Consider the following 114,783-nt stretch of genomic DNA (forward strand, 5'->3'; position numbering starts at 1 on the left):
ATCTTCATTATCTTTTTCCCAGATTCTATATAGCAAAAAAGGAATATGCCAATGTTTTCAAATTATGTAAAAGTCGTCAGTAAAAAGTAGAAATGCCTGAAAAATCTTCCAAGTACCACTGGAACGAACTATTTGTACTTTGCTACTTCCCACCATAGATACTTTTAACCTTATGACTTTCAGTAACTTGGTCCCAAGCCATGTTTATGTCTTTATGTAACACGGTGTGTATGTTATGTTTAAAAATAACCAGGATCAGCGTTGAGGCAGAACAAACAGTCCAAGAGGAAATGAAACCCACATTTCAGTCAGTGTGACATGTTGCTTAGCGGCTACGGCTAACAGCACGTGGAAGTTTTGTGTCTGAGAAGTGCACAATCAGAACCGTCAGGAGCACGACTTGAGCCCGGAATTGTTGTTTTGATCCGCTGGGTGTGGCCTGTTTCCAGGAAGCTGTGCCTTGGGCAAGAATATATTTTTGACTCACTTCACTGCTGAACATTGTGTACCATTTCACTCGCATGCAAGATTAAAAAAAAAAAAAAAAAAAAGGGGCACACAAGTGGACCATATAATTCTGTTTTGTTTATTTAAAAAAACTTTGGCAAGTTTGTGATTTGACATTTGTAGAAAAATACATTCATTTCATTTTTAATTCATGACAACGGTATGACACAGCTGACTCAGAAAATTTCTTATCATAATCATTTTTTTCAAATTGATGAAAACTCCTAATCCCAGAGTCAACTTTTGGAATGTTCTTTGTCCGTACAACGCAGAGGCTTAAAACTCGTCTTTAAGTGTTTTCTGGCTGAGCTTTCCAACGCAGCTCAGACCAACGAGGCATCTGGCTCCCATCAAAATCTTGCAAGTTCAGAGGTCTGCAGCTCCTCCTTTTTATTAGCAGCTCGGGGAGCTTATCAGTCAGCCTCTTGCACTTTTATAAACAAACAGCCCATTTTGTTTCTGCTTTGTGCTAACAAAACTCAGCACCCACTATCTCCCACTTCCAAGTTGCGCAACACAACCGCTTTTGTTCAACAACTTCCTCTTTGACAACACGTTTAAGGCATATGTACTTTTCCCTTTTACACATTTTTTTAACTGCATGCATAAAACACATTTCTGTCTTGCGCTAACCATCAATACACTTTACAGCTTGGTTAACAGTAGAAACGGTCACAGGCACTACTAGCTTTGTGTAACATGGCAAAAGGGACGTAGAGACTGAACAATAATTGCACTTCTCTTGACACCGTTCAAAGATGACAATGTGATGGCAACCGTCAGTTTACAACAAGGCACTTTTTGACACCTGAAACACCCGACACAAGTGACCTCACCACTTCAACAAATTCCGCCAATCTCAATTCAGGTGAGGGAATCGTTGATTGGGAAGTGCTTGTAGCTCACATCATCAGGATTTTACATAAAAGAAAAAGAAGAGAAAAAAAAATCACTGATGTAGAGCTGCTGCCTCCATCTTAGCAGATCCGCAAAGAGTCCACGTAAAGACTGGAAACAAAGCAGGGGGGTGGGTTGCTCCTCCGTCTAAACCCCCCAGAGGTGGCGTTGGCGCCACCTTTCACCGTGGCGCTCGCCACAGTCTCTCTGTGACACCGGTACGACCGGGTGCCACTTTTCAAAGAGGAGGAATCGGATAAATCTCCCGATTCATAGGATTAATCGAAAGTCGCTCGGCACTCGGGCAGGGTCTTGCAGTTCAGCACGTCATGCAGCGAGGCCTCATGTGGAAAGGTTGAGGGTTGGGGTCAACCTGGATGGACAAATAAAGACAATGCCATTAAGGACCACACATGAACCTCAATAACATTTTTGAAAAATCTCTACCCAAAATATATTCACAGGCTGTCCAACACATACTAGAAACTAGGAATTTGTTTTGTTCAAATTAATTTTTGTCAAAATATTAACTTTTTATCGCTGGAATTGGCTCAAATGTCTGCATTTGTTTCAATAAAGCGACAGATTTCAATTCTAGTCGAACTAGTCACAGTAAGTCAACAGTGAGCGGGGTTTGCATGCTGTTTGCTATGGCTCACCTCACTGTACACAGGCGGAGGTCGGAAGCGGAACTCCTGCACGAAAGCCATGAGGGGCCGCTCCAGGATCCCACTCAGATCTTCGGCCGGCTGCGGGGCCGCCGCGTTGCTGTTGCTGCACTGCTCCGCCTCCCCCTCCGCCACCACGGAGCTGTACTCTGGAGGAGCTGCGGGCAAACGGGCACAATTAATCTGCTGGTCTGACTCAGAACAGAACAGGTCCAAACGTGAAGCTGCTGACTCATCGCTGCATTTCCAATGATTAAACCCGCATGACAAACAAATAAATCTTATCAGTGAAAAGGTTTTTATGTGTTGGCATCGGACTTTGTGGCAACCATCAAACCGAATGCCCACGCGCTCAATCAACTTGACAACATTATTTGATTATTTAATCAGAGGTCTTTTTCAATCATTTTAAGTGATCGTGTTGCTCATGTCATTGCGCGAATTTGGGCTAGCAATGTCTGGACATTGTTCCCTCCCCTCTATCGTGAGTGTGAAACTTACGCTCGGGCTGCTCTGGGATGGTCATACGCAGCCAGTCCAGATTAACGCTGTACTGGCTGCTGACGCTCGAAGTCCTGCTGCCAAACGGATGGAGCGGAATGGTGCCGATGACCAATGGCAGCTCGAGAAACAGCTTGGAGGTTCCCGGGACGTCAACGCACACCTGTTGTTACAAAATCAAAGTTAACCCTTACATTCTGGTTGTGTTAATTTGACTTATCAGCCATTTTGAAATTTCATCTCAGTTTTAGTCCAGTTTCATTTTGTTTTTATTTAGTCAATTTTTAGTCGACTATAAATCTAGCCTTTTGTCTTTATTTTAGTCCAATAAAAGATAATTATATTCGTCTAGTTTTAGTCAACAAAAACTGCCATTTTAGTCTAGTTATAGTCATGACAATCATTTTTACCCCCTGTATATTTTTGTCAGCAGATTATGTTGAACATTTCAGATCTAAAACTATTTCACATAAAAAAATTATCTTATCATTTTGTTGAAAAACAACTTGACACACAATTACAGTATATCAACAAGTAGCTACCATAGCTCCATGCTATGAGCTAGTAAATTAGCTAGCAATAGTTAGCGCAGGGGTGGCCAAGTTCGGTCCTCGAGAGCCCGTATAGGTCGCTTGCACATGTCGTCACTTCCGCCTCGGATTTCTCGTAGTCGCCATGCTGGGTGGCCTCCATTTACGTAGCGATTCGGTCTAACACGTATCTATCACGTTTGTTTTCTGCGTTTAAAATGGTACATTGTTGCTGCATCGTTGGCTGTTCGAACAAAGCCAAGGGGGAAAATGGTCGGTCTTTTTTCCGAATTCCGAAAATAATTAGGAACCAGGGCCTGGAGACAGAGGAGTGCGGACTCCGGGGGGAAGTCGTTACTTTGGGCTCGTGTGTGCAGCGATCACTTTGTGAGCGGTAAGCTTGTTTACCTTTATTTAATGCATGAGGATTAATAACGTTTCGACCGCCCATATATGGGCAAGTTGCTTATGTTTTGGATTCATGAGCAAGCAAGTTCGGTAGTACAAGCTGGCTAGCGGACGTTAGCCGAAAGCTAACATCGAACATTTTCACCCAAGTAGTGCCAGTGCAAAGTGTTTACTGCTGAAATTGGATTGATTAGTCTTGGGCTTTTAATGCCGATAACATGTTTTTTGGTGGCAAAATGTAAACTTGGAAAAAAAAGAGACAGAAGGGGCTGATGCAAGAAAACAGACCCCCGGGGGTGATGCAAGAAAACAGACCCCCGGTAGCCTACACATCATGCTAAAGAACTTATTCACGGCCACCCTACTGCGGTAAAATAACCAGTCTTTCCATATTTTATTTGTTTATATATTTGTTTATTTTAACAGGTCGCCCTGCGCCCGTTTTTCTGTCCAATCATCCCGACTGGGCTCCAACATTAAAGTTGGGTCCCAAGTTACAACATCTATGTCTCAGCCCAGTCGGTGCCAAGATATGAACGTGCACAGGAGAGACAAGCAAAGAAAAGACGACTCGAAGTGGCAGAGATTGTTGCAGTTATGCAGCCAGATGGCTCCAGTAACCTGTACCCTCAAGTACTGCTGACATCATTGACTCTGGTATGCCACTCAGAATTCATTACATGATATATTGTATGCATGAGTGAATGTATGTGTTTGTTTGTGTGTGTACACGCACCTTATATTTTAGAGACATTTGGAAGTGTTTATAGAAATAAGTATTTGCCTGTAGCAATGTTCATACATTAAAAAATGCAACAAAATGTGTACATTTCTTTTACACTGACAAAAAAACTATACTACTTTACTATATTAAACCTATTACTGGTACCGTATTTTTTTGTGATTTTTTCTTTATTTTTTTCTTTAGGGATCTCATGCCACACCGACTTGATTGCCAATGACATGATGGAAACGAAGGCGAGCATCAAAGCATTGGAGGAGGACAACATGCGACTGTTTGTTTGGAGCTAATAAAGGCAGCGTTTATACAAATTCTATTGTTGGGTTTGTTTACAAAGCTATACATAATACAAATGACAGGATTTGACTCAATGTGCAATATGGTCCCTCTTAAAGTAATGGCATAAATCTCTATTATTTCTAAAAGCACAAAAAATGAAGTGAATAATGATTAGATGTAGTAATTTCAGGGTTAAAAATTGAACTGTTAATTAATGTAGTTTATTTTAGCACAGGTGCCTACCATCCTGAGATGACGGTATGATGTAATGTTGATGGGGTACGCAATGACTTTCATTATGCTATGTACAGAGGAAAAAGTTGCTCTCTTTTAAATTTGTTTAATGTAAGACAAGTACCAGTACTGTGTTTCAGTTTTCCCAATAATCCTTGTTTCACACTTGTCACAAAACCACTGTCCTTTTGGCAGTCTAGATTGGCACACTTCAAGTGATATCATTTGATTTTACAATCTGCTGCAGCACAAAAAACTACTTTATTCCGCATCTTTGAAGTACATGAGCAAGTGGTAGGTGACAGCGGCTGAGCAGGAACACTGGAAGTCCACTGCTGATCTAGTAAATGCTCTCCCGAGCAGTTCAGGTAAGGAGGGGATTTGGGGAAAAAAAAACTCTGGCTTTTCCAACTGGCCAAAACGAGCGATCTGGGTGGACTCGCTCAATCACACTTTGTCCACACCACAAAGTCGCAGAAGTCCGTCCAGTTAAACTCATCTGTGCCTGAATCTGAAAATATTACAAACATTGTAATGAAAATATGAAACATAGAATTAAATAAGAAACTACAAAAAGTAAAGCCATACATACCTGGTAATACTATTGGTGTTGTCGTGACAAGTGATGGGAATTGTTGCCATCTGGCACCAGACAGAAATTGGGTGTTGTGACAGCCTCCTTAACCGTGAGATCATAAGAAAAGCTGTCAGTATGCTCAGTAGTTACCATGAACACGTTTTATTGTACTGGAAACTGAAACTAAAAATACGTCCTCTGAGAGTGGTTAACCTTAACCATTTAGAATAAGTTGATTAAGTAACATGTAACTAGTGAAAGGGTAGCATTAAATTTAATTAAGCCACGGGGAGGCTGTGCAGTTACTTTTTATTCTTATACGCTCTGCCATATTTGCCTGTTATAAAATTATTAGAAAAACCACATCAGGTAAACCCAGCTGTGCATGTAAACACAATGATAACAGGAAGCCTGAGAACAAATCAACATTTTTGTGTGCAGAATTACCAACACCATGTGGTTTACTTACGTGCAACAGCAACAGTTTCTTCTGATGCGATGTTAAAGTTTACACTCTGTATCCACCCGCTTACAAAATAATTGTAAGCCTCCAGGGATTTGTTGGCGTGTTATGGAGCATGTTGTCAACACGAGGTAGGGAAAGATGTCCAGAGATGTCACATTTGGCCAGCAAGCTTTCTCCGTCAAAAAAAAAATCACCCTTGGTCAGGACGTAATTAGGATCAATCCCGCCACACAGAGACACCTTCTGCCTGTATCGTTTTTGATCTTCCGGTAAATCGTGAAAATACTGCGAAAATTACATCAGGTTGATAAGCTCTACCGTGTAACTCGCGAGTGTACCTTGTGAACCGGCGGACACCCAATATGGCGCCCGAAGGAAAAACTCCCATGATGCATTACGATGTGCAAGCGACCTATACAGCCTGTTTTCCATGTCTCCCTCCGATCAGCGCAGCTGAATCTATTTTTCAGCTAATCAAGCAAGCTTTGCAGACGCTTGATAACGATCCTGATCATGAACCAGGTGTTAGTAGAGAGAAGAGGGACTCTCTAAGAACCAAATTTGGCCACCCCTGAGTTAGTGGTTGGGTTAACATTATTGCTGGAACGTTATAGCCGTTGGATTAATGTTACATTATAACTATAAATTCCTTTTTTTGTTTGTTTTTGTTTTAACCATTCACCGTGAATTCACCTCCTCTCTGTCCCCATGTTTGTGTACGTTGCGCTCGCTAGCTGCAGATTCACAGTGACAGATTAGCACAGACACAATTTTACAAAATCATATTTTCATCTTGTTTTTGTTCATAAACTAAAATGTCCATAGATTTTAGTCCATGTTTTATTAAGTGTAATATATTTTCGGCTAGTCTTCATTAGTCCACGAAAATGCATAATGATTTAGTCACAGTTATTGTTTATTAGTGAAGGTTTTAGTCTTGTTTTAGTCCGGTGACAAACGTGTGTTGATGAAATATTTTATTTTTTTTAAGTTTCCGTTGAAAAACACAACACTGCATTCTAGTGAGGTCAGAGTCCTCTCAGCAAACGATCCGGTGACTGCTTACCTTAAGCATGTATTCCACTTTGATGATGCGGCACTGCAGGATGGACGGACCCACGGGCGGGATCTTGATAGCGCGGCCGTGCCACGTCTCCCTGCACCTGGGGCCCACCACGTCGCCGCTCAACGTGGCCACCACGGCGTGCTTCTGCTTCATGGTGCCACGGGCGATGAAGGTCTGAGTCTGAGTGATGTACGCTTTGGGCACGATTGACCGCGAAGTAGAATTGTCAAACTCCGCAAAAACAGGTATGACCTCGCCTGCGGAGAGGAGGAGAATTTGTAGTGAATCTGTATCATAGTTAATCTCTCACAGGATTTTTTTTCTTTTAAGGGAAAGTCAACACATGCAAAAAATTATTAACAATAATATGTTATATACTTATCTATATATGGTATTGCGTTGGTGGAATATGAGTTATGAAGCAAAATCTAGCCATTTTCATCCATCTCAGAAGGCAGCCATTTTGCCACTTGCTGTCGAGTGAAGATGACATCACAGTTGTGCAGGTCTCAGGTAACAACCAATCACAGCTCAGCTTCAGAAAACAGGTGAACTTTGATTGGTCGTTGCCTGAGCCCTGAGTAACTGATGTCATCTTCAGTCGACAGCAAGTGGCAAAATGGCCGCCCCCTGAGATGGATAAAATTGGCTGGATTTAACTCATATTCCACAAATGTAATATTAATAAGAATGTCATGTTTGGACTAGTAACAGGTGGACTTCCCCATTAAAAAGCTTTTTTTTTTTGTAATGGGTTTTGAGACTTCAATATATATATATACACATTATATATGGTCTCACTACACCATGGATGGATCTGGAACGGGGGTACATTGTTTACTTATTAGTCTTTGCCAATTAGCTTGGACCAGACCATGTAAAGTAGGGCTGAAATTCAATTACTATTTCAATTATTCAGCATAATCGCCAAAAAATAAAATAAAATGTTTAAAAAATGTATATGATTTTTCAGTTGTTTAAATTTATACATTTGCACCTTTATTTTAAAACTAATCGTTTCCTCCAAAAGGAACTAACATCCCATATTTTTTCAATGTTAACATTTTCTTGTTTTGTATATAAAAAATAATCATTTGAATAATTGTAATTTCAATTATTGCCAAAAATAATAGTGATTACTATTTTTTCCTAAATCAAGCCCTAATGTAAAGTGTTTATTTTGAGTTATCAAATATGGGTTCCCTGAGAGATAATAGTTTTAGTTGTACAATCTTACCTGGTGTGTAACCTTTGCGGTCGATCTTTGCAGTAACAGACACTTGTCCAAAGTTTCGGTACCACGTCCGTGCCATCTTATCTTTCGTCCCGGCCTGTGGTGCCTGAGAATAAAAGGGAGGGGAAAAAATATATATAAAACAATAATACCAGAATGAAATAATACAACATAAGGATGAGGCAGCTCACCAGTAGTGCTGGTGTGTTTATGTCAATAGGCTCAATGACAGTAAACTCCTTCTTGATCTTCCTGACGGTGGCCCAGGGTCTGTGCAGCTTCACTTTGACCCAGTAACGAATGCTGCCATGTTTGCCCTCAAAGGAGGTGACTAGCGTCTCCTCTGGCAGCTGGAAGCTGAATGGGAATTCATGTCTGCCGGCAGGAAGGATGTTCACTTCGCCATTATCTGAGGGAAACAAATGAGACAAAACCCATAAACTTTTTAGTCTTACGTCTCCCTTCCATTAATCATATTTTGTTGACATAAACTGCTGAGACAGAAACTGGTAGTCAATTGACTCTAAGTGTTAAAGGGCATCATAACAGTTGATCCTTCTTAAACTTGTTAATCAGGTTTAGCATTTACTAATTTGTAAACTATTAAAAAGTTTGAGGCCAAGCTATAACAAATCAAACATCAGCAAAAAGCCTCCACAGAAACCTAACTCTCCTTCCCCACAATCGCATTGGCCTGCTTGATCTTAGGGGAGGTTCCTGCTCCCTTCTGCTGACGGGGAACATGTTTTCCTCGAGCCCTTCTCAACTGATCTGTTTCCCCCCCACACTTGCTGCTGTCGGCGAAGACCCACGGACACGTGTTTTTGTTTAACGCATTCTATGTGTTTGTGTGTCCCTTTTGTTGCTCGAAGCGCCCATTTGATTTCCATTACAATACCGTCACTGTCAAATTCTATTGACGGCTCGAGTGGGTGAATGTGTTTCGGTGCACCTGCAGAAATTAGTACCATGCTACTCGCATAATAAGCACAATATATGATGGTTCTTCTATATTGTTGGTTGGAAGCTGGTTTAAAAAACAAAAACAAGTTTAACAATGCAGCTGAATGTCTAACAAGAAAAAAAAGAAGCATTCGCTGTGAATTTCCACTTTACATTTTCAAAAAAATGTGTCCAATGAATGAAAGAGCAGGAGAAAACAACCCAAGACTGAGTAGCTTGAAAGTGAGAGATTTGTTTTCCTACTGAGGGTGGCTGCTGCACAACGTTTGCTCACTTCAGCAAGTTTGCTTCACTAATAAGGAGGAAGCACCCCATAACAAAGGAAACATCTCCACAATAGATTCCTACTGAAATCTGAACTTTGAATTGAACAAATGTGCTTCAACTCTGCATTAACACTACTGTAAACATCTTTGAAGAATCAGCAACACATAAACATGACGAAAACACCCAATCATTTTAAGGAACAAGATGCCACATTGAGATTTAGCAACCACACACCGTACAATGTTTCAATGAAACGCCTAAAAGTCTCTTCTATAATAATCAACTAGGCATTTGCTTGGAATGAGGGGACTCTGGCACCCTATTGTGATGCACGTGATTGACTGTCTACACATCCCAGAGAGGATGCAACCTTCCCATTTCACGGAGAGAAGACGGGACTGACTGACCTGCCTGCAGCAGCACCTCTCTCCGGTTCAAGTACTCCACCTCGTCGCTATAGTTCTGCGTGTAGGCGGTGCTGGATCCAGCCGAGCGGGACTCAGTCCAGTGCACTTTCGCGAAACCTTCAGCGTGGAGCTTCAGAGAGTCCACGCGACTCTGCCGGGTGAGCTCCAGCACCACCCGGCCTGACACCACATCCCCGCTGCTGTACACGGGAGGACAGTCCAAGTCCGGAGCGTCGAAGACGATGTCCAACTTTTTCAACTTGTCGAAAATCATTGTTGCCAAGCGTCTGACGTTATTCCTTTCGGCGTTCGGGGTAGCGAGTGAGATTAAGTTGATGCAAGTTGCGCTTGCTGGTTTCCAGCTGAGACTGTTTTGCAGTTTCATTTCGAGGCCTTTTTGCAGGAGGAGAAAGTGGGCGGGGCATCCGTGTAGATTCATTTCGTAAGCCTCAGGAGAGGTCTGTAGGCAGGGCGATGATACCTTCACGGACTCTTCATTCGCAGCGACTTTTCAGTACTTCTGTTTTTCGTTAATAAAAAATTGATTTTTTTTGCATCAGTTACTGAAAAATATCAAGTCTGAGATGAATGTTTACTTAATGGGATCATTTCATTAAAACTAATAAACTCTTGTTTGCTTTGGCCATAACCAAAAGAGCAAACGACCAACATATCCAGGCAAATACCGACTACCGAAAAGTCCGTTATGTCAGCATGTGGACTAAAAACGAAACAAAAACACAAAGGAAGACCTTTGAACGAATGTCTCATTCTGATTCACAACTTTAGTCTTCTCTGCTAGTGCTACCTAATCATTGTTGAAGTGATTGTTGCCAGAAAACCCATATTTCCGGGTATACTGTGAAGGCACCATTTAAAAAACATGCAGACTGGGTGTGGAGGAGGTTGCAGCGAGGAAAACAGGGTCTCATCGTTGTTAGGGTACGTGGTTCCAGGTTCTAAGAAAACAGGCGTATACTGAGCATGCCTCAATGTTATATAGGACCTCCCAGAAGAGAAAAATACTTTCACGCTGGCTAGACCAAAGCTGTTTACGCCGCTTCTTCCATGTCACTTTGGCCACACTGTCAAGAAACTTGCGAAACAAAAGTATGCACTAGCTGCTACTCCCAAACAGTACTGAAACACAATACATTTTGTCTTTGTTCGGGTACATTTCCAGAAACAAAGTCTTATTGACTCTATTGCTCTATATCTGTTAACAAAATATTCACCCAGAGCAGGCAGGGAAAGAGAACCCCCTGCCAAGCGGCACGTGCGTGGTAGCTTAGCCAAACTGATTTGTTTAGATAGATAGACAAGAAAGGAGGTCAGCAGCAAAATGAGCAGAGTGCTGCTGAGATTGAGCAAAAAGCAGATGCACTATTTGCCGTCCCTAAAGGATTTGACTGTGCATGCTGCAGGACACATTTTTAAAGGGCATTGTAAGAACTGGGTCACTGAGCAGAATCCATTACAAGATAACCCTGTGCACTCCTAGAATTAATCAATCACACTTCAATTCAGTCCTGATCAATTTAAAAGCAAAAGTCTGAATCTTGGTAAACAAAGTTGTTTACTCTGTTCACTGGGGCGGGGAGTTAGCTCTTTAGTGCCCCCAGGTGTCGAGTTGTGTAGTGTTCACTTGCTGCTGCAGAGCATAACTTGGCTTGGCATGTTTGAATGTAAGGAAGCATTTGACTGTTCGATGCCAAACAACTGCCCTTTCCTCTTCAGTATGTCTATTTTTGGAAAGAGTCAAACGAGCAATAGACAGCATAGAAGTCAATGTTTGAGACTGAGTTTTAACCAACTTGGCTTTCAAAAACCTTTACAACTTCCTGCTGAGGTCAGCACGGTGGATTAGCATACCTGTCTCACATTTGTGAGGTTTGGGGTTCAAATCTCCTGTGTGGAGCATGCATGTTCTCCCTGTGTTGGTGTTGTTTTGTTTTGTTTTAAGTTGTGAATGTGAGTGTTTAACAGCGCTCTTGTGAAACAGGAAGTTGGCTTGTTCAGACCAGAACAACTTTTATCCAAAAAGAAAAAAGAAAAAAAAGAACAATCGAATGAAGAAGACAAACAGTACAGAAAGACATGAACTAAAGCTCGTGATGCCACCTGCTGGTAGGTTAATGACAGATGCCTGCATCGCTGCCGATAAGATGAACAGCCTGTTATAACCTGATCGCCAAACTGCCTTTGAAAATAACTTTGACCTACATTGCGCAGCACCCTCCGTAGATTTATAGCTATTAAGCTTAGCTTGTAGAGTGAAACTAAACTGTAAAAGATCCACAACATGAGTGCTGTAAAATCCACATGAACTACAACAAACCTTCTGTCCTAATCCAAGCAAATGAACCATGTCTTGCCTTTAGCAGTCCTGGACGAGGGCAAGCAAAGGGTACCATGTGTTGTTGTAACTGTCGTCATGGTAACGCTGCCTGCATTTTTCAAACTGCCCCCACCCACACCCATTCCGTCTTCCTTCCTCATTGCACTCTATCCTCATGCCCTAGTTAGAGCAGGTTGTAAACATTAAACCATAAACATGGAACTTTCATCAGTTAAAAAACCCCACAAACAAACAAAAAAAGAAAACACACATTTGTCCTCAATAAGACAACTTGAAATTTCCAAAAATAAAGAAAAAAAGAGCAAGACTACAAATTGGGTCGAACACACAACGGCTATAATCAATTTGTTGACACTAGTTTGGCTAGCAACTTGTCAGTGTTGAAAACATTCATTTTGGCCCAAGTAACTGGGTCATTCATGTATTTGTTGTACTGGCTTGCAGCTAAACAGGGCAGTTTGTGTGGTTTAGAAATTAGTTGAAAGTTGTACATTTCCCACACAATCTTCAAGCACATTTATTGTTTGACTAGCATGAGCACTCCATACACTTCCCAGACTCCAACATAGTGAGAAGACATATGCTAGGTTGGGCATGGTGCCATGTTCATCCTCAAGCACGTGCATAGGCATGTAGTTTAAAAGATTCCATTGTCCCTTGTGCCACTTGTCAATACCACCTTGCATAAAGCTTCTCATTAAAGCCAGAAGCAACACAAAAATAATTTAATGAAATCTGGCAAAACATGAAGAAAGCACATTTGCCTCATAGTCAGAAGCTCTGTATTTGAATCTCAGTATGGTGTACTTTCCACTTATACAATTATGAGACTACAGCTAATTCATTAATATTTGGCAGGTTTTTAGAGAGAGAGAGAGAGAGAGAGAGAGAGAGAGAGAGAGAGAGAGAGAGAGAGAGAGAGAGAGAGAGAGAGAGAGAGAGAGAGAGAGAGAGAGAGAGAGAGAGAGAGAGAGAGAGAGAGATTGCTGAGACTGTTGCACTTACAAGGGAATTTAAAACCATGCTGGTGCGTCAAACGAAATTGCACTGTGTTCAAAATACTTAATAAAACATTAACTGCTACCTAATGTTTACTTACAAGGTGTGATATAAACCTTACGTTAAATTTCACTTTCATATCTTTAGAACTATTGGACTTGGCACTATGATTTGTGAATTGATGGATTTGAGTCCATTGTATGCTGGTTTACGGTTGTATGTGGAAATAGTTTCTCTTGCCCTTACGGTGTTTCATAACATTTATTGAAACAAGGCATCATTTCTGATTTGAGAAAAATCTGACGGCATACCACCCAACAAAAATGTCAGGTTCATTGTGCATCTTCTCTGTCTAGTGTTAGAGCGATGTCTTTACCTCCCTAAAACCATACTCATCTTCATCTTTGCAAGTTCACGTGACATTTTAAGTTTAATTAGTAAAACTGTTGCTATATCAATAACTGACCTCGGATCAGATGCTGCCTCTTCCTGAAGTAAGTGAACCTGGAGGTGTAGTCGTTGTAGACAGAGTTCATGCCACGGTTCTCCAGCCAATGTGCTGTAGCTACACCTCGTCCTTGCACTTTCATGGAGTGCACTTTGGTGTCCCTGCGGAGCTCCAACACAACTTGGCCCGACACCACCTCTCCTCCAGTGAAGGCAGCATCGCCCTCACCATCCAGCTCCAGTTTGAAGGACTTAATTGGGTTCAACTTCAATGACATTTCTGTTTCAAAGGGAAATAACAGAGGCAAGATTCAATTAGCACAATCAATTCAATTAACTCACTGAATAGTGTCCAGTTGTTTTTCAGAGAGTAATGTTTATTTTATCCATCCATCCATCCATCCATTTTCTTGACCGCTTATTCCTCACAAGGGTCGCGGGGGGTGCTGGCGCCTATCTCAGCTGGCTCTGGGCAGTAGGCGGGGGACACCCTGGACTGGTTGCCAGCCAATCGCAGGTAATGTTTATTTTTTTTAAATACCCATCCCATGACATGGGAAAATTAATTAATTTATTTACATTATACAGTTCAACGCAACAGAAGGAACCAGTGACCTGCACCACTGCAAATACATATAATCTTACTATTCTTGTCTCGGTTATTAATACATTCTACACGTGGTTGGCAGTAAAAAAAAAACACAACAAAAACAAAAAACGTGAACTTGCACACTTCCACAACCTTGAAAACACACGGATTAAATGGCAATGCCAAATCTCAACCAATCAGGCTTGAGAAATAGCTTTACACGTTACAAATGCAGACAGCTGTTCACGACTCGATGTGACGTCACGCTGTCAATGAAAACTACTCACCAGTGCGACATGGGGAATCCTCTCGAAGGACCAAAGAGAACTTGAGAAATCTGTAGGGAGAGCGCACAGTCGTGTGCTTAGGCAGTAATCTTTAAATAACATATCTGTGTCAGGCTTGAGCGCCCAGTAACAGTTTCACTTCTCCACCAATCACAATGGCCGCACGTCAGTCACGTCCGCCCACAGCACACGGGAAGTCGATTAGTTTGACATTTCAGATTAAGTTTTACTTCTGTGTTGTTTTCCCCTAAGATTTGATAGAAAATATGAACTTATTTTACATGGAGAGCGAGCTAAACAACACATGATTTTGGGTTGGAAAAAAAATTATTTATTGGTGTATGTGATTGCGCTAAACTTTTACTTTGAAGGCATCGATATGTTGTCGATAGCTAGGCTGGCTGGATAGGTTCAGTTTATTTTTATTTCTTCTATATCTTTCTGCAACTTCTTACACTCACTGGCTATAAACAAACAAACAAACAAACAAACAAACAAACAAAACCTCACATTATTTTAAACATATAGCAGTGTATCTGACAATCTATGACAGTTTGGGGAACACTACACGTATGACAGTTCATCTGAAGTCAAGTAGCAAACGACTACGAATGTTTTTGTCATATATTGAGTATCCCCTCACACGTGTTGTTGGGAGGCGGAACTCAAACGAAACAAAAATAAATACGTGTTGGAATCCCAACCGGTGATTACTAATGTACTTATATTATTGGACTCAGTACAATAATGTACATCATCATGTAATCATCTTTATCTCTGACTATCATTGATAACACAGTGTACAATACTGTCAATTTTTAACACAGAAAACCTGTGTGCCTAGGATGACCATGTCAATTGTTTTGTTTACCCAAGGCTATGATTAAAACCAGCAGTAATGATTAAACATCAAATTAAATTAAATAGAAGACAATTAAATGTTTATCACACTATACCAAAAATAATGAATTTTCTACATATTCATATGCAATGAATAAACCATTGCCCACCTTCAGTCTTACTACAGTCCATGTAAAGATAATAAATACACCTAAATTTGGCACACCACAGAGAAGAATGTTGTTGACAGCACTGCCAACTTTGAAAAGTTAATGCAAAATGAGGCTTCAACATCATGAAAAATCAAGCCGTTCCCTATGACATAAAGCCTTCACTCACTCGCAACATTGCAGGACAATACACAATATCCCGCAATTTATAAATAAAATATTAATAAAAACATACAACAGGGTATAATTCAGTAATTATATTAATAATTGAGCCTGGCTGAAACCACTTAATGTTCCATCTTGTAGCCCAACTGCTCATTTTGCAATAGGTCAATGAACTCCAAACTCACTTTATTTACATTTTCTTGTCAGCCAATATTTTTTCGTTTGTTTTTTACAAGCCTGCATATCAAGGTCGAGGCTATGTTGCCACCACAACAGATTGTTTTTAGGGCTCATGTATTGTCAGTTATGCTGAAGAATCCTTCTGCAAAACACACACTAAGCTTCATCTTGAAGTTGGTAGTGTAAACATCGTTAAAGTAGGACAGTCAGGGCAGAGTCTCTCTGAATATTTCAGAAAAGGTTTATGTTTAAACCACATAACTGCAAATGTTGGACTTTAATATTGCTCTCCACACATCTTGCATATGTATTTGGAAATGTTTAATTAAAAGCCTAGCAAAATAAAAAATAAAAAAACACAAACACACAAAAAAAACCTGCATAAAACTGAAAGAGCAGTCAAGTGAATTTCTGGAAATTTAGGAAAAATTAACATATATCAACTTTTTTAAAATCCCACAAGGCTAGGTCCTTCTTGGAAAACCACACATGTATTCTTAGAAGCACCTGAGTTTTACAAACACGCCACATGAATAAATGAATGTTATGTTTTACATGTTTATATTATGTTTACATAGAATATATTTTATATATATTTTTTTTTTTATTGAATGAAATCACACTGCATGGCTGAGTTTGTTTGGTCTGCAATCCCCATTCAGACCAAACGAACTGTTGTGTGTTGAATATATTTTTTTTAATTAATGATCGTTTCAAATGCCTTGTAATAAATGTCACATTATAGTTATGAAAATCTACAATCCACAAGTAGACATTGTAACACATTTTGGACTATGTCTACCTCAAAACCAGGACGGTACACAGTATGTACCTTTCATTTGTATAATGTAATAAAAAAAAAAAGTAAAAAAAAAAAGAAGTTGTAAATTCAACATTCAAAACAACTATGAGGAACAGCACGTTCTTCGTGTTATTGTGTACAGCATTAGTGAGGCCATGCTGAAGTTTCCACCAGGGTTATGTTGTCTTCCTGGGGTGTTGGCCTAAATATCATTAAGCCTATAATTTATACATGTATTTAAGGCAAGTTGTAAAATGTCTGAAGTCCTCTTGTTTATGTTTAGCAAATGCAAAACATCACAAATCATGTTGCTTCTACTCAGTACTCTCTCAAATGCTTTCCAATTTCGGTACTGTAAATGTATAGGATCGTATGCCGAGCAACGTTTCTTGGGAGGAGCAATATGGCGGCCTCGCGATGTCTTGGTCTATCGGCGATCCAGTCATATATTCAGATCAGTGGTGTGTTGAAAAAAAGTCGTTAGGAAAAGAAATACTTGGGTGAATACTGAACTCAGGATAAGCTTAAATATCCTGAAAATAATTCAAGTACTTGTACACTAAAATGATTATTATTTTTTTTTAACTTGATAGTTTTAATTTGTAGGAGTTGTGAGAGAGGAAGTGACGAGTTACTGTGACAGCTTTTTCCGGTCTCTTTTCGTTGAGGCTCAGCTAGCGGCCGGGTGGGTACACATTTTCTCCAATTCTTATTTCTTCCCTTAAGTTACCGAAATGCACAGTATTCGGGCAAAAACCACGTCGTGTGCATTTTTATCACGGCGTCACCGAAGTCTGAGTCGTGACAAAATAAAGTCTTCATCTCTAAAGGCCTGTAGTTGGAATAGTTCTCACGCTAACAGTCAGCATGTGGCGAGGCCTCTGCTCGCATTTAGCACAATTAGCTTTAGCCGACTATGCTACAAACTTAGTCATTCCACGCCTGCTTTCTCAGAAAGCTTTTGATTGTGTCATAGAAAGCGTAGACAAAGGTAACGTGTGTGGGTCGCCAATGTCGTATGTTAGTTTAACCCTCCTAATAATGACTCCATTCACCCACACGGTCAAATGTGTTCGAACTCTTGAGGACAACAGGAGGGTTAAGCAGACGCAGCCGAGAGGTTTGAGAATTAAACTGCTTCGCTCCAAGCTCGGCGCTAACTTTCCTCTTTACTTGTGATACTCCTCAGCCTGCCAACATGCAGATCTTCGTGAAGACATTGACAGGCAAGACCATCACCCTTGAGGTTGAGGCCAGCGACACCATCGAAAATGTCAAGGCTAAGATTCAAGACAAGGAAGGTGAGCACCCATCCCTGAGAACTATTTAGAAGAACTTTTTACGTCCTAAATCGTACTGAGGTTTAATAGACTAAGAAGACCTCAGTGGATACTTGCAATTCTTTTTCATTTACCAGGGACATGATTTGTGTGTTAATATCTAATGTTTTTATGTATGTCAACTTCTAACAAACTGAATGTGTGTAGGAATCCCCCCTGATCAGCAGCGTCTGATCTTTGCTGGCAAGCAGTTGGAGGATGGACGCACTCTGTCTGACTACAACATCCAGAAAGGTAACAGTTCGTACATCCAGTATTACCTCACGTGAAAAGGGAAATGTTCCTTGCTGAACTGTATTAGAAGTCCTAAAATGTGCAAGTGACCCATGTTTTTTTTTCTAACCATCCTTCAATAGAATCCACTCTTCACCTGGTGTTGCGTTTACGTGGTGGCATCATCGAGCCTTCTCTCAGACAGCTGGCTCAGAAGTACAACTGCGACAAGATGATCTGCCGCAAGTAAGTTCTGATAAGCCTTTTTCGCCCCGTAATGAATTCCCGACTGTGATTGCTTAGTTTAAATTGGGGCTTAATTTAACAAGCTCAACTCTGCACCAACATGTTTGATTGGCAAATTTATTTGAGTACGTTTGACTCGTCCTTCTCAGGTGCTATGCCCGTCTGCACCCACGTGCTGTCAACTGCCGTAAGAAGAAGTGTGGACACACCAACAACCTTCGCCCCAAGAAGAAGCTGAAGTAAACATGTTTACTGTATCAGCTGTGCCCATCACATTGTGTTAAATAAAATTAGGAAAACTACTCACCTGGTTGCTGTAATACATTTAGTGGATCCCTTCAATTTTGTGGGTTCTTAGAAGGCAATAACCTTGCTGAAAATCCTAAAGAAATATTAATACAGGGTGACAAAAAGTGAAGTTTTTAATAATTCAATAAAACCAAGACTGATGCAAGAAAAATATTTTACTCACAGTAATTGAAACCTTAACACATGCCATTTAATAAACTGATGGAATCCCAGCTCAGATGTAGCAGCGGTCAATGAATCTAAGAGATTTCAGGAATGTATTTGTAGCAGAGGACGCCATCTACTGGATGAAAAAAAAATCCATAAGGTTTCAATTACTATGAATAAAATGCTTTTCTTCCATCACTCTTGGTTTTATTGGATTGTTTAAAAGTTACTTTTTTGTGTCACCCTGTAGTTTTGTAAGATGTCAGGTCTATTTTCCATTTACTAACAATTAAGGGTGTCACGATTTCGATTTTTTATCGAAATCGATCGAAATTACGTCACGATTTCGAGCATCGAAATAGAAGAGAGGACACACGATTCGATGCCCCCCCCCCCCCCGCGCCCGCCGCCACCGCCGCCACCGCCACCTCCCAGGAAAGCAAATGAGACGCAGCCATTCAGCTACTAGCTAACGGCACTTGTTAGCTGACTTCTCCTGCAGTCATGATGGCAAGCGCGGACAGACACAGCAATGGTGCTTCAAGCCGCTCCCGCTTCTCTCGTCACCAGTTTGGAAACATTTTGCGTTCCCGGTGAGTTATGTCGACAACGTTCACGTTGTCGATAAAAAGACCACAGTTGCAAGATATGCTATGTGCGCGTACTGTACTCGGCCACGGTGTTACGCCCGGCTCGTCAAGGGGAAGGGAAGTAACACAATAACAGAAAATATAGAGTAGATAAACACGGGTCGACTTTAACATCTGAGTAGTTTTAATTGAAATTTCAGGCAGGGGTTTGACAAGGGAGTGAAAGTGGAAGGTGAACAAATAATAACCGCATTTGACAGAACTGACAGAACGGAGGAGAAACAACAATAACCAATAGGGGTATAATACACGGATACACAATAGCGTCGCGCTGGCACAGTCGTCCAATCGAAGTGTCGCGCTGGCACAGTCGTCCAATCGGAGTGTCGCGCTGGCACAGTCCTCCAATCAGAGTGTCGCGCTGGCGCATTCAAACTGAAGTACCATTATACGGGCACCAGCCGACACAAACACACACATACATACTAGGGGAGCGGAGCCGGCGGCGGGCCCGAGCCGCCAGCCGTAACAACGGGAAACACGACAAACATGACGGGACATTTACGCAGGCATCACAAAGATTTAGATTTATCAAATTCAACTAGAAGTGGGAAAACAACGGTCCAACCAACTATTTCATCCTCATTTACAGTGAAACTTCCACACACTTCAGCTCGCGCGAAACGCCAGATCCATAGGTCTATTTATAGCAGCAGACCTGCAGCCTTGGAAAACGCTGGATTCAAACATTTAATTAGTGTACTTGAACCACGCTACAGTATGCCCAGCAACTGTAAATGTTGGGATATAGTTTGTTCAGGCTGTATTTGTTCCATGACTTTGGATACAATATATTTTTTGTTGTTGTTGCACATTGCACATTATTTTAAGAGGAACGCACAGCACACTGTTGTAACCAAAAACAGTCAATAGATGGCAGACACCCACTGTGACTTTTTGTTTTTGTTTTTTTATTTTTTATTTTACACTTCAGTAAGAACAAGACGGTTAACTTTATATTGTAAATAAATTCTTTGAATTTGATCATTCCTGCCTAATGTCAATTATCATATATTACATAAATTTACACAAAAATAATATGGAAATTGCATCACCTATATGTAGCCGATCTTTTGAAATAAGATTTACTGTACAATGAATAGAACCAATGATCATACACTAGCCTTAGCCTACAGAAGCATATGCCTCTGTGTTATAAAGTGGGGGAGCGGGAAAAAAAAAAAAAAAAAAAATCGAAAAAAAAATCGAATCGTGACCCCAAAATCGAAATTTAAATCGAATCGTGGAGTTGGCGAATCGTGACACCCCTACTAACAATGGTTGGAATTGTCTGTCTGAAATCAGCTGTCTCTGTGAGACACTTGCTGGCTACTCTAGCATTTCCAATAATTTTCAAGCCACCATGTGACTCGGGCCATCCAAATTTCACTAATGCTGGCCTGACTGGCCACAACTACAAATTTCATCCATAAATATGAAATCAACCACTTAATATTCAATATTTGATTTAGACACTGAAATTGATCATGTTTTTACCCCCTTTGAACATTCTTTCAGTGTCAGACCCTGATTTTGTAATTTGGATGAAAATATAAGTGGTTTGGTAAATGGGTGGCTGTTGGCTTACATGCAACCATAGCAAGACACTGACACAAATAATTAGAATAAAATAGTCTTTTTGCATTTAGTATAAATTACACATTGTAATGAACAGTGACAGCTGAATCTTGCAGTACAGTATCTACGAATCAATGATAGAAAAACACGTGTTAAAGCATTGATTTTAATTCGACTTCTACAAATAAGCATTTCAATCTCACAATGATCTTCAAATTCAGTCATGAGAAATCAGCATTGTGACCTTAATAGACCACATTTGCCCTTTTTTTTTAACCTAACAATAGTTAGGAACATAACAATTTAGTCATACATACAAAGACGAAATAAATTGTACATAATGCAGTTATGACAAGCGAAAACTATACTGTCCTTGGTGGAAGGTGGTATGTTAATTCCAGTTTAGGTGGTGACAATTTGGGTCCGTGTTGTACTGTTTGACAACAGAAATTTCAGAGAGGTCTTACCTGCAGTCTGTAAAATGCAAACAAATGACTCATTTCCGGTCGTGTTGCCAGTTTATCGCAACAATGTGACCATGACATAATCCGCAGGTAAGTAAAATATGAGGTGGAGTCAGTCAAGCGAGCAAATAAACCCATGATGTGACAATGTGATGATGGTACTTGTTGCATGTCAACAATGAGAAACAACACTAATTGTGAATCAACACTACTTTTTCTGTTGTAATGCTAAGGAATGTCAAGTGTAATTGGTCTAAAATAATTTTTCACTTTTTAGGTAATTTGGAGATAAACTTACGTGTAGGATAAACTCAGCCTATTTGAGATTGTACACCCGAGTAGGCGCTTGTGCTGTTGAGTGCTTGACAAAACTGGTGCTCAGGATGATTATTATTATTTTTTTTGGTCATGAATGCTGTAGTAGACATTTTGTAATCATTCTAAAAATAACTTCGATACACAAATGGTAAACGTTATTGCTAAAATTCAAGAAGGCTTGCAAGTGTCTGCTGAGGTCATATGAAGCTGACTAGGCTGAAAATAAAATCATAGTGGAACTTGTTAATGAGGCAGACAAGATGTTCTCATCTGACCACTTGACATAATCCAAGTCGAGCAATCAACTAATCCATGAAAAAGGTTCATGGATGATATAATTAGGTGAAATTCTAAGTACCAATTTAGTCAACGGCAGTTGTGCTTATTACATCGATCAGTCAAGTTGTGTGCGCACGCACATAATTCATAAAGTTTCACATTACTTGGTACTGCAGAGATGATGCAGCATTCTCGGCTGAACGTCTTTTCTGCAAGTCTTGTGAGGAGCGTGGTAAATAGTGCTGCTGATGCACCAGTGATGCTGAAATGGATCACTGCAATACTGACAAAAACAAAATCAAACTTGGCACAAGCATTAAAGAAGTGCAACTGTGTTTGGACCTCAACATTGGGGTGAGACGACATCGCAAGTGATGAGACGTTGGCGAGGGAGTAAAGCTTCCAGCCTCATGCTTCAATTTAGCAGCATCTCTCCCGACTGCGAGCCATCGATCAACATGAATAATAGAGGAAGAGGAGAGGAGAGCAGTCGAAACAAAGGGAGGGAATAATGCAAGTTGGTGCTCCATAGATAGATGGGGATGCTCAAATAGGAGTCCAGACCGCACTGCTGATGGTGAACTGTGGCTGACACACCTTTTATCTCCATTCGTCCCTTCCCTGCCAACCGGGTGCATGTTCCACAGTCGAGGAGTTGGATGATGATTGTCCATAAAAACAAATATTGTTGCTGCTACAAATGTCTGGTTTGCAAAATAAGTACATCAACATAAAACAAAACGTAATGGTTTTACTCGACTGCTTAGTAGCTTGGTTGTCGCCACGCTAAATTTGCCTGCCATGTTCATACTGTAATAAAAAGCACAGAATCCTTATTGTGCGCATTGCACCTATGAGAGCTTTCTCAGGCATGCAATGATCTTATAAAGATCTACTGTAAACTGCTGTGTCAGCAAAATACAAATGAGATCAGAGGAAATGTGCCTTGACTGTGAAGATGCACCCCGATTGTCTGCCTGCAGTCAGAACTACTTATCAACAAGGTTTGCCAGACTTTGTCTCAAGTCGTTCAGGTCACAAATTTTCACATCCAGGGCCTCGAGGAAATGGCGGACGTCCACCTCTGCCTTCTTCTGTTCTTCCCTGCTGGAGGCCAGCGTCTTTTCGGTGCTCGCAATTTGACTCTCTAGCTCGGTGTTTCGTCTCTCAAGTTCCTGTAAACAAATTAGGACAATCATTAAGTGAAAAGAGGGTCTCATGGATTCCGTCCCAGCTGACTTTGGGCAAAACTGGACTGGTTGCCAATTGCATAGCACATACAGTACACTTCATACTCACACCATTGGGCAATTTAGAATCCCAGACCTGCTAACCACTAGTGCACCATGCTGCCCAGAAATTCACCCATTTTGTTAAAATAAAAACAAAACAAAACAAAACAAATAATTTTCAAATAAATAGAACTTAATTAACTGACAGTGACACAGCGAACTTGTTAACATTGCCCATGAGCAACTGTCCATTCGTAATTGCAGATACATAACATCTGTTCTCCTAAATCAGGGGTCTGCAACCTGCTGTTCTGGAGCCACATGTGGCTCTTTAGTCCCTCTACTGTGGAGAAAAAAAAAAAAGATTTTTTTTTTTTTTTTACATATATATATTTTTTTATATAAAATATTCTTTACATGCATTAATGATTTCAATAAAATGAATAACTAAATTTCAAGAAAATGTCATCCAAATTTTTTAAGTTGTCAGAAAGACGAAAAAAGTTTTTAAAGGTACAATACCTAAAAATGTCAACAAAACAAAACAAAAAAAAAGTGGACAAGCAGAAAATTGTCATAAAATGTCCATGAAATTCCCAAATATGTTGGAGAAATGAACCGTACCGTAAATAAAATGTCACAATCATCATATGTCCATAAAATTGCCAAAAAATTGTCAGAAACTTGACAGAAAGGCACAAGTCTAAAAATGTATGAGTATGAAAAATTACCAAAAAGAAAAAAAAAATCCAAAAAGGGAAGATGAAAGCTCTCAGTACAACAGAGTAACACTAACACACTGTTTCCTTCATCACAATCTTCAAATGTTTTGTTGCTCCAGACATATTTTTTGTGATTTGACCTAAAATGGCTCTTTTGACAGTAATAGGTTGCTGAGTCCAAATACTCTGAACATTTATTTTGTCAACATACTCAAGTTTCGACAAACAAGATGGCATCATGAGAGCTTTTTCTGTTTGACTTTAATTTATGTACAGCTGCGGTGGTGTGCTCTATAAATACTGTACAACTGAGCCAAGCTGAGTAATTTTTTTGTATTTGTTTTTGCATACCTGACTTGTACCAGTTCCTTTTGCCTTTGGGACTGACTATACAAAAATAGTCCCGTTTCTGCTTAAAATTCAGTACATTAATTATTTCCCATCTTGCAATGGGCTGGTGTAAAGTTTTACTCAAATGGCTCCAGCCGATTTGCTGTTTTCTGTTTATAATACAGATTTAAATTGGCAATTGAGGCCTTTATGAAACAGCACTGTGTGCTGAATTATCAATGAACAGTTTATGAAATAGGCACAAAGACAGCAAAGGTTACACATGAATATACATAAATCACAACTGACACCGGGGCTAAAAATGATAGAATACCTAATCGAGGCTAAGCAGTATGCATTGGCTGTATTTCCTGCATTGAGATGGGGAACTTCGTTTTGTCCTTGCCTTCCAAGGGAATCAGACAAAGGGCATCATTGAACAGAGAAGCTGCATTTTCTATTCGTTGTATGATTAGTTTGTTGTTGGTCATTTGTGGCACGATTTCATGCAAATATGACGTCAGTCCACTGATCCAGTCATTTTCCGCATCACTTGTCCTCTTCATTAGGGTCATGGGTCACTGAAGTCGAACCCTGGAATGTGAACCATTCACACTCACACTTTTGGACAAGTCTTCATCAAACCCAACATGCATGTGTTCTAAATATTGATACATTATTTTCCCAGCCCCCTATGTGTGGGTCAAGGTATTGAGATGTGTATGTCTGCCTGCATATTGCAATTCACCTTTGTGCCAGCAGAGATCACCACTGTTCAGCAAAAGCAACACGTCAACAAAGTATAGTGGTGCATTTCTTAAGTCTTCGTGGTTCAGATCCAGGTATGACGATGGGCAACAGTTACTTGAGGACTTCAGTTCTATATTTTCAGCAGGGTTCTGTCCCTCTGCCTCATGAAGAGTGGGATTTACTGTATTACTGAATTTTTCTCCCCTCCACTACACACCATGCATGTGACAATCCAGTGAAGCACCAAAATGTTGATGGCAAAGGTGATTGAAGCACAATTACAACACATCGTTGCTTTAACTTCTCCATTTTCCCACAGGATTGCTTTCTCATCAGATGCCAGATGAGGAGATGAGTGAGAATAGCAGTCTGTTAATGGCAGGGCTTCAAACCTTCCCTGAAGCAAAGTGTGCCGATCGTAAATAAATAAATAATAAAAAGACTAAGCTTTTAGTCAAATCACTTGACACCCCACAAGCTGTTCCCCTGTTAACTGCAATGTTAGGCAGCCTAGCATAAGAAGTGAGAAACAAACAACTTACCTGGAGTCTCTGTATGGCCTCTTCTCTTTCCCTGGTAAGCTCTCCCACGTCAGTTTTCTTGCTCTGTAGACTGTGTATCTCCTGTAAATGGTTATATCAGAATGTCACTTGGGAAGCACCATCACCGTTCATATTACCACAGAGCATCACTGCCTTTGTGGTTTTTTTTTTTTTTTTGCTCATAAAACAGGTTATTTATCACACATCTTTAAAGTTAGGCCCAATGGAATTGCAAGGTGGAAAAGCGCTATATAAATGAAGTACCCTGTTTATCTGGTGCGACAGACATTGAAAAAGCAACAACTTCAAGGGAATGTTTTGCTGTGATTTCACTGTCAGTTTTTTTTTGGGTGAAGAAAATTCAGCAAATGTTTTGAAACAACAAATGGTCTTCCTCTGCTTCACTGCAATTGAGGTATAGTCCAGCTACAACATTTTACAAAACATTTGTATTGCTGTATATAACACACAGAACAAATTCCAGTGAAGTCTAGTGTGAACTTAACAATCAACAATGTATGTACACCAGCAAAATTCCAATTATCATGTCCGCTAATTATAAAACACTAGTGTTATAACTAGGGTCATGCAAGGGTTATGCTTACTGTCGTGACTAGGGTCATGTTATGTTTGGGTCATGACTGTGAGGTCAAGTGTGTTTTGAACTGATGTAACCAGCATCTAGTTTCAACTGGTAAGATGCTATGTGATGTCAGAAGCTATGTGATTCGCGGTCTATAGAAGCCTGACCGAGAAGTGTGTGTTTTTGTCGGATTATTTCTCTGTCCAGCTAGCCACCTGATCCTCTTTTCCTCGATGCCTTCTTGTTGTTTCTGGTCAAGTCAAGTCAGTGCCACGCCTCTTGATGTTATGCGGATAGTGTGTTAAACTCTTATTTGTGTCTGCGCTTTTGGAATCCAACCCCAGAACATAGCAACTAGTTCTTTAAAGACAAAAAAAAAAAACATAAATAAAAAAAAATAAAATAAAATAAAAAACACAAAACACTAGGGGTGGGGGTTAGGGGAAGGAAAAAAAAAACTAGCAACAAAAACAAACTAGAATCAAGTTCAAAATATTATGAGAATACAATATTCTTGTAATACTACTTCTTTCTTTATCTTTTAAATATTACAATTTAACAATAAATAAATAAATAGGTAAATATTGGGATTTTTTTTTTTTTTTTTTTTTTTTTTTTTTTTTTTACCTAGCACCAAGTTGTAATTGAGGATAATGAAATACTATTGATTTGTTAAGATGAGAGTTGTTTAGCATGTTCTTGATGTTGAAGTTACACTTTCAGTGTTCTAGAAACAGTCAATGTATTGGCACATCAGCACCTGGGCTGCATCAGCAAGTGCATCCACATAACTTAAGAAAAAAAAAAAGAAAAAAAAAGAAAAACAATATTACAAATTTATTACAAATTTACAATATTGTTAATATGACAAATTCACTCTCATAACATTACTGTACACCTTGCTTTTTAATCACACTTCTACGTTACCCCCATTTTCACTCTTTAGAAAATTTGCAAAACATCACATCATATTATCACAACGATTTGATCTACATGTGGAGGCAAGATCCAGTTCTGGCCCACTACCTGTATATCAAATTTTGGGGTCCACTAAGCACATTATTTGTGTCTAAATCGTGTTTCTTGCTCAGTAGATTTGTTCTTAGTAATTCATAGTTTGTATATTTAGTTGTGTATTTTGGTTTGATGATTAAAATTAGAGCTGTCAAACGATTAAATTTTTAATTAGATTAATCACATCTTAGAATTTTGATGAATCAGGATTATTCGCTTAATTAATAAGGCGTTGTATCAACATTTTTTGCCTACCAAATTTGACGAGCACCTGTTATGTGTTAATTGTTTCGACATTTAATGTTATGAGGACGTCTTCAACATAATTTATTCAATGCATGCTCTCATCCTCCTCCTTTTCTAATTACAGTACTTGCAAAATTTAAAATGTGAAAAAAAATTACCCCAATATTTTGACATGAACAAATATTCTGAATGTCATACACCAATAATTATTAAGTGCTTTACTTTAATGCATGTAGTTATGTTTATTGCTCAAACACAACCTGTGCTACCTTTAACGTAACCATCCGCTGTCAAGCTAAAATATAATCTGCGGTCAAAATTAATAGTGTGATTAATCTGCATTAATACATGATTAATGCAATATTTTTTGTGATTAATTAATTAGCTAACACTAACAATGACAGCACTAGTTAAAATATATTTAGTAACAATGAAATGTAGGGGAAAGTCTATAGAAAACATGAGGTGCTTATACATTTTCGTGGTTCGGGGGGATCAATCTTGCAGAAAACAGAGGTGGTCCCAGAATAATTTTTTACTGATTTCTCCAAAACAAATTGATCAAATTGAAAATGCAAGCTAGTTTCAGACTAGAACAAATTGGTGAAATATTCCCACAAGGTTGTTGCTCTTCTCATTATTCTGATGTCTGTCACATCATCTAAGCAAGGTCTTTAAAAATGCTAATTGACCTAAATCATCTCATTCATTTTGTTGTGTTTAGTAACCATTCATCTCGCAGACTCCCCGAACTTCACAACAGCAATACATCAACATCCCGAAAATATTTGCTTCCAACGTTCACAATTAACGTCAAATTAGGATAATAATCAGATGTGTACGCGCATACTGGAGGTTTGTGTCTTCTATTTTACCTGGTCTTTGGCACTAAGCAGGGCTTCCAGCTCCTCCAGTGAGCGGCTGAGCTCCTCCTTATCAGTGTGAGCAGCAGCAGCAGGATGGCCAAGCTGCGCCTCCAACTCTGCCACCTTCAACACAATACGCGGATAATTAATAGAGCAACACATTTCATCGCTGGGATATTGCACAAAACAACAAGGGTACACACACGGATACTCTACATATGCTGGGGTATTATTTTCCAATTACTTGCTCTTTTCACAAGTTCTCAAGTTGACCTAAGGTTTAAAAGTAGTTTCAATTTTGCAACATTTTTTTTTCCATGAACTGTCTTCAGTAAACGTGAAAGTCACCTAATTAGGTGGGCTAGATCATTTTTTCTTCTCTAAACATGTCTTAGTAACCTTTCGAGCTGTTGTGGTCTCATTTATAAGCAATGTAAAACAAAACCGCACTGACATGAATAACACCTGAATGGTGTTTTCTTTTATTAAAATGTCTTGCCTTTCACAAATCTGAGGACAATTGAGAAGGTGATGGTGAAAAGAACATCATCCATCAGCTGATCTCGTTATGGTGAGTATCCAATGAGGGGCTTTGAGAAGGTTAAGTAAACCTAATGATTGGCTGCTCATCTCCCATTCAAACATGGATGGGAGCACTATTGTAGTCTACGGTATATTCTATATCTATACTCTATATGAATCATCTACATTCTCTTGATCTATTCTGCCTCTTGACTGACTGGCAGAAGTCACGGCAATGAAACATCAAATGTGACATCGAGAACACTTATGTAAGCTGCTTTCCTTTTCTGACCCACTTCAAATTTTTAAACACACATTTGGAAAAGGCAAAAAAAAACAAAAAAACAAACAACTAAGTCAACTTCATGGTTCACGGTGTTTGCAGTTTTCCATTCACGGCTCAGTGCCTCCAGTCTAAAGCTTGAACACTAATTGGAGCATTCATTTCCCATCTGAATAAGCTTATTAATAATAATAATAATAAAAAACAGCTATGTAACCCTAATAAAAAAACAGTATACATTACTCATTTACTTATTGTTCATGCACCCACAGTAATTATCTTAAAACAACCATTCAATTCTCCAGTGTAAGCACAAATATAGCTGCTATATAATCAAGGCTCTCTCTGTACTGTACTCATACTCATATGATCTTTTTTTCTGCATGTTTCTGTATATAAATACATTTAAATATGACAAGGAAAGATAAATAATGCAAACTTGATTAGCTACGTTTGTCATGAGACAATCTTACAGAATACAAAATCAGTCTAGAATTTCAAGTCTTGTTTTAATTGAAATGATTGATAATCACCGTTAAAATGTTTGATATTACAAAACAATCAGTGAAACATATGGACAACCTTGTTTGTTTATTCACCTTCTAAAATTGAGCTGTTACGAAACTTGGCACTGCGGGTTGTAAAATGAATGTGCAAAAGTGTACTCATTGTGCAAAGCCGCCCTACCAGCTTGCAAAACAGGAAGCAATTCCCGAATCTGTGCATGACTCATTTTGATTATTGTAAATTGGTGATGCATGAATTGCATCCACCAATGTTATTGCTTGCTTCCGTTCTTAATGAATGAATGCAAATGTGTATGAAATGATAACACGTGTGTTAGACAGGTTCCTGGCCCATTTGGACAAATCCCCATTTTTCGTTTTCTTCCTGACTGTTAGTCAAAATCTGGCAACTGTTTAAAAAACAAAACAAAACAAAACAAAAAACAGCACTTATATTGGATCTCATTAGATTGTGCATCAATCCATCACATACCAATCTCATATGACAAATTGTAATGTATTTGCATACAGTTAAAAAAAATAAAAAATCCTCCACAAAACAATGAAAAATATGTGCCAAGGGATTTAAAAGGATCCCTGGAGCCTTAATGGTAATTTATCATGTTCCACTAAGTGGGGCAGGAAGGGAAGGGAAGCTGGACAGTACAGGGTGTCTCCCCTCCCCCCTGCCAAACCCTGGGGGCCTGCTCTAGTTCCAGCCACCTGGTTGACTTTGCAGCAGAGTGTGTGTCGATGTGCGTGTCTTTGTGAGGTATAACCTTCAACCTGACTCCCACTGATGGAAGAACCTGTAGTGACGATATTTTTTTGTCAAAGGACAGTTGTTGCATCATTCACTCTATTTAGTCGCCTTGTTTTGATTGACCAAGGCCATATTGTTTTCGCTTCTTGACTTAAAAATGAAATACTGTCCCTGCAATTATCACCAAAGTCTGTCAAGAAAAATATCCTGAACAACGAGGGGCAGGATGAAAACACCAACTGGAGGAGACGGTGACTATGTTGACATGCAGTCAATAATCATTTCACAACTGGAATATTATCAATATTCCAGTTGCACAAGGCTATGTAAACACCCGCAAAAAGGCAAAATATTCATTGAAAGGCCATTAAATATTCATTAAAGTCTGAGGGTCAGGTTTAGACTCCTTATCACCGGTAAAGCAAAAAAAAAAACAACCAATAAATAAAAAACTGAAATGTTTATGTTTTAAAGAATGAATAAGATCACATTTCATGAAAAATGTTCATATGACAGATGCGAACTATGGCATACACGACGCACCTGTTATACAGCCTATGCCCACGTCAACCTCTGAAAATATATTTTAAAAAACGATCGCACCAATAATTTGTATTTTATGGACATTAAATGAATGAATGACGTCGTCATCGTCCTCTCCGTGTCATGACTCGGGTCATGCAGGAGTAATGTTTGGGTCTTGTGAAGGTTACGTTTAAACTTAGAGGTGTCCTTGGGGGGGTGTACTGTCATGACTTGGGTCATGCAGGAGTAATGTTTGGGTCTTGTCTCATGTCATGACTGTGTTTTGTTTGCGGCAAATGCCTGATGGTTGACTTTATGTGAACTGATGATTTGTTTGAGGCAAATGTCTAATGTTTGGTTTTATTTGTTTTATTTGAACTGATGCAATCGGCTTGTAACTAGTTGATGTCAAGACTCTTTAATCTCTCTATATGGTTAGAAACCAGTCAGCAGCGAATCAGATAAGTCCATGTCAGTCCTGTTTCAGCTCCTTATATGGTTAGAAACCAGTAAACAGCCAATCAGATGATTCCATGTCAGTACTGGTGCCCACATGTCTAGCCACAACCAATGAGATCGATTTACTATCTGTCTATATAAGCTGTCTGAGAATTGTGTGTGGTTGCCGGACTATTACTCACTGTTCCTGTGCTTCTCCGCAGCCCAAGGGCGCTTGGCGTCACGTGATTCTCGATGCATTCTCGTTGTTTTTAAGTTTAGTCAAGTTATGTGAATAAATAGTTGAAACCTTATTTGTGTCTGCGCTTTGGGATCCAACCTCTCAGCACATAACACTCTGCTCACGACAGCTTAATGGCGCTAAATGAGGAAAACGCTTCTGCACCTCCTCGGTCCAAGCTCGCTTTCTGATAATTTCATCTTTCTCGCAACTGTTACTAAACTGACGTGTTCTTGGCGCAAATCTATTGCCATGTGTGGTAAATCTGGCGCAAATTTACTCTTGGCTGTCAAACTTTGTGGGCGTGTTTGCGCTGGTATGTCGTTAGATCAATATTGTTAGTGAATAGGACGTTAACAGGGAGCAAGGTGCGGGTGCAAATATGGAGCAATTTTTAGTGCTGCTTGCGGACGTAGTGCAGTCTTAGTGGATTTGGCCCTCAATGAGTTGCGACGTGAATACATCCAAATAAAGTTCCTACAAAATTTATTAAACTGGAAAAATTAATCTCATAGTTATGTTAGAAACAACCAAATAAATAATATAGAGCACACTTGTCATTACATTCGAAGGTCCTTTTTGAACTAATAAATAGTGCTGCATCTTGATACAGTAATTTCATAATAATTCATAAAATTGAGTTAATATTAAAAAGATGTACTGTAAAAAAACAAATGATATTAATTTGTGTTGAGGTCATTTTTCTGCTACTAGATGGCATAAATGCATTTGTAAGACGGTGACAGCACAGCGCATTTCTCACTATCTAATCTTTAAATTAATTTTTAAATATTTAAAATTGTAAAATACAACTTCACCCCAGTCTCCACAAATATAATGATTATTATTACATTTATTACTGCTAAATTTTGACATGGATATTCCTCGTGGAATTCCTCCAGTACAGGCTTTCCAAGTAAGGGGCGCTCATTAATTACGTTAAAGAATAGAAATAGTGGCGTTAAAGGAACTTTAAATTAACACACTAATTTTGACACCCATACTTTGCGAGTATTAAATATTTGCAGAAGGACATCACCACACCACTAGAGGATTCCAGACATTCAGGTCCTAGCCACTTTCATATCAGGCGAGGGTCTAATAAAGCTATGTAATTTGCCCACCTGCTCTCTAAGGCGATCCGTCTCCACCTGGTACTCAGCCAACTGCTGCTTCCATTGCTCCACGCTGCCGTTGGCTTCCTGCAACGCTGCCACCAGCTTGGCATTACTATCCTGTAAGGTGAAGAGCTCTGCCTCGAGGTTGATTTCACACATGGACCTAAGGGCAGAAAATTGTGTTGTTGTTGGGAGCACACATGCATTTAAGTGTACCGGTACATCCAGCAGCTGACATCAAATTCATTAATTCAGTAATTTCAAAACACAATCCTGTCATCCTATTTGTAAAGTGAATAATTGTACTCATAGGTCTTGTAAACTTGTAAACTAATGTCTGCCTAGATTGGAGCACAATGCGTTACTGGGGGATAAAAGCTGGCTGTTGAAACCTGAAACCCGAAGTCAAATGCATACAGAGCTGCTGTGCAACCACAAGCTCATACTATTTGACATATTAGATGATTAGGGGAAATGGTATGGTGATAAGATTACTTAGACATCTTGCATGAAATATAACAAAAATAACGTCTTTTTTTTTTTTATTATTTTTTTTTAACAAGCTGCTGTAACCTGAATTTCCCCTTTGGGAATCAATAAAGGATTATCTTATCTTGAATACGAAATGAAGCAACCTGACAAATGTGAGTTTCTGTCTTGTGCTAAGCACATTTAGCATTTGCAAAGCGCCGTTTGATCCTAGTATGTATCATTTGTTCTGCTTTGAAAGTGAAGGGCAAACAGAGTGCATTTATAGTGTTGTGACTAAAAATCCTTTGAAAATGTGCACACACTGCTGCTCACAGGGCTCTTTTTTTTATCTGACATAACTGACACAAGAAAATAAGTGTCAATGTTCATCTCACTCTACCTCATTGAGAGGCACATTATTATGTAATCTCACACAAAACGATACATTTAAAGTACCAATATGAGGTAATTCTAGTTCACAGCACGTAGGAAGCAGCCATGAACTGAATTGCATCATTAGATCATGGAGGGAAGTCACTATTGAAATGAAATGGTGTCAGAGGTCAGGATTTAGTGAGAGTATCAAATAAATCAGAGAGCTTTGAAATGAATTAAGTCACATCTTTCCACAGCTTAGCAACCGTATAGCTACTCACCATAGCAACAGAGGAAAAGACCCTCCACAGGCTTATAGAAATCATCATCAAATAAAAGCATCTGGCTAACAGTTGCTCATGAAGTGTTTTTTTTTTCTTCTTCTTGATATCATACAGACCAGTGAGAGGGCCAAGGCACACAGAACAAACAAACACACGGGTTCAAACATCATTTAAGAAAATTGAAGCTCCTAACTAAAGCCACCATTCAAATGTGTGATGTGTTTTCCAAAACACAAGGACAAAATCTCCTCCAGGCAAAGTTGTTTTTTTCTGAGTGGAGCACTCATTCAGTGTCTGCTCCACTTAAAGATGTGTTCTTCTCCTTGTTACATCACTCAGCATTTTTTTTTTAACTGCATACAACAATGCATGTGCAAGGAAAGGCTGAAAAGCTTTTTTGTACAGTCATCTGTTCGAGAGGAAACATTTTTACCTCTGAGAAGTGCACGCACACAAGTACACTCATGTGACCTTATAAATGTTCCACTGTAAAATCAGTGACAATCAGGATTCTGAGTTTGGATGTGTGTGTAAAGGGCAACTAATCTAACAAGTGCATAAAAGTTCTGACTGTGGCGGAGCCTGCATCAATCTACCTACTGTTAGGTAATGGACACTTGAGGCTGACTCAGTTTCACTCTCTGCTCTCCTCTCAGTCACTTAACATTGGCACTCATTTAGGAATTAAACCCCAAGTACCATTTTGGCTTTCAGCTCATATCTAGATGGATAAGTGCAAGTGTTTCAGGGGACATTTGACCACATGGCCACGGTTACGTTTATGAAAAAAAATGTGTTAAAGTGATTTAATTGTCAGAATGACAGTGGCATCCGGTTGAAGGGTGAGCAGAAGTGCAGTTTTAAATAGTCTATATTTAATTGTGGCCTATGTTGGTGACCTTATTAAGGCTACATGGGTGAGGCAAAATATTAAAAACATGTCAGTATAACATGTCCACTACAAATTAATAACAGATTTGAATAAATCGATACCTCTGGCATTGTCAATCTAAAGTATTAACTTTTGGTTGCATCGTGGCTATAGCGCTTGTGTTGGAGATCATCTAAATTTGTGAATGCATTTTTAATCAACATTGGGACCCTGAAGAAAATCTTGTCAAAGGAGAAGAAAAAAAAGGTTGGCGTTATTACCCTTCAGATAACATCTTCTTGACTCTCTCCTTCTCCACTGTAAGCTCCACTTCTGCACTTTTACTGCGAAACAGCTTTTCCTCCCCTGGCCCGTTCACTGACAGCAGTGGTGGAGAATGACGCTCGTCTGACAGCTCCTAGAGTACCAACAACAGTCCATTGAAATAAACAAAGGGCTTCACCAAAATACTTGTTTTGTTGATGCTTTTTGTTCAGGACAGCACAGTGGATAGCAAATTTGCCTCACTGTCCAAAAGCATTTGAATCTGGTCTCTAGTTTTCTGTATGACGTTTGCAAGGAGTGTTGGGGGCTAATTGAACTTGTTTTTTTTTTGTTTTTTTTTATCAAAATACATTCCTCAAAAGGGGTTGCTTGAGAGAACTTCTTCCTAAGCAAAACTAGGGCTGTCACAAATGATTATTTCATCGATGAGTCACAGATTACTTTTGTAATTAGTCGACTAATTAAAAGTAGATTGAAGTAAATTGCTGCTTATCACATCAGCAAGCAGATGCTCTTATACAAACAAAATAGATGAAGATAATAAATAGTACTTCCAACTTTTAATAAACTTTGCAGTTTGTACCAGCATTCCTACCATGATGTTTACAGCATATATAAATAGTGCTAATTAAAATGAAGGTAATACTCTGACCTTTAACATTTTTGCTGTATGTTTCAGTGCACTTTAAAATATAACCAAAAACTATACAATCACAACAAGCAATCTAGAACTGAACATAACCTTTCACAGGTAAAAACTTAGGGACTTTTTTTTTTTTTAACAAATGTTTTGAATTAATACATGCTTTGATGGTAACAAAAAAGTCAACCTCATGAAATTCGGTCAAAAGGTATGTCAACCAAAAAAAAAAAAAAAAAGCCAAAAAGAAAAATATGTTGTATGGGCCCCCAATTAGACTAAACTGATTAATATTGAGTTTGTGGACAGCAAAATCCACCCCTTTTTATCCATCTCAGTGGCCATTTTGTTCTGTACTGCTACCCGTGATGAAAGCGGGTGGACTTTGCTGCTTAAGTCATACTCTACAATCACACAGAATACAGTGTTTCGACTAGTAGGGCTGCATAAGAGATATTACTGTAAGGAAATGTTTTGGCTTGACTACTTCCACTTTAAAAAATGAGCAGGTTATGACTAATTTTCCAATTTATATTAATTGCTTTTGATGGGACATGGCCGCCACATAGGTACGTTGCTCTTGCAGCCAAATAGCTGACAGATAAATAGCTGTTCATCAGAAATAGAATCAGCCAAATGGTGGTTGTGTTTTAGATTCTTGTGTATCATGTCTGTTTATTCATTTTTTCCTTTCGGACACATTACAGTTTACATCAATCACATCACATCATTTGTAAAATTGACATCCGAAAGAAGGGCTGACGGGTAGAAGCCGAAGCTTATTCGAGACCCGTCCCCATTTTATTCGAGACCCGTCCCCATGCTTATTCGAGACCCGTCCCCATGTCATGTCGCTATGAAAGGCAATTTCTGTCACAGGCTTTGCATCACATTTCTCGAGGGTTCTTTGTGAAATGCTCAAACATTCGGGCTAATTGGACAAGGCTCATTAGTGATTATATACTTGGCTGCATCTTTTCCGGTTCCACCATGGCCGAATTACCACTATTGCGCATGTGCCTCCAATACCGAAAGCACACAACAGTGACATCAGTGAGAGACGACAGGCAGTTTTGCGTAAAAAAAAAGAAAGCTTAAAGAAAGAGCATCAAACTTTCAGTTTTCGTTGATTATGGCGGCACCATATGGACAAAAGTTCAACTCTCAACTCAGCTTTATTTAAAAACTATTTTTGATCATCAACATAATCACAAGTCATCCAATCTTAGCATGTATTTCGATTCAAAACAACATGCCAAAGTGACGCATGGGAGTTATGCTATGACCAACCATGGTTGAAAATCGGCCACATTTGGCGGTTGTTAACGTTAAGTCCTGTCCATGATCCAAATGAGGAGAAGTGGGATAGAAAATGGGTGACTGAATGAAGATTTGTTACACTATGTGAGCTTTTCATGGCATTAAACACAGTACAAAAATACATGAAAATACACGTTTGTTACAGTACAGTGTGCTTTTGAAGTACCTGTAGAAGTGAAAGTATCCCAAGCACCATTTTGATCAGGACATTTGAACAGGACTTTTGCTGCATCATCATTAGATTGCAACAGCACGCTTCAAACAAAATTAAAAACGATCCAATATACCAACAAGCGCCTGTGCATTGACTGATTGCGGATGTTGATAAGACATCATGCACAGGTAATTTGATTCTAGCTTAGAGGCTCGGGTTTCAACTGATGACAAGTCCATTGGACTCTCTCCATTGGACGAAAACCACAGAGTAGACACGACCGTGTGGAATTGATTTGTGCCATTTGCTCATAACACATAAACACACATTAGATCAAGAATGCCATAATAAAACTGGAACAATATCAGTATTTCAGTTCAATACAATTGCACTATTCTTTGTGAAATGACATGACTACTGGGAAATCTGTAAGTGAAACTTAATACAGTACAAAAACTAGCATCTACCCATTATCAAGTAGAAATGCATAGTGGAAGATAACCACAATGTATCATCAGTAACAATTGATTTCCTGAAGCATTCCAATACAAATGTGGATGAAAGCACAATTACTCTTTGATTAGTTGTTCTACCTTGTTGGTAAGCTGCTAAATTGCACTTCCAATTCTTGAGCACTTTAACCACAAATTGACATCAATTTCTTGATTTTTGGCAGTTAAGTATTATGACATATACCCAGTATAATTAATTAAAAAAATGTTCTAGTGGTTGAATACCTATAATTTAATGTCTTTAAAAAGAGGTGAATTGATGTACTATGTTACCAAGTCTGTCATTGTTTTCTGAAATAAAAACAAATGTTTGCAAATGTCCTATTTTGATTAAACACAGAAGATAATTGGTCTTCTTTCAACCAGGACTACAGAAATCAATGAACAATTACTCTTGATATGATGAAATCAGAGGATTTGAACAATTTTAAATTAAAAAATGGCTCTAAAAAATTACTAGATTATTAAAATAGTTGTCAATTAATTTGATCATCGATTGTCGATTAATTTTGATAGCTCTAGTCTATTTGTTTCACACATTTCTAGACTCCCCATCATCTCATTTTTTTCTTTCTGTGCAGAAAGCCAGAAACCAATGCCAGAAGTCAAATAACAGCTGAGGCATTACACTCCTGCACTTACTGTAGAAAAGCCTTGTAATATTAATTTGAGTGAGCTTGTCTGTATTCCCCCAAGGAGAATGGCGTATAATCTCGTATTTTGCAGCACTGTCCATCCATATGGAGTCATGTAATTTATACAAAGCCCCCACATGTAGAAGAGTATGACACCCCAGTTAAGGAAACTAAAAAGCTCTAAGGGATTCTGTGAATACACAAAATTGAATTATTCACTGAGTGGATCTTTTTTTTATTTTTTTTTTAAGTCATAAATAGGATTACACATGTGCCACATTTTCCCCCTTCATGTTGTCCTCTAACAGGCTGAGTGGAAATGAGACTTGAGATACTCTTGCAGAAACTTCCAAGTAACAGCTCATTAGTCAAGTTCAAACACTTGACAGCCTCCTTTAAAGAATTGGAAAATTTCCTGCTCTCGAGGGTTTTTACATGACCAGAGAAATATATTATATGGATTTTTCGGATAAATGTAGTATTGCGTCAGAAGGTGCAACATTAGTTGCTGTGCAAGAGTAGAACAAATTAGGACGACGTACAATATGAGTGTGTTAAATGGGATTTTACTTATTAAATTGCTGCCAAATGACAAATCTAGATTAAATCTAAATGAAGCCTGGTTTGATATTTGCATCATTTTGATGAAAGCTTTGATCACACAGCATGGATAAGATTTTTAAAGAGATATGCTTTTTGCAAGGCAGAGGCCTCAGTTGGGTTCATGCCCTCAAATACCGAGTTTGCATATTCATTCCCTGCTTGTGTATTTATTCTCTGGGTACTATGACTTGTTGGGTTAAATTTTTGACTAAGTTGTCCATTGGTGAGAATGTGTGTGAATGCTTGCTTTGGCCAATCAACTGTAAGAGCCTACATCACATCCGTGATCCGAAAGAGGACAAGAGGGATACAGAAAATGGAAGGATGGATGCTCTTCTTAGTTTCATCCATAATAAATGATAAGGAATTTTTTCATGTTGATCATTTTTAATATCATCATGCTACTTACTGTAAATCTAATGGCGATATCATGTCATGAATACCTTGGCAAACACAGAAGGAAAAAAAAATACCTTCATCATCAATACCATATGATCAACAACCAAAGCCGCACCAATGAAAACAATGCGTCTTTGCACTTTCAGCGGAAACAAAGACTCTTTCTTGTCTTTGTGGAAACCGCAAGCTGCGTTCTGAAGTTACAGTACATTTGCTCTCAAGTCAGATTTGATCAGACTGCTGATTAATTATTGAGCGAGATCATCCATGCAACACAGAGATGAATGACTAAGAATACCATAAAATACCCGCCTTAATATTGCCTTCGGAGTTTGTGTGAACTTTCACATACCTGAGACAGCTGACAGGGTGTCGGTGTCCCATGATGCATCAGTGAAAAGGAGAGAAAGGATAGAATGGAAAAGAGTCATTATGTGCTTGCTAGATGTGGAAGAACAGAAGTGAAAAATTTAAACTTCTCATCTAGATGGGTGACTGGTAGATGATCCCAGGAAGTGTAGCACAGTCATAAATTTGAGATTTTATTCATTTCTCATTCTTAAAATAAAAATCTAAAACCATGACAATGAAATAAGAAAGCAAAAAAAGTGTTAGCAGGTTTGTTGTCAAATGCTAAATTAAGTGAAAGAACATACTGTACAAATTTGGGGAAGAGTCTTTGCAATCTGAGAGCTCAGAAATTTTAAATATGAAGTTGCTTTCCAGAGAGCTTTTATCGTGATGTGTCTGCGCTGCTGTTTTTCTAAGTACATTACACTATTTACTTATTTATCCGAGCCTCAGTCCATTTTGCTCTCTGAGTTTATATGAGACTCTTGTCTCCCCATTCTGAGCTTCATTGAGACCACAAGCCTCCATCATTTATTCATGGCTCCATGCATCAGTACATGCAAGGCTTGCCTTGAATCACCTGTGCCCCTCACGGCACAACACACGCACCTGCTTTAGCATGGTTTCAATGCCAAGATATTGTTTTAAAATATAGATGAATGGCATTTCTTTTCCCTTTTCTGCCTGCATCACGTGTATGATGTAGGTTACAATTAGGAGGCAGACAAATGACAGTTGTCTCTGCATGACATGCTGACAAAAGTATTGCGATGCCTGACACAAGTGCATGAAGTGAAAATGGATGTTAATATGGAGTTGGTCTAAGTAGCATCTCAAGTCTGTTTTGTCCATTTACCCAGAAGAACGTTTTTGAGATCACTAATATTGGACCTATGAGAGGACCTACTCGCAATCAATCCATTTTCTAGGTCAGTTATTCTCAAGGTGTGGTACGAATCCATACCATGCTAGTGGTAACTGGGCTCCATTTAGTGGTATGGAAAAGAAGTACAGTTCATTCGTATTTAACGTCACTGTAAACAAGAGTAACGTCCACCCATCCATTTTCTTGACCACTTACTCCTCACAAGGGTCGCACGGGGTGCTGGAGCCTATCCCAGCTGGCTTCGGGCAGTAGGCAGGGTACACCCTGAACTCTTACCAACCAATCGCAGGGCACACAGAGACAAACAACCATCCACACACACAATCACACAAACACTAGGGGCAATTCAGACAGTGTTCAATTAACCTGCCAAGTGTGTCTTTGGAATGTGGGAGGAGACCGGAGTACCCGGAGAAGACCGACGCCGGCACGGGGACAACATGCAAACTCCACCCAGGAAAGCCGAAGCCTGGACTCGAACTTCCGTCCTCAGTACTGGGAGGCGGACGTGCTAACCAGTCAGCCACCATGCTGCCTCACAAGAGTAATGTTTACTTGAAAAAAACTAGTAAAGTTTTTCACTCAGAAATTCTAAGTAACTTTTACAAGGAGCATTTTGAGTACATTTTACACATTTATTTAAAAAACAAACATCATTTTGTTAATGTAATTAAAAAGAATAAATTGAATAATTATTAAGTACGTTTTTTTTCTTTGTATATTTAAGCAATGCAACACTGTGTACACTGGTTAGCACGTCCGCCTCATAAACATGAAGTCGTAGGTTTAAATCCGTATAGTATAGGAGTTCCTTGTCACTCCCTTGACAACAGCTGACAGGCACCAGCATGCCCGTGACCCTATAGTGATAAGCGGTTCGGAGAATGAATGTTCTTTAAGCAAAGTGCTAATGGTCAATATGTTTTTATCCGTCTGATGGTTGCTATTTTGTCTCGTACTTCCACCTGCTGTCGACTGAAATACCCACGAGCTGACCTTGCAAACACCACATAACTAAACCCAGAAAACAGATTATTCGCAAGCTGAGCCCGTGGGCACTGTGAAGTCAAACGCAGTTCACAGCAGGTGACAGTAAAAGAAATAGTGCAAATGCCAGACCCCAGAGATTGATCAAAATGGGTGGATTTTTCTGTTGACGTCTTATTCCACAACCATAATATTGATCAAACTGCCCTGCTTAGACTAGTGGGGGCACATAGAACATTTTATTGCATAGAAAATTTCTGACGTGGCTTCCAATTTAAAGGGACAGTGTGTAGTGTGTATTTAGTGCCATCTACTGTCATCCCCCTGTAAGATGTTATAATATAATTATCAATTATTAGACCTACAATTACATTTTTTAAAAAGTATGCTGATGTGATAGAACATTTTTTTTGGTGTATTATTGAAATTAATAGTGGGTTTGTAAAATGAATGAATGATGTAAAATCGGAAAATTCTACACCCTTTCAGCAAACAAAATGTCTGTGTAAAACAAATAATTCAAATTCATAGTTGGTATAATAAGTACTTATGACCTTATAAAACACTACACCTTACTGCCTGCTGTCTTTATATTCCAAAGGCTGCAGTGTACACATCTGCTCATGTAACAGACCATCTTAAGCCTAAGTGAAGTGGAAAACAAAATAAGAGAGTTTTGCAGGTTTTTCCACTGTATGACAGATGTATTTTGAATGCATTGCTTCCCTATGGTGTACAATAATTGGGGTCACGGGCGTCGGAGGCCATTCTAGCTGACTTTGGGTAAGAAGTTGGATAAATCCTGGACTGGTCACCAGCTAATCGGAACATAAAGACTTAAAAACAAAACAAAACAAAAAACAACAACTTGCATTCCTACCAATTGAAAAGTATTCAATTAACTAACATGCATGTAATTGGTATGTAGGAGGAAGCCGGAGTACCTGTAGAAAACCCATGTGAGCACAGCGAGAACATGGAAATTCCAAACTCTGGATCTGTGCAGAGATTCAGTCCCTGAACCACCCTTGTATTTTTTTTGTGTCATTTAAAAAAAAAAAAAAAAAAAAAAAAGTATTCTGCCAAGTGTGTCTTTGGAATGTGGGAGGAGACCGGAGTACCCGGAGAAGACCGACGCCAACTTTATTCATCCATTTTAGAACAGATTCTCATTTCCAATGCCAATATGGCTGCAGACAGCAGACTATATGCTTTATGTATAACAAAATTGCAACATGCCCCTAGAGGACCCGTTGACTGTCATAATATTCTGCTGATTAGAAATGGATATAGACATAATTGCTGTTGCGCATTGCCGGACTACTACAATACTAAATTTCCATCACATATTCAATGGCAGCTGCCTCATCAAGAAATCAATACATGCTGATGTGTCTGGGTCCATGTTTGTGACCTTGCACCACCCATCAGTTCCTGGTTTCCATAATGAAAAATGCTCCGAGCTAATAGTGGTATCCCAATGTCGTTAATCTATCTGGTTAAATTCTAATTTCTTTGCTATAAAGCGCAAAATAATTATTTTTAGGTTTAGTCACACCAAAGGGTGAGGTTTGTGTTTGCAGCTTTATCAAGACCACACTGGCTGTTACAGCAGCTCTTGTATGCCAAGCAGACATGCAGGGGCAGGAATTTCATTTCCCACTCACACTATGACAAAATATTTCATCTCCGGCTTTTTGAAAGAAACCTAGGGTTTGATTCATGCCTTGAAAGTCGTGACTTGTTCTGTGTCATTGTAATTGTGATATGCAACCAAAATGTGACCCATCAATATTCTTTCAATTATTTGCAAGTATTGGATCTGTACTTTACTACAACTTTAAAGCTACGCTAATACAAAAGTACAATTACCATTAAAAACAACAATAGCAGAAAAAGGTGACATCCCATTCCCAGCTTTAGGGGATGTATTGTTGAACATTAACCTACCAATCTCTGGTCTATCAACAACCTATAGCACATAAATGTCAAAAAATGATTGAAGTTATTTCAAAATGTCAAGAATGATGACAAAATGTATTTAAGTTAAAATTGTACAAATGAATTTCTAAGTACTAATCTTTGTTAAGTTCAGGACTCAGGAGTGTTTTTCACAGCCTCTTGATAAAGTAATTTTCGGTGTCACAGGAACCTTCATGACACGGTCACAGAGATATTCTTTTCTTATGTTTAATATTGTAGTTGACTGTAGTTACCAGTGTTTTATAATAATAATAGTAATAGTAAAAAAAAAAAAAAAAAAAAAAAAAAACATTTTGGAAATACCTCGTAGTGTGATGCAGTGCAATAATATATGCACAGTGTATTGTTGTTACATGAATGTTTAATTTGTTATATATACCTCATTAAATCGTCATGCTGCGGCTGAATGAGGTGTTTTTAAAAAAAACAAGCAGGCACTGGTTCAAATATTTAAAAAACTTGTATGTCAATGCTTATGATGTTTCATCCATGTGACTGAGTGCAGCATTGTGTGCTACGTGTTAAAAGAAATACATTATGATTGCAGGTTGACGTTTCTCATCAATAGATCTGACAAACTTTTATATCTCCAAAACAAACTTCCAACATGTCAAGTCTAGCATGAAATCAAAGATGCTGGCAGGATAAAAGTTTGTCATTGTCCTCCAAACAGCAGCCAGATTGCCTTCAATTATGGATGATTCAGCTGCTTTCACTCAGTCCAGGCTATTGTCACCCCTTTAAAAACACCTTCAGCTATGCATCTCCCCAAAGTAGAGGCCTTAATGGTTTTCAAGCATGAAATATCCTTCCTGATTCTGTATAGGTTTAAAATAGAAACTAACGCTTAGTGTTGATCTGGATATGCTCCAAGCTGTAGTCTTGGGTTCTGGTTAAATACAAATACATACCGGTAATACAAATTCTCAAAAATTACAAAATCAAAATAAAGAATAAACCTGCCTTTGTTATATATATCTCTGATTCTCACATTTAAACTTTAAATATCAGGAACAAAACATTTAAAAAGAAGAATATTCAAACCCACTGTAGCAGTCTTATTCTTTTTATCTGCAATTTGAGTTTTAATGAGACACCGGGGCTGACATGTGGCTGTTGTGAATTTGGTGTGGCTGTGCCAAAAAAATGTCATCCCTGGGGAAGACAAGTTTCAGTGATGCGCACCTGAAATGACTGAGAATATTTACTTATTTTGGAAGTACCTTATTAAATGAAAAAAATTTGTAAAATGAGCACAATTAAACACCTACAGTATATGAGTAGACCTATGCTATGGTGGGACAACAGTGTTAGTGTAAACAAACAACATTGTACATAGGTGCTAATGCTTCACCTGTGGAGCAGCGATGTTGAGAGCAGGGTTGGCCAGTTCGTACCTCTCCTGGGATTTCTCTCTGGCCAGCCGAGCCGCCTCCTTCACCTCCTTAAATTGCTCTGCAAACTGAAGGTGGACAAAGAGGTGAAACACATATACCCAAAAGTAGCTGTTGGAATAAAAACACACAAATGAATCCTTTACCGCCAATCACTAAACAAGCAACTGCTCACTCGCCCAATCACAATTCACAGTCACACACGTTTTAGAGAGCTGAGACGCCTATTGGCGGGAGAGCGCGGTTGGAGGGCGCAGGGGTGGGGGTGCAAGTGTTGGAACGCAGCCAGCAGTGGCCGGAAACGGTGCTGATGTCTGAAACCCAAAGTCGGAAGTCCGTGGTATCTACCCCATTCTAGCAAGAATCCATGAAGCATGCTCAGTAGCAAGGTTGTTACAATGCAAAGCCTTCCCTCCACCTATGATTTTTTTAAAATACATAGTAGTGAGTAGGGGTGTTAAAAAAAATTGATTCGGCAATATATCGCGATACTAAAGCTCGTAATTCTCGAATCGATTCAATAGGCAGCCGAATCGATTTTTTAAATATAAAATAAATATAAAATATTCAACAAAACGTCTAACTTTCACACCTTAAGCATGGAAGAATGTTATATTAATGGAACATTAAGCCTTAATATTTTATTTCAATGCTATTCTAATATGAAAAAAGGTTACAACCTGTTTGTTAAATACTGTGGCTCACAGTTATAAAACTGAAGTTTGAGATCAATAAATAATAAATTTTCATACAAATCTTACAGTGTACATGTACAAGTTTACTGAATGCTATTTTCTAAATTTGAGTTAAAAAAAATCGCAACAATCGACTTGTACATTCTATTGGGATTAATTGGTATTGAATCGAATCGTGACCTATGAATCGTGATACAGATCGTATCGTCAGGTACTAGGCAATTCACACCCCTAGTAGTGAGAGTAGCAACCCCGCAATTGTGTTACGTGAACTGTTAGACTTCAACTTTGACAATTTCCGACTGTCTGCAAGGCAGTGAAGAAATCTGAATGTGATTTGATAAACAAATGAGTCGTGGGTGGGGCAACAGCGCCGAGGGGCAATGGATAGTATACTGGTGTCTCTGATGGGGAATTAGCTTGCATATGGAGACCGAAGGCAAACATTTGGCAAACACTTTAAACAATACAAATGATGTCATCAGTTAGTTACATCAACTCAAATCTCATCAACTGAGCCTCAACTACAAAAAAAATCTAAAGTTGTTCAACCCATAGTGCAGAGGTTGGCAAACTCGGAGTACTGCAGGTTTTGGATGTTGGCCTGCTCCAACTCTATATAATCAGTAAGCTCTACAGAAGCCCGATAACGATCCTTTTGATTGGAATCATCGTGTTGGAAGAGGGAAACCTCCAAAACCAGCAGGACTCAGGCCCTCACGTTCCGAGTTTGCCCACCCCTGCCTTAGTGTGTACAGTACTAGGGTCCTTTCCAAAATACAGCACAGAAGCTTTTTTTTTTTTTTTTTCCAATCTGCAAAACTGCTTTCAAACATATTAGGCTTAATCTTTACTGATGTGTATGTCATTAACCTTTCCTAATCTATTTCGTTTATAAAGCTACTAATAAATAAAAGTACATTTTCATTGATACCTGCTGCAGCTGCTGCTCTGTAGAGAAACCAAGCCCATAAACTGTGTTGGCCCGGCTATCAGCCCATTGACCAAACTTCTGGGAGGTTTTGGTGAAGGTCATGTTAGGGGTGACGGTGCTGTTGATGATAGCCTATCACCATGAAGAACAAAAGAACAATGAATAAGTAATGCAAATAATGTAGCATATAAGTGCAACTACAGTTGAACCTCAGTTGACAAACTCAATCCATTCTATAACATTCACAAACCAATATAGTGTTTCCTGCTGAAATGAATGGAAATGCAACTAATCTCAGAACAGATACACTTTTTTTTTTTTTTTTTTTTTTAATCAATGTTTGGTTAAAAATAAATATTGTACAATATTGAAATACCATAAGTAAAAACACACTTTATTGTGAATAAATAAGTACCATCGCTAGCAGTTTTTAATTTTCTTTGGGCTGATTTGGAGCAAAAAAAAAAAAAAAAAAAGTGTAAGACACACAGCCAATGATGTTTATGCAGCGCAATAAAAAGCACAACTGAGCCTTCTGCAGCCAAGACTGTCCGTAAACCAAAAGTAGTACACAGCAAATTATTAAGAATAGCGCTAATACCAAAATTAACTGTAGTGTTCATGCCACGCACAATGGAATTGCATATAGTTTATGAGATAATAACATTGCATTTTAATTGCATTAAAGCATAAAGCAATTTTATATATTATTCCTTATACATTTTATTTACACCAACTAAATCTTCACCTGCAGTATCTGTAGTGTGGTAAAATTAGCAGGGAAATTTCCATGCCCTCAGACACATACTTTTATCAAGCTCCTCTATACTTGCTCTCCAAGGGAGGTCACTTTCAATGACACATTCTTCACAGGCTGTCACACTGTAGCCTTTCGGAGAAACATGAATAAAGCCTTTAAATACCAAAATGGTTTTGTTCATTTGTCATTTCTCTTTCTTAACTTCCAAATGCTTCCAAAATGGTAGTGGAATAATATTTTTCTTTACAATGATTTCATTAATCATAAATACAGGGGTGTGCAAAAGTAGGTATACAATTAGTAATGCCACTTCACTTCAATTGATCATACAGGAAATAAATTGAAGTAGAAAAAAATGGAAAAAAATACATTCCTCATATCTGTCACTAATTTCACCAATGTGATTCGACTGTATACTTACTTTTGCACCCTCCTTTATAATTTTATCATTTTTAATACTCAATATGATCCCTAAACGGGAAATTCCACTCACCCTCTGCTGTAAATTTTGTGTTGCACAACACAAAGAGGGCCTGATTACATACATGCAGGGATCCAGAGAGATTCAGAGTGAAAGTGGTGTGCAAACAGTGCACACCCACCCTTCTTGAGCTGTGTGATGGGGATGGTGCTTTGCTCTCGGGTACCTCGACAGTAAGAAGTAGCTAGGCTCCAAGCCCAAATCTTTACAGTTGACCTTAAGCTAAATAGCAAAATGTATCATTGTATCACATTTTATCATCTTCTGCTTAAGCAGAATAAGTTGAATCTGTTTCGACAAGATCAATGTTTTGAACTGGTATGGTATCTTGCACTTGCATTTTTTTATGTGTATGGGAGACAAGACTAATATTAATCCACCTGTGAAATTATTTATACTTATAATATCCATCCATCCATTTTCTTGACCGCTTATTCCTCACAAGGGTCGCGGGGGGTGCTGGCGCCTATCTCAGCTGGCTCTGGGCAGTAGGCGGGGGACACCCTGGACTGGTTGCCAACCAATCGCAGGGCACACAGAGACGAACAACCATCCACACTCACACGCACACCTAGGGACAATTCGGAGCGCCCAATTAACCTGCCACGCAGGTCTTTGGAATGTGGGAGGAGACCGGAGTACCCGGAGAAGACCCACGCGGGCACGGGGAAAACATGCAAACTCCACCCAGGAAGGTCCGAGCCTGGACTCGAACCGGAGACCTCAGAACTGGGAAGCGGACGTGCTAACCACTCGACTACCGTGCCGCCCTATACTTATAATAATTATTTATTATTTATTATATACAATTGCTGCAATATTTTGGATTTTATGGCTGGTAAGTGTTTCTGCATTTTTTTCAAGTGTACACAGTAAATTATGTAGAATAAATTTGACTGAGAGTTCGAGTGGGACTAAATAATCTCAGTTTTAGAGTAATATTTACACTTGGAACAGAGTAAAATAAAGAACTGAAAACAAAAACTCACTCAAGGGTTGAGAAACAAACTCATGACCCCCAGCTTGTGAGACAGCCGATCTACTCCCTGAGCCACGCAGCTCCTGTCGTGTGCTAGTATATCGCTTGTGTCAGCTGGAATCTTCTTAACTCCAAGAGACCAAAAACAATGTGTTTGGTCTCCTCTTGGATATAAGCAAGCAGTAGGATTGGAATAGCTCAGGGGGTAGTGTGGCAGTCTCCCAAGCTGAAGGTTTGTCCCTCAACCCTTGAGTGACTTTTTTGTATTCAATTTTTTTATTTTACTCTTTTCGAAGTGTAAATATTACTCAAAATCAGAGTCTATTTGGCCCCACTCTAACTAGAGTCAAATTTATTCTACAGAATTTATTGTGTATGAGAGACACGACACTTTAGTATTAGTCCAAAACTGCTTTCTTTCTTTTTATTTATTTATTTTGATAGTTTTGGTCCTCGATACACTTCAACCTGTGTGAATATAAAAGCAATCAGCACAAAATGTTTGTTTGTGGTGACATTAAGTGAGAGTTCCTGAGAAAGCGCCATTTTCACCTCCACAAAATGAAATGATCAAAAGTGTTTTCATTGAATTTTGGTGAATATTTTTTGTCACTTTTCCATATTGACAGATATAATGACATACTGACCTGTATTAATTAGTAGCCTATCAGCCTATCATTGCCAGCAATACCAAATGGAATGAGAAAAGATGTTTTCATAATTTTTAGTGAATATTTTTGTCAATAAGTGAATATTTTTGTTTAAAAAAATTAAAAAAAGTCTCCTATTTCTCCGTAATGAGAGATATCATTATATTTTGAACTGCAGTAATTAATAGCCAACAACTACATCAATCAGAATGAGAAAAGCGGGTTAAATACATTTCTGGTGAATATGTCTGAATGCATTTCATTCAATTTCTCCGTAATGACATAGCGCGTTTTGTTACAGCCACTACAGCAGTCAGGATGAACCAAAAAAGTTATACATTATTTGATTTGTCACCATGGATTATATATTTTTGTCCATATTACAAAGGAAATAGAGGCGTTTCAAGAATAACTATTTACTGATTTCTCCAAAACAAATTAAAAATAAAAGCTAGTTTCTTATTCTTGATACAAAAAAATAGAGAATTTTTTTTTCATATAACCTATGTGAGCGACGTACGCCAACAAGCCGAACAATGAAATACTCTTCCACTAGATGCATGGTAAAATGTACGTAATCAAGTGTGAATTCACTGTTTGTGACATTTGTGCTCAGTTAAGTGGTGTGCCGTGAGATTGTGGCTCAAAAAAAGGTTGGCAGACACAATAGATGTCACATCCCTCAACTATCCAATAAAAGAGCTAAGTGAAAAAGCTTGTAAAATATATGTTCACTAACTTTGTCAAGTGAACCATCTGATGGGATGGGGATTAGTCTAGCAAAATGCCAGTTGCTTTAATCTGTCCTTAAAAGCTTTTCAGGGCAGTGTTGAGATGCGGCTCTTTAAACAGTGGAAGTGCAGATGCAATTCTCAAGCGTTATAAATCATCTGCAGTGATGTAAACAAACTCAATGAAACTTAGTGATGCACGAGTCAAAGCGCTGTGCTGCTTTATTACAGAGAGCAAGATGATTTCTCTGACCGCTCTAGCAAACCCCTGTGTGACTCTCACAGTCTCTATGATGCCTTTACAAGTGTGATCTGTGCATGACTACTGTAGTGCTGATATGGATACTAATCTTTCACTCACTTTAGTCCCACCAACACTGATGATGCGGTAGACATTGCGGCTGGCATCATAGAAGAAAGACACGGTGACGGCATGCTTGCTGGCCGGCAGCCAGTTGCGTTTTGTAGCCGGGTCGATCTGGAAAACATGAGCTCGGGCGCTGAAGATGGGCTGCTCCCTTTAAAATACATGAATATTGGATGTTAATGACCCAATTCATTCACAAGCACAAACACAGGAAGCATGCTTTACAATTCGGGCTGCACAATATATCGAAAAAAAATAGCGATATTGCGATATTGGCTCATGCAATATGCATATTGTATTCACATGGAATTGTATGATTTTATCTGAATTTGACTAGTCAGATGCAAACTTAAGTGTGCATCATCGTCCAATAGTTGAACATTGACTAGGGTAATTACAATTAATCAACTAAGAATACATAGAGCTTGCTTATTTTGGGAAAAATAAAAAATAAAAATAAAAAAAATCTATATCGCTATATTCAACAAGTACCGTATTTTCCGCACTATAAGGCGCACCTAAAAGCCTTAATTTTTTTTTTCAAAAGCTGACCATGCGCCTTATATATGGATCAATATTGAGACGCAACAGGTCTCTCGCTGTCAAGACGCTATCGGTGACCCTGCACGATAGGTGACACGCATGCGCAGAAGATCCCGCCATCTTGGATCGCTAGCTAATACTAATACTTTACCTCAGAGAAAATAATAAAACAGCTGTTTATTCATTTTGGGAGTGAATGTAGTTGTCAGAAAGCTGGTTTGTAATCCATTAATAAAGTTTGACTGACCTGTTGACATTCCCTTTAGCGCAGTACCATCTAATGGATGCATAATGTAACCCCAGCCTCTACTGTAGCGCCTTATATATGGAAAAAAGTTTGAAAATATGTCATACATTGAAGGTGCGCCTTATAATGAGGTGTGCCTTATAGTGCGGAAAATACGGTATATCAGATAAGGCATGTTTTCTAACATAGTGCAGCCCTATTTATAATGCTAGTGTGTAACCTTGACTAAGTATAAACTTATCTGTTCCTACTCCCTAATCTCATTTATTTCATTTTCGATATTAAAGATAGACCAATTATCAGCCGGGACAATTATCGGCGCCGATAGCACTTAATCTGCTAATTATAAGATGTTTGAGTTAGGGCTATCACTTTTTAAAATCGACTTTCCTTCTCATATTTTTAACGACCAATCGACTATTTTTTATTTTTATTTTTTTGTGAAATGTGAAACGCCTATCAAGAAAACAAGGTAAACCTTCCAAAAGAAACAACGTGTGTGCAATCGGGAGAGTCACGCTCCCCCACGCGCTGCGCTCGTCATTCAATAGACGCATTCAAGAGTTTCGATCGTCCCTTTAGGAATGTAACGGAGGCTTGCCTTGCTTTCTTTATAGGCGTTTCACATTGCTCGGCACAGAACCACCGCCATCTACGTCACTACGCACTGAATGCGTTCCGACATAAATAACAATGGCGTACGTCTAAATAAAATTTCTACAAAATGTATTAAACTGGAGATGATTTTTGAAAAATGACTCTCATAGTTATGTTAGTAACAACCAAATAAATAATATAGAGCAAGCTTGTCATGACAGTCGGGGTTCCTTTTAAGGGCTCGGCTTGCAAATATCAGATGAACTAACTCAGAAAACAGGTGAGCGGAGATGGTCTATGATTATTGTGAATTTGGATTGTAACAAATTAGTCCAAATACAGTATAATGCATCTCAATGCAATTTTTTTCGCGTCACAGAAAGGATTGTGATCAAAGTGGTAACTATGTATCTTATATAGCTAAAGGGACTGTGTTACATAATGTGGCAAAGATGCATGTAAGCAATATTTCAATGCTATTATAGCTCTAATATCATCATCTCTGTATGCAATAAGACCCTCTTATTGCACTTTTGTGATGTTAATGAGGATAATATGGACCAGCGAAAGCACTGATCATATAACAAAGTTCCTTTATATGGGTCGGCAGTGGCTATATGAAGCATTGTTCCACGTGGATTTGCTTGATATTACCCAACATTTGCATACAAACAATAGTCATTGTTGCTGAAGCTGCAATCAGAGACAAAAAGCAGCAGAGCCAAGATGCCCCCGAGTGTAGTTTTTGTCCACTCTTGTACCAGATAGAGACTTAAGAGTAACTGATGAAACAAAGAGTAAAAATATATCACTGGAGCAAAAATACATGGTTTGCCTTTACACATTAGATGGTAAATGTTAGACACTTGAAGTTTTCTGTCAATGGTCAAATCAGATTGCAGTTGCTGAGAGCAGGTTTTCCCTGCATGCTCCAGCTCACAGATGGCTGGAATAAATATACTACTGAGTTGGTATCAAACCTGAAGGGACAACATTTTTGGCTGTAGATAAAGTATTTGCAGAAACAACAAAAAGAAGATGAAGAGAGAAGACAAGACATGCACGCTAACGAGCCAGCAGCCAACTGGAATGCATACTGTAATTTAAATATATCTCAGACTCATACTAATTAATTTCCCCTTTTGATTGGAGGACAGCCAGGTTGCTTAATTACTGCTTAAAAATCATGTATCATTCTGTGCGGTGATTCCCAACCAGAGTGCTGTGACACACATATTATATCTGTCCATTAATCTCCTTTATTAATTATTAGTGCACCTGCACTACTAATCCATTACAAACTAATGTTTCATTACTGTTAAACATTATCTTGTTTATAGATACAATAAAGACAAAAAAAGTGGATGGTAATCTACCTGTTTATCCCCCCTCCAAAAAAGATCAATAAGAGAATCCATAAAGAAGTGAATCATTAAACAGAATCGAAATCATAAAAATCTGTGAGGCAGTAATCCTAAGTACTTATTAACCAATATATGCAGTCAGAAATTTTAACCAGACCAAAAAAAATGTGCAGGCACTTTAATGCTATCAACTAGATGAGCAATAGGAAAATAGAGAGTCAATTTATCATATTTGTTAGACTTGTACCCCGCAGTAATTATCTCGTTATCAATTAAATTTTGGACTGTTGCTACTGTTGCAAAGCAAGCATGTGCATGACAAAAGAGGAAGAGAAACGCTCTTGGCTAGAATGATGGCTTTATTTCTAAAGTGATGAAGACAATGTGGCCAGTTGTGGACATTTGTGTGGTGGGTGGAGTGTGCACTCCGACATGGTCCTACACATTCCTTGAATGTCATATGTTTGGCTCAAAAGAACCAGTGTTTACTGACAAAAAAAAAGTCGAAAAAGCAATTACAATAGCACCACTCAAAATACAAAATTTAGATTTAAAAAAAAAGAAATGCTGTTGAGATATACAAAGCTGACAAAAGTACTGCAGCAACCAACTATCACACCATCAGGAAAAACTGAAGGAAGATTTGGAAAATGTGTCCCTGTCACAGTTGTCAAGATGCTGGTGTATGTCAGGGGGAATTTTTATTTATTCTACCAGAAGAAAATTTGTGATGTCAGAAGTAAATATTTACTTCTTTTTTTTTTTAAGTAATTGTATAAGTAACTGAATTACTTCTTCATAAATGAGCAATTAGTTCCCAGGTAAAGTATTTTTTTCAATATTTTTGTAAATCTTCCAAAACATTAATTATAGTGATTTGGATTTTTGATTGATTGATTTTAATTAACCAGTTCTATAATATTTATTGGACTTTAAAACACAAATGGTACACAATGTGTTTTGAATGAGCCAGATTCACCGACGCTCAACGGCAGCATGTCTTCCACAGAATAAGCCTCACATGGCTGCCAATTTGTGCAGGTGAAGAAAAAAAAAAAAAAAAAAAGCTTCATTTGTTTTGGTTGCAAAGCACCGTCTTTGTCTCCTCTTGCATTTTTGTCTCCTAAATTCATAGAATATGTTAGTGAAAAATGTTCCATTAGGCTTGAATTGCTCAACACCGATGTGGAGAACTAATTTTGTCCATGGCTTAATGCACATTTGCTGTGTGCATTCTTTCCTTAAGGGAACAAAAGTCATGTCTATACTTCAGGTTAAAGAAGGCAGCTTCCCCATGCAGATTTAATCTGGCTCCACATTCCTGTTGTTTATCATTTCCTCAGTCTTGACAAGTCACGACTTGTCGATTCTTGGTGTCTTCGTGTGAAGCCTCCTTGTTTTTGTTTGTGTCAACACCTGTTCTACTCTACATCTGATTACTGTCAACCAATCACCAACTGGTGGTGTGTTGGATCCGATAGTGGGGAAAGTTGCCAGTTCCCACCTGGCAGACCCAATGTCTTGTGAGGGTCTGATGAAAACAAGCTTCAATGATTTAATCGTTAACGTAATAAGACAATAATAGTAACGGTGTTATCATGATTGAAAAAGTAATTAGATTATGTGTCACTGGAAAAAGTAATACTGTTAGGAATACAATTTATTTATAATGCCAAATGATTAATTGATTAAGAGGCGTGTCCTGTGACTTTCTTCCATCAAAGCCACCAAGGAACAACAGAAGACCCAGAGCGATATCAGGATAAAGCAAATTATAACAACCATGAAAAGTGTTTTATTTTCCTCAGTAAAACCAATTACCTGACTGAATAACAGACAAAAGAAAATAAGCCAAACGGAATTAATTATCATCCCAGCAAACGAGATTCAGCCAAAATTCCCACTCTATCGTCCTCTCATCTTAATGAGAATTGATGATTGACAGCTCATCAGCTCCTAGTCGTCACACCCAATCACACGGGGATGGAAATTCTGTCATTTATTTGGCTCGTCTTGTTATTGCTTCATGAAAAGCCTCTCGGGCTAATCAGCTCAGACAGGAATCATCACATGGAGGTTTGACGAAACGAGCAGATTCAACCAGGATTAAAGTCTTCCCTGAGGTGAGGACGAGCAAACACTGCACAGCAGCTCAACAATCGCCCGAAAACAGTCTGATGCGATAATCACAGTTTCACGTGCCGGTACTTTGCAACACATCAGATCCAATTAACCGGAAACAGAAACTCTGCAACTTTTTGCTTTCAGGAACTATAAGTTTAAAACTGAATGGCAGGGGAGAAAGATAAACTTATATTGAACAACGGACAGCCGCATAGAGGGCAGCAAAATACAAAAAGGAACTGATGTAGAGCCACAGCACATCTTGCGCAGTATTACCTTGAGGCAAATATGTTGTTTTCCGTTTGTTAGTTATTGCCCCATGCTTTTAAAACCAATACAATTACATATCTTGTCATTTTAAGTTACAATACATGCATATGATTCAAATGCATAATTTTAGAGCCTGGCTAGTGTCTCAATATTCAAGTTCAGTGGTTATGTGATGCCAATTGTAGGTAAAAATGTTGCGTATAATTACAAGATATATACTTTTGTTATGTTGTCATGCACAGGCTTATGAATAATTCAGCACTCTACATGAAAAAGACCATGAGAGCGCTGGAGGTTGACAACAGACTTGTGAGCAACCAGGCCATGCCATTTGATGGGACATTTTTTTTTTTTTTTTTTTTTTTTTTTTTTTTAGGGCAAGCACTTATTTTCACATTACCTGCAAAGAAAAAATATGTCTTCCTTTTTGCTTGAAAACACAAAAGAAGACGCACAGGCACAAAGAGACACCCAACTCCCATCCCACAAGTTTAGCCAACTTTCACAGGACAGGCAGAATGAGGAAAAAAACAGCTTAGTGATTGGGAAACTGTTGTAACTACAGTATATGCAAGATCACTGACCAAATGTTTTTGCTTTTATCATCCCTAGATGTGCCGTCTGCCATTTCTGTGCTTCAGCATGTGGCCCTAAAATGTTGAAAATACCCAAATCAGGGATAATGAAGAAAATGAAAATGTTCCACCACTGCTGCTGTTTTTCTTTTAATTGTTGATTGTCACTATGGGGGTCGACTCCCCAACGCTGCGAGCCTGTGGCCTGTATTCTGTGACAGGTCATGTGAATCGATCAGATACCATCTTTTCCAGGTCATACATATATCCATTCCTCCGCCCCCACCGTCATACACACTCATTTCTGCTTATCCATGCATAAGTGCACAGCTAATGCATGCAGATTACAGCTCAGTAATTAAAAGGGCCGCAAACATGTTCACTTATGTTTATTTAAAGGCATTGCTTGCTTCTTTTGCTTGTTACTACTTTGCTATGGATGCACTACAGTGGTTTGTTTGTGCTTTGGTCACAATCACAAGTTAATGGGTAGCATTTATTAAGTATGCAAATGTACTTGACTTCAACAAAATGTTTCAGATTTTGTTTTGAAAAGGGAAAGTTTGTGTCATTTTACAGGAAGAAAAAACGAAGGCCAATGAGTACAGGGTATGTTCTCGGCCACAAATTGATTCTCTGTATGACATCCAATGGCTGCCGGCCAATTTCACATTTTTACAGTATGTGCGTTTAAGCATAATTGTGGTTATTGATGTCAGACAAGATCATTGTCAAGAACAACATTCTGTGACTCTTTAGAACTCTCCCCTACAGAAAAAGCCTGACATGACAGCATATCGACCTTTCCTTACGTTTGTATGGCATTTGTTTCTGTGGATCTTCATCATTTGAGAGCAGCATTAAGTTGTGATTAAGAACAAATGTGTTCATGATGTTTCTTTCCAGTGACTATTGATTGCACTCTGAAAATGCCATTCCTCAGTATAATAAAAAAAATAAAAAATTAAAAAACAAATGAGAAAAATATAGCCTGGTGTGATACAAAAGGAATAGAGGGGCACCAAAAGCATGTTATTTTACATCTATCCATCCATCCATTTTCTTGATCGCTTATTCCTCACAAGGGGGGTGCTGGAGCCTATCTCAGCTGGCTTTGGGTAGTAGGCGGGGTACACCCTGAACTGGTTGCCAGCCAATCGCAGGGCACACAGAGACGAACAACCATCCGCATTCACAAGCACACCTAGGGACAATTCAGAGCGTCCAATTAACCTGCCATGCATGTCTTTGGAATGTGGGAGGAGACCGGAGTACCCGGAGAAGACCCACGCGGGCACGGGGTGAACATGCAAACTCCACCCAGGAAGGCTGGAGCCTGGACTCGAACCCGAGTCCTCAGTACTGGGAGACGGACGTGCTAATCACTCTATCACCGTGCCACCACGTTTTACAATCTGAATAAATAAAGACAAAGACAGTCCTACCATACATCCATCCATCCATTTTCTTGACCGCTTATTCCTCACAAGGGTCGCGGGGGCTGCTGGCGCCTATCTCAGCTGGCTCTGGGCAGTAGGCGGGGGACACCCTGGACTGGTTGCCAACCAATCGCAGGGCACACAGAGACGAACAACCATCCACACTCACACGCACACCTAGGGACAATTCGGAGCGCCCAATTAACCTGCCATGCATGTTTTTGGAATGTGGGAGGAGACCGGAGTACCCGGAGAAGACCCATGCGGACACGGGGAGAACATGCAAACTCCACCCAGGAAGGTCCGAGCCTGGACTCGAACCGGAGACCTCAGAACTGGGAAGCGGACGTGCTAACCACTCGACTACCGTGCCGCCCCCTACCATACATTAGATTCAAAATGTTTATTTCATTCTTTAAGAAATGAAATGAAAGGGGACAGAAAAAAAGTGAAACCTGCCTCCATAACAGAAACAATCGTGAAATTAATGGTAATTAGAGGTCATTTGTGCTAGCAAGTATTACTAGTTCATAGTCTTTCATTATATAAAGTCACTTTTTCTTTCAAAAGCGAAAATCTAGCTCAGTTTTGGTGGGTTTTGATATGTATTTAGGGTCAGAAAAACAGTCAGGCAAAACAGCTCTGCACAGATTGCAGTTCAGACAATCCATCAGAGAACCAGATGAGTACTCCAGCGGTGCTAAATACTTTGGGGAAAACAGCTTTTCATGACTTTCTGGGACATTTTTGTTCCTTTTGTCTGCGTCTTTGAATTCCTGTGCTGCACAAGTGTGTGGCAGGGGTGGGGCTTGTCACCCCTGGATGAGCTGATCTGGTGCCAGCTGATGCTTGTACAACTATTCCCTGCCTCAAAGAAACAGCTCAAGTTTGGCCTTGAGAAAACCTTTGCTTGATACTTTGCCATGGTCATGTGAAGCACTATCTGAGCTGAAGGCTCAAGGGTAACATTTCCGTTAAGTCACAAACTGTGTCTTCAAATGACACTAGGCAGAAGAAGCACATAAGCCCGAGGCTGTTAGCCACCCTCATGATAAATGAATTAGCATTAAACTATCGGATGAATGAGTGATGTGGGTGTGCGGCACTGACGCAATGTAGTTCCATGAGATTGTGAAGCTAGACAACAAGGTCAATCTAATACAATTCTGATTGTTCAAAGTGTCCTCTATGCTCTTGCATTATATAGTAGTGCCTTGACAGGGTTTCCCCTAGTGTTTTGTCAGCCTGGCACCCGCCAGGGACCCTACAGGACTGCGTGACCCCCAGTCAGACAAAGAGTGTATTTTTCATATGAATCTCAATTTCATGATTTAGCTATTTAAAATGACAAAGTAAGCATATTATTTAATTTATTGCCCAGCCCTAGGTAGCATCTTGAAATGCTAAGCAATGCAGTTATTTCAAACACACAAAGTGTAATTCTTTGTTTTATATTTAGTTTGACAGTAAACTTCAACTGTGAGTAACAATAAACAGTTCAATATGCCAAACTGCTGCTTGTTGTGAGTTCACTGCTAGCATATGGGTATCTCAAGTCTGCATTCGGAAGTCAAAGCAGAAAAGGTAGCTGAACAACTGCCCGTTGAAAACCTGTACTGTAAGTGGAGTCACTCATATCTCAAGGCAACATTGTCTGTAGTCAAATTTAAATATATTACACAGTTAAATAAATAAACTATTTATTCTGATATATACTCTCCAATACTACTGCAATCTATAAAATTGGGACTTGAGAGTAAATTGAAATCTGAATAACCTTGAAGTTGCTTTTTAGTGATTTCAACTAGATCATCGTAAGGGACTTTTTGAAAATGTATTATGATCCATATTTTATTTTAGTTAGTAATTGAGAAAATACAACGTACATTAATCTGTTCTTTATTTGCCGCAGACTGTCGACAAAAAACATTTAATGTACGAGTGAGATTACTGAACGGAGTGAACGCCATGCCGCACTGTGGAGCGATGTGACAAGATTGACACGTCGTGATGCAGAATGCCCTCAAATTGAAAAAAAAACAAAAAAACTTCCAATTCTAGAGTGGCGTCCTGTTAACGTGAGAAGGCACATCCACTAGAAGGGCTGACTGGAGGAGTGAATTCAGAGCGCTAACGGCAGTAGACCAACCAGTGGGAAAATCCTTCCTGTTGCTTCATGGTTGGCTCCAACACAGACACTTCCAAATAAGTTAAGCTGTGCGCAATATCATCCTTTTGTGATGTCCTACAGAGAAAACAGGAGAGACAACCAAGACAAGCGTAGAGTGGAAAGGCGATTACCCTACTGATGTGTTGATGGAAAAGTAATCACGAAAGCCGCAGTGATATGCCCTAAATCTGACCGGATACAGATAGCTACTTCTAGCTACAATTGCTACATTGACTCTTCAGACTTGCACTGTCCAAATGTGCTGGCGATGTAATGCACTCAAATATTACTTTTAGAATACAAGTACTCACAGCTGGTGGGTAACCTGTGTCATGTTTACAACATCATCTTCCACAAAATGTGCGATACAGTACATTATGTTTACCCTTAAGCCTTAGTCTGCCTGGATTCTGTAGAGCAGCCACAATGGAGTCTAAATGAGCACATCAGTTGTACGCTTCTTTTTTTACCATCTGTGTATTAAGAAGACACAAACAGTCCCTATAGACTGAGGGGTTTTTGGAGGTTTTGTTTTTGTGTTGGCAAAATTTTGTTTTGTGTGTATTTCTCCTCAGGGTTGCTTTCCTTTGAACATCCAGCCAACTACAAGCACTTTGCAAAATAAAAGAATCAGAAAAAGAAGAAAAAAAGAATCTTGTGCAGTACCTGACCAGACAACAGCAGCACCAAACATATTCATTGCCCTATTTTTTATTTATTTTTTGCACAATAAAAGGAGAAACTGTTGTGGTGCTCTGTTTTGTTGATGAGCGCAAAAGCACACAAAAGCTAGAATTCTAGCAGACAAGGAGAGACAAAGGACTCCATGTGTGGAAAAAGCAGCACTTATGTGAAGGTCAGGCAGTCATGCAGGAGAACTGACAACTTTTCCTCTTGAAATTGCCCTCCCACTGTGCTAGTTGGGCTGTCAGAGGTGTGTAAGATGTGTGCTGTGTGTTTTCAGGTTATTATGCTGCAGATAAACTCATTATGAAGCCCAAAATATGTGCAAAAAAAAAATAAAATTCAATGAATATTGACGCAAAAGACGTGTTTGGAATCTTACTGTGTGGTTCTCAGAATAAAAAGTCCACCAATAGCTATACATATTGGTCCAGTTTAGAGTCAATATTATTTTTCTTTTATAATCAATTACTAGGGGTGTTAAAAAAAAATCGATTCGGCGATATATCGCGATACTACATCGCGCGATTCTCGAATCGATTCAATAATCGGCAGAATCGATTTTTTTTTTTTTAAGGATTCACACCTTGAGCATGGAAGAATGTTATATGAACGGCACATTAAGCCTTAATATTTTTATTTTAATGCTGTTCAAACATGAAACAGATTACAACCTCTATAAGACTGAAATTTCAGATAAATAAATACATTTTCATATAAATCTTACACTCTACAAGCTTACTGATTAGTATTTTCTAAATATGAATGAAAAAAAATCGCAACAATCGACTTATAAATTCGTATCGGGATTAATCGGTATCGAATCGTGACCATTCGTATCGGGATTAATCGGTATCGAATCGAATCGTGACCTGTGAATCGTGATACGAATCGAATCGTCTGGTACTAGGCAATTCACACCCCTATCAATTACCCGATTTGACCATACAATATGTTGCGATAACCTTTCTGAGATTCATGCTGTTTTGTTTGTGTGTGTGTGCGTGCGTTTTGAGCAGTGAAAAATAGCCGTCCGGACTACTTCCTGTTTGTGACATGCTAACACACCAACATAATCAAGCATCACTATCAAAAACAGTTGTTACCAATAAATTGACAAAAAGAACATAGAACACAAATAATTTGTCCATAAGGTGACAATATCTCGGCAGGAAAAAAAAACGTTGTTACATGTTGGGTACATGAGGTACCTCCGACGATTTACAATTGTACTTAACCTTATACTTATATACAGTAGAACTACTTTGTAAAGTATAACCGGAGGTTCAATGGTTTAACTTTAAAATACTGTGTTAGCATGTTTAAAACCACTTCAAGAAATTAATGGATATATTTTTTCATGCTTGTTGCACTTAATAGTCTGTTAGTATATTCACGTGCGAGTGTCAGTAGTAGGATTTGAACGGCGTATGCAAGCTAGTCAAACAGTTAATAAGTTTTGGTGTCATTGTGATTCTCGAATGTAACACCCATGCATAATGGCCATTGTTTCACCACAGGTAATTTTCTAAGTGTAATTCATCATTTGTTGCCAGTTTTTCAACTAAATATCTTACTATGAAGGTATTGAAGCTGTTCAAGTGTAAAAATATTTAACTTAATAAAAATTTGATCCTTGTGTGCTCAGTGTTTAGTGTCCATTTAACAACTGTACTGATATAAAACAATAGAGTAGACCATGAAGTTTAACAATTTTCTGTGAACTATATGTATTTATTCATAGCACAATGCAGGAAGGTTTCATTTAAATTATGTATCATTTTTAACTCATTTTTCACAACTTTTGGACTAACGTGCTTCACATATCACACTCCTGCACAGTGTTTTTTTTTAGTATTAGAGCGCGCCACTGTGGATGGGAAGGTTCGCGGGTAGTGCTGTCACTAACGACTTTTAAAAAAAAAATCGACTTGCCTATCAATTATTCAATTGATTAATCGACTAATAGCCCCCCCCAAAAAAAAAAAAAATTAAAAAAAAATAAATAAATAAAAATTTTGTGTTCTGATCAGGGTTTTTTATGCTCTTAAAAAAATAAAAATAAAAAAAAAATAAAAAAAATAAAAAAAAACAGGACGTTATTTCAAATTGGCAGTGCAGAAAATGCTCAAATATACATTATGATTTAGTTACTGGTCTGATCTGTAAAGTGCAGTGTTAAGGAGTCCAAGTTGAGCAGACGCTACACTGCACACAGGCTGGTCTCTAGTTGGCCCTTGGCTGCAAAGTACGAGCTGCCAGTGATTGTTTTTTCTTTGTGTGTCTGCTCGGCAGTGAAAGGCCTTGATCAACATATGCCTATCACATAGTTTACCGCGGAAATCTGCCAATCATCGGTGGCTGATTGATCCACGCACCACTAGTCACAACCATCTTGACATTCTCCACAGACGACAAATAAATAAATAAATAAATAAATAAATAAATAAATAAATAAATCAGACAGAGCTAAGTTGGGCAATTGGGGAAGTTGCTCCACCACAGTGATGTCCTTCTCAGGCAGGAACTGTCGGATGCTAACTGAACTGTGAGGAGGCATGATGTTATGGTGCAGCAGGCACAAAATTGTCCTGCCTGCCACTACTCATGTCGCTTGTGCCTGTCTCCATCTCGTGTCTCTCCATCTCCCCCCCCCCTCTCCCATTGAAGTGGAAATCACACATTTATAATTTGGGTTTGAAATATACAGTATATATAAACTTGACGAAGGTATCCACAGTTAATGAGGGGACTCTTATGACCACTCAGGTCATTAAGTAGATTTATGATCATAGGGTGACATTGCCCAACCTGATATACAAGATGGATTGTTTCACAAATTCATGGTAATGAGGTGTCAGAAACTATTCCAACAATGGCAGATAGATACTCTAAGGAAACAGGTGGTTGACCACGATAAAGTATTTTTTCAACACATAAAAAATACAGACACAAGGTTTAAATGAAACAACTAGGAATCACATCACACACACTCCACAATGAGAAACATCAACAGGGGGGTCGGGAGATAATTGAGATAATTGAAAAAGTAGGGATGGGCACAGTGATCACCATTAACTCCAGAAGAAGGCCTGATGTTGTTTCTGGAGACTCATCAAAGTTACAGACATTATTGCAAAAGCCTCACTACATAGCACTGACAGAACAAAATGTTGAGGAAATCATCATTTATATTCACAGAAACGTATCAATTATAAATTGACTTTTGACTAGTTCTTATGTGTTTGATGAACAGCATCATTAAAAGTTATGTGATGCTCATAATCACCACTGCCATCTTAACCATCAGTGAGACGGCATCGCTAATAATAGAGTAGGAGATCATTACAGATCACTTGTTGCCCATCCCTGCCAATTGCCATGCAAGGTTGTGAGACAAAGCAGGGGTGATGGCGGATGTACCTCTCTCGGTGTAGTGGGTACATTTTATTGCTGGAAGGCAACTCCTCTGCAGCACAATCAGAAGAAAGTCAAGCACACAGGGTGAAAGAAGTTATTGAGTTAGGCGAAGAATGACGTTTGACACAAGTATTTGCATTCACAGTCCAGCAATATACGGTGGAATCTCTAAATTGAAACACCTCTGAAGTTTTGCAGCTTGCATTGCGCAAAAGTCGCTCAAAAACTGTCCAACAGACATCATGCAATGTTTTAACATATTTCTCCTAATGCTTCAGCTCGGTTAAAGGTCAACTCCACAATGTAATTTGCTTTTTGAATTAGCTATTTTGTAATGGTAGCCAATCAACCAGAAAGAAAACCTATTGCGACATAGGAAAGTGGTACGTATGGCACACTAAGAAAGAAAAAGAAAAAGAAAAAAAAAGGTACTATTGGGGTCCAAATTTTTTTCTCCAAGGTACAAATGTTTGTGTTCCCTTACAGTTCATAAATGAACCCCTCGGTACGAATCGTAAAGCTCCCAATATGTAACCCTGTTTAAAGTGTACAGTATGGACCAAACAGTACAAAGGGTACAATATACCTTGAGGGTACTTCCCAGTGAACAAGCCATTGGACCCTTTAAAATACACATTTGTGTGCATAAAAGAAGTACCCACATTTGTTGTAGTAGTTGTACTATGTAACATTCAGTACAGTATGGTTAAAGCTGGTAAACGGTATCTCTCAGCTGTTTTAACAACTTCAATTTACCCTATGGATTCGATTTTAATTGGGCACAACAAACAATGCAATCCGCGCAATTGATTTGCCTTCACAAGCCTCTACGAACCACCAAACAGTAAGTAATGAGTTTTTTTATGTCGTGCTTAATGCTTAACTTTGTTTTATACTTGAATAAAAGTTAAGAGTAAGACTGAATAAATGTGTCTTCAAAGCATCACGAAGATAATTAATAAAGGTTATGGATGAAAGTCTTCTGAGTGGTGTTATCTTTAATTCAATGTTGTTGTTTTTTTTTCTATGAGAAATTTGTTAGAAATTTGAACAGACTGAATCAATCAAAGTTGACCAATCTCCCAGGTCAGATTGCGTTTACAGTTTCTACTGTTGTGATCAATATATTTAGTCAGAGTTTCTTAGAGTACAGTTATGTTACAAACGGTTTTTCATAAGATACTTTTGCTCGGCAAGGTATCAAAATAAATTCATCGCCAGGCTGAGCAGGCCAGAGTGAAATAACGGCACTACTTAAACAGCTAAAATGTCAGTACTGGCTGACATTTGCCTTGTTGGGACGTGAGGTGGCATTCACAAATGCCACTGGATGTGGGTTGATAATGCGTTTAATGTTTGTGGATAGAACTCTTATGTGATGTAAGAGGGTCAATGGATGTTTTGTTAATGTGTTTGTGTGACGGAGGGCTCTCAACTTGATGATTTGTTTGATTTCTTATAGGGATGTAACAATAAGGGCAATATCGTGATATTGTGATATTAAAACTGCCACAATATTGTCGTCGTCATGTTCACAATATATAAAAGGAACACATCGGTTTAAAAAAAAAAGTCAGGTTGATTTCCATTTGTGCAGTTATGGCACCCTCTAGTGGATAGTTCATTAGTGAAATTTAATTTTCATTAGAGATGTTTTGGCCTTCTATGTTTAAAATCTATCCTAATTATCAGATGAAGGGGAACCTAATTTGCTTGTGAAGCGATCAATGTGTGCTTGCCTTAGCAAGTAAGTGCCTCAATACTGTTATTAGAGATTGTAGGTGGTTTATATGCATTGCTGTTATGTACAAAAGCACAATATTGTGCTTTTTTTAAAAAAATTTTTTAGTATGAGCTCTTTTTTTTTGTTTACAATATTGTGAACTTTTTTAAATATCGCCCCCCCCCCCCCCCCCCCCACACACACACACACACACAATATATCGTGATAATTATCGTATCGTGACCTTCATATCGTGATAATATCGTATCGTGATGTTTGGATATCTTACATCCCTAATTTCATATAGGGTATGTAAACCAGGAAGCAATAAGACGAGTGCTACACTTGAACAATCAGCAGTGAAGAAAATCACAATGCCCAACAAAACTAGTGGATGTGATTGCATTCTGTCCATTGTGCTCATATGACGGTTTGACTTCTGACTACGAAGAGGAAACTGATTTAGCATAGAGGGTGACAGTGTGTTTGAACCAAACTCTTGGCAGCGAGCATAAGCCAAATCAAATATACACTACAGCTGAAGGGACATGCCGCACAGCTTGAGCTTCCTCATGCAAATAAACCAAGTATCTACTTTGCAGTAAAGCGGTCCAGTAGCGTTTGATTGTGTGCTGTGGATGGAAATAGAGGAATAGAGAACAGGAAATTAGCGTAAACTGCACACATGGGTAACATCTGCTCGTTTGTTTCATCACATGACTGTAAAGTTGGAGCGACCTGAACCCATGTTAAAACGCTGAAAGTCCCTAAAATGGTAATTAATAATACCTGTAGGTCAATCGTGACGTATGTTTGACCCTCGTAGGGTCACGCGGTTGAAACCAGGTCAAAATTTTAAGTTTACAAATGCAGCCTTTTTAGCCAAGTCGTGCTAATTTCCTAACGCTAAATTCACTGTTATGATGTCCTCCATTTACCCCATACTACAACAGCGGGGGGAACATAAGACGTCAAACTTACCCCATGCTCCGAGGATCTTCAAATGAGAGCCGAATGTCGAAAGCGTTTCCACTGTTAAAATCCCCGTCTATTGTCCAACCTCGATCTCCAAACTGTTAGTGATTTTCCATCAAAACGCTCCAACTAAGATTTTTCCTCGGGGAAAAAAAACAAAAAAAAAACACTTCCGACTCCCCGTTTTTCTTCCGACAGGAGTCCTCTCTTCTCAAATCAGTTGTAGTCCAGTTTGCCTCCCTTTGTCCCCGGCTTTCCCCAGCCAACAACGCCGCGGCTGTGACTCCGTGCGTAATTACGCACCGGGATCTGTTTGGCAGTTCTAGTATCCACACCGAGAGAAGAAAGCCGACGAAATATGGCAAACAGGGCGCTTTTGGTCAAAGTTCCGCCGGGACTTGAGCTCGGTTCTTCTCCCGCCTCTCCGCCAAGTCACACTGGGATCCCACTAACACCCATTGGTGGGACCTTGAAGTATTATCAGCGCCATCTGCTGGTCATAAAGCGAAAAAGCATGAAGCACCCCACCCCCAATTCCATCTTCAATGTCAGTGTAAAAGCAACCCCGAAAATAAATCAAATGGAATACAAAACAAGATGTGTATCCCACTTGTGGTATTCTGCTTTTATGAATGTAATAAAGCTTAACTTGTCTGAGAGGTGATCATTATAAAATGTGTTCATTATGGTGCTTGTACTTCGCAGCTTTAAAACTGCACTGCATCATACTGAAAGCTGTTCATCATATTTTGTTTTCCTTATTTAACGACTTAGGGTATTAGGAAGGGAAAAAAAGCTCGGTATGATGCAATGCAGTTCTGCACCACTGACAACCACTGTGAATGGATCATGGATGGATGGAAAACAGTTGATCAAAATGTTTGCCCATTTTCTAGCATGTTACGGACGATACCAGTCACAGAATCATAAATAATGTATGTTTGTGCATTTTCTACACTGTCAATATGTAATAATGTCCTGATTTTCAATAAAGGGGATGGAAATTAAAACCGTTTAAAAAATATATATATCCAATTCATTTAATTGACAAATTGATCAACAGATTAATCGATTATTAAAATAATCCTTAGTTACAGTCTGAATTTCAACCACAATGGATACAACAAAAAAATGATGGGGTGAAAAAAAATCATAAGGCCTTTGACTCATTCTTTATTTAATCTTCACAGCCCATTTCTTCCCCCATGAACATTCCAGCTGAGAGATGCTTTAAAAGAATTAGACACACCTTATTAAATATGATTTGGAGACAGAAGTGGCTTTTGCTTATGGGGCAAAGCAAAGCAGAAGAACAGAGTCAAACGAAACGCATATGCAATGAGAGCAGTTTTAGCACTTTTTTTTTTTTTTTTTTAATGCTCTAGGGTGATTTCTGTGCAAGATTGTACAAACATTCAATCTTGTTTACAATATGCTGGAGAACAAGCTGCTAAACCAACCGACCTGTGCTCACCACTGGCAGCCAAGTGCGCTGACACAAATGTGTCTCTTTGGTGAAGATGTCAAAAAAGACAATGCAGGAGCTGAAAAAACAACTACCTGCTGTTATGATTTTAGAACAAACTTGACAACGAAACTTATGTCTATGAGTATAAAACAGTAAAAACACAGCATGAACAGATGATCTTTTGGCAGTAAAAAGAGGAATTACAGTGAAGCAGCAAGTGTACCAATTTAGCCGCATGAATTCTTTCATTACTTTCCGCATCAAATGACTGTATACTCTCACAAAATAGTCAAAGAATCCCTGCACTCCATGGACAAAAATTTATAACCAGTTTGATTCAAAATGTTGTGTGTTGGGACTCTAAGGCCGAGGACCCCTCAAAAAGCTATTTGGCCATTGTTGGAAGCACTATAAATAAGGTTGACGTGATTCTTTTTTTTTTTATCCTTGATATCCATGAACTAGTAATCTAGTAATAGACAGTTTAGCGCACAAGTAGAATGACTGTCTTACTAGAAGCATTTATCCACTATTGCATGACATTTCTGTACATCAGTGCACTACTAACCCTCTACCAGCAGCAGCAGCAGGAGCAGCAGTAGTACTTGTAGATTGTGCCAGGAGGCCAAAAGTGGTACTCTTGACTTTGTGAGGAAAAAAATTGTATTAGGAAAACAGTAGAACAGTAGAACAGTCTGTTTGTTTTTAGTTTTTCCTTTCCTTGTGTGGTTAAGATCAGGAGATGTTATTCATATGTGTCAACCATGGGTGTTTGAAGCCCTTTGAGACTTTTTTTGTGTGATTCAGGGCCATAATAAATAAACTTGACTAGTGACTAGTCACGAGACAAAGTGACCACTAATACACGGAGCTGGTTATCAAAATCCACAGAGTTAAAGTATTAGCATTTATTATTTATTGATTCAATGCTGAACAGGCTTTCAGCTTTTATAAGATATGTATTATATAATAGAATAGGATCACATTTATTCAACATCCTTGATATCAAATTCAAAGCTGTTTGAGCATTTCGACGCGCGTGCATTTTGAACCAAGCGCACTATATGGTGCCTCAGAGAAACCACTTTTTCAAGCCTAGATACCACCAATTACTAGGTTTGTGAAGTTCTCCTTCGTGTAACCGTAGTAGAACGATGTCGCAAAATATGTCAGCCCCCTCTAAAGGCACGGCGCAACGTAGTGATTAGTAGACCTATGATCATGCGATAGAACTTTTATTTTATTTTTTTGCACAACTATTGAAATTAATAGTAGCTTTTTAAGATACATGGACATTGAAAATTTTAATTGAAATTTTCTGTATTTGTCAATGAAACGTAATTCGTCCCTACTAACTACTGTTGTTCCGATACCAGTATCGGAAGAGGCCCCGATACTGCATTAAAACAGTGCTATCGGCATCGGCAAGTACTAACAAGGAACATGCCGATACCATTATTTCCGACACTAATATAGAACTTTGGATGCAGCATCTGGTGTCTTGCTTGTACACAACTTTCACTGATGTTCACTGCATGCCGACCCAAGATACCCTATTAGCCCCCGGCTCTGAACCAATGGCTGAGCAGCTTTTTAATGTTGGGCAAAACAAGCGTGGTATCAGTACGGTATCGGCATTGAACGATACTGCAAAACTGGGGGCCATAAAATCGTACTGGAATAACACTACTACTAACTTTTTGGCTAAATTAGTGTGTAATTAACACATTTGTATTTTATTCATAAGTCTTCATTTCATTTTATTATTGGTATTTTCTTTTCTCTTATTATTTTAGGAAAATTCATCAGGCCTATCTGTTTGTATCATATGTTCTGTACATTTGCATAAAGTAAAATAAATGACGACAAAAAAAAAAAAAAAAAAATAAAAAATTGGCTTACCGATGTATGTTGCGCCGCCAAGCGACCGGAAACTGTAAATACAATAGGAGGGCGTTGGAGATGTCGTCATCGGTCACAACCGGCATCAACAGTCGAGTCGATCGCTGTCTCCTGGTGAAGCTTGAGAAGCAGGCGACGTAATTCATTGCCTTTAAACGCCATGCGCTGGCAACGTGTTTCATTCGTTTTCTCATGATATGTTGCAAAATGCTCAGCGACTTTCACCGTGTGCTAGAAGATGGCGAAGTCGGATGGTGGGGTTATCGCATCGACACATTCGCAGAACAGGTGAGTGAGTCGGTGCTGAAGGCTGTGACTTGTCCTCCTAGCTCGGTTGATGGTTCTTTTGGTATCCCCTTGTACCCGCCCTCGAGCTTGGGCTGGAATACAGGAAACGCCGAGGATCAATCCGGGCCTCTTGGCAGGCAGATTGTGCTAGGCAAGGAAGGGCAGGACATTGATTAACAAATTACGAACAAAGCTCAACCGGTATGTGCATTTCCACTGCAGTGTTAATTTTTTATGTTGCCTGCATTATTTATTCAAGAGGAAAGAAAATAGTAGGGAATGACAATACATCTGTTACAAATCGTAACCCTGTCTAAAAATAATGGCATAAGTCATATTTTCACAAAAATATGTATTTTTGCCTTATACATCTCAAGGGCCACCTCTGAGAAATTTGGCTACATCCTTCGTTAAACAGACAATTTCTTTACCTGAAATGAAATTATTAATAAATATAGTCAGTATTTGGTTAAGTATTTTGTGCTTTCTGAAAAAAGAATGACTTTGACCATTATTATAATTAAGAAAGTGACTAAAATGTTTTAAGTGATCAGGGTTCTACATTAGCAGTGGCCCGAACTTTACTGACACTGGCCCGTAACATATTTCTTCGATAATTAAGTTGAAATAAACACTTTCTTGAGTTTTAAATATTAGTCAATGTTCAGAATTTTTACCTCTTAAGTTTTATTGTTTGCTGTTTGTTTGTTCCTCAAGTCCTTCCTGAAGGATCGGCTTGAACGAGATATGAAGCCCAAAAAATCTCAAATGCCTGATTTTATACTTTGAAAGAAAAAAAAAGTAGCTACACAAGTAATACTTTCTTAAAGGTTTAAACAATACAGCATCCGACATAATCACTGGAACTTATCGTATTATAACATGAATGTACAGGGCCAGTGCCAGTTCTTGCAGGGCCGCCACATTTGGGCCACCACCCCCCAAAAAAGGCTAATAGGTCCCCAGTGAAATTTGTAGTGCCATAATAGCGTCACAACGACATTTCTACATGGTTTAACTTGTGCTTATGAACTGGGTGACATTGTGTAATGTGTACTAATACAAAATAATTAATGCTATATTTGTTGATATATTATACAAATTGTTAAGTTAAAATTTGCCAGTGAATTACTTTCGACAGCGTTGTGTGTTAAAGCTATATATGAGAAAAGTTGAGAGTTGTTGTTTCACACAAATGCCTTTTTCTGTTCCAGTATGGCTAGCAAGAATACCCCCCTTCGCTGCACGTTTTCAGCCCCCCTGCACAGTGCCACTCTCCTCCAGGGCTTGTCGATTTTGAGGGCTCAAGGCCAACTTCTTGACGTGGTGTTGGCCATCAATGAGGAGCGCTTCCAGGTCCACAAAGCTGTGCTGGCCGCTTGTAGTGATTACTTCAGGTCAGTGTGGATCACGGGACTATTTCCGATCCGATCTACATTTAAAATTCAAAGCACTTAGCTGATGCTAGCACTCAAAGCAAAACACTTATCACAACTAGACTGAAAGTAATTTCGTGGGGAGTGAAAGGTAATTCGCTGGAAAATGGCAGACACACTATAAAGTTCAAAATTAGGTTATTGAGTATATATTTCGGCGGCACGCCAAAGAAAGTCACGGACATTTTGTGAGTATTGCAAGCCACAAAAAAAAAAATCACCAAAAAAACCCAAAGCAAAAAAAAAAAAAAAAAAGACAAGAGAAGTGTACCTGTTGAACAAACAACCCTTCCAAGCACTCTTTTGTCTTTTTTGACTCCGCCCTCCCTCGGGCCAACGGCAAGCGTGATGCCGGCTGCTTTTTTTTTGCAATTAGCACGTCCGCCTCCCAGTTCTGAGGACTCCGGTTCGAGTCCAGTGTGCCCTGCGGTTGGCTGGCAACCAGTCCAGGGTGTCCCCTGCCTACTGCCCAGAGGCAGCTGAGATAGGCGCCAGCACCCCCCGCGACCCTTGTGAGGAATAAGCGGTCAAGAGAATGGATGGATGGATGGAGTATATATTTATTCCTATTGGCAATTTAAGTACAGAAGTATGTTTACCAGATGTGATCACTGATACTACTACTACTGTTACTAAACATGGTTTTTCCTGGCTCAAATTGAGGCAGAGGTGGTATCACCCTGACTATAATGGGTAACTACCGATACCAGGTATCAGTATCGGTGCCAATACCAGTCGCATTTTAAGGTATCGGTACTTGCGGCGGTGACCAATACAATTATGGGCCGCATCAGGGACTAGAAATTAGAAATTATATAAATACGAAGTTGTCATTACTTTTGCCATTTTTTAACTACAATCATTAAAAATTGGACTAGTATATATTAAATTGTAAATTTAGTTCAGCATTGTTGTAAAACACTATTATGATTATTGTATATACTGTGTTTTTATGACTTTGGCGATAGCTGGAGAGCGCCACCTCTTCCTTGCAACCAGGAAATGGGCGTGTGCAAAGGTTGCTCCATGATTACATGAAAGTTTGGGAAAAAGAAAAAGGAAAAAAAAAAAGTTGTTTGTTCTTCGGTTGTTGCGTCAGGTCTTTCCGGTGCACTGCTGTTGATATAGCGCATCCATAATGGCGTAACACTGCAACTATAGTTAAAATGCGTTCCTACCGAGCTCAATCAACACAGCTGCCGCGCTTAAAATGTTAGTGAAGAAAACCGCCGATGCTGTGAATGTACCCTGAATGCACCATTTAGCAACTAGCAATGTGTAGCGTATGTTATTCTGGTTATTCTGTTGTCCCTAAGTGTCCTTTAAAGGCTCAGTCTGCCGGTTTCACTCTGGAAAAGGCACTTTTTAAATACAGGATTTAAACAAACAAACTGCTTCTCAATTTACAGATCTGGGCTACTCTTCATTTGTGGTGGTAATTTTGTCCTAAACCCTCACCCCCCAGCCTGTATTTTGCCATTTTGTGTTTGTTTTGTAAACAGCGGGACGTTTCTGTGGAAAGGCAGTGTTTACACCCCTCCAGCCAATCGCAGAGCGGGGGGTGGCGTGTCGCAAACGGGGCCGGGCGAATTTGTCAGCTGCGTGACGTCAATCCCGCCGCAATTTGAAAGCACGCACGGATTTTTTTTTTCACCTACTCATTCACACATGTAAGCTTCTGTCAGACAAAATGTTATGAAAGATTTACCGTTTGCGCTTGTATTTGTGTTGCAGAGCTATGTTCACTGGAGGCATGAAGGAGTCAAATCAAAATACCATTGAGCTGAAAGGTTTGTCTGCCCGGGGCCTAAAGCATATCATAGACTTTGCTTACAGTTCGGAAGTCACTTTAGATCTGGACTGCATTCAGGATGTCCTTGGAGCAGCTGTCTTCCTCCAGATGGTCCCTGTTGTGGAACTTTGCGAAGAGTTCCTCCAGTCAGCCATGAGCGTTAAGACCTGCCTACACATTGACCAGATGGCAACCACCTTCAGCTTGTCTTCCCTCAAGGCGTCGGTGGATGCCTTCACCTTTTGCCACTTCCTTCAAATAGCCGAAGAGGAGGACTTCCTGCACATTCCTATGGAGCGCCTCGTCTTCTTTCTGCAGAGCAACAAGCTGAAGAATTGTAGCGAGATTGATCTCTTCCACGCGGCTATTCGATGGCTGCGGCACGATGAGTCTCGCCGTGCTCAAGCCAGCAATGTCCTCTGCCATGTGCGCTTCCCTCTTATGCGTTCGGCTGAGCTGGTGGACAGTATTCAGAGGGTCGACATCATGGTGGAGGATGAGCAGTGCCGCCAGTACCTCCTGGAGGCCTTCAATTACCAAATTCTTCCATTCCGGCAGCACGAGGCGCAATCGCCGCGCACACTCATTCGTTCCGACGTCGTGTCTTTCATCACCTTTGGCGGCACGCCGTACACCGACAACGACCGCACAGTAAGCACCAAGGTGTACTACCTCCCTGACATCGCTTCCCGCCAGTTTAAGGAGTTGACTGAGATGGACACAGGGTGCAGCCACGCCTGCGTGGCCGTCCTTGATAACTTTGTGTACGTTGTGGGCGGGCAGCATTTACAGTATCGCAGTGGCGAGGGGGCTGTTGACAGCTGTATGCGCTTCGATCCGCACTTGAACCAGTGGCTACGCATCCAGCCAATGCAGGAGGCCCGCATCCAGTTTCATCTCAATGTCTTGAATGGTAAACTTTATGCCACCGGAGGGCGCAATCGATCTGGCAGTCTGGCGTCTGTGGAGTGCTACTGCCCAAAGAAGAATGAGTGGACTTACGTGGAGCCATTAAAACGCAGGATTTGGGGTCACGCAGGGACTCCCTGTGGAGAAAAGCTGTACATCTCGGGTGGTTACGGCGTCTCTTTGGATGACAAGAAAACTCTTCACTGTTACGACCCGGTGGACGACCAGTGGGACTTCAGAGCGCCGATGAATGAACCTCGAGTACTGCATTCCATGATATGCAGTCGCGATCGGGTTTATGCGTTGGGCGGACGCATGGACCATGTTGACCGCTGCTTTGATGTGCTGGCTGTCGAGTATTACGATCCACAGAGTGACCAGTGGACCACAGTCAGCCCGATGAGAGCAGGGCAGTCTGAGGCCGGCTGCTGCTTACTGGATGGAAAGATCTACATTGTCGGGGGCTACAACTGGCACCTGAACAACGTCACAAGCATCGTCCAGGTGTACAACACAGAGACTGATGAGTGGGAAAGAGATTTGCACTTCCCCGAATCCTTTGCTGGGATAGCTTGTACACCAATAATACTTCCGCAGACACACGTTGAATATCTGACCTCTTGGCTGTGAAAATGTGCGTTATTCAGGGTCATAGGATTTAAATGGGAAGTCAATCCCCCCCCAAAAAAATTCTCGACAATATGTTTTTTGTAGAACCACTAGTTTAAAAACGGTATTCTGGTTAATATTGCATTAGTGGAATACTGTGATGTCATCTTCAGTCGACAGTGTGGCAAAATGGCTGCCCTCTCTAAGATTGATTAAAAACTGGATTTTGCTTTCATAACTCAGATTCTACAAATGTAATATTAATCAGAATGTAATGTTTAGACTAGCGAGGTCACATATAACATATTATAATCAAGAACTGTTTAAGGTTGACTTACCCTTTAAGACAAGGACCATAAATGGTAGTCATGAAGTGTTGATTTTATTTTTAATTTTTATACTAGATGGAGCGACAGCACAATACATTTTGATGTGGTTAATACATCATTACTTGATATCAATTCATGTGTAGTCCTTTTTGTTGAATTTCATATTTTGATCATTTCACGTTTGATTTGGGGCAGTTTGATATAGCAAATTAAGTCAAATCAGTCATTATCAACAGCTACATTATTACTTGATTAGTGAGACGATCATTATTTTTTAACATTTATCATGCAAAGATGAAATCACTTAACTGTGAACTCAATGGCATTATAAAAGGTAATTTATGGGTTCACCTCTTTTCATTTTTCATATGTTTTTTCATAAATCAACAAACTTGCTAAATAATTCGAATTTGCAGGCCTTGTCTTGATTTGGATCAACGATATACTGTATAGCTACTGAGAACCACCAAGTCCTTAACGTAATCGTTTTCTTCCTCACTGTGCTCCTGTTTACTAAGGTCAGATCATATTCAAGCTACTTACTGTCTTTGTATAATTCTTGTGCGTGGAGTGTGGACCTGTTGTGGCAGCAACCTGACACATTAGTGTCTGTGAATGTCAGCTCTTAAGTGCTTTTGTCTTTGTGTACGAAACATCTGTGTCGTCTGAGTTGTTGTTCCTACCTACAGTCAAAGATCCATCGTAAGTGTCTCAATTTTGACTGCATTTTTCCAAACACAAAGAGACATTACTCCTCAAGTTCCTTTGAAGGAAAACAATTGAAAATGGCCACAGATTGGAGACAATGACCATGCACAAGCTGTTAAGGATGTACATTTTAACGTGCACTTTGCCCATTGTCAGTTAAAGCACATTGATTTTTGAAGTTCAATATTAAGGGAACTCCTGTCACACAAGAATGTAATCATTTAATAAAGCTGCATCTTGTTTTAAAACAAGATCTGTGTGTGTTTTTTATTCTTTGGATGTGATGGAGTATGAGCAACTGTGGATGTGTTTGTACTAAATTACACTTTCTGCATAATGCAGTCAGATTACTATGCACCCATAGATATGCCTGTTTCCATAATTGGAAGAATGTACTGTGTAGTTGATCAGAATAGAGAGCTAACAACCAGGGAAATTAAATGGTACATGAGTGTGTGTATATGTATACATTAGTTTAGCAATACTTTGCTGGTTCTGTTTTGTTTGTCAAAGAACAGATCACCGCAGGGATGGAGTCTACACCATGAACCATCCATCCGCAACGGTTGTTGTCATTTGAGTTTGGTGCATTCACACATATTGCAAGCTTTCAATTAACCTAACACGCATTATCGGAATATGGGAGGAAATTGAGTTTCAATCCTGGGACCAAAGAGACAAGGTGCTAAAAACTTAAGAGTCCACCGTTCGGCCTGCTTTAAACCTTGCTTTCACAAACTTTAGAATTTTGTTTCTTCCTGGGATCCAAACATGGAAAAATATCTTAAGTGTTTTGTCATAACATGTACATTTTTTTGACAATTCCAAACATCTGGGCATTTCTGCTCTTTCCCCAATGCAACAATTTATTTTCACAGTGAAAACAATGAGCGGATTATATTGCTTTTGCCTGTGACTATTATACAAACCAGGTAGATTGTTATAGTAGTCAAACGACATTTCAGCACATTTTGGAATTAAAATAATCCCCACAAATCAAATTACAGGATACCATTATTTTCAATAAGCAGAGAGTGGTTCCATTTTGACTTGTGACGTAAACTCGGAATTGTCAATACAAAAGCAACCATTTGTCGCCATCTTGTGGCACCTATAGGCAATTTTAGGTAAGCGGTGAGTTGAACTCGACTGCGTTTCACTTTCAGTTAAAGTAACTGCTTTGGGTTCTAACATTTTGCATTTTCCTAACCCTTTTCATTTTTGTGCAAGCTTTGTCGTTTAGATGTCACAGAATATGACAAGTGCCTCACGACTGAGATCCACACTGGCTCGTGAAGACTGATTTGACGAAAAGATGTGGACCTTATTGACAAGTAAAAGGTGGGCGCGGCTGCATGGTCCGACCCCGCCTTCCCGCGCACGGAGGCGCAGACTGTGCGTGATGACGACACCAGAAGGCCTCAACGTGGTGCGTAACGTAACATTCCATTCAGAGAAGAGGGAAAGATGGCGTCCTCTAACAATCCCCGCAAATTTAGCGAAAAAATCGCTTTGCATAACCAGAAACAGGCGGAAGAGACAGCGGCGTTTGAAGAGGTCATGAAAGACTTGAATATCACCAGAGCTGCACGGGTAAGACGTGCATAAGCCGTTTTTCGCATTTTGCGTTGCAACGCTGTTTGGCAGCTCGCGAATGCTGTGAAAATAAATGTGATACGTTTATGCGCTAAAAGGTGAAGTGAACGCGTCTGGTGCGGCAACAATGTACCGCTACTGGATGACTGACGGAAATATACAAGGGAAGCATCCAATAATAAACACACCGTTTACGCTAATTAGCCTAGTTAGTGCATTGAAACTGAGAATGAATGTGCACCTGTCCTCTTGCTGGTTGATGCGAACAGGCACCGCTGACAGTTAATTAGCAAATGAATCGTTTGGCTTGTAAATCACGACTTTACAAGGCAGGCAATTAATTGACGATAAACTGTCCTATTGATGGAGAACCCCTGAAGGGTTTATGTTGTCAAGCCGAGCTAACGTAAGCGGCAATCTTAGTCGCCTTCTCCAGCTGTGGTTTGTTTTGATCTCGTCCTCTACCAGCTACATTAGCACGCTAGCACAGCACTCATTTAAAAACACTATAGATAAATGAACATGTTATTTGACAACACTTTTTATTTGAGCTGGGTTCGCGTTCGACAGTCGTTGTCATGATTATCGATTCACGCCGAATAAAAATAATTCACAAATAAAATATTCCAAGAGGAATATGGTTTTAACAACGAATGTATGCAGTTTTATATTGCTCTTTTTGTCTTGAAATTTGAAATGCCAAATTTGTATGGCTTACATATGTCAGATAATTTCTGATAAAGAAAAAAACATTTGAACAGAAATATTTGAATTTGGGTTCTTATTTAAGGTGACTAATTTTTTTTAAAAAGCGTTTTCAACTGAGTAATTTGCTAAATCCAATATTTTGTCTGCTTTTCTGAAAATATAGGTTGCTTCAGTGTAAACATCAGTTGCAATCAAATGTTAGTCACTATTGTTAAAACAACAGATTTTTGGTCTCTGTGTTTCCATCGGACGAGACATCATTTCATTGCATTAGATCATATTATTCCATGTTGACTGGCTGGAAAGCACTCCATCCTTGTGTTAGTATGTAAGGAAATGCCTGTTGCAAATAATTCTGACAGTTGTCAGGCATTAATAGACACAAGTTTACTTACTATGGAAGATCTCGTCTGAAATGATTGACATAACATCCTCATCTGCCTGATGTCATCAGGTTTCATACATCAAGTAATCAATGCATTATCTTTAATGGGGGACTAGTAGGCATCTTTCATTTATTTTTGCATTATTTTTTGTACAATCAGACCCGCCATGCACTCATGCTGTCATGCAATTTTACTTTGCACAGTTGCAGTTACAGAAGACCCAGTATTTGCAACTAGGGCAGAATCGTGGACAGTACTATGGAGGCTCACTGCCCAATGTCAATCAGATTGGGAATGGCAACATTGACCTGCCTTTTCAGGTGAGCCCTTAGCCTTTCTCGGCTGGTTTGTTTTTGTCCAGAGAAAACTGTAGGAAAAATAATGGATGGTATATAATTTGGTTTAATGAAATCAAAAGCAATCCAGTCTTAGATTGGACCTTTTTTTTTTTTTTTTGAGAAATGCTAAACAGTTGCTTTGGTGGACCCGGAGTTCTTTTGGATCTTTTGGTTCACAATGATTCAGAAGCAAGTTACCATCAGTTTGTCACTGCATTGGAATTTGGTTTTCAAAATTTGTAGTGTATCATTGCTTGTCATGGCTTTCCATTCTAAGATACATTTGCCAGCTCAAGCTTCAGTATGGGCCCCATGGCTTGACTCATTTTGAAATGAACACATGAACACATTTGCACCATTAATCCTGAGACCTTTCTGGTATATTTTGGTATATTGTTGTGTGTGATAGCTTCATTATTGCCCTCAGTGACCTGTGAGTGTGTTCTCCCTAGAATTCTGTGTTGGACACCAGTCGCACAACAAGGCACCACGGTTTGGTGGATCGCGTTTACCGTGAACGAAATCGCATCACATCTCCACACCGCCGACCTCTTTCAGTTGACAAACATGGACGGCAAATATCCTTTTTTAGTGTATGCTATCGACAATGTATTGTTTCCTTAGCTTGCACAGATAAGGTAATTCTACATAAAACCATCTGTGTATCCAATGTTGTACGAGTTGGCTTAGTCCAGAGTTCAGTAACAGCTCATGTACTAAATGGGTTCTAAGAATTTACCAAGAATTAGTGCTATGGGGGGTAAAAAAAACCAAAAACAATTATAGTAGTATGGTTTACGTCTACCATAACATAACTCTCCATAGTTTATAGGGGTGTTAAAAAAAATCGATTCGGCAATATATCGCGATACTACAGCACGCGATTCTTGAATCGATTCAATAGGCAGCTGAATCGATTTTTTTAACATCCATTTTTGATGGAAAAATATTCAACAAAATGTCTAACTTTCACACCTTAAGCATGGAAGAATGTTATATTAATGGAACATTAAGCCTTAATATTTTATTTCAATGCTGTTCTGAGATGAAAAACATTACAACCTGTTTGTTAAATACAGTGGCTCAGTTATAAAACTGAAGTTTCAGATTAATAAATAATAAATTTTCATACAAATTTTACATTGTACATGTACAAGTTTACTGAATGGTATTTTCTAAATTTGAGTAAAAAAATCGCAACAATCAACTTGTAAATTCATATTGGGATTAATCGGTATCGAATCGAATCGCGACCTATGAATCGTGATACGGATCGAATTGTCAGGAACTAGGCAATGCACACCCCTAATAGTTTATATTGTTTATTTATGTGTAGGGTATTGGATTGGGTTTTTTCTGTTGCTAGACTAATATAGTGTCTGAGACGGGAACTCAACAACAGTCGTCTTTTTATTACATCATATTTTTGACTCCAAGCACGACTCATGAAGTTTCAATAAATACAACTATTACACGAATATAACAACTGGTTAAGCGTGAGTTGATTGCTCATGCATGAGCGCAGGGAAGACTTGTCGAAAAGACAAATGTGACAATTATTTTTTGTTGTTGTGACGAGTGACTTTAAACGCATTACACCTTGTACGCTATGCTAATATTTCATGAGACATGATTGAAGTTTGATGTCATGCAGCAAAGCTTCTACTATGTGGTAGCATTTGTACATCACCTGCAAAAAGGCCTGGCGGTACTTGTTTACAGCACTGCAAGTGTAACATGATTGTAAACAAGCTAAACAGAGAACAAAGTCGTAAGAGTCCACAGAATTGGTGCTGAAAAGACAGAACCGTAATGTGATAGATAAAATTCCCCCCCCCAAAAAAACTGACAGATACTTTTAAATAAAGACCTATATTTCCCAATGTAGTATTTTTCATAAAAATTTTATGACATTAATACCATTTTTCATTTCCTGATCGGAGCCATAAGAGGGCCTCCAATACTGGGATGGGCCACTGTCAAATGTACAGAATACAGATACCTTGAAATAAGGCTGGGTATCGGCCCGATACAATACCTGGTAACACCCATGCCTACAAATTAAATTATTTTTGAGAACTGATTAATTATGTATATATATTTTTTTTAATTTAAAATTGTCCATATTCTCAGAATTTCAGCGGACTATATTTGTGTTGAAAAACATTTTTTATTAACTTTGGAAAACAATGGTCAACATTTTTGCCTGTTTTCTGACAAGTTAGGGATCAAACCACCGAATCACGATTGACGTTTTCTGCACTGTTGATTTGAAATAATGTCCTGGTTTTGAACATAAGGATAGAAATCAAAACATGTTTTTTCTTTATCCAGTTCATCGATTTACAAAATAATCAGTAGATTAGAAGATAATTAAAATAATTTATTGTGATTGTAGTCGTTACTTGAAGTACTTTATTGTATTTATCTAAATTTTTTTGTATTCTTTATTGCATTTCTTGAAAAGTGGTTATATTACCGCTTCAATGGTAATTTTTCTGTTCTTTCATGTTTTGTTTTTGCATAAAAAAAAAAAAAATCTTTTACTCATTTTATTTTCTGAAACTTGCCATGAAGTTCATGTAATTTTAAGGACAAATACTATATTAGGATATGTATTGTTATGAGATTATAAATTTACCTTTTTTGGGGGTATAAAGTTTTGTCTATAAATTTTGTGTTCTTCAAATTTCGTTTTTTGCATTTAAAAAAAAACATCAATTAAATATCTTCCCCTGTATGCATAGGGTGGTGCTTAGCATTACCATATGCTTCTGTTGCTCTTCTAGCTCAAACAGTTTTCTTTTTTTTTCTTGAAGCTAACAAACAATTCTGTGGAATAATGTTGTTGATTGGCTCTATTTGGCTTAATGAGCCAAGAGGCATGAAATTAAGCTCTGGACAATTTTTCATTCCTTCTTCTTTATTAGCCCTAACTCGATTCACATCGACAGCTGCCCCTACAGCTCAGTTTACCTCTCGCCGCCACCAGACACAAGCTGGAGAAGGTAAGCAATCTCCCCTTTGCCATTTTCCAGAATGAAACCCAGGACAGACAATGTTGCAAAAAATTGAATTACATGAGACTCAGCTGTACACAAGCTGTGCTGTGGGCAAATAGTGTATTTTTGTAAGGAAGCAATTGTTTTCATAGGTAGGATGTTTTAAATACACTATGCTGCCATTTAGACAAAACCTCATCCCTCTTACAGGACAAATTCAGACTCTGCTTTACACCAGAGCACCATGAATCCCAAACCTCAAGAGGTGTTTGCTGGCGGATCACAGGAGCTTCAGCCTAAACGAGGTAATGGATTATGTGATCGCAAAAACTCCACAACTACCGTTATTAATTCATTGGCGCAGTCCTCATGCACAAAATGTCACAAAGCCGCATGCTCCACTTTAGCGGGTGCAGATCGCGACCAGTCGTCAAATATTTATATAGCTGTAAAGATACAGCTCGCTGCTTCAGCGTGCTGCTGCTTCTGCGTTTGGCCGGCCTCCAGAGGAGTGGAATCTCTTGAATGGAGCTGACTCAAGGTGATGGAGAGAGCCCGATCAATAATTCACTGATCTTCCATGGATTGTGTGCGAAGCCCTGATAAAGTGAAACCTTAATTGGTTGGCATCCAGCCAGTCTGCCTGGTGGTCACCTTGCTATTTTTAGGCTCCCTGGAATCATGAGCACAGCACCGTAATCTGCCTGACTGGCCGGGATATTGATGACTCATTTCTTGCCCTGATGTGAATCATTGTGTGTTTTGTCATAGCAAGCAACTGTATCTGGCTGTTTGACTAATTAGTACTGCTGCTAACAGTGCCTGGGACGGAGAGTTTGGAGACAAATGCAGACAGCGATGCACAGAAACAGCTGTGGGATGACAGGAAGGTACGAAAGGGCTGCATGCTCAGCTCATGTAAACAAAGCTTGAAATTGGAGATTGAGGTTTGTCCTGTCTTCAGGGGGATTCACCAAACCACAACACATGTGATGTCCCAGGAATCAAGTGAGCGTTTATCATACATTGCTTTAGCTTCTTGAAGATTGAATGTTTGTCAGAGGTGACGTTCTCATAAGTAATCAAAAATGCTTTTGTAGTATTTTCCCATCACCGGACCAGGAACTGAACCCAGCGGTGCTGCCTGCTGCACACAACACAGGCGGCTCATTACCTGATCTCACCAACATCCAGTTCCCTCCCCCGCTGTCCACCCCGCTGGACCCTGAAGACGCAGTTGCCTTCCCATCCCTCAGCTCCTCAAACAGCACAGGCAGCCTGACCACCAACCTCACCCATCTCGGCATCAGCGCTGCCAGCCATGGTATCAACTGCAACAAAATATTTTTAATTTAATTTCACTTTATTTAAATGTTTATTAAAAGTCATATTTTAATATACTTCATTTATTTGTAATATTTTTAATTCTTTGTGCACTGCAATTTCTGCATAATGAATCAATGGAATGTATAGTATAGCAGATGTTTCTTGTATAATCGGCACTGTTGTGCAGGGTGTAGGAAAGCGACTGCTTTCTGGATTATTATACCTGCGTTTTAAATTTTTTCTCCCAGGCATCCCTACGCCCTCTCAGCCCTCCATGACCGTAACAGAACATCGCCGCCAGCCTCCCGTGGTGCCACTTACACTAACCACCGACCTCCATCTTCAGAAGTCCACACAGCAGTTGTCGCCCACCCTCTCCTCACCTGTTAACATCACACAGGTGACATTTTGCTCGCTTGTCTTTGTTTTAAGGATTCTCCGTCATCCAATCCAGGCAACTGGACTCTTCTTGTTGGTTGAATTTATTGTGTTTTTTCTTGTCTTCTGAAAACATTCAAAAATGACTTTGTCAGAATGTTCTAGTCCACATATTTTTTTCTAGACCGATACCAGTCCGATGGGTCAACTATTTAGTCACCATTACCAAACACTAATACCACTTGCACTTTTGGTACATCATTCCAAAAAAACAAAACAAAAAACAATAATGAGGTTTCCATTCAAATGTTTGGAATTTTGAAAACAAATTTAGCAAAAATGTGCAAAATGAACATGTGGCTTATCTGTTTCCATTTATTATTTTGTGAATATTGAGAAGAGACTGCCATGAGATGACATGGTATGAGAAGTGATCATGGATGGTGTTTCTGTATAAAATGTTTTGAAATTTGTAAGCAAATTTAGTGAAAATGCACAAAACAAACATGACATAAGTTTACATACCGTAGTGGTATGTAAACTTATGAGCACAGCTGTACTGTACCGGTACATGTATTGTAATATCCATTCAAAACATGCAACATGAAATGTGGCCTGTCATCATTTCTTCTCACAACCTGTTTCATCGCCAAAATTAGCATTTTTCTTTTATCGACGCGCTAAAAAAAATAAAATAAATCCTTCTCCTCCGAGCATAAACTCTTGTAAAACCAAATTGTAGGCTTTTTTTTTTTTTTTGAAATTTCTTGTGTTGTAATTATATTCAGGTTTTTTGCAATTTTTGAAAAAATAGAAGGATGGAAACCCACCTAATGACAGATGATTCTAAAAACCTATATATATCCTACTATAGCATATTTCCTTAAAATTGCATGAAATTAATAAAAAAAAATTCTACTCCTGACCATAAAATGCCACAAGAGGATGCTGTCGTGCGTATCAATACCATGAAATTACGCTGTGTATTGGCCGATAGCGATGCCTGATATTGATACTTCCATCCCTATTACTTTGGCTATTATGTTATTAGGCTAGCAAAAATAAGTAATAAAATGAGAAATGTTTGAAAAAAGTATGTATTGGTAAAGATGTAGTGATGTGGATCGACACTAAATAACTAGAGTATGGATCTGTCATCACAATAAATAATGCAATCGGAGCGCTCTGAATTGTAATTGAATCATGAAGTGATTACAGATTATTGCTGAGATAACTCATTTCAAATCATGAAATACTTTTGTGGTATGTGGTTTTCTTGTAGATATTTCCGACGGAACCGCAAACCCTGGAGCAACAGCTTTCGCAGTTCCCCCTTTTCAACCATTTGACTGCTCAGGCCCAGGCTCAGTTGCTCAGCGACCTGCAGAAGCAGCCGCCGCAGGGTATCCAGCTCATCACCCTGCCAACTCCTCCCTCCACTGGTACAGGCCCCACCACAGCTAACAGCCCATCCCCGGACAGCCAGACCTCAGCCAGCATCAGCTCGGTAAGACAGCAAGAAACCCAATCTCGGTACTCTCCAATTACAGAGAACAAAGATGATCACGTACCGTGCTGTATCTTAAATTTCTTTCAACGACAACTTTTTCAGCATTAGGATGTGTGGCTTTTATTGTACAATCACATTTGTAAAGACCACCGACAAAGCCATTTTGCTGTTAGTGAGCGTTCCGTAATGACTGAACCCTTTTCTGAAGCCGCCTCACGTCGTCATCCTTTTGAGATTTGTGTGTGACTAGCATGGAGCTTAGTGCTCGCTAACCCTCTTCCCTCCAACAGTATCGCAATCAGACTGGCTCACCAGCCACTCAGTCTCCAACCTCCCCAGTCTCCAATCAAGGCTTCTCCCCCGGCGGCTCGCCTCAAGTAAGAGCCCACCCACCAAGCTAGCTGCTTTTTGGGGAAGGGGCTTAGTTCCTGGGGGGAAGCTAATTCTTGATAGGCTGCTTTTCATCCTTTTGCGTCAGCCATGGTGTACACATCTCATTTCCTCATCACAATTGTCACTGTTTGCTGTGCATGACATTACGGCCACTTTGTTGATGGCGGTGCCAATCTTTACACTTCCTCAAAAAGTTGTTCGTTTCCTCGTTGTCATTCGGAACTCAGATGTGTTTTAGCAGCTAGTTGGAGCCCAGTTCTCCATTACATCTGCTATTCACATAAACATAAACATCTCTATCTCTTTTGGGAGAAAGTCACCTTTTCCGTAAAACATTTGGTAGACGGATCAGGAATGTTGCATGTGTTTTTACACTTAATCCTTTCACAGCAAAGGGTGATATAAAGGAAGGAAAGCAACTTTGGTACTATGTAGATGGCAAATTTTGTTTTTAAAATAATCTACCCATTCCCGTATCTTATTATAATAACTTCAAAGGACAGTTTGTAGATTTTTTTTCTTTGATTTTTCAATGTTCATTGATTTAAAAAATCAACTCTTTCAATAATAAGCAAAAAAAATGTTCTGTCACATCAATGTACATCTTTTAATATAATTGTAGCTCTAGTAATCACAATTTATATTACACTTACCAAAGGCTGACATGTTTTGCCACCCTCTTTTTGCTACAGATGCCCAAAGGAGGTAAATGTAGTAATGGGTGAAGGGTTGTGAAGTATGTTTTTTCTAAGGCACCTCATGCTTGAAAATACATGCGCTTCAAACTTTGGCCGGTGCATTCTATTAGCTCACCACTAAATGGCAAATAGTCCTACACACTGTCCCTTTAAGCGTTATTGAAGGAAAATAAAAATAAATAAATACAAATCTTTTTTTGTAGTTGTATTAATATTGGTGGTAGTGGTAGAAGAACAAGAGGAAGCCTGGGCTGTAATTTACTCATGTTTCCAGGGACACCACTATTAGGACAGCCAGTCACCCAGTGTTAACTGTTTGCAACCATTAGCTCATCATATGTCCCTTAAGGTCAAATTCCAGTATTATTTAGGTAGGGTGACTCTTAATCATATTCCATTGCTTCAAATTGGCCAATGTTCCTCAGGCCTGGCAGCCTATTGGAGTTAAAAAAAAATAATTTTAAATCGAGCTGATGTGATAATTTAGTGTATTGAAGAACTACAGTGTATTAACTTGGCTGATATAAAAAAAAATGAAGGTAAATAGAGGGCACATAAAAGAAACAAAAAGGGTTCATGGGACGTCAACCTAATCAAAATGAATAACCTCCCCTTTGCATGATTCTCACCTGATAACTATTATAGAGGCTAGCACTAAGGCTACATTTGCATGCTGTTAATATGTGTGTTAAGGTAATAATTCTGGTTTCTGAACCATTTGGATTAATCTGTTTACATGCGTGAGCAGTCAGTTTACTCCCCTATAGAGCTCATTTCCGCTTCTTACTTTATATTGATAATAAAAGACATTATATTCATGTCTTTCGCCACAATAAGTTGTCAAGCCTTGCACAACTGAAAGGATTATTGACTGCATGTAAACTTACTGTAGTCTAAGAATCTTGTCATAGTGGCCTAGTTGTAGTCCCTGCCTTACTGTGCTGTGTCAGTAGTGATTTCATCAGCCCTCAGCCCAGGTTCCATTTGAGTTTAACTAATTCATCTGTATGATCAGAATAGTGATAGTGCTCATGTGGATGGGCACACTTGGAATTTCCCCTTATCGAAATGTCTGTCCCGTGCCATGAAGAGGCCTGCTGAGGTCAGTGCAACACGGCAATACAATGTTTGGTCTCCAACAGTTGGACAGATTAACAAGCACGTCGTATTCGGGCCTCACGTTTTGCAGTGTCATTTTGTGTTTGATTGCATCCACGCAAATGTGTTGAATCTCAATCCTTGTCAAGGACACTACCTTTTCATTTCATTCATCACTTGCTTTCTTTTGGAGAATTCCGAACACTGACAGGCCTCCTCATGAGTGTCACCCGCTTCTGTCACTGCTCAGTGCTATTCTTGTGACACCTTTCGCTTGCATTTTCTGTTGCTTGGAGTGTCTGCTTTAAGCCTGGTTAACTATACATATGATTGATTTTTACTTTTTATGTAGTGCTGGCGTTCTTGACATCCAGCCTAAATTGTGTGGCTCCCATATTCTTCTTGCAGCACATTCCTGTTGTGGGCAGCATATTTGGCGACTCCTTCTACGATCAACAGGTGGCATCAAGGCAGACCAACGCGCTGTCTCACCAGGTGATTATTTCCACTATCCTCAATACATAGCAGTGGACACAAACACCAGTTTGGGGCATTTCGATGACATTTTAAACATACTCAATCTCTTAAAGTTGGAGCAGTTCAACATGATTGAGAGCCCCATAAGCTCGACCAGCCTGTACACGCAGTGCTCCACCCTCAACTATACTCAAGCCGCCATGATGGGTCTTAGCAGCGGCAGCCTACAAGACTCGCAGCAGCTTGGCTACAGTAGCCATGGCAACATTCCCAACATAATCCTAACAGGTAAATTGTGCACTTCTCTCATACTGTGCCACTTTTGCACTACCACAGAGTCTATTAAGGATCTCTGGTGTTCTTTGTTAATGCTCTATCACTTGCAGTCTCTATCTCATCCACTTCAGCTGTGGGAAAGTGGCATACAAAACCAAAGCACAAGGATTTAGAAAAATATCCAATCCATTCTGGATTGACTTCATTTGTATGACAGGTTCTATTTAAGCATTTGCTTGTTTGAACAGGATCAGGCTTGAGCTTTTCAAAAAATGTGATTAGCCTCCCTAACCTATAATTCATGATGGAAAGTGCTTTTTCACACAAGGCCAGGTAGCTATGAGTAGTTCTTTTTTTTTTCTGATATGAAATACCATTTGAATTGCAATTTATGTTTACTTGTCTGATCTTTATATTTGCGGGATGATAAATATTAAAGTGAGGGAAGTGAGAAGAGAGCAAATAATTTGCCACTGCAGTATACAGTAATATGAGAATCAATGCTAATACAATAATTCTGATGACTATTTGGGACCCCCCCCCCCCTAAAAAAATAGAATGACGACAACCATGGTAATGACAGAATCACAATTGTCCTTAATGTATCTCATTGTACCATCAAAATAATTTTGTAACTATCTCTGCATTGCTACATATTTCTTGCACAATAGAGTATACGGATATGGTTGAGGTCAGAAGTTTACATACACTCTTTTAGTATGAATGTCATATTAAGTTTGGGATTTTAATTACCGTATTTTCCGCACTATAAGGCGCACCTAAAAGCCTTCAATTTTTTCAAAAGCTGACCATGCGCCTTATAATCCAGTGCGCCTTATATATGGATCAATATTGAGCCGGAACAGGTCTCGCTGTCAAGACGCTATCGGTGAGCCTGCACGATCGGTGACGTGCATGCGCAGAAGATCCCGCCATCTTGGATCGCTAGCTAATACTAATACTTTAGCTCAGAGAAAATAATAAAACAGCTGTTTATTCATTTTGTGAGCGAATGGAGTTGTCAGAAAGCTGGTTTGTAATCTATTAATAAAGTTTGACTGACCTATCTGACTGTTTTGTTGACATTCCCTTTAGCGCAGCACCATCTAATGGATGCATAACGTAACCCCAGCCTCTACTGTAGTGCCTTATATATGGAAAAAGTTTTAAATTATGTCATTCATTGAAGGTGCGCCTTATAGTGCGGAAAATACGGTATATATTACCCTTTTTATATGATTATACAATATGGCTTTCAAAAATAATGTGCAATTTAGAAATGTAAAATTTTTATCCAGGGTCAAAATTACAATTTATTCATTTATTCATTTATTCATTTATTTGTTTATTTTTAATTAAGGCTTTCATAACCAACATCTATAAATGGCTGTTTTGAGTCCATCCGTGTCAATAAACGCTTAATACGCTTTCAATCATGATCACTAACAATTTTTACATGGGGACATTCTCGAACCTTCAGGACCATTTATCAAAAGATTTGGGTAATGTATATACTGTTTGTTCACAGCGGGTCACTGTAATATCACAAATCACAACCATATGTTATCACCCAGCCCTACATTTATTGCCCTTTGGATAGTAATTGACCGGGGGGGCTGATGTATATGGTCCAGCCTGGTAATAGGTAGAAACATCCCTTTTGAGCTGTGTGTCGATGGCGACGCTAAACTCATTTCCATGCTTTCCATGACCTTCGATGGGCACATTCCCCTGCCAACATGGCTGCCACGCCCATCAAGGAACGTCTGTTGGCCAAATTTAGTCTGTGTTCTATTTCTATACTGTATAGCCTCACAGTGCCAGTAAACCACAACAATGGGCAGTTCTGGAACAAGAAGACTTTGAAATATACTGTACTGTACACACTCAGGGGTATTTTGAGTGGACTGAGCATTATTTTCTATTTTCTGCCCCCCCCCCCCCCCCCGCCCCCCATTTATTATATCTCCCTCACTTGCCGAAGCTACAAAATAAGGTGATGACCTAATTTCAATAAATGTGCTCAATGCACTTTAAGCTTTACATCATAATGTACACTAGATAATTCCTACCTGGGGGGGAAAAAAAAAGTTCAAATTAATCATGAAATATTAGTGACAATCATGCCCAATGCAGGTGTAAAATTCTGACCACAAACTGGTGAGTTCACTAAAACCGACGACCCTGACACCCAAACTGATGAACATTAAGTTGTACGCACACTTTTTTTACAGCATTGTAATACATTATGCGAATCACAGTACAGTGTATTTTGAATTGTTATAGATCATGTTCTTTCTTCATATGAATTGTAAAATCTTTAAGTTATACATTTTATAATACTAATTAGGGATGTTTGATACTACTTTTTATTTTTTCAAACTGGTAGAAGTACGTGTACTCCATTCTGAAATAACTATGGACACTAAAGTACCAATATTAAACCAATGAGAAATAATTGCAAAGAGCTTTATATTTCAGTAGCATTTTTCATTAAAATTACATGAAATTAATGGCAATTTTCTATTATCTTTTTTTCCTTTTGTTTATAAAATGTTTGGAAAATGTTCCAATACAACTTTAAATGCATACTGGTATCGGCTGCTGTTGTGAGTACTCCTTAGGGCAGCTACCTTGAAATGAGGTCGATTACTTTCCAAACAATATGATGCATTAAAGAGGAAGTCAAACCCCCCAAAAATTATTGACAATAATATGCTCTATGCAGCACTTATAATCTAAATGCAGTATTCTGGTTAATATTGTGTTAGTGGAATATGAGTTAAAGGGTCAAATCCAACAGTTTTATCACTATCAGAAGGCAGCCATTTTGCAACTTGCTGTCGAGTGAAGATGACATCACAGTTGCTCAGGTCTCATGTAGCAACCAATCACAACTTAGCTTCAGTTAACAGGTGATCTGTGATTGGTCGTAGCCAGAGCCGGGCAACTGTGATGTCATCTTCAGTCGACAGAGATGGATTAAAAACAGCTGGATTTTTCTGCAGAACTCATATTCCACAAATGTAATATTAATCAGAATGTCATTTTTTGACTAGTAAGGTCAAATATAACACATTGTCAAGAAATATTGAAGGTTGACTTCCCTTTAACTCCGAATTGTACTGGTAATTTAGCTTTTATTGACTGCAGTACTTCCTTTTCCCTGTCATACTTGATTATTTTTTTTTGTATAATTGTATGGTGAATGTCGGATCACGAGGTTAAAGAAGCACCATTTTTTTGTGCCCCGTGCACCCCCACTTGTCTCTTTGATGTCACACATTGCAGTCACAGGTGAGTCTCCGCCGAGCCTCTCCAAAGAGCTCACCAATTCGCTGGCAGGCGTCGGCGACGTCAGCTTCGACGCGGACTCTCAGTTCCCTCTGGATGAGCTGAAGATCGACCCCCTCACCCTGGACGGGCTGCACATGCTCAATGACCCCGACATGGTGCTGGCCGACCCCGCCACCGAGGACACGTTCAGGATGGACAGACTGTGACGGGAGAAGGCCTGGCTGACTGGCGGCGAGCCACAAGAAGATAAAACACTGGAAGGTGCGAATGGAGGAGAGACAAAGGGCAGGGTTGAACCCCCGCTCCCTTGTTGCATGGCCATCCAGCGGTCCGACCTCGCCCTCGACTCGGTAAAAGCCCTTTGACACGATGACGCGCCACCAAAAGACTGCAGGGAAAAGGACGTCCTGTGGCTTCCGGGAAATGGCCTCGCTGTCCTTTTTAAAAGAGATTGGTCGCTAAGCGCTTTGGCTAGCACGGCTGTGTTTACAGTGTACCATTAAATGCCACATATTTTCCAAAAACGCACTTTTTTTTTCCCTATTCATATTCACTTTAATATTTGTTTTTATTTATATTTGCTGGTAGCAGGAAGCTGCAGAGACGTTGGACTAAAGCATACGTATCATATTGGTCATGTTCAAAGGAGAAAAAAAAAAAGCTGTTGCTTTTTCTGCCTGCATCAATTTTTTTGGGTATTCAACAGCTATCACACTCAAAGCTTTATTTTTGACAACCAAATGTTTTGTTTTGTTTTAATCATGCACTGTGTTTTGATGCTGTTTATATTGATGTTTTATTTATTTTGTTAGAATGTTTTTCGTTTGGTTTCATCCGATGCCAAAATGCTCTCAGTAGGCGTAGTGTAAAACTGCACTGATGTGATTTGTTTATTTATGAATTTTGAATATGTTTCAATTGTGTCTGTGTTTAAGCTACTTGTTTAAATGAAGGAGTGCAAAACCTCCCCATAGTTGCTCTTCAGTGTTCGATGTGCCATATTCGTTGCTGTAGCCTAGAAGTGACGGTCAAATCATCACACCTTGTGCCGCAAAACACATCGGCTCCAAAAGCAGGGTTGTTTTTAGAAGATCAGGTATAATCACGTAACTGGAAAGCGTAATTAATTTTCTGAAAACGAAAAAGCCAACAGACTGGTCTTTCAGGGAAGGAAGCTGTCTGTGGCGAAACTGGCGAACTCTCAAATCTGAAATCTTTTTGAAGTCGTCACTGTGAAAATCACCTGATTTTGCCTTACATGAGTATTCTACTGTTAAGTGTCTAATGTGACAGCATATTTTCGTAACTTCTTGTAACTTTTTCTTGTATTTGACAGAGGCATATGTTTTGTTCAGTGCTCTTTGTGATTATGTTGTGTAAGGTCTGACAAATCAATGTACTGTATTTTGTAGCGGTACTCTTTATAGCCAAATTATTGACATTTTATGAAGTGGGTTAAGGGGGGAAAAAACATCCAAGTGGGGAGGAGTGCAAATATGGGGAGGCTTTTTGCTCCTTAAAAGGGAAGCTCTAACAAAAACCCTGTTCAACGTTACCACATGAGGCAAATGGGAGTATATTCCTAGAAAATACTTATAGTACAGTACATAGAAAAACTGCAAGGTCAGCATAAAATGGTCTTTCTTAGAAACGTATTTAGATATATAATATGCCATTTTTCACCAGTCTGATCTCCATTTCATGTTGTAACCAACACGAATGGAGACTTAAACAATCAGGGATGTGGTTGAATCGAGAACTGTTTACAGATTTTCCAATTAATGTTTACAAAGACTTAATAACATCAGCTCGCTCTACATTCAGATTTAGCAGAAAACGATCCATGGTGGCCTTTTTGTCAGAGTTTCCCTGAGAGTTGTTTCTTGCGCAGTGTGATCTCGTTTGGTATATTCTAGCATTTGTGTACAGACATGCTGATCATTTGTGCTTATTACTCAACTCTTGGGATCAAGTCTCTGCTCCACCGTCGAGTGGGGCTCACTGCAGTCTTTTTACTGTTAAGCATGGGTCTGCTGTACTTTGAACAGATGTTCAGGTGGTTCCTATGCAAGCCAGACTAAAACATGACGTTTAAAGGAAAAATCCACATATTGGGGTTCTGCCACATATTTCTAGAGATGTTGCTCTCATACGTTTATTTTAATGAAATGGAGATGTCAATCTAGATTTTTTATTTTTTTGACTTTTTTTTATGGCCAATCTATGCTTTTTTTAAATTATTTATTTATTTTTTAATCTTTTAAAGGTCATTCAAGACTTCTTTTTTCCCCCCACTTTTTTTTTAAAGGTCAATCTAGATTTTTTTTATGTCAATCTGGACTTTATTTTTTATATATACTTTTTTTAAGGTCACTCTAGAATTTATTTAAACTTTTTTTTAAGTCGATCTACTTTTTTTTTTTTTTTTACTTTTTTTTTTTTTTTATTTATTTATTTTTTTATAAATTTTTTATTTTTTTTTATTTTATTTTATTTTTTTTAAGGTAAATCTAGACTCTTTTTTTTTTTCCACTTTATTTTTTACAGGTCAATCTAGTTTGTTTTTTAAATGTCAATCTGGACTTTTTTTTTTTTTTAACTATGCTTTTTTTTAAATTATTTTTTTTAAAGTCATCTAAACCTTTTACTTGTTTGTTTGGTTTTTACTTTTTTTTTTTTTTTATAGCTTTTTTAAGGTCAATCTATACTTTTTTCAAGCTTTGGTGGTGGCAAATTTTCTCTTGGGGACACTCAAGATACCGTACTTTGTTCAGCCTAAGCTAAAATAAAATAATTAAAAATAAAAATAGAATTAAAATAATCCCCCAAAAACCCCAGCTATGTAACAAAAACCTGAGCTGGATTTTTCCTTTTTAAGCCTGTCGTCTTCATTCATACAATCATTGTATGTTTGAGTCAAGTTGAGCAATGGCAGCCTTTGGAACGTCTGTCCTTTCTGTCTGTGATGCTGAATAATCCTTCTTGTACATATACACTATAGCTGAAACAATGCATGACGAACCTGACAGTTGAACCCTCTGAATGAAAGCTCGGTGTAGCGTAACGCTGTCACGTCTCGAGGGATGCATGTAGGGCTTCTCCTGTGCAACAGTTGATTCCGTTCCCTGTTTAGTGACCTCCAAGTCTGTATTATGCTACTTCATGACTCATAAAAGAATGTACTAAGTGGGCAGTATCCTAGTCTCCAAATGACACGGGGAGTCTTGGTCAAACATTTGTTCTTTTCTCTTCCTGCTGTAGCATCTCACCGCATACGAGCGCGTTTTCTCGTAAGCAAAACGTGGCCGACCCTTTTGCGCTGCATTCTTGTCGAGGAAATGGCCGCGGGGCTCCGTCTCACCAAGATGGCGGTTTGGCATGTGCACCGTTTGTTTTGCGTTAGTGGACCTGAAGCTTCTGCGTCGCAGTAGGCCGCATGACCTGATACACGCTAAGCAGATTTGTATCCCATGTACGCTGTCGCTCTATCTATGCTCAAGTAACGTCGGATAAGATTGTTGTTTTTGTTTCTCTTTCTGTATTTGTTACCTATCATGTCAAGTTTTTGGGCCATGTGAAGTGTTTTGTTCATTCCTTCCCTGTTTTTGTGCAATGTTGAGTCCTCTAGTTGCTTGGCACTTTATTTGTGACTTCCTGGGTTTTGAACAGGGACTTATTTGCCTGATTTGAATGCTGACTGTTTCACACCAGATGTATACTCCGGAGATATTTTCATGTCAAAGAAAAGATGAATTCTCTATTTTTATTTTGTAAACTATTTCAGCTTGTCTTGCTGTTGTTGTTTTTTTGTTTTGTTTTGTTTTTGTATGTGTGAAGACTTTAGGGGATGCAAATATACAGTATAGAAAGGGCTTACTCTGGTGCAGCTTGCGCTCTTGTGTTGCAAAGGAACGTTGCTCCGAATGTAATTCTGGTAGGTCGTTGAACCCCCTCCACACTCGCGCGCACACCAAATCACCTCAAGCTTTATGTTGTGGTTATCTGTTTTAAATAAGAAAAAATAATCTTGGCTGGAGAATTTCACAAACTGCCAGTGCTGCAATCTAACTCCGTTAGTGAAAGCTATGTTTATGATGTCACAACAGCATGCTTTATATATCCGAATCTTGCTCCACAAGATTCGTTCTGCAAGAAAACAGTGACGATATAGTGTATTTGTTACAAAGGTTTATATTGTGTCCGAATTCGAAGGTGCTCTTCAGCTTGCTTGCTGATCGAACGTATGCTTGAATGAATAATGCGGAACCGACACAAGTTAGGCAGCTAATACAACTTTAACGTATAAGGAGAATGGCTACATAGTTCATCATGATTTTGCAAAAGATAACTTGTTTACCAGTCAACATTTTGTCCTGTTTTTTTTTTTTTTTTTTTTTTTTAAGGGATGAACCCACCATTGAGGTTGTGTATGAATTTTCCAGTATTTGGTGGTTGTGGTGACATGCCAATGATAGGGAAAAGCGATAGAAACTGCAGGTTGGGCAGATCACCTCAAAGTATTGCTTTCTTAATCTTTTGGCTTATGTGCATGCTTCGGTTTGAGATGTGTCTTACCTGCAAGACTGTTTAGCACAACATGCACTCATTTTGGCTTCAAAGTTCATGGAGGTGAACTGTCGCAAAAAGCAGAGGGAAGACATTCTGTGTTTTGAAGGTGTATTCTTCAGTCGCCTGTATGTTTGTTTGTTTTTTTGGTCTGACGAAACGGTCCCTTTAATTCCAAGCGATTTTCTAAAGAACTGTACAGTTCATTCAAAAGTGTAAAAGGCTTCAGAAAATGCCGTTGAGTTCCTCTTAAAGCTTCTAGTGAGAATAGCATTTTAGCACTGTTGTCCTGTAAGTCGTAGTAAAGAATCTGTAGGTATTTATTTGTTGCCATGTGATTCTCCTAATGTGACCGTTTGTTTATAAGCTGAAAGAAAAATGTCAATTAAATTGAATGTGGATGACACGTTTTTCTGCACATAGTCTTGATTTGCTAAATGTTCTGACTGCGAAACGCTCAAGTCAACATGGCAATGTGTTGCCGTGGACATGCATGATGTTTCAACCCTGCTGTATATTTTTTGTTTTGTTTTTTGTTTTTTGTAATCTGTATTTCCAAATGCAAATTTTAAAGATTATTTTGGATATGTGCATGCTTGTGAAATGTTAAGTTTGATTACCACTAAAAGCTGTTGAGTATCGAAAAAGTACGTTTGTTACTTAGAAGTGCATGTTTCAGCTTTCCTGTTGCAGACAGTTTTTCAGATGTTTACATATACTCATGGACACAAATCAATCATGTTTTCTTTCAGTACACTAATTGGATGCACAAGTTAGACCAGAGGTGTCAAACACGGCCTGTGGGCCAGAACCAGCCCATCAGTTGGTCCAATCCGGCTCATGAGGTCAACACAAACTGCCAACTTTTGCTAAAAAGGAACAATTGTTGCTGATTTTGTCCACTGGAGGCCACACTGACTACCACGTATATGGCTTTTAATCAGGATTTTTGAATAAGAAAACAATTTTTTTTTTTCTTCAAGAGATTTCAGATTAATCTGTATTACAATAATAAATGGAAATAATTTCAAAAAGTACTAAAAGTAAGTTGGGGGGGGGGGGGGCAAAACAGCCTGTCATTATTTACATCTTATTGTGCCAGGGACATCCTGGTCCGGCCCAGCTGGGTCAAATTTGGTTGAAAATGGCACCTGAATTAAAACAAGTTTGACACCCCTGAGTTACTGTAAAAATAGACACGAGTGGAGGGAGCTAAACACCATAGTTTGCCTAAATCTTTTAACCCCGGGTTTTCACCGGTTGCAGTTGCGGTGCGGTTGCGGTGCGGTCCGGCGACACAAGCAATTAGATTCCATTCATTCGAATGGTGCAGTTTACACCGCTTGCGGGTGCGTTGCGTGTCGACTGCGGAAGGCTTGCGGCACCGGTTGCGGTGCGGTTGCGGTGCGGTGCGTCTTGACTGCGTGCTCCGGACGGGTCAATTTTTTTGTCAATCCACACCGGCTCCGCACAGCTGCGGTCCGGCAGCTCCGTCGCCGCCCACTTCCCAACGTGTCTCGCGGGACCGCGCGCGCGGGATCATGTGGCATTTCACAACGAGAGGTGGACTTCTTTTGATTTAACCTTTTCTTCTTCTTCTGCTATGAGATTCCATGCAGCATCCTTTTTTTGGTTGTCCTTGTAAAGTATATTAATAACGAGAGTCGGGTCAGTGCGGGTCCACTCTTTATTTCTGTCTTCCCCGTCCAGCTGCCGCTCAGTACGGCAAGCGAGACGGGCACAACAAGCAATCGCGAACATCAAACTCACAATACATTACAGTCCTTATAAAAAGGATGTGCCGTGTCATATATTATTTTGTGGTTTTCCACCTCCAATATAAACCTCTCCTCGTCCATGTTCGCTGGTGTCTAAACCGTGAATGAGCATATGGCCCGGCGACGCCCACGTCACGTTTTGCTGAAAAACTTGCGAAATAGGAGCTGGCGAGTGTTTTATTCTGAAAGGTAACCGGAAATTTATTTTGAAACTGCGTCGGTCTTCCTGTCCCGCTCGATGTGTTTTGTGCTAGCTTGCCATTTGCCGGAGGCCTACCGCTGCGGCGTCCGGCAAAAATAGAAGATAGGTCTATCCTTGCGGAAGGCTTGCGGCACGCCGCAGGCCTTCCGCAGTCGACACGCAACGCACCCGCAAGCGGTGTAAACTGCACCATTCGAATGAATGGAATCTAATTGCTTGCGTCGCCGGACCGCACCGCAACCGCAACCGGGGTCATTGACTGCAGCTGGTCGTTTCTCTTTGCCTGCATAAAAAGAATATTCAACATCACTAAGCAATGACAAATCCAAGTTTAAGTGATGTGAATTGTTTGAGCTTGGAAACTGCGGTTGTTTAGAATTGGATCCAAAAGACTTTCTTGACTTGTGTACATCTACAATTCTCCCTGTTAGAAGGCCCAAAATGCCAACATCAGATCAAAGTAAATTAGTTTGGATGTTTAGGAATCAGAACCACACAGACTCAAACTTGTCCTACTGGAATACTTGTGTCACTTATCACCATGGACCAAGAAAGAAGACCCAGATGTGAAATTGACACCTTTCAACCTTTGGATATTGGAGCAGTCAAGGTGAGACAACTCATTTTGGAACAACAGTATACCTGTACTTACACATTGATAGTAGTACTGTACACATTTTTATTTATTTTTTCTTGAGTAAAAATCAGTACCTTATCGACGGTACCAAAAATGAAACTTGGATTTATTTATTTGGACTTTTATTTGAAATACAATGGACAACATGTAAAACACATGAACAGATAGAGATTGACTATTGTAAATATTATAAAATCATCTCTTTGCTCCACTCTGTCTCTCTGTCCTCATAGTATTTGTTAATGTACATTCAGTTACTTTTGGTGCCTATATTAGCTTTATTAACACATGCCCGGTACACACCAGCTAGTTTCTTACATTCCATACCATATGAAATTGTTCCTAGCTTGAAATTTGTCAGTTAATGCCCACCATAATAAAAAACAAAACAAAAAAACACTTGGGTTTAGTTGCAGAAAAATGAGGAATGGTAATGATGTGTTGGTTTTGAATGGTAAAAGTTAAAAAAGTGCCACACATCCTGCTTTCTGACAGTTAGATAAACCACAACATAATATCTGCATAATATCACTGAGGCAACGTATTGCTCCGTGCCGAGTTTACATCTCAACCAAGCACTGTAATTTCTTTTTACACTTTTCTAGCTTGTTTTAAAAGAGATACAGTTTTAAAAATATACAGCATCTTTTAATGTAGGGCTAGAGATGTCAAGGCTAGACCTCAACCATTTATGAACTGTGCTTAAACGCTAACCCTAAAGAGGAAGTCACGTCACAAATGTTCTTTGTGTATATGTTGTGTTTGTATGTGTTATGAATTAAACAGCAAAATCGTTTTTAATCTATCTCAGGTGGCGGCCATTTTGCCACTTGGCGAATGGAAATGACATCAGAGTGCCCATGTGCTCAGCTTGCAAGTGTCACATGACCAAACATAGAAAGCAATTGAGACATTTTCAGGTAATTTTACTGTTATGTGAAAATCTTCTATTCAACTTCCCCTTTACATAATAAAATATTTAACCGCAATTATGCCGGCTGAATCTTGCAGGGACATTTGACCAAATATTAGTGGGTGTGTCTATGTACTGTATACAGTATATTAGAGCTCTCGAGTCTTTATTAAAATATACCCTTGATGAGTGTACATAAACTTAATCCCACAAGTAACTGACATGCTTGACACAGACAGTATAATATTTAGGAGACTGCAGATTCTGTGCCATATTTACCAAAAAGTTCCCAATTTCTGTCAATAACTTCTTAACAAAAATATTCTGTTGAATTTCCTGACATCTTCTGTTTTTTTTTTCTGATTAGTTTATACCACTCTGATATCTGAATGGATGTTCATGGAGCACTTTGAATTGCTTATTGGGGATTTCCTTCAGGCCACCAGCTGAACATGCCGTGCGCGATAGGTGTCGAAGTCTTCTGGCAAAGTGTCTGCAGACAGAAATACTTAATTAGTTGACCATTTTATAGTTTTGCTGCATGATCAGAAATGAACTGCTGTCTTGCTGGCAAAGAATAGAAAACTGACAATTGTCATAAAATTTTGCGTTTGTGAGACCTTAGCATTTATGATGGTGGCCGTTTGACCTTGATGGGTTGTATACTAGCATTTCCAATAGCAATCAGACAAAATGGAGGTCAATCAGCATCCTGAAATCGATTGCTTTCGAGGTACAAGAATGTCGGGATAGGACATAAACAATCAGTTTGATTTGAATTCTTAGTCTTCACAAGATGTTTTGGACAAATGTATTGACTGGCTCTTTGGAAGCAATTGACCTTACTGTGGCACGCCCCAAACCGGCCACATTATGCGACAAACAGTTCCCTCCGAAATTGTTCGGGCAAGATGAGCGGAACAGCATGCGCTCTAAAATTGTCAGATCTTCCTTTGGATTTTGTCAGTCAGGTATTTCCAGGACACCGATTTTTCTCTTTGAACCACCGAAGGGACTTTAAATTTTTTAGTGAATGGTATCTTCACTCCCTCACCATACAATTTTGCCCAAAAACAGAAGGAAATATGCTTCAATGTCTGCTGCTACAGAAGTTAGGAAGTCGCCTCACTCACTTCGACCGATTGTCAGCAAAACCAAATTTTTTGGACATTGTTCCCATCAAGCAGGGTAAGAATGAATTTATATTACATCATAGTTTCAATGTTCTGTTGGCATTTATAGTAAATAGTAAGTCAACAAATGCGTGGGCGGTTAGCTACCCGGCGCTATCGTTAGCCTTTGGCTAAAAACAACAAGGGAGAACATTACTTTAGTGCAGACGCAGTGGTTTCTGGTCATTTTGGAAAGATTCAACTGGTCGTGTGTGCAAAGTTTGTTCTGTTGGCATTTATAGTAAATAGTAGGTCAACAAATGTTTGGGCAGTTAGCTACCCGGAGCTATCGTTAGCCTTTGGCTAAAAACAACAAGGGAGAAAATTACCTTAGCGCAGACGTAGTGCGTTCTGGTCATTTTGGAGGGATTTGACTGGTCGTGTGTGTGTGGTCTTCCACAAAGTTTGATCCAGCACAGATATTTTTCGTAGTTGTTTGAGGGTTTAGGGAAGGGAATAATCCGGACAGTGTCTCTCTTACACAAGTCGTGACTACCGCAGGACACCGGTTAGTCGATCAGGATAACGGCTATCACTCTTATACAAGCCGTGACTACAGCATTTAAACATTTTTATAGATTTTTTCTATTTTTTGTATTTTTTGGCTTTGCATAACCACGCAATGCACTACCGGCATTGAGATTGATTTTGTTTGTATGCAGTAAAACACACGTGCCGTTGCAGACATGACGTCTTGCGTCTAGATTGGTGTACTAGGTCATGCGAACGTGGTTTACGGTAAGGTCAATTTGGAGAAGACCCTTGAACTTGATAGTCCTGACCTCAATGCCATCAAACACCTTTGAAAAAAGAAATAGTCACACCGTTGCAGCGGTAACGCAGGTTGGCCCAGATGATGTTCTCCTGGGAGAAGCAGAAGACTCCAAGTCGACCTCCCCTCATGGTAGCGTCTATGATGACGCCCGTGTCTGCCACCAACTGAGGACCCTCATAGAAGCGAACCCTGTACCCCAAAAGAGCAGAGAACGATTGAGAGAAACGTTTTGGTTCTGCTTGTTGCAAATCTGCTACCTGATGTATCCATCAGCGGGTCGGTGCTGGAGGAACCAGCGATAAGACGTTTTGTCCTTCCAGCCAACATTGCGAGCGTCTTTCCACAACAATTTCACCTGGTTGCTCGTGTCGCCAGTGTGCCACAGGGCATTCCTCAAGTTCTCACCGGGGCCTGTGTTGGACTTGACAGCCTTTCCAAATCCACAAACGAAACCGAGAGTGAGTCTCATGTAAAATCTTTGTCCTGTTACTGGTGAGCTTGTTGTTGGTGACACCTGCTTTAAAGTGTCCTTAGTTATGATGTCATCATGCACTTTTCCCAATTTCTCAATTTTCCAAAAAACGTCATGTTAACTTTGAGCAGTTGGCCTTCCACTGATTACCTTGAGTTGGATGCCCGGTTCGGCCACAGCTCTGAAAGGGTTGGCCTGCCAGTAGATCTGCTCCACCTGCTTCCACATGACCACGTAGAAACTGGAGCTGTCCTGATACCCGAAAATAAATCCTGCGTAGTCGTCGTCCGTCACCGTGTTGACATGAAATGTCCCTTCGAAATCGACACCACTGAAAGCAGTGTAACCTGCCAAGGAAGAAGTGCTGCTTTACCATTCAGTAAAGACTCTCCTGACATACAAGTAGAGCACAAAATGTATTTGAAGAAGAATGCAAATTAACCTTTAAAAACTAATCTAGTCCTACCCATTATTCTTTTTGTCTTTTAGCTTATTTCATTATTAATACGGCAAATTAATACATTACAATAAAAGAAAATGTGTAATCCTGCTCATGTAGACAATTACAATTGCACTTTAACATACAGTTCCATCCATTGGACTGACCTTTGCATTTGTGTAGGACAGAGCTATTAAAATGGACTGTCAGAAAACCTGACAGATTCATTGATAGGCAAATTCTGCATATTGTATCTAAATTTAGTCACAGATCCACACGGTTTCAGTGACAGATGCAGAAAAATGTAAATAATTTTTTTAAACTTTTTTTTTTTTTTTTTTTTTTTCTCCGATGAGAGTTTAATCTTCTTGGTTGAGATATTAATATGGGGTTTACCTTCTTCCTACTTCCATTGGACATATAAACCATCACAAATGATTTCTATGAGTTTCTTCTTTCTTTAAATTTGTATTTGCTATTTGTTTTTGTTTATATATGTTTCTATGTTATGTTTATATGTTCAATAAACAAACAAAAATAAATTAATAACCCACAAAGAACTTCTTTGTTTTTTTTCTTTTTTTTTTTCTTTTTTTTTTTTCTTTTTTTTTTGTTATTCATATGACCCAACATTTTGGTTTAATTGGATAACCCAAGTGAATTGGGTCAAAAATGAACTGACGACCGGCTGAGTTATTTAACCCAAAAAGTTAAATAACTAAACGATTTATTTAACTCCCAAAAGTTGGATGAAATTAAATTAATAACCCACAATGCAACCTGATTTTAGGGGTTGTTTTGTGGGCGTATTCATTTGACCCAACGTTTTAGTTAATTGAATAACTCTATTGAACTGGGTTAAAAATGAACTGACCCAACGTTTTTGAGTTATTTAAACCAAAAGGTTAAGTCAAATTAAATAACCCACAAACCTACCCAATTATTTTGGCTGTTATGTGGGTAATTCATTTGACCCAACTTATTTGGTAAATTGAAAGACCAAAAAAGTTGTGTCACAATTGTTTTTTTTGTTTTTGTTTTTGTTTTGTTTTTTAACCTAACTGTACATTTAAAGACCTAAATTCACACTTTCATTTCAATTTCTGATCATATTCTACAGAAGGAGCTGGAATGTATCTTTGTAGAGAAAGTGTAAGTCACATATGTGCAAGTTTCAAGTGTTAACTTTCAAGTCTGAAGCAATTTTTTTTTATTTTTTTTTTTATTTATTTTTTTTTTTTTACCGAAGTAAAGGATCTGACCAATATTTATGAGTTCTTTTACACTAAAAGACCAATTTCTTGACTCAAAGTTGGGTCAAATTGACCCAAATAGAGGATCGGTCCATTTTTGATCCATAGTTGGGTTATTTTTAACCCAACTGTTTTTAGAGTGTATGGTACGACATGAGGAAGTTCAGAGTTGCAGAGAAATATGTTGGAATTGTAAAGGACATCTGTGTGGTTTGTCAATCAATGGTTAGTTGTGTTCTAGGTGTGATGGAGGAATTTAAAGTGGAGGTGAAACTGTGTCAGGGATCAACTCTAAGCCACTTCCTTCTTCGAGCATGGTTAGACGTTTGAGAGTGCAGACTTCGACTTAGACACGTACAAAGAAGAGGAAGTGATCATATTGGTAGAAAGATGACGAGGGTGGAGCTACCAGGCAAGAGTGCCAGAGGAAGAGGGAAGTCATGAGGACAGTTGGTGTGAGAGACGGGGATTAAGAAGATAGACTTGCATGGAAAAAGATGACGTGCTGTGGTGAGCCAAATTAAAAAGAAGAATCTTACCAACAGCCAACCCAGGATCACTATTCATTGTCTGGACAATCTCTCTTCCCTGCTCAATAATTGAATAAAAATAATCCATTGAGTACATCTTCCATTATTCAGAACTGAAATTAAATCATGGTGTAATAATGAAATCGACCTGATCCAGCACCACCCAGTTGGGGTCAATCTGAGCGTCGCCCTCCGGATCTAAGACCACAGTCTGATACTCCCTGAAGTCGGTGAGCGTCACCTCGGCGTTTTCAGGACAAACGTCGATGGTGTCGATGATGGTGTCGTTGTCGAAATCCTTTTCACACACATTCCCTATGCCATTGCCTGGAAAGAGACATGGAAACAGATGTGAAAGCGAATGATTTATCTGCCTGCTGCAGTCTCTTACCGTCCGAGTCCTCCTGAAGCGGGTTCGGGATCAAACGGCAATTATCAGGACCCGGCGGCAGCAGGTCCGGAATTCCGTCGTCATCGTCGTCGTCATCGCACTCGTCTCCTTTGCCGTCTTTGTCGGTGTCCAGCTGGGAGCTGTTGATGACGGCTGGGCAGTTGTCTCGAGAGTCTTGATGGCCGTCACCATCACTGCGGGGGGAGATCGTCTTCGTTTGGCACGTGCAGGATGTCGGTCACGTTTGGCCACATTTGATGTCACGGTACCTGTCTTTGTTAGTGTCGCACGGGTCTCCGATCAGGTCGTTGTCTGCATCCAACTGGGAGGTAGAAGCAGGGATGTCATAGTTTTGGAATTGTTCATTTTTTAAATTTATGTAGTTTTTATGGTGGTTCTGTTAGTTTTTATTAATTTTAGTTATTTAATAAATGCTTAGTTTTAGTTTAGTTTTAGTTAGTTTCAGTATTAGTTTTAGTTTAGTTTTTTTCTCTTCTTTTTTTTTAAATATTTTTTTTAAATATAGATTTTAGTGCATTATACGGACCTAAAGTCACCTAAAGTGACATGGGAGAAAAAAATAAAATAAAATAAATAAATATATATATATATATATATATATATATATATATATATATATATATATATATATATATATATATATATATATATATATAATATACATTTTTTTTTTTTTTTTGTCCGGACAAGAAACATATTTATTTGTTTTTCTCCCATGTCACTTTAGGGGCTCCGTAGTATTACTTGTGCGTAATATTTATAAAAATAAATAAAAATTAAAAAAAACACCATGGGAGCGAAGTCATCTGAAGTTGCTTTTTTATTGGCTGCTTCTAGATGACGTCGCTTCTGTTTGGCACACTTTCTTTATTCTGGTTAATATCAAAATAAATCTACTTAAAATCATATTAAAAATCATCCCCAAAGGCTCATACATTAAATTAATGATCAAAGACTAAAATGAAGGACATTTTTTCTATAATTATAGTTTTGTAAACATAAAATGTAGTTTGTTAGTTTTCGTTTTTTAAAAATAATTTCTGTTTTTATTTTATTTCGTTAATGAAATTGTTTTTTTGAATTATAGGGTTTTTTTTTGTTTTGTTTTGTTTTGTTTTTTTTAGTTTTAGTGAACTAAAATAACCTTGGGTAGAAGGTGGTTTTAGGTTTACAACAGAAACACCATTTAGGATGGCTAATCATGGACAATGTGATTAGTACTGGGGGGGAAAAAGAAACCGTGAAGCTTTTTTTCCACCACATTTCGATGCTGCCGAGTATGTGTTAAAGAGCTACCTGACCTGGTCTGGGTTGGGAACGTAGGGACAGCTATCACAAGCGTCTCCAACTTTGTCTCCATCACGATCTATCTGGTTAGCATTGGGAACTCTTATGCAGTTATCCAGGTAATTGGGGATTCCTAGGAAAAGTGCAGCCAGCAGTCATTTCCAGTATGTGGCAATAAATTCTCAAGCACGATTACTAGGTTCAACGTGAAGTATACGAACCGTCTCCATCGATATCTTCGTCACATTCATCGCCAAACTTGTCCACATCGGTGTCCTTTTGGTCATTGTTTTTGACAGCACGGCAGTTGTCGCAAGCATCGCCGAAGTCGTCTTCGTCGATGTTCCTTTGGTCCACGTTTGGCACCAGCACGCAATTATCCTGTAGGCAAGCACATAAAAATTCTACAATAAGATCCTGTAAAGGATCTTGATTTGTGGACAAAAAATATATTGTTGTGCTCAACTGCGCATGTACAAAAGGTAAATATGACTTATGAATGGTCACCAAAATTCTAATTCATGTCCACTTCAACCTATGATAGTATTAAAACAATTGCCACAGTAGTTTGGATTTTATGGGCATTTTAGCCTTTTTCTCACCACATAGTTGCGTTTAAAACTCCAGGGTAGTGGTTCCCTTATTGTGGATTCACTCTAGCATGAATTTTTATTTGGTTCCATAACTCATACATTTCAGGATTTACCTTGGTTGTACAGGATTTTTTTTTTTTTTTCAGAGATTACCCCCACCCACCTATTTTCGATAGTGAGTACGCCATTAAATTAATTATGTTGCTTATTTATTTATTTATTATTTATTTATTTATTTATCTATGTACCTTTTTTTTGTAATGTTTGAGTAAATTAAAACAGCTTTGCCGTTCAACACAGTCTATTACATTTTTTAAAATAAAATATAGAATATTTCGTAAAATAAGAAACATGTTTTAAAAAAATGTTGACATTTTTCTTCTTTTTATTCTTAGCAAGTCAGTGTCCTATCACTGTCGAGCTATTTTTAGAACACACCCAGTTACTCATCCATGCTCGGCACCTACACAGTCAGGCCAATGTGTGTCTCATTTCTCCGCTAGCCCAACACCCTCCCTCCTCCGTGCAAGTGCACTTGCAGAAGTAGAAAAACAAGTTAATTGAAATCAATTAACTTCAAAGAGGCCGCTCATTTTCGCAACTCTGCAAGAAGAGCTCATTTAAGGTGACAGACATTTTTAGGAGTTATTGGAATTTGTATTTTTGTATTTTTTATTTTATTTTTTTTTAACGGACTCTACTTCACAAAAATTCACCTATCGTAGGCGGGGGTGGAATGTATCTTATATATATTATTGTATTAAAAGAACCTGTGTGTTGGGTATGCCATCTCCATCTGCATCATCATCACAGGCATCTCCAATTCCATCACGATCAGCATCCTCTTGACCAGAGTTAGGCACGGTGAGACAATTGTCCTGTAAAGAATTATTATTATTTTGAACAACAAGCTGGGGAAGTTAAAAAAAAAGTAGTTTGTGTAAGGTTTGGATTCCTTTTTTTTTTTTTTTCTTGGGTTGTCAAATCCCTGCTTCCATTTCAATGAGTATAAATTATACACATTTTTGCTGTTCAAATAGCAGGGGTCCACTGTACATCACAGTGAACACATTGTATCAGTACATCTACTGTATAAGGGAAGTGTGAATCTAAACCGCACCCCCATGTGTCATTAATTTCCTGGTGCCTGCGACTCACCTTGGCACAGTTCCTCTCAGCACAGTTCAGCTTCTCATCTGGGAAACCGTCAATGTCGATGTCGGGTCCGCACAGGAACCCATTGCCAGCCCAACCAACTCCACACTGTAAGCATGTCAAACGTTTTTTTACTCTGGCTCTGTTACGCTCTGGAGTTGGATCCCAAAAACGCAGACACAAATAAGATTTTAACTCTTTATTCGCATAACATCTAGATGCTAAGCTAACTTGGGCTGTGGAGGTGCACGGGGAAATAGAGGAATAATCCAACAAAACACACACTTCTCAGTCAGACATATATAGTGAATCGATCTGATTGGTTGTGGCTAGACATGTGGGTAACAGGACTGACATGGAATTATCTGATTGGCTGTTGCCTTGATAAAGAGATTAAAGCTTCCCGACATCACATAGCTCCTGACATCACATAGCGTATTACCAGTTGAAACTAGATGCCGATTACATCAGTTCAATACAGACACTTGACCTCACGGTCATGACCCAAACATAACCCTTGCATGACCCTAGTCATGACAGGCCCAACGTTACCTGTTTTTAAACTCAAGCTCTTCCATTTTCAATCAAATTGAGTGAAGGAAAAAAAAACACGTTAAAAAACACAAGTATGAATTCAACTTTTTTTTCTATAAACAAAAGTAAAAAGTACAGGCTGAAATGTACATAATGTACTTAATTTAAAAAGCAGACTTTTTGAAATAGCATCTGATTGACAGCAGTGTACCTGACGGCGTGTGAAGTGAATATGACTCGCAGTGTTGTCAAAAGAAGAAAGTGCAATTGGCTCACTTGACATTCAATCTTGCCATCTCGATGGATGTTGCAGTCGGCGTTGGCGTGACAAGGGTTCGGCCGGCCGTTGCCACACGCCCTCTCGGGCCTGCAACCCCGTCGCTGGTCACCCACGTAGCCCCTTTTACAGGGGCCGCATCTGAAGGAGCCCTGACAGATGACACATTGCATCAGCCATTCTATTAGTTTGTTGATTCTTATGATCTAACAGTGGCCAACATCTGAGCTGTCAGCTCCACCTCTTAATGTCCATTTTTTGGTTCTGTATTTCAGTAAATAATACAGCACTTTGATCTTGATGACAGTGTATATAATAATTCGGCATTGTCGCATCAATTACTAAATGCCATTCACTTTAAGCCAACAACACTTGACACAAAAGTGCAGAAAGCATATTTTTGATTGGCAGGTTTCACAGAATCAGTAGCTACTTACTGGGGTATTCATACAGATGGAATTCTCGACACAGCCACCGTTTGTGTGGATGTCACACTCATCGATGTCTCTGCACACCTTTTGTAAAACAACCACAAAAAAATCACATTGCAGTTTAGAGGTTTTTACATTTATTATCTTAAAAAAAACAAAAAACAAAACTTGAAAGTCGTACTATAGGCTGTATAATGCTAATTCTCACAAAGTAACAGACAGATGCATGTCAAGAAAATTTGAATATCGGTAGAAAACATTTCAGTATAATATTTCATGATTTTATCTTTGCCCTGCAATTGGCTGGTGACCAATTCAGGTTGTATTACTCCCCATTGCCAGCTGAGATGGGCTCCAGCACCCCCTGTGACCCTTGTGAGGAGCAAGCGGTTCAGAAAATGGATGGATGGATTTTATTATTATTATTATTATTAATTTTGCTTATATCTTACAGCTAGGGGGGAAAAAAGCACAAATTCACCATCTCAAGTTGGCAGAATTTTCTATTAGAAACAATTAAAAATGGCTTTATGAGCATTATGTTACTTGTGATTAATGAATCTGTACATAATGTATGAGAGTCATGGGTGAGCTGGAGCATATCCCAGCTGAATGTGAGTGAGACGTGCGTGCGGTACATAGCAGGACAATCTAGAGCAAGGGTCACCAACGAGGTGCCCACAGGCACCAGGTAGTCCCCAAAGACAACAGGAGAAGCCCGCGGGACTGGTCTAAAAATAGCTCATCAGTGATTTGCCAGGAAGGTTGTAGTGATCTGATATGAAAATGTGAACACTGGTAGGCATGTAATAAAATAAAATGTTATATATTGAAAATTATTAACATGGTCACTGTCTTCACATGAAAGAATATCATTCATTTCTAATCGGCTGTGTCCGAATGTGCACACTATATAGTGCACAAGTATGGGGGTCACGCCATTTTGTAGGGGTGTCCGAATGGCCAAAAGAATTGTTGTGTACTAAAAATTACTCACAATGCACTTTAGTGTAGTGAACATCAATATGGTCAATAAACCGGTTGATATAGACCACAATGCATTGCGAGGATGAAAAAGTTGTGCTGGCGACAACGCAAACCCGAGAATCAATAATAGAATCTTATCAACTATCTAATACGGAAATAACAAATTAGTTTTACTTGAAAAATATGCACAACAAAGGAAATAAGATACGGTTTTAAAACCTTTTTATTCACATTAAATAGAGATTTATGCGCTACTGCGCCATGACAGGTACGCTGGTCACGTGATATGCAAGAAGGAGCAAGTAACAGAGTGAGGGCACTACCTACTAGGCAACTATAGTGTGGGACTATCTAGTGAATGAGCGGTTAGGGGTTAGGGGTTAAGGGCGGACATTTGGAGATGGCCATATTAAAATAAGTAGGACCCAAGCCACCACCACAGAGATACAAACCAGAATCTTTCATCAACCTCAGAAACATCTAAATTCCAACAAATTAGGGAGACCTCAAGAGACCAGAGGAAAGACTAAAGAAAGGAAGGAAGGATAGATGAAGCAGAGTGATATCCACAAACACCAGCTTCCACCGACTCAGCGACCAGTGGGAGAAGCAAATTCTGTTTGAATTTCAGTAGATGCTGGTGTGGTAGATCTGGCAAGGTGTTATTTTTACTACTCATAATAAAAAAAAAATGTTTCAGTCATAAATGGTCAAATTAAAAACGCTATTGTAAAAATAGTTGTAAAAATTGTTACATAGAGCAACTTTAATTTCAATCAAATATACTGTAATTGTTAATATGATTTCATGAAAGCACAAGCTGCTGAATACACTACATGATAATGTTTACCTGCTTGTTGGCAGTGGCGTAAGCGATGCCGATGCCGTGCACCTGAGGTCCAACGTATCCCGAGGGACACGAACCACAGCGGAACCCCGGGGCAGTGTTGACGCACCGCACGCCCATGTGGCACGGTATCACAGAACACTGTTTTACAGAACAGCAGTTAGACGGTACTTGCGCACATTTCAAGACAACAGAAAAAGATCCACAAACACACATGCTGTATTTGGAAATCTGAAAGAAGATGGTCGACATTTTTGACAGTTTTGTCGTGGATTTAAGTTGATTTAATGTCACATTCTGGTGGTAGCTGGATGGCTCAATGGGTGAAACTGCTCACATTGGACATTATTAGTATTAAGGCTCCAATCCCAGTCAAGGAAAATGGTAATATCTAGTTGGGTCCCTAGGCAAGGCTTTTTACAGCATATGTGAATCCAAGCCTGAATAAAAATGAGTTGACCTCAGCCTGATCAACAACACCAGAGGAAAAAAAAATCCACAGACACATGGAAACATCTTGTAGACAGTCTTACCAGAAGTGGAAGTTACTATAATTGCAACTCTATATTTTCACTTCAGAATTAGGATACATTGTGTCGTTGTATGTTTACATTCTCAAGCCTCTGAAGTTGGCTGACTGAAGGTCTCTAGCATAAATACTGTATCACACGTTCATCTCTGCATACCTCATCCACGTCAGCGCAGTGAGTGCCATTACCCTCCGTGCCTTCTGGACAGGGCCCACAACTTGGACCATGAGGCCTCTCCATACACCTTACACCAGGGAAGCAGGGGTTGGGCACACAGGAAGGACGAGGGTGCCTCCTTCCCATCCCTGGGGTGTCAAAGGGTCACGTGACTCATTTGGACTTTATTACAACAGCCCACTTGCGATGTCAAAACACTCCTCACAAAAGGTTAGCGAAGTTTGGGGATGAACTTAAAATGCATGATAACCTTTACAGGTTACGAATTGCAAGGTTATTTATTTATTTATTTATTTATTTGTTTATTTATTTATTGATTTATTTATTTTTTCAAAAGTTGGAATCCAAGAATATATTCAATAGAATATATTGGAATATTAGGATATTTAAGTCAAACTTTCACATTGTAAAATACAGCTTAGTTATCATTATATTTTTTTCTGGAAATACCACCTGTATTCTCTAAATAAATAAATAAAACAGTGCACTATAAATTAAAGATGCAGTAAAAAAAAAAAAAACTACAGAAAATTACAGTACTGGTACTTTACTTCGCTGATGCCAGTAAAATACTGTAATTTTACAGTAAAAAGTTTTACAGTGTAATAAGATGATATGTCACAATAGCAGAGGTTTTAAATGTCCCACATCTAATTAAAATGTACAGAGGAGTTTTATTATTGTTGAATTGTTTTATTATTTTTGTTTTAATGTATGGGTTGTAACTTTTTAAAATATGGCAGTAATTTATTGGAAATGATTTTGTGACCCGCTGAGTCTGGTGTCCCCAGTTTGAGAACCAGCGGTCTCGTCTATTCAATACTGAAAATGGTGACTCACCACAAGCTTCACACTCCATCACTGTATTCTTGAGGAAAACCATCTCTTTAATCTGTCAAATACAAATAGTTGTAAGTTTCATCAGTTCAAAGTTTGTAAACTAACTATTTTTTTGTTTTTAATTACAAAAGAAAAAAAATCTAGGTTTTCTATCATAGAACAATTACTTCATTTAGAGTTTTTTTGACAGCTTGAAAAAGTTGTATTTCAAAATCACAGTACTTATACTTATCGGGTGTGAGGGTGGATTACCATTTGTTTCAGAAGCTCTTTAATCTCCAACAGGGCAAGGTTTGACATTTTAATCTGATTTATAATTTCACCATCTAAAAATGGAAGAATAACAACAATTATTAAATCTGTTGCCTGGATATATTTAAAAAAACAAAAAAAACAAAAAACAAAAAACAATTGCAGATGTGTAAAACCTGAAGAGAATTACCATTAATCAAGTCAGGTCAGTGACAAATGCGAGGAAACTCAAAAAGAAAATAAATAGTAAAGCACAAAAGAAATAACTTGACATATAATTAAGGCACATAAAATTGACACAAACCAGCTTTAGGGATCTTTATGTTTGTGTGTGTGCATGCATGTGAGGCGCACACATGTATTCCCAGCAGGAGTCTTAATAGCTGACATTCCAGATGCACCGCAGATCTGACTTGAATCCACCACCTACGCATCGACTACATTTTCAAGAGCAGACAGAAATGCTGCGATGGCAGCAGCATGATCGATTCTGCAGATGCAGACGTGACACAAGTTTTTTTTTTTTTTTTTTTTTTTTTTTAAAGGCAAGGAGCAGAAGTTTCAAAAGCCATCCTGATGTTGCTACTGTATTAAACTGAAAGTAAAAATTGAATTGTCAGTCCAGTTCGAAAAGCAATTACATAAAGTTTCGTTTATCCATTTTCTGTTTATGTCCTCTGGCTGACATGTAACATTTTGGCTTGTTGCGTTTACAGAGTGTAGCTATCAAGTTTTATGTTAGCAAAACAAGCTCTTAGGGAGCTGGCTAGCAGCATTGTGTTTTCTCCTTTGGTGGGCATAATGTATGATTCAAAAGATTGCTGTAAGGACCTTCAAGTGATGCACAAGCAATGTGGATAACAGATGGACACTCACTTCTAAACAAAATTTATATTTGTGTTGTCAAAAAGCATTACAGGGACAGTGTATCATTTAATGCCATCTGGTGGTGAACTAATAGAATGGCAACAATTTTGAAGTGTCTCCAGTGACTGGAAGATGCCACACTTCGTAAGCCTACCACCATTTACTACCATTTGTTGTTTGAAGTGAACAAGCGAGCAGCCGGCGAGCAAGAGTGGCTAGCAAGAACTAGCTGAAGCGGCTAACAAGAGTGGCTAGCAAGAACTAGCTGGAGCGCTTAACGAGAGGGCTAGCAGGAGAAGCTAGCAAAAGCTCGTGAGAGCAAAGTAGACAGAGACAAGCGGCGAGACGACCACCTGCAGGCCGCAGCTGTGGAAGATAAGCGGCGGTCGACCGAGGCTAACTACGTTCATGAAGTTCTTCTCCTTCGGGCGTCCGTTAGCAGAAAGATAGCGGCGAAACATGTCAGACTGCAGTGTGATTTATGTCATATAATTAACGATTACTAGACCTATGATTATCCATCCATTCTTTTTCTGAAATGTAAAAAAATAAAAAATAAAAATAAAAATGGTGTTCACCACTAGATGGCGCTAAATAATAATACACACTGTCCCTTTTAAGGCAATAATGGTTAACTTCTGTAGACGCTTGTTAAGAATAAGCCCCACCCCTATTATATTTTTGTAAAAATGACTAAATGTTTATGTTCCACTGTAATTATATTTAGTTCCCCTTTTGAATGGCAAACAATTACACATTTTTTTAGTGATGGTTTTAATAGTGCTGTAAGCCAAACCAACCAGAACTTTAAATGCATTCTCTCACCTCTCTGTCCTGCAACTTGTCCTGTGCAGAGCACCCAGGTCAGCACCAGAAAAAAAAACATGCTGGAGTATGTGTATGGCCCTTGTCTGCCTTCTTTAAGCCTCCTGCAAACCTGCTTCACAGTCAGACTCACTTTCTCCTCCCCCTGCTTTGGCTTTTATACTCCGTACTCCTCCATCATAAAAAGATAAATCAACAACAAAAAATATCAACAACACAACCCCCACTTCCCAGACGGTTATCCCCAGTTGTCGTGCTCAACCCCTTCTGCAGGAATTCCAAGAAATGATGATCCACAGGGTTTCTTGCACAACAAGCATCATGTTAAATAGAAAGTTAGTGTAATGTTGAGGATTGAGATGCATGAATAGCAGAAATTTAAGCAGGCAATAAGATGTCCCGTGTAAGAGGCAGTGCACAC

At 39.1% G+C, this 114,783-nt stretch overlaps 6 protein-coding genes and 1 long non-coding RNA gene across 14 annotated transcripts; 4 read left to right on the forward strand and 3 right to left on the reverse strand.

Moving 5' to 3' along the window:
- Window positions 1-565: 565 nt before the first annotated feature.
- On the reverse strand, window positions 566-14,575 carry arrdc2 (arrestin domain containing 2). Of its 3 annotated transcripts, XM_077533765.1 has the most exons (8): window positions 14,428-14,575; window positions 13,571-13,831; window positions 8,301-8,518; window positions 8,113-8,215; window positions 6,876-7,132; window positions 2,574-2,736; window positions 2,064-2,230; window positions 566-1,777 (listed from the first exon to the last, which is right to left on the reverse strand). In XM_077533765.1, exons 2-8 carry the CDS (start codon window positions 13,827-13,829, stop codon window positions 1,724-1,726), a joined length of 1,221 nt encoding a protein of 406 aa, XP_077389891.1. In that variant the 5' UTR covers window positions 13,830-13,831; window positions 14,428-14,575; the 3' UTR covers window positions 566-1,723. The 3 variants fall into 3 exon arrangements, with proteins under 3 accessions (XP_077389891.1, XP_077389892.1, XP_077389890.1); XM_077533766.1 differs by lacking the exons at window positions 13,571-13,831; window positions 14,428-14,575 and adding an exon at window positions 12,085-12,175; XM_077533764.1 differs by lacking the exons at window positions 13,571-13,831; window positions 14,428-14,575 and adding an exon at window positions 9,747-10,200.
- LOC144026777 (uncharacterized) lies at window positions 3,201-5,203 on the forward strand. The gene is made up of 3 exons (XR_013285297.1): window positions 3,201-3,497; window positions 3,938-4,168; window positions 4,440-5,203. It is a non-coding gene; the product is annotated as an uncharacterized LOC144026777 (long non-coding RNA).
- Window positions 14,576-17,180: 2,605 nt separating the features above from the next.
- uba52 (ubiquitin A-52 residue ribosomal protein fusion product 1) lies at window positions 17,181-18,685 on the forward strand. Its single transcript, XM_077533767.1, has 5 exons — window positions 17,181-17,269; window positions 17,774-17,885; window positions 18,072-18,158; window positions 18,281-18,383; window positions 18,533-18,685. Exons 2-5 carry the CDS (start codon window positions 17,783-17,785, stop codon window positions 18,624-18,626), a joined length of 387 nt encoding a protein of 128 aa, XP_077389893.1. The 5' UTR covers window positions 17,181-17,269; window positions 17,774-17,782; the 3' UTR covers window positions 18,627-18,685.
- Window positions 18,686-21,217: 2,532 nt separating this feature from the next.
- homer3b (homer scaffold protein 3b) lies at window positions 21,218-67,128 on the reverse strand. Of its 2 annotated transcripts, XM_077534837.1 has the most exons (10): window positions 66,694-67,128; window positions 63,993-64,038; window positions 50,551-50,707; window positions 46,589-46,720; window positions 44,920-45,027; window positions 35,092-35,228; window positions 32,816-32,972; window positions 28,423-28,536; window positions 25,705-25,785; window positions 21,218-23,303 (listed from the first exon to the last, which is right to left on the reverse strand). In XM_077534837.1, the coding sequence occupies exons 2-10, from the start codon at window positions 64,013-64,015 to the stop codon at window positions 23,118-23,120; spliced, it is 1,095 nt and encodes a 364-aa protein (XP_077390963.1). In that variant the 5' UTR covers window positions 64,016-64,038; window positions 66,694-67,128; the 3' UTR covers window positions 21,218-23,117. The 2 variants fall into 2 exon arrangements, with proteins under 2 accessions (XP_077390963.1, XP_077390964.1); XM_077534838.1 differs by lacking the exon at window positions 63,993-64,038.
- A 2,988-nt stretch (window positions 67,129-70,116) lies between these two features.
- klhl26 (kelch-like family member 26) lies at window positions 70,117-76,381 on the forward strand. 2 transcript variants are annotated; one of them, XM_077535091.1, is made up of 3 exons: window positions 70,117-70,345; window positions 71,560-71,742; window positions 73,516-76,381. In XM_077535091.1, the coding sequence occupies exons 1-3, from the start codon at window positions 70,296-70,298 to the stop codon at window positions 75,110-75,112; spliced, it is 1,830 nt and encodes a 609-aa protein (XP_077391217.1). In that variant the 5' UTR covers window positions 70,117-70,295; the 3' UTR covers window positions 75,113-76,381. The 2 variants fall into 2 exon arrangements, with proteins under 2 accessions (XP_077391217.1, XP_077391218.1); XM_077535092.1 differs by lacking the exon at window positions 70,117-70,345 and adding an exon at window positions 70,391-70,546.
- A 1,118-nt stretch (window positions 76,382-77,499) lies between these two features.
- crtc1b (CREB regulated transcription coactivator 1b) lies at window positions 77,500-92,139 on the forward strand. Of its 4 annotated transcripts, none has more exons than XM_077535298.1 (14): window positions 77,500-77,557; window positions 79,022-79,138; window positions 79,609-79,734; window positions 82,103-82,164; window positions 82,369-82,463; window positions 82,978-83,048; window positions 83,123-83,166; window positions 83,259-83,482; window positions 83,733-83,884; window positions 85,145-85,369; window positions 85,663-85,749; window positions 87,970-88,056; window positions 88,152-88,326; window positions 91,606-92,139. In XM_077535298.1, the coding sequence occupies exons 1-14, from the start codon at window positions 77,531-77,533 to the stop codon at window positions 91,815-91,817; spliced, it is 1,704 nt and encodes a 567-aa protein (XP_077391424.1). In that variant the 5' UTR covers window positions 77,500-77,530; the 3' UTR covers window positions 91,818-92,139. The 4 variants fall into 4 exon arrangements, with proteins under 4 accessions (XP_077391424.1, XP_077391422.1, XP_077391425.1 ...); XM_077535296.1 differs by lacking the exon at window positions 77,500-77,557 and adding an exon at window positions 77,566-77,721; XM_077535299.1 differs by lacking the exons at window positions 77,500-77,557; window positions 91,606-92,139 and adding exons at window positions 77,566-77,721; window positions 88,425-90,191.
- Window positions 92,140-99,001: 6,862 nt separating this feature from the next.
- Window positions 99,002-114,472, reverse strand: comp (cartilage oligomeric matrix protein). Its single transcript, XM_077533601.1, has 19 exons — window positions 114,363-114,472; window positions 112,671-112,744; window positions 112,419-112,470; window positions 111,558-111,706; window positions 110,875-111,012; window positions 109,044-109,121; window positions 108,606-108,758; window positions 107,799-107,903; window positions 107,411-107,518; window positions 106,269-106,428; window positions 106,062-106,180; window positions 105,009-105,061; window positions 104,740-104,933; window positions 104,497-104,675; window positions 104,358-104,406; window positions 102,277-102,473; window positions 101,912-102,084; window positions 101,704-101,843; window positions 99,002-100,200 (listed from the first exon to the last, which is right to left on the reverse strand). Exons 1-19 carry the CDS (start codon window positions 114,421-114,423, stop codon window positions 100,142-100,144), a joined length of 2,241 nt encoding a protein of 746 aa, XP_077389727.1. The 5' UTR covers window positions 114,424-114,472; the 3' UTR covers window positions 99,002-100,141.
- Window positions 114,473-114,783: the final 311 nt, after the last annotated feature.

This window comes from Festucalex cinctus, chromosome 10 (genome assembly GCF_051991245.1).
Source record: "Festucalex cinctus isolate MCC-2025b chromosome 10, RoL_Fcin_1.0, whole genome shotgun sequence".
In the NCBI taxonomy this organism is placed as follows: Eukaryota; Metazoa; Chordata; class Actinopteri; order Syngnathiformes; family Syngnathidae; genus Festucalex; species Festucalex cinctus.

Bases quoted from the DNA above. Each gene is read 5' to 3' on its own strand.
- arrdc2 (XM_077533764.1), bottom strand. From the start codon at position 10,185: ATGAATCTACACGGATGCCCCGCCCACTTTCTCCTCCTGCAAAAAGGC. The intron at 7,133-8,112 runs GTAAGATTGTAC...TCCTCTCCGCAG, and splicing joins CCGCAAAGGTTACACACCAG to GCGAGGTCATACCTGTTTTT. The intron at 2,737-6,875 runs GTAAGCAGTCAC...TTGTAACAACAG, and splicing joins AAGTGGAATACATGCTTAAG to GTGTGCGTTGACGTCCCGGG.
- crtc1b (XM_077535296.1), top strand. From the start codon at position 77,596: ATGGCGTCCTCTAACAATCCCCGCAAATTTAGCGAAAAAATCGCTTTG. The intron at 79,139-79,608 runs GTGAGCCCTTAG...TGTTCTCCCTAG, and splicing joins ACATTGACCTGCCTTTTCAG to AATTCTGTGTTGGACACCAG. The intron at 79,735-82,102 runs ATATCCTTTTTT...AACTCGATTCAC, and splicing joins TTGACAAACATGGACGGCAA to ATCGACAGCTGCCCCTACAG.
- klhl26 (XM_077535091.1), top strand. From the start codon at position 70,296: ATGGCGAAGTCGGATGGTGGGGTTATCGCATCGACACATTCGCAGAAC. The intron at 70,346-71,559 runs GTGAGTGAGTCG...TTTCTGTTCCAG, and splicing joins TCGACACATTCGCAGAACAG to TATGGCTAGCAAGAATACCC. The intron at 71,743-73,515 runs GTCAGTGTGGAT...TTTGTGTTGCAG, and splicing joins GCTTGTAGTGATTACTTCAG to AGCTATGTTCACTGGAGGCA.
- uba52 (XM_077533767.1), top strand. From the start codon at position 17,783: ATGCAGATCTTCGTGAAGACATTGACAGGCAAGACCATCACCCTTGAG. The intron at 17,886-18,071 runs GTGAGCACCCAT...GAATGTGTGTAG, and splicing joins TAAGATTCAAGACAAGGAAG to GAATCCCCCCTGATCAGCAG. The intron at 18,159-18,280 runs GTAACAGTTCGT...ATCCTTCAATAG, and splicing joins TGACTACAACATCCAGAAAG to AATCCACTCTTCACCTGGTG.
- comp (XM_077533601.1), bottom strand. From the start codon at position 114,423: ATGTTTTTTTTTCTGGTGCTGACCTGGGTGCTCTGCACAGGACAAGTT. The intron at 107,904-108,605 runs GTGAGCCAATTG...ACATGCTTACAG, and splicing joins ATGGCAAGATTGAATGTCAA to TGTGGAGTTGGTTGGGCTGG. The intron at 102,085-102,276 runs GTAATCAGTGGA...GGATTTGGAAAG, and splicing joins AACCGGGCATCCAACTCAAG to GCTGTCAAGTCCAACACAGG.
- homer3b (XM_077534837.1), bottom strand. From the start codon at position 64,015: ATGTACCCACTACACCGAGAGAG. The intron at 35,229-44,919 runs GTGAAGCATTAG...TTGGTACTCTAG, and splicing joins TCAACATCGCTGCTCCACAG to GAGCTGTCAGACGAGCGTCA. The intron at 25,786-28,422 runs GTAAAATAGAAG...AACCATTTACAG, and splicing joins TGCTTAGTGCCAAAGACCAG to GAGATACACAGTCTACAGAG.